The sequence below is a fragment of the Fomitopsis serialis genome (genome assembly GCF_022376445.1).
Source record: "Fomitopsis serialis strain Sig1Antser10 chromosome Unknown B0H18scaffold_143, whole genome shotgun sequence".
NCBI classification, from domain to species: domain Eukaryota; kingdom Fungi; phylum Basidiomycota; class Agaricomycetes; order Polyporales; family Fomitopsidaceae; genus Fomitopsis; species Fomitopsis serialis.
This window is the reverse complement of record NW_025955103.1, coordinates 1-107,496: the sequence shown is the minus strand read 5'-3', so window position 1 is coordinate 107,496 and position 107,496 is coordinate 1. Positions and strand designations below refer to the sequence as shown.

Below are 107,496 nucleotides of genomic sequence, written 5' to 3'. Positions count from 1 at the left end.
GGACCAACGTATTGCGTTGGGTATGGAGGATCGTATTCTAAGATCATGACACCGCGCTCCTGCGGTAGAGACGGCTCGACGACTTCCTGAATCTTGAGCTCGGGGACGAGCTGCGAATAGCGACGGATATACCAGACGGGAATCCCAGCGCGGTAGAGCCGAGACACAACTGCAGGGTCAGCGGAGATGGCTCCCATGAGACTTGAATCGGTCTGGTGGACCTTCGTGTCGACCATACGAGCGTTGAACGTGTTGACGAAATCCATGTACGCCGAGGCCTCGGCGTAGTAGCGTTGATACTCACGCATCTCCCACAGGAAGCGTTGTAAGGTGACGGGAATGCTGCGCATCCGTTCAACCGCCTCGGAAGCGGAGAGCGCGAAGTTCTTGAGGGCGGCATGGATGTTCTCTGGACCGCGGCGGTCGGATTTCGCCGCATCCTCTGCGATGAATTGGGACACCTGGATGTGCAGAAACTCGAGGTCGGCTGCGAGGACAACACGTCGGTCGGGATGGAGGAGGACGAGGGGGTTGCCGTGCTCGTCGACGGTGTTGCTGGGTCGCCAACTCTCTGGACCGACGTTGTCGAGCACTGAGATCGGAAGCTCGGAGACGCCCATGCGTGGGTTCGGGAGCACGCACAGGTGCGTGTACTTGGGGTGGAAGAGCTGTGGCCAGCGTGTAGGGTCCGCCGGGCCGTACCAACCATCCTGACGTGCACGTACTTCGATCGTATCGAGGGAAACGGTAGGTATCCACGTCATGTTAGGCGTTGAGATCCAATGCTCAGCGTCCAGTCGGGCGGCAAACTTCGCGTCCGTGAAGTACCATTGCTCTACGACAACTTAGCTGGTAAGTAACTACCGGCAACGAAAGCTGCTTACGGTCAAGACGGCCGGTTTGTGTACGTAAAGTATTGTGAAGGAGCTCCATGTTGCGCGAGGGAAGGGGGACGCAGGACAACGAAAAGACGGTTATGGTGAAAGAACAAGCCACAGCGCTTGCGCGACGCTCGTGGCAGACTCGGGAAACGACCGAAAAGGAAATGTGACAAACTAGACGGAAATGTGAAGAAGTACACACGGAAGCGCCAGGGAATGTCGACGGCGATGAGGATCCTGCGCAGCGTTGAGCGGGGTGGGTAGAAGCAAGAGTTGAACGACTTACTTAAGTTGCGACACGCTTGCAAGCCCAATCGAAGATGATGAGATATGTCATCATGTCAAAAGTTGGGTGCATCTCCAGGCAGGCTGCGATGTATTCCTCGACAGTCCGCGGACGGTTGTTCAGGATTCGCTCCGCGAAAAGGGCGCTGCGAAGGCCAGGGTCTGCCCATACAACGTAGACGGCGGGCTTGATGATGTCGCCGAAGACGCAGTCCGAAGGGGCTTCGAAGACATGCCAACCGAAGAATTCCTTGTTGCTCTGTGAAGATGAACGCATGAGGTCCAAGCCGGTGTGGGGTATTTCAGACGTACCTGAGGTCGGAGGCATGTGAAGCAGTACCCATTCGGAAGCCTCATCTCGCGCTTGAACGTTTGCCAGTCCGCGTCCCGGGCGCTCGTGAACTGCGCAGTGCATGACCGGTGCGTGTAGGAGCGACCAAGGACGTAGCACTTGGAACAAGAGCTCTGCAGAAGGTTGAGGGCGGCATCGATGGCTCGAGAGATTGTCCGCTGCTCCACACTCTTGGCCTCTGCCCGCGCAGCATCGAGACGAACACGCGTGCCGACAGCGGTAGGGGAACCGTCGACATCAGGCCCCTCAGTACCCGGTAACGAGCGCCGGTGGGAGTCAAGGGGCGTACGAGAGCTGCTGGCGATAGCGCGTGAAGATGAGGCTGGCTGTGTCGCAAACCTAGCGGGGACGATTGGATGTAACACGTCTGTGATGGGTGAAGTCCGTCGACGACGATCAGACAGAGGAGACGCAGGGCTAGGAGGACGGAATGTCACGCGACGTCTCTTGCTCACGGGTGTGGGGAGGGCTTGGACATCCGGGGATCCATCTGAATAATCCAAGGCCTGTTCCTCGCGAGAACGGCGACCCATAGTTGGTGTCGAGGTCGCCGGGACAGCGAGACCCTTCGGCACGAAGACAGGTTTGAAGTAGAGCTCCATGTCTGGCGGCCTGAAGTCGAGTTGAGTGACGTGAAGAAACGAGGAGTCGGAAATATACTTACGTTGAAGAAATTGGGAGCCTCAGATCACTGGAACGGCGACGGGGAATGAACGGGCATGGCATGCACTCAGAAAGTGAAACACGTACTGTGAGCGTACCGCTGTGGGAGCCGGCTGCGAGTGTGCGGCGTAGGACGGTTGGGGCGCGTCGTGAACTGCTGATTGGCTACTGGGTGTAGCGTCAGCGTCGCACTAACACGACGGGAAAAAAAGACTTACGAAGGAACAGATGGCGGGTCGAATTGGGGCAATGAAAACTGAGCGTTATCAGAGCGGGAGGACGGAGAGGGTGAGAGACTGGCAGGTAAGGGAGACAGGCTGTGAGGTGGAATGAATTAGCGAGCGTGGTTGCGAGAAGTAACCAACCGTACCGATTAGGGATGGAGGCTTCAGCGTGGTCGTAAGGCAGCGTCTCAGAGTCAAGAGATGTTGGAAATTCCATCGTGTCAAGGTTGGCGAGGACGGGCGCGGGATAGCCAATGAGAGGCTGAACGGGGCCGTCGTTGACGTGCCTCTCGCAAACGTCGCAAAGGTTCGGGTTGGACAGGACAGTGCACTGTGTAGGAGCACCGTCCAGGAACTCTGAGAGGCGTATTCGACGGCATATATCTTCTCGGGCCCAACTGTTGATGACAGCGACACCGAGGATGTCGGGTTCAGGAACGGTGAGCTGCTCATTCTCCAGCAGGTAAACTACGCTGCTGCCAAATGACTTGTCTCGGCACATGCGACCAGCCTGCTGGGAATAGCTGGCTGGCTCGAACGGGAGGCCGTAGTGCCATACGAAGCCAAGGCCTTGAATATCGATGCCCTCGCCGAGAGTACTGGTTGAGACGAGGGCGCGATATGCGCCAGATGTGAACTCCTTCAGAAGGTGAGTCTTGCGGTCGTCCTCGAGGGATGAGTAGAACGCAGGAACGTCCAAGAGGTCGGCGATGCGTTTGACCTCTGAAACCCGTTTGCAGAAGATGAGACCACGGCGGGCCCGAGCGATGTCGAGGAAGTTCTTCAGGAGGGTCGCGTCCCGCTCGTCTTGCCTTGCGAAGGTCAACAGACGGATGGCGATCTCCGGTCTTACAGATGGCAATCGGAAGGCGACAACCTGGTTGACCGCGAGTTTGGCAAAGAGCGCGGATTCCCAATGGGGAGCAAGGGTAGCAGTAAGGAATATGATGGGTATGGAGAGCCGGCGGACATGGGCAAGCTGGCTGAAGCACTCCCGGAAAGAAGCGTGAGTTAGCAACATATGAGCTTCATCCAGGACGATGCGAAGCAGGCGTCCGTGAGAGTTCAGCTGCGAAAGCAGATCATAGAAAGCAGAAGTGCGTGCGTGTTCGGGCGATACGAGGACTAGAGGAACGTAGGAAAGCTCGAGAGCCTGGCCCGGTTGCCAGTGGTGATAGGGAATGGAATGCCCGCGTGCGCGACGAGCAAAGTCAGCGTGAAGGGAATGCAGCGGTACAATCACGACAGTCGTACGATCGGCTTCGTACATCTTCGCAGGCAGAAAGAAGAGGAGGGACTTGCCGTGACCTGTAGGGAGGCAAACCAGCATGTTAACTTTGCGGCTCAGGTAGACCTCGAGGGCCTGGGCCTGCAACGGTGTCGTGAACGAGGCCGTCCGTTTGACCAAGAAGTCGCGCAGGGCCCGTAGGCGATGGGAGTGCACCTGATATTGAACGACGGAAGCAGGGGTGATTGTGAAGACCGACGGGGGACGATCGGAAGTTATGACGGCCGCAAACCGCGTGAGAAGCTGCTCAAGTTTCGGCAGAAGAACAGTGACGAGGGCGGCAGGAAGACAGTCGGCGAGGTGGGTCTGGATTTCCCCTGCGATTGCGGCTGCTGAGACCGTCGCAGATGCCGAGGATGGGGCGACAGCTGCGTCCGAAGCGAGTACAAGCTGATACTCGTCCTGGACGAACTTCGGACCAAGCCCTGTGTCATTGTGCCAATGTGTACTGGCAACGATGTCCGTGACGATCGCTTTTTGGTTGCCAACACCAAGCATGTCGGTGCTGAAGCCGTAATGGGCGTCGAACGTCGCCGTTTCGTGGCCACGCTGGTGCTCGTAGGGGTGTGCGGACTGGGCTGCCAAGCTTGGGTCGCGGTTCCACCTCGTAAGGGCAGACACGAGCTGCCGGTAGTCACGGACGCCAATAGGGGCCCCGAGGTGCATCTCCATGTCGGAGCGCATATACGCCGAGACATCCTCGCCGGTGGTGGTCTTGTGCAGACCGGGGAACAAGTAGTGCTTGAACCTGTCGGCATCGGCCTTCGGCAGGAAAAGCTGGGCGAGAATGTGCTGGGCAGGACGTATGACGCCGAGGTGGAACAGCAGGCGTTGAGCGACTTCAGGAGCGGGCGCACGAACGATGACCTTGTCGCGACCGGTCTGTGAAGCGAATTGAATGAAACTGCGTGTTAGACGAGGACTGACAACGTACCTTTTCTGCGCACTTCCAGTACCCGCCACAAGGACGAGCATGCCATGTAAGACGTATACAGCGCGGGCGGAGCCTCCAGGAATGTTACGGTAGGTCATGCTGGCGAGCTCTTCGCCTCGCGCCGGCTGACCGTAGGAGAGATGAATCATCGTGCAAAGGCGTTGCTCAGCCTCGTAAGCATCACGGAGGAATCGTAAACAGCTATCCGCTACCCATACCAAACGCTCGTTGTGCACGTAGTGGAAGGGACCCGAAGAGCCGTGCGGCTCGACCAAACGACGGAGGAGAGCGTACTGAAGGTGAGATAGGTCATTGCGCGTATCCTCGAAGAAGCTGAAGCCGGGCGTATGGTTCTGCGGTTGGTCGAATATTTTGGAGATATCTTGCGGGAGCCTGAACGCAGGGTCGTCCTTGGAAAGACCGCAGAGGAGCTTCGACGATAGCAGAGAATCGTACTCGGCCATCGCACCTCTAACGACGGTGGCTACAGACGCGTGCGAGAACTCGATATCGTGGAACAAGATGACCTTGCGCTGCAGATCCTTGAATTGAAATTGCGGCATCATATCCTCTTGACTCTCGATGCTGCCGAGGATGCCAGAGAGCGCGGCACAGTATGCGAAAGGGGTGTGCGCCTCCGCAACAAGGAAGGGTCGGAGCTGCTGGTATACACTGCACAGGACGTGAGATGCAGAATTAGACGGGACGAAATAAGACGTACGGGTAGAATTGCAGATTGTCGGCCTGCATACGCGAGACGAGTTCGGTGAACATCACGGACCGGATGATGTATATTAGCTGAGCGTTGAGCCGTCGTATGTCGTTGGTTCGTAAGAAGCCTTGGGCGGTGACGGCGGTAAGGACTTGAAAGTTTGAGATGGCGAAGACGAACGAGTCAAGGGTCGCATCGGAAGGCGTGTTCGTGACGAGAGCATAAAGAAGGGTATGGAGGAGACCGTGGAGGTCAGCATCCGACTGCGAAGCGAGAGCCTCCACGAGACGTTGAGCCGCAATGCACTGGTCTTCGGAGAGAGGCACAACGTGAATGGAGTCCGTGGGCTCCTGCGCACGTAGGACGAAGACGACGAGCCGCGCCAAGTATCTGGAATACTGGAGCGCTGTGCCCGGTCGAACAGTACTGAACGCACCGCCGTATGGGCCGCTGAAAGACGTCAGCGATGGAATGGAACATAGGGGAGGGCGACTTACTCGCCGTACTGAGCCATCTGCCGTTTGAAGTGCGGAGACGTGTACGCGAGGAGTTGGACGACCTTCTCGAAATATGCGTGGGCGACCTCGCGTATGGGCTTCATGAAGGGATGGGCGGGCTCCTCGTCGATGAGGTAGTGAAGGTAAGCGGGCGGAAATTTGCGAACGACGTCGAGCCATCGCTCGCGAGCCAGAAAGCGGCTAAGTGAGCGGTCATTAGCAGGCTCCGAAAGCGGGTCCAGAGCGGGATCCGGGCATATAATCGTGGCTAGGAAGGATTCGAAGATACTCGTTGAGGGATCTACAGGCTCAGGATCAGGGAGAGAGACTGGGAAGACGCGGCGACAGTTGTTCGTGAAGAAAGTTTGGCCAGGGCCTTCGTGGTACTGGCGAGCGGGGTTGCAGTTCGAGACGGCGAAGTGGTTCTTCTTCAGAGAGTCGACCGAGCCATACCCGCGATGGCAAACCGAACAAAACGCACAGTCCTCGATGATGTTCAGGCCGAAGATAGCATTGATGGTAGAGGCGCCAAAAGGAATGCGAGGGACGATGGCGGCCCGTGTATCTATGAGACTGAACGGAAGGAGGGCTTCCGAGACATCGCGCGAATGGAGGTCAAAAATTCCGTGCGATTTCAGGTGCGTGAAGACGGAACTAGCGAGGACGACTTTATGGCAGCTAACGCATATAACGACATTGTGAGCGAGATTGACGACGATCCCCCACCGCTGAAAGTCGGAGGTGACCTCCGTGTCGTCGTCAGGTAAGACGACCGGGGCCGGATCGTCGTCGTTCGCAGCCTCGTCTTCTGCATTGTCAGGGGGAGAGAGGTCGGACAGATGGGTGACCAGGGGGTCCGGAGAAGGCGGGCGAGGAGCGAGAGGCGAGGAAGAAGGAGGCGAGGAGGCAGGCAAATCCGACTTGGGCGGAGAACGAGAGACGGGAGACGGGCTAGGAATTGGGGCAAAAAGATCATCAGGGTCGCATAGAGTTCCGACTGCCACTGGAGGTGGCGAAGAGCGACTGCGACGTTGGGAATGGACCGGAGGGGGCTGCGTCGGAGGGGGCTGCGACGGAGGGCATTGCGACGGAGGGCATTGCGACGGAGGGCATTGCGACGGACGTGCTAGCTGCGACGGCGGTGGACCTAGTCCGTCCTCGACTTCTTCAATCGACGCAGCATCTTCATCGTCGGGATTCGAGAGCGCATGGCACGCCGATATGTGGGTCTGGTAGACTGTTAGGGAATGCTGAGACGAGGATGAAGAGGTCACTTACGCGCATGTAACGGATGACTGCATTGGAGTAATTGCAGCGCCGACAATGGTACTTGCCCGTTGCGAAATCCTTCTCCAGCGTAACGCGTTCCCCGTCTGGGTACACGCAGTCCGAACATATTTGGTGCTTCTGCCGTCGATGCGCGTCACGGCTGGGCGCATAAACGACGCATCCACATAGTTTGCACAAGAACGTTCTAAGGGCTTGTCAGACACAGACACCGGGCGGAGGAAGACACTGACTCACTGGTTAGGCATGGCGAAGCGTTCGAGGGCGAATGAGGATGGGAAGGCGAAGGGACACAGACGGATGTGCGAGAATTATATGGAGAATGGGCGTCGAGCAGAGGGGAAGGTGAAGAGAGGTCCAGAACGCGCGTCCGGGGATGACGATGACAGCGCAAAAGCGAACCGGATCTGGGTTCGAGCTAGGACGGTACGCGTAGAACGAATTGACGTGAAAACAGTCTCGATGCGCCAGCACGCGTCCACCGGTCGGCGCAGTCGGGAATGACGCATTGGGGAAATGGGGCGGCCGAGATTGAGTGGGAGCTTGGAGGCGACAAGGGTGACAGTGTGTCGTCAGCCGCACAACGCGCCGCGTCCCGAAAAGGACACATTGTTGACGGAGGGAGGGGGAGAAGGCGGGGGCCTGACAGCCGTCCATGAGATGGGAGTCGGCGTTTGCTCAGGCACCGCACGCAGATCCATACTGACGTGGGATGCGCGTGCCAATGACGGGGGACGACGTGGTCGACTCGCGTCGTGTTTCTTTGAAGCGCGAAGAAGGCAACCGAGCGTCGAATAGCGACGCACGACAGCTTCAACGCCATCCTCCGAAGCGGGGCACGGAAAGGGGAGTTGCGTGTGCGCACACAGCGGCAACAAACGCAGACTCGTCTAGCATTCGGCCCGTGAAAAGGAGGGACGGCACGTCGAACCGACGGATGTATTTTCGGTGACGACGCGCAAGTTTCACGAAAGGACCGTAGGATCGTTACATAGTGTCTACGGATACTGGTAGTAGTACTGTAACTAAACGGCAAGTTTCACTAATAGGGGACGCGTTACATGGTCTCTACGTATAGTGGTACTGGAGCTAAAGGTAATGATGCTACACGTGTGACGGAGGAACCAGCCGGCGAAGTAGGTGCGCGCGCGAATAACAGGGGGGAAGGGAAGAGGGTGCGTGTCCGGGTCCGGGGTGAGGTCCAGGTCCGGAGGGAGGTCCAGGTCCGGAGGGAGGTCCAGGTCCGGAGGGAGGTCCAGGTCCGGAGGGAGGTCCAAGTCCAAGGGTGCGAGGTAATCCGGGTGCGGGGCGACAGGCTGGGCGGAGGGAAGAAAAACGATAAGCGTAGCCCCAGCGGCCGTGCAACTGCGCGCCCGAAGGCGAACGCAGAGGAGAGGCCATCGTTGCCGTTCGAGAACGGGCGATGGACCTCTACCGGTCAGGGCGGACGAGTCCAGCCCTAACCGGCCACGGCATGGGGTGTGTAGGAGAGAGAGAGGGACGTACCGCGACTTTCAACCCATCGCTAAGCCCCTAACCAACTCCATCCAGCGGCGGCGACCGCAGCGTGTGCGGAGAAGCGCGGGGGCGACGAGGAGACGGGCGGCGAGCGATGGAGAGGGAATGAGGGAGACGGGGCGACCGAGGACCTACAGATAGGAGTGAGCCGTTGCTCGATTGCGTAGCGTAGCAACTTACCTGCGAATGCAGCTATCACGGCATCGGCACCCAACGGAGAGGGTGATGGCGGCGACGACGAGGGAGGCGGCGAGCACGAGGGAGGCGGCGAGCACGAGGGAGGCGGCGAGCACGAGGGAGGCGGCGAGCACGGCGGAGGAGACGGGTGGCACGGCGGAGGAGACGGCGAGCACGGCGGAGGAGACGGCGAGCACGGCGAGACGGGCGACGAGGAGGAAGGAAGAGCGAGTGGAGGGAGCACGACGCGAGTCGAACACTGTGGCGCTGTTTGGCTCTCCTTCCCGATTTAGTAGGCACGCACGTGGTCTCAGCCACACGCCCCGATCGGGGCGCGGCGGAGGAGACGGCGAGCACGAGGGAGGCGGCGAGGACGAGGGAGGCGGCGAGCACGGCGGAGGAGACGGCGAGCACGGCGGAGGAGTCGAAGAGCACGACGAGACGGGCGACGAGGAGGAAGGAAGAGCGAGTGGAGGGAGCACGACGCGAGTCGAACACTGTGGCGCTGTTTGGCTCTCCTTCCCGATTTAGTAGGCATGCACGTGGTCTCAGCCACACGCCCCGATCGGGCAGCGATCACACAAGCCAGGTAGTCTAGTAAGTGTTGCAACGCGCACCAAGCCTCTAAGTGAGCAACTGGGCGTAGCGCGAGGGGTGAAACGGTACGATAGTGAGATATAAAAGTGTACAGGAAAGAATAAGTCACAGAAAGAGTCGACAACGTAGTTCAAAAGGAAGAATGCACAACCATTGAGTGTATGAGCGAGTACAAATACGAAAACAGATCATACACAGCACCGGAAAATATTGTCATCTTGCAGAGATGAGTAGGGGAAAAGAAGTTGGATTGTTCGGATATTCATGAAGCGCCAAATTTGCGATTTCATGAGCGTGAGCATACAAATTGGAGGATATTGGGCTGTACTTGGCTGGGCTGGAGCAATGTTATGCACACAGCTCCTGACTTTGGGCAGGTATTCCTCCCATATTTTGCACATATGATCTACCATATAGGTTCCATTTTCTGAGACACACAGCACTAGCGGGCTGATTGATTTGTGCAGCTGCAGATGAATTTCTGAATATATTGGGCTGTACTTGGCTGGGCTGGAGCACTGTTATGCACACAGCTCCTGACTTTGGGCAGATATTCCTCCCATATTTTGCACATATGATCTACCATATAGGTTCCATTTTCTGAGACACACAGCACTAGCGGGCTGATTGATTTGTGCAGCTGCAGATGAATATCTGAATATATTGGGCTGTACTTGGCTGGGCTGGAGCAATGTTATGCACACAGCTCCTGACTTTGGGCAGGTATTCCTCCCATATTTTGCACATATGATCTACCATATAGGTTCCATTTTCTGAGACACACAGCACTAGCGGGCTGATTGATTTGTGCAGCTGCAGATGAATTTCTGAATATATTGGGCTGTACTTGGCTGGGCTGGAGCAATGTTATGCACACAGCTCCTGACTTTGGGCAGATATTCCTCCCATATTTTGCACATATGATCTACCATATAGGTTCCATTTTCTGAGACACACAGCACTAGCGGGCTGATTGATTTGTGCAGCTGCAGATGAATTTCTGAATATATTGGGCTGTACTTGGCTGGGCTGGAGCAATGTTATGCACACAGCTCCTGACTTTGGGCAGTATTCCTCCCATATTTTGCACATATGATCTACCATATAGGTTCATTTTCTGAGACACACAGCACTAGCGGGCTGATTGATTTGTGCAGCTGCAGATGAATATCTGAATATATTGGGCTGTACTTGGCTGGGCTGGAGCACTGTTATGCACACAGCTCCTGACTTTGGGCAGGTATTCCTCCCATATTTTGCACATATGATCTACCATATAGGTTCCATTTTCTGAGACACACAGCACTAGCGGGCTGATTGATTTGTGCAGCTGCAGATGAATTCTGAATATATTGGGCTGTACTTGGCTGGGCTGGAGCAATGTTATGCACACAGCTCCTGACTTTGGGCAGTATTCCTCCCATATTTTGCACATATGATCTACCATATAGGTTACATTTTCTGAGACACACAGCACTAGCGGGCTGATTGATTTGTGCAGCTGCAGATGAATTCTGAATATATTGGGCTGTACTTGGCTGGGCTGGAGCACTGTTATGCACACAGCTCCTGACTTTGGGCAGATATTCCTCCCATATTTTGCACATATGATCTACCATATAGGTTCTATTTTCTGAGACACACAGCACTAGCGGGCTGATTGATTTGTGCAGCTGCAGATGAATTTCTGAATATATTGGGCTGTACTTGGCTGGGCTGGAGCACTGTTATGCACACAGCTCCTGACTTTGGGCAGGTATTCCTCCCATATTTTGCACATATGATCTACCATATAGGTTCCATTTTCTGAGACACACAGCACTAGCGGGCTGATTGATTTGTGCAGCTGCAGATGAATTTCTGAATATATTGGGCTGTACTTGGCTGGGCTGGAGCACTGTTATGCACACAGCTCCTGACTTTGGGCAGGTATTCCTCCCATATTTTGCACATATGATCTACCATATAGGTTCTATTTTCTGAGACACACAGCACTAGCGGGCTGATTGATTTGTGCAGCTGCAGATGAATTTCTGAATATATTGGGCTGTACTTGGCTGGGCTGGAGCACTGTTATGCACACAGCTCCTGACTTTGGGCAGGTATTCCTCCCATATTTTGCACATATGATCTACCATATAGGTTCCATTTTCTGAGACACACAGCACTAGCGGGCTGATTGATTTGTGCAGCTGCAGATGAATTCTGAATATATTGGGCTGTACTTGGCTGGGCTGGAGCAATGTTATGCACACAGCTCCTGACTTTGGGCAGATATTCCTCCCATATTTTGCACATATGATCTACCATATAGGTTACATTTTCTGAGACACACAGCACTAGCGGGCTGATTGATTTGTGCAGCTGCAGATGAATTTCTGAATATATTGGGCTGTACTTGGCTGGGCTGGAGCACTGTTATGCACACAGCTCCTGACTTTGGGCAGATATTCCTCCCATATTTTGCACATATGATCTACCATATAGGTTCTATTTTCTGAGACACACAGCACTAGCGGGCTGATTGATTTGTGCAGCTGCAGATGAATTCTGAATATATTGGGCTGTACTTGGCTGGGCTGGAGCAATGTTATGCACACAGCTCCTGACTTTGGGCAGGTATTCCTCCCATATTTTGCACATATGATCTACCATATAGGTTCCATTTTCTGAGACACACAGCACTAGCGGGCTGATTGATTTGTGCAGCTGCAGATGAATTCTGAATATATTGGGCTGTACTTGGCTGGGCTGGAGCAATGTTATGCACACAGCTCCTGACTTTGGGCAGGTATTCCTCCCATATTTTGCACATATGATCTACCATATAGGTTCCATTTTCTGAGACACACAGCACTAGCGGGCTGATTGATTTGTGCAGCTGCAGATGAATTTCTGAATATATTGGGCTGTACTTGGCTGGGCTGGAGCAATGTTATGCACACAGCTCCTGACTTTGGGCAGGTATTCCTCCCATATTTTGCACATATGATCTACCATATAGGTTCCATTTTCTGAGACACACAGCACTAGCGGGCTGATTGATTTGTGCAGCTGCAGATGAATATCTGAATATATTGGGCTGTACTTGGCTGGGCTGGAGCACTGTTATGCACACAGCTCCTGACTTTGGGCAGATATTCCTACCATATTTTGCACATATGATCTACCATATAGGTTCCATTTTCTGAGACACACAGCACTAGCGGGCTGATTGATCTGTGCAGCTGCAGATGAATTTCTGAATATATTGGGCTGTACTTGGCTGGGCTGGAGCAATGTTATGCACACAGCTCCTGACTTTGGGCAGATATTCCTCCCATATTTTGCACATATGATCTACCATATAGGTTCTATTTTCTGAGACACACAGCACTAGCGGGCTGATTGATTTGTGCAGCTGCAGATGAATTTCTGAATATATTGGGCTGTACTTGGCTGGGCTGGAGCAATGTTATGCACACAGCTCCTGACTTTGGGCAGGTATTCCTCCCATATTTTGCACATATGATCTACCATATAGGTTCCATTTTCTGAGACACACAGCACTAGCGGGCTGATAGATTTGTGCAGCTGCAGATGAATATCTGAATATATTGGGCTGTACTTGGCTGGGCTGGAGCACTGTTATGCACACAGCTCCTGACTTTGGGCAGATATTCCTACCATATTTTGCACATATGATCTACCATATAGGTTCCATTTTCTGAGACACACAGCACTAGCGGGCTGATTGATTTGTGCAGCTGCAGATGAATTTCTGAATATATTGGGCTGTACTTGGCTGGGCTGGAGCAATGTTATGCACACAGCTCCTGACTTTGGGCAGATATTCCTCCCATATTTTGCACATATGATCTAGCATTGTGAACACACTTTTTGACATGCGCAGAACCATGGGGCTTATGGGTCTTTGGAGCTCTGAGCAATATACTGTGAATTTATGGGTGCCTTTCTGTGTGTGTATGTAATTGTGGCTGAGTTAAGAGTGCATAAACTATGAAAATATTATGTAATGTGCTTGATGTGATGGCCAATGTACTGAGATTGTCCAGAACATGGGGCTCATTGCTCAAAGATTCTGCATGGCCTGATAGTATGGTGACCCTCCAGCATCGGAATACTAGTTATAGGTGGCAAGACGTCCGCCACAAGGGGCGGCGGTGCCGGAGCAGGCGGCGACGGGGCACGAGCAGCGACAGGTTCGACCAGAGGAACAACGCGCGCAGGAGGGTCGGGCGACGCCGGACGAGGCGGGAGGAGGTGATCATCGTCGATGGGAGGTGGAGACGCAGGGACCGCTGGGAGAGAGTCGGACACAGGGCTCGAAGGACGAATGATAGGACCGGAGCCAGCCTCGTGAGATTCGATGAACTGGACGTGGTACGAATCAACGACTTTGTGCAACTGCCGGTGATACAGTCTGTAGGTCTTGGAATGAGTACCATAGCCAATCAATACACATTCAACCGACCGCTCGTAGATCTTAGGGTTGTGGCGGTTCTGGATGAGCACAAAAGCGCGGCAACCTATCTCACGAAGATGTGAGAGGTCCGGCTTCCTGCCGTACCAGGCCTCGTATGGAGTCATGCCCTGTAAAGATCGGGAAGCTGAGCGTATCGAGAGGTAGTTGGCGGTGACCAAGAATTCGTCCCACCGGTTCGCCGGCACGTTCGCAGCGAGGCGCATCGCACGAGCGCGATCCATAATGGTGCGATGGAGACGTTCCACACGACCATTTTGCGCAGACGTGTGCGGCGCCGTGGTACGCCATCGGGTGCCACGACCCTCGAGGAAAGACATGCATTCGCGAGATAGCAGTTCACCGTTGTCGATCTGAATGATGCCGACTTTACGCCCCTTCTCGCGTTCGCGAGCGAGGACCCAGGCCTTGAACTGAGGGAACACCGCCTTCGTCGGGGTAGGGACGACCCAGGAATTCGACGATTTATCATCCAGAAGTTTCAAGGAATACAGGTTACCCGACGCCGACACGACATCCGCCGGCCCTGCCACATCTACGAACACGACATCCAGTACCTCCTCAGCCTTTTCCCCCACCCGCACCTTAGGAACCACGCTTCTCGTCTGTTTGCCGAGAATGCAGTGTTCACACTTGGACGGTGCGAGGGAGAGGGAGATGGGCATACCTTGGACGGCATTGGAGCGAGCCATGTCGTAGATGGTGCGGTGGTTAACGTGACCCAGGCGACGGTGCCAGGTGTCAATGGTAGGAACGCGACCCGCGAAGAGGGCGTGCTCGGTCGAAGGCGACGAGCCGTTGAGAGAGTAGAGGCGACGCGCCGTGAGCGCGCCGGACGCGACGAGAGCCCCACCCGGCTTGGTGATCCGCACGAGGTTGCCATCGAAAAGGACCTTGTAACGCGAAGAGGAGCGGCACAGAGCGGAGATACTGATGAGGCGCACAGTGGCTTGAGGGACATAGAGAACGTCGTCGAGGACCAGCGAGGCACCGCGGCCAAGGTGAAGACGAACCTTCCCGACACCATAGGCGTGGATGACGGAGCCATTGACGCCACGGATGCCACGCGGGGCAATCGGGCGAAGGTCGTGGAAGTCGTCCTTCCGAGGCGAGAGATGGGTGGAGGCGCCCGAGTCAAAGACGAAGGGCTCAGGGCCAGCAGCAGGCAGACGGCGAGCAGAGACAGGCACCGGAGCGACAGAGTACGCGAGAGGATCAAGACGGTCACGAGAGTGCTCACCCCAGTTAAGAGAGACAGTGTCTTCACTGGTCATAGAAACCAGGGCGGCATACTCGGCAGCATCCGCCGGAGACGTCACGGACGCCAGCCACTCTGGAGTCGTATCGGTAGCAAGACCAGCAAAGTCGGAGGTGGACGTGGCAGGGGAGGCAGCGTCCGAGGAAGCCGGCGCAACAGTGAGAAAGTAGGCGTGGCCAGTCTCGGGGTCAACGACGCGGATCTGGCGACCTTGGGAAGGAGGATCGGATGCGACCGCCGCCGTTTCCTTACCCTTGCGTGCCTTCTTCTTGTTGGCCATGATCTCCTCGCGACGTCCTTCCATCCCTCCACCAGGAGCCCAGCATTCGGCCGCGGTGTGACCGCTCGGGCGAGGGCACTGCGAGTTGGTGCACGTCTTCGAGGGACGCCCAGCTTTGGAAGCGACGAGTACGTCCATGGTGGACGCGCCCTTCACGCCACGATTGTCGACCAGCTGCTGTTCCATGTCGAGGCGATGGATGATGTTGACGGTGGTGTACGGAATGCCCGAGGTCGCTGCAGAAGACAGTGACGTACCGATTTGAGACTGCAAGTTGATCAGCTCGCCGTTCATGGCATTCATCATGATGATGGTTTGCAAGACGTCAAGGGTCGGTATGCCGATGTTGAAAACGCGCTCGCACCCTTTTCGAATGCGCATGGAGGTCGCAGAGTAGCGTTCATTGGCGCTCGCGTATCGCATGGCGAAGAGCTCCTGGAAGAGACGCGCCTGAGCGTATGCTCCGGGCTCCTTCTCGTGACGACCGCACAGGGCGACCCACAACTCGCGAGCGCCGGTGTAGTTGGCCATGAAGCTCTGTTCCTCCTCCGCGGCCTTCGTCCCCAAAAACGCGATGACGATTTGTTCGTTCATTTTGAAGTTCTCGAACGACGTCGGGTCGAGGTCGCCATCGGGCTCTACGACGGTCCCGGCCAAGTATGGCCACATTCGGCACATGGTGAGGTGCTGACGGACGTACGTCTTCCACTCGTGCCAGTTGCTCTTCCCACGGTCGAGTACGATGCCTCCGCTGTACAGCGAGGACGGGAGATTGATCGGTTCGATCTTCTTCGAGGTCGCCGAGGACATGGTTGCCGCCGGAGATAGTCCCTTAGATTCAGGAACGGAGTCGAAGCGGAGAGATCTCGGCGTCGTCTTTGGCGCCTTCGGACTAGAGGCCGGGGATCCCGTCATTGTCTCGGAAAAGGGTGACTATATGCGGGTGTATGCGCTCTTATATGGGCGCTGCGATGTTGTTCTAGAGTCTGAAAAGCCGGTGAGTGCTTCAGGTGTACGAGCGGGTTCAAAAACACCGCCCGGGGCTCATAACCTGTAGAAGCTAAACACGCGGTCAGACGCTCAGTCTTAGTAGAACATCGACTAGGAATTAAGCTACCTAAACACGCGGTCAGACGCTATTTAGGTAGTCAGTACTAGGGTATCGTATAGTCATGAAAGGGTCTCACCTCAGTCTTAGTAGAACATCGACTGAGGGAAAGGAAGGAGAGAGGACGAGAGGACGAACCACCCCCGGTGGTACGTCACGTGCCCGGTGGCTGAGATCGAGATCGCGACGCGACCTCAACAGGGCCGGGTTGGAACAGTCTCGGCACTGGGCTTGGGCGGCTCAGTGCGTGATGTCGGTTCAACTTCGCGGTTGGATGGCAATTGCTCCGCGAGTGCTCTGACTGAGTTCTCTGGGTCGGAGAACTCAGTCCGGGCGGACTGCGCGGTGCGAGAGGCAGCTTCTTGATGATGAGACGAGGTCTTTGTCTTCTTAGACAAAGCCCTTTCTGCCCTTCGGGCAGCTCTCTCGGCGTGTTCGCAGTCTGCGACTCGCGCCTCGAGGTCTTCGTACCATTCGTTGCTGTGCAGCCCCTTGCCTGATGCCTCAGCCCATTCTTGTATGGGCTGCTCTTGGCTCGCGGCGAGCTTAGCTAAGATTTCCGCGCACAATGCCCTCAGCCTCTTGCTGCGGGTTCCACTTCTGGACCCGCGGCTACTTCGCATTGGCTCGGTTGGAACAGTCTCGGTGCTGGGCTTGGGCGGCTCAGCACGCGATGCCTGTTCAACCTCGCGGTCGGATAGTGCCTGCTCCGCGAGTACTCCGGATGAGTTCTCGGGGTTGGAGAGCTCAGTCCGGCGGTCCCAAGTTTCAGGTAGTGCTTGAGCAGTGTATTTGGCCCGTATCTCGGCCAACGTTAACCGAGGCCTGGCATTCGCGCGAAGTGCCTGGCGCTTTTCGCGGCGAGATTCACGAGTGCTGCGCGAAGTCTCGGTAGTGTTGGTTGTTGTCGACTCAGACATAGTGTAGGGCTGCCAGGTCGACGAGAGTGATGCAATGCATAGATTTCGAGTTTGAGTTCGAAGTTTCGAGTTGTTGCCAGTAGATTTCTCCAGAGTAGAAGTCTGTTTGAGAAAGCAGAGGAGCGTAAAAATATGTAACGACCCAGTTCACACCCGCAGATACGCTGTATCCAATCTCTATTCAAGAGAAGTCTACAGACTATGTGTATCGTTTAGGCAGTGATTAAAGGGTAGTTGGAGACTACAGGAAGTGCGCTGGCGCGCCATATGAGGGGAGTACAAACATAAGCAAACAGCATATAGATAAGATAGTCCATATCGGGTAGGTCTTGATGACATCCGAATAGGCCCGTTACATCGGTGAACAGTCGGCTGCCCGTCACGATCTCATGACGGGGACGGGGAGATAGATTTCCTGGGGGTGCCAGTAAGGACATGATGCCCAGAACAAAGTCGACAGTGCAAGGTCCAACCATGGCAGCAGCTCGGAGAGAGTGGGGGGTGAAGTGATATGGACCTGGTTGGAATCACGCTGTCGTTAAAAGTCAACGACGGGGGAAACCGGACGTTGGCCCGACAGAGCCTGCTGCACCTCGAGGCTCGCATCCAGTGATCTCCAATTGATTCCGGTGATTGTGTCGGCATACCGATGGGTGGATGATGACGCAAGGTCGCTGACACACCGGCCATCTTCTGAGAGAATCACAAGGTGCGTCCGATGGCCTATAAATAAGTGACAAAAAAGACATAGAGTTTGATACAACCGATGTGCCTTTCCTGAAGCCTTCGAAAGGACTACTGGAGTTTGTTTCTATGCATGATCTTACAAGTTGACGCCATTGAATGCGGAACCTGGCAGTGGGTTCACCAGAACAGTACATCTCAACTGAACGGATGCTGCAACGAGGGTATGTCTTTACGAATGACAAGCGTTCAGCAAGCCTCAACCGACTCCATCATGGGTTTCTGTAATGACTACTGTCAGACGTCACGACACAAGCTACGGTAATAGAGATGGGACTGGATATCTCAACTGTTTCTGTCCATTGGTAGCTGAGGTGAATCATGGTAGCTATTGACACTCTAATGTTAATGGGCGCATCGATTGCGAACGATGTGGTCCACCTCAGACACACTGCGACAAGTCCCATTGTGGGAGGGAATTCAAGACAACCATTTTCCCTGTGTGGACCCTAACCCTATCACATGGTTACCACGACGCAGTACTTGCGGATGAATCGTTCATGAAAGATACAGCACTATCGGCTTTATCGTCCATGAACGATGTAGCACTGTAGGATAAATCGTTCACGAACGACGTAACACTGTCGTATACAACTGCAGTGCTGTCGGAGGCATCGATCATGAACGATGCAGCCGACCTGTCGCATACATCTGCAGCAATTGTAGCCGGCGGTGCTGTATCGTTCATGAACGATGCATCCGACCTGTCGCATACATCTGCAGCGATTGTAGCCGGCGGTGTTGTATCGTTCATGAACGATGCATCCGACCTGTCGCATACATCTGCAGCGATTGTAGCCGGCGGTGCTGTATCGTTAATGAACGATGCATCCGACAGTTGTAGGATGCATCGTTCACAAACGATGCATCCTACAACTGCCGGCTTCATCGTTTATGAGCGATACAGCACTGTCGGCTACATTGTTCATGAACGATACAGCACTGTCGGCTACATCAATCATGAACGATGTGGCACTGTCGGACACAGGGCTCTCGTCGCAGTGATGTCGGAGATGTCTGCTCGCTGTACATGAATATTATGTATGTTGGGTCGTGTCGGACCATAGATCGCTGTAAAGTCGGGATATCTTGGGGCAAAAAATCCGTACCCAAACCCATGTTACTCCAATACGTCGAATCTGCGCTGTTTTTCCCCTGTTTCATCGGGTTTGGTACCTGTTTGGAGGGTAAAACCCAACATTCTGTAGGCAAAAGTGGTGCTACCCGGACCCTATCCCAACCTGTACCCCCTTTAGAAAACACTATATAATTTTACTGGCTGCCCCCGGCCGGTAATTATTATATAGTTAGGAAGAGCGTGGGAAACAACCCAAAAAAGGAAATTTTACTGGCTGCCCCCGGCCGGTAATTATTATATAGTTAGGTAAGCACAGCAGGTAGAATACACCATTAGCAATAAACTCAATGAGAGACAGCAGTCAAAGTCCAGGTCCTACACTACTTAGATACCGAGACCGAGGAACGACTAGCAAACAAGTCCACTTATCCAAGCGATGCAAAGCATATAGTATATACACACTCGAGATCAGTGCTATGATTCTGTTACACACGACGGCGGCAATGTCCGATCCAACTCACTACATGAATGGTCGCTTTCAACCCGCTGCTGCGAGAACACAGGATGCGCATCCCGATGTTCACCTGCATCTTGATCCTCCCCGACAACGCCGCTGCGCTGCGCGCTATCCAAATCTGCGGAGGTGAAACTCGTCATCCGCTCGTACCCCGGCCGTCGCGTCGGGGCCTGTGGCCTGAGGTGCAACCCGTAGTCAGCGAGGTCTTCCGAACGCGCAACCCCGCCGCCGGACGAAGGTGTCCGTGTATGCGCCAACAACGGCACTGCCAGTGACTCGTCGCTCTCCAGCCGTCGATGCGATGCTGCAGGAGAAGACGCGTCACCCGAGACCACGCTACCCCGACCACCCTCCGGCAACGGTAGGCCAGGCGAGCCGGGCGGGCTGTCGAGCCCAGCCCGCTGATACGCGTAAGGGGATCCTGAGGGCTTGGTTTGACTCATGCAGAACGAGTCCCACGACGCGACGCTAGCCCGCGCTGGGCCCTCGTCGTGCCTCCGCTCCCCAGTGCGTTCGGTCGCCCCGTTCGGCATCGAGGACAGGAAACCAAGTGCGTCCGCCTCGCCATAGTACGACGAGGCGTTACGGAGCGGTGTCGGCCTCCTCGGCGGCGACTTGCTACTGTCGGCCATACTGTACCTGTCCGTCATAGAACTGTGCCGTGCGAGGGTATATCGAACGTCCGGGAGGTCCTTGTTGTCGCTCTCGAAGTCGCCGGGCACGCGGCGCCACTTGCGCTTGTAGTACAACCAGCGGGCGACGAAGATGACCGCGCAGAGGACGAGGAAGCCGACGCAGCCGAGGAGGACGTCGATGCCGACGGAAAGCTTCTTCCCGTGAGTCCCCGAGCCTGAGCCCGTGGACGAGCCAGACGCGCCACCGCCAAGCCTGGTCTGGTTGAACTCCTTGATCGCCTGCGTGGCGTTCGTGAGCGCCATGAGGCCGAGCTGGGGGTTGGCCTGCTCGCCGGCGTGCTGGTAGGTGTCATCGCTCGAGAAGGTACCACCTTCGTCGGGGTTTTCGTAGGCCATGACCATGTACACGCTGCGCAGGAAAGGTACCCCGAGCACGACGTCGGGGACGTGGACGGAAGAGGTCATTTGCGCGGTGGACTGGATCATACCCATGCAGTACGATCCGGCGGTGGACGAGGAGGTCGAGAGATCGAGAGGATGGAGGGGGATCTGGGTGCGGTCGTCGAGAGTGATCGTCATGTTGATCGGGGTCGTGCAAGGGATGTAATCTACCCTGCGATTAGAACGACAGAAGGCAGAAGATCGACGATCTCCACTCACAAGTTCCGTCAGACGCAGCTGTCATCCCAAGGGCAGCATATATCCCGCTGGCTATAACCGGTGACGCCAGAATGACCGGCGTCCCCGAGTCGAGCACCGCAGTGGGATACGTCGCGCCCGACGTCGAGTCACCCAGGGCGATCACCTTCGCCTTGCCGTCAACCCAAACTGTAATATCCCGCACGCTCGTCGCCCAAAACTGGTCGTAGTTGTAGTTCGTGACGAGGTCGCGGTACTCGACCTTGCTCGGATCGGGCACGAGCTCTGATGGGTGGAGGCCGACGCCGAGAACGGAGGGGACGTCATTGAAGCCGGGACGTCCGAGAGACAGGGAGAGGAACGGCGCGGACGGCGCGCTGGCGGAAGATGTCATGCCGAAGAGATTGGCGGCGAGGGCGTTGCCTTCGTCATTGCCGATGCTGAGGTAGATGGACGAGTCGGCGGGGAGGGCGAGTCCGAGGATACCGCTGTAGAGGGGATCGAGCGGTTCGCCGTCTACGGACGAGACGGCGGCTGCATGGCGAGATGGTGTGGTCAAGGGCAAGACGGAAGACGAAGGGCAAGACGATAGGGCACAGGGATGAGGTGGGCAAACAATCAACTTATTGGACGCGATGCGCGGTCTAATACTACGCACCTAGCGCCTGGTTTGTGATGTTGTATCCGCCGAGCGAGACGGCATCCCATACTATATCGCCGGATACTGAGCCTCGGAGGTAGGATAGCGCGAAGGAGTCGTCGGCGGCTGTAGCCGTAGAGGGGTCGTAGAGGTGGCCGCCAGTGCCGCTACATGGCGAGCTTGAGCAGGACGTAGACGCGATCCACTACAGTCAATCAGTATCGAACGAATAGGGAGATACAGAGATCACGCACCAAGTCAGCAGAACCGGTATCTACTTGGAGGGAGAGGTTTTGGCGGCCACCGCCGACGAGGACAGGGAGAGTATAGACACTACGAGTTTGTTCAGCTCATGGACCCGCGTACGAAACGCGCGCTCCGCTCGGCTTGCAGTTCCTACTCGCTCGCTTTTTGATGTCGATCGAGTGTTCGCAAACTTCAAAGCCAGGTGGCGCGACGTCGAGACGGAACACTCACGATTGATACATCGACTCGGTCAAGAGCTGTAACGGCAGCACGACGCCGTTGCTGCCTCCTGAGCCTTCTCTTTCAACGACCGTCTCCCGCTCCTTCCCCTTCCATGACGGAGTCTTCGTGCGCGACGTGGTAGCAACAGGGACGCGCATCGGGCAGTCGAAGTAGGCCTGTGAGTGTTGAAAAATGATATTGATGTTTGCGAGGTCGTCCGAGTCGTTGTCCGTTAGCGATGCAGCAAGTTATCAGAGGGGGATAGACTGAAAGAATGGCGTGAATTCGAAGAAGGAATGACGCGGGGCGAGGAGAGGAAGCAATAGATATAGGTTGTAGTGCGGTCAGAAGTAACCGCACCTGGGCGGCCCCAGCACGAACTGTCCATGGCCAGATCTCATCCGCGTTCTCGCTAACCGACAACCCGCACACTCACGCCCGGCTGGGCGTTACCTAATCCGTATGTCGTACTTTTCAACCTCCATCTCCGCGGCGCGCGCCTTCTCACGACAAGCGCACTCAGGTCGTTGCACTGGGCCACCGCAAAGTCTCGAATTCGACCCGTCGAAAGAACGACGCGAATGACACAACGCGCTCGAAAATACATAAGTCGACATACGCAGAAAGAGCACTCTGGTGCGGCTCGCCACAAAGACCTTCGCGCCGACGGCACTCTTCCTTTCATTCAGAATTTCTGGGCGCGCTCTCGACGGCGTATGTTCCCCGTATTACAATACTCCGGATGTGCCCGCCTTTGCCGCATCGAGGCTAGCACCGGCATCCATACCTACGCCTTCAGTCTTCGTTTGACAGAAGCAGTGTAATAGCATCTCCTTCTCTCGTTGCTCTCGCGAACTGATGTGCTCTGCTGCAATCATCCCAGTCCGTCGCCGTAACGACATGGGAGTTCAAAACATGAATAGCATCCTGAGTAGGTCATTAGCGCGACGATAACGACTCCCTCAGGAGTTATACATACATGAAAACATACCTGGACCGTTGCGCGCAGCCACCGTCGCTCCGACAGCTTTCGGACCAGCTGAACAGGTCGGGATTCGAACGCCGCAATCTACCTCCTGATGAGTCGAGGGCTGAGGGCAAGCTGAGCGCACAGAGATGGGTTATCAGCAACGGATGGGCTCGCACGGGGTCTGTCTTGGCGGCTGGCGAGCGTCTGCCCTGTCATGTTGAACGGCACCGGCAACGCGCTCTCGGGGCGAGTCAGGTCTGGGGCCCAGGAACGACGAACCCCGAGGTCATTATGCACGGGACGAGCAAGGCACGGTGCGGGTGAGCGTCGGCGACGATCGGGCTTGCGGAATATGCAAACGAACGGTCGGATCTGAGCGCATTGGGGACGTACGAAGGTAGACCGTTTGTCTTGAGCGCATGACGATGCGTGTTAGATACGAATGTCATGGGCGACACGCACGTCGTAAATGAATTTGTCGCCCTGTCGGACGGATCACGAGCGCCGCAACGCCCCGTATAGCGTAAAAGTCGGACTGCCACCTGAACGGGCGTGCGAGTCATCCTGCCGAGCAACACGACCTCGGTGCTCAACTTCAAGCGCGAGATGGGAACATACCTGGCACACGCAGACAATTCTTTCCCTCGGCAGCAATGCTGCGTTACCATTCCCCGTGCTGCACGCCTTCCGGATGTTTGTGAACGGACCGACAAGGGAAACGCACCATGATAGAGACGCGGGTGGTGATGTCTCGCGCGTTTCGCTCTATGAGAGGGACCCGACGCGTCGTCGGATCGAATCTAAAGAATGAGTGACCACTGGCGTCCCCATGGGAGACGTAACACGCACGAGAGAGAGGTGAGTGCGGCTTCATCTTCCGTCTCGCTGTCTAACTTCCCGAGCTGTATGCGTAGCGTGGCCTGCGGCTGACAGTCCAGTATTGACGCGACGGTGAGAAACATACGACCTATCCGTGGCCGATGCAAACATTTGGAGGCAGGCGACTCGGAAGGACCCGATGTTAATATGTGCTGACGCGGGCAGCCAGCGGCCCAGCGTGGCGGCCCCCGGGACGAGGATTTGCAGCGATGAACGCAATGGCCAGGCCGCCTTCCGATGTGTCGTCGCTGTACGGGCCAGCTGTAATGGTGCGCAGAGGACCCGTCTGAGTCTGCTCGCCACGGACTTTGGGGAGGGGCAACGCCAGGACTTGTGTATCGAGACGAAGCGGCGGGGCAGCGGGCCGCTCCGAGCGGGTCGGAGGGGATCAAAATGGAGGACAAATTGGGACACACGGTCACGTTCCTCGCCCCGCACTCGGCCGCGGTGCGCCACAACTGGCAGCGCAAGCTCAAGGTTCGTGCGACTCGATGGGCCTCGCCTCTGGCCACGCGCATGCTCCCCGTCTTCGCGCGGCCCCTCTTCCTCCCCTTCCACATCCATCCCCTCTTTTCACCTCGCATCGCCCTCTCGGCTCTCGCTCGCATGGACACGGAAGCAGCATTCGAATCAGCACAGATTGGTGGTCGCGGCAGAGGTCGTGGAAGAGGAGGCTTCAGAGGTAGGGGCAGAGGAAGGCCGCGTGGGCGGGGCCGCGGTCGCGGTGCTGCGGCTGGGGCAGGTGAAGGTGGAACGAGTGAAGAGCCGTACGGAGAGGTCGAAACGACCGCGTCGATCGTCGAGATCATCGAGACGGAGGAGATTCCGATTACTGAAGAGGTTGAGGGCGGCGCAGCAGAGGAAGAGCCCGCTCAGGGTCAGCGCGGACGCGGAAGGCGCGGAGGACGACGCGGGTATCGGGGTTGGCGACGTGGAAGGGGCAGGGGCAGGGGCGCTGCACCTGCCGAAGACGGCCATACTCAGCCAGGCGAAGGTGAACAGGCCGAAGGGACGAGGGAGGCTCGCCCTCCTCGTACGAAGAGGGAACGACCTCCAAGGCCACACTTGACACACTGTGCGTACTTCTCTGCTCATCCTTCCCACCCTATGCTGAACGCAGCGCATACATGCAGTCATCTCTCTCCCAATCGTACGTTTGCCCGCATCTGTGCATCGTTAGTGACTGGCCTCACATTCATATGCGACATAGGGCCACCACGCAGATCTCCAAAAGACCATTTCGTCCTTCACGGACGCTCTCCTGGCCGCAGATCCCGCCATTACCGGGCTCGACCCGAGCGTCGTCGTCCCTGCCCGTCGGCTGCACTTCACACTTGGCGTCATGTCTCTCCAGAAGAACGCGAATGGAGAACAATCGGGCGCAACTGCAGCCTCCGACGGTGCTGAGCAGAGTTCCCCACGCAGAAGCCGACGCTGGCGAGCGCGATCGCCCATCTGGAGAGTCTGAAGCCGGACATCATAGAATTGCTTGCGGGACAGAAGCTGCATGTTGAGCTGGGTTTGATGGATATCATTAGGGGAGGAAAGGGAAGTTCCAATCGCGCTAACGTGATGTGGGTCGGACCACCTGAAGATGGCGAGTTCGCGGAGAAGTTGTGGACCGTCGCGCGTGCGTTGCTTGTCCCTGTATACGGACTGACTACTCGAGTTGCTGACCCACATCTTCCTCAGAATTCGTGAACAAGTCGTTTACATCGGCTGGTTTCGTAGTGGACGAGAACCGCCCGCTCAAGGTACGTCCGTCATAGACCATCTGATCGCCCTTCACCGACTCGTCCGACTTGCTCTCGTCCGATCCCAGCTCCACTGCACCATCGTCAACACGGCACATCGCAAACCGCGCCCCAAATACCGTACCTTCTTCTCCTTCACGTCCGTCCGCGCCTCCGACGCTCTCCGCGCGATCGCGCTCGACCCGGACTCGCTCACTGTCCCCGTCGCATCCACGGCCGACGGCGGCAGTGGCGACGCTGAGGTCGCGGCGGAAGTAGACGCGGCGGAGCCTGCCGTCGCCGAGGACACTACCAATGGGCACGGGGAGGCCAAGGGGAAGGGGAGGCCACCGGGCCAGGGCGCGAAGAAGCAGGAGCCTGTCCGCGTCGACCTAGGCGTTTGGGGCGTGGACGAGATACAGATCTGCGAGATGGGGAGCCACGGGCCTGAGGGGGAATATGTGTGCGTCGGGAAGATCGCGTTCGACTGAAGGGTGCCTCTACACAAGAGTGGATCTGGGTCTGCAAAACAGCGAAAGCGTGCGAAGGGGATCTGCGCGTGATGATGTCTTTGGTATGGAACGGCGAGCGAGCGATTAAAGTGTACAGTACGTGTTGTATCATGGCTTGAATGTATCGGGCGATCGCTTGGGATCATAGCTGACTGACCAGAATAACGCGGAGTGAGCGTGACCACTAACGTCCGCTTCCTTGTCGTTGCTTTCGAGTACGGAACACATGCCTCGCAGATGCGTCTCTGGCGTGCGTGCGGGCTAGGCTTCTCCATCTGGTCAACCTTGCCACGTCCGCAGCTCATCCGTGGATGATGTGGGACCGCGTGGTTGATTCGAGGCATCAAGCGCGGACTTCGGTCGCTCGCATGTACGTCCGTCACCTTGCTTGGTGTGGACACGCTCGCTGATAGGTTGCACCTCAGCATGCATCGGCCGTCTTCTCGTCGAGTATTGAACGGGCATAGTCCTTACAGGACATGTTGGATATTGCCTCGTGGCGTCGAGGTACTTATTGCACCGGAGCTAGTCGTCACAGGAACGTACATCTTCTCTGAGGTTCGCATGACAAACCGCCATTCAAAGGTGCAACGAGGCTTAGGACACTCACGCGTCAAATTCGACCAATGGATGGATGCACGGTGGGCGTCGAAGCGTCGGAAGGTCCTGTCAAGTCCACACTTACCGCGGGTTCCGTAGTCGACGTTATGCAGGGCATCCGCCGCCCCACTGTCCTCTTTATGACGGCGTATCGAGGGCCCGAGTCTCGGGGCGATAACTCGCCCCAACATTAGTCGCATACTCAAATCCTAGCACTTCCGGTGTATGGCTGCGTTGAGTTCCTTTCGACTCGTTGATGTCCCGGAGATAACTAACGAGTGAACGCACCTCACAGGCAACCTCTAGTGCTACGAATCCTAAACGTTTGTGTGCGTAAGTCTCACAACACTGATCGGTGCGCGGTTTACGCAAGTATCCGAGGTGTTGGAAGAGCACAATAACGATATTCTGGCGTCCAAAACCGCGGCTTGAGCTCGTAGGCTGTTCGTTATAAGCACCCGGTCTCCGTCATTGATACACGGTACGAACTCCAAAATCGGATGCCCTCCACATCGTTGAAATTGGTGCTGATGTATGCAATACAGGTGCGGATGCAGATAGCTCATTACCACATGACCGTGACAAGACTTATCTGTACGGAACACTGTCGATAAGATGTACAAGAAGGCCGACATCAGCTGGCTTGAGCTCCACCCGCGAGACAGAGGCGGCAAGATAGTGAGAACAGAAGTGCGGAGACACGAACGTTTGAATAATTGAACTGTCGAACACGTCAACGGGACTGCGCTTATCTCGTCAGATTTGTACACCAGGGGAGGCCCATATAATAAGGCTACGTACGAGCTTGCTCAAAACGATAAGCAAGATCACTACATAGCATCGCTCGTACTCGCGGACGCAAGCCGGACGCAAGTAGATGCTCACTCATTTTGGGCAAATCAGAGTGTGCGTCTTCGTGGAGAACACAGACATGGTTCCAATTGAGTGAGTGCACTCGTCGTGTTCCGAGCTCAATGAACGAACAACTTGTTGTACAGAAGAACAGAGTGTACCTCGGCCGTTCAAAGCGGCTTTGGCGCTCACGCAGACCCGGAGACAGGGTGCTACGCCCACTGTCATCCAACAGTGCGAATAGCGTGTGATCAGACGCCAACCACGGATTGGGTCTGCAACGTCTGTGGACTGTCTTTTGGAAGAGAAGATGCGTACATGCGTCACATGAACGCGGCACACTGAGTACGTCGACCCATCTGTGTGACGGCCCTGGTGCAAGCTGATACAGTAAGCTGACAGGCTGGGACGTGGCGTCGCTGAGCCTGAAGGCAGTGGCAGTCGACACGCCCATGCAGAGGAACATAATCGACCGTCGCCCGCTGTGTTCGCTTCACGTGTTATCGCGTAGTCGAATCATGATCAGCCGAGGTCAATTTTACCAGTCACACTGCAATGACATGGCCCACTGGCTTGCCGAAGAATCTCGTCGTTATCCGAATGGTAGCGAGACAGCTTTGCATAACCAAATCTCACCGTAAATGTGACATGCTACAGTACCCCCGGGCCACAGACGCGTCGAACGCGAGCCTGAGCAGGCCGCTTTGCTTGCACCGTACCGGCACGCACACAACGAGGCCGAGGACGCGACGCTTACTTCCGCTTCCAAGGCCGTCGTGCTCTGGCTACTAGGGCTAGCTTTGGCAAGGCACTGTCATCAACGTCGATCATAACCGTTGCCGACCCGCGACAAGTCGACTAACCATGCCAGAATATGACACGAGCTCCCGCGGATCTCGGATACCCAAGAAGCTACCTCACATTCGCAATGTGAGCATCTGGATCCTGGACGAAGTCGGTGAGTCTATCATCGACGTCGAGGTCCTTGATACTCTCTTACACCCCTTCGCCTTCTGTGTTCTGTGAGCTGGCTTATCACAAGCTCATAGATATCCCCTCCATACAACAGGTCGCGACGATTGTGACGATCCCGTTGCACGCGCCGTCACGATAAGCTACAATACCTCCAGCTTAACTCGAGCTCGCGGTAGGCTTATGCGTCTGCGCCGCCCGAATCGCAGCAGGAGTCCCATCCGTGGCGACATCCCCCACGTCCCATTCCATCGTGCAAACTGAGAGCCGGTTGTTCATACAGCATTCCAGTCGACCGCGCGGAAGGTTAGTGTTCGTGATCAGATTACGCGACAAAAAGCACGGCCCACGGCCATCGATGGACACTCAGGGAGTCGAACCCTGGACCTTACGCAACTTTACCACTGACGTATCGGACATGCGAAGCGTACGCGCTACCAACTGTGCCAAATGCCCGACGATTGTGGCTGCGCCGTGCATTTTGTGGGTCCGCGAGTGGTGCTGGCTCGTCCGAAAAGGGCAGTTATTACTATGTATAGACTGCGAATCGCAAGTGACGCGAATTTGGCAAGCAGCGTTCCCTTTCGAGAGTGGGTGAGGCATCCCCTGAAGACGTCGCACGTACTCAAGAGCTGGTTCAGGTGAGCAGGCTCGCCTCACCAGCATTGATATATGATAGGTAACTCGTCTCTCCGGGCAATTCATCCTCTCACCAACACATCTGAAACGCGGACGCGCAGGCCCTACTTAACAGCTCGTGCCTCGCAATCTGGGTATTCGCAGCGTGAGCATGACCGTCGGCCGTGTCAGGTATGCAGGCAATTTTTGACAGCCCCGAGCAGACGCGCCGGCATAAATTCTCTCGTGCATTGCTCACACTCCGTTCCGGATGACGTTCTCTGAGAGCGCTCTCCGACATACCAGTAGTACTGGATAGTGTTGAGGCTGGCTACTCTTGGAAGGTACGCAGATCATACGGGCGCGAACTTGTCAGGACATGTCGACGTCCCCCGGCTCATATCTGTATCAGTGGTTCTGCAGGTCCTTCTCATGTGTGCGCAGTTCTCGTGCAGCCCATGCCCGGCGTCATTACCAAATTAGCGCGGGAACATGAATTCAGACCTTCGAAGGCATCTGTGAGTCCACATTTATCTCCCGAATGTGAACATTTGAACTTACAAATGAGCTGGTGGGGCGTGTATGTGAAATCATGACTGACGTCCGTTCAATCCCCTTCAACTTCCGGCTTCAAACGGCAGGCGTGCGCATGGCCTCGGGGAGAGGCTGAAGCCTTGCAGGCGGTATCATTTGCGTTCGCTACCTGCCCACTCCGGGAGAAATCATCTTTCGAACTGTATCACAGGAAACAAACATTTCGGTCGGCGTTATGTTTCTTTTCCTGACCTAAGTTGACGACATAGCGTCCCAGCCGGTCCGCTTATATATAAGCATGGGCAGCGTCGCATGAATCTGGCACGTACTCGATCGCAGTGTACCGCCTTCATATGACGCTGAACTGAACCTCGCTCCACAAGCGGGACCAATTCATTACTTGCTGGCGACCGTCGCTCTGTCACTGGTCAACCACATCGTTGAACATTTGCGGGCGTGGTGCCCCCTTTCCGGGTCGGTTCCTCGGGGCGCGGGAGCACCACATCGCTCGTGTTGGGGGTCTCGAAAGATGCCGTCGATCTCGCTTCCGCCCAACGCTCGTCTCCACGTGGGCAACACTCTTCTATCGTGTGTACGTACTTATGAACCGCCGCGTCGCCCGTCTCTGCTATTGAGTCTTTCCCCTTCGCGGGTCTCAAGATCTCAAGTCAAGTTAGCAGCGTAGTCCGAAGAACACATTCAGTCGTATTCGGAATGTAGTGAGCATTTTTTTCTACATTGGTATACCCAGCGACTCTACGGTGCACCGCCCTTCGACGCGACAGTCCTCCGTCTAATATTGGCTCAACGACCGCCTGCTATGCGGCGTAAGGTCAATGTGGAGTTTGGGTTCTTCGACATGCGTCCCAATCTTTGGGCCGCCTCGGTGATTGACCGTTGCGGACAACTTAAAGTCCACACGTCAAGACGCCTGGCCTCTGGCTCTGGCGAGAAATGTAGCTACACCGCAGCTTGGCATGCCCATGTGGCTGACACATTCGTTTCCTGCGAGTCAGCGTCGCAATTCTGAGCAACTCGCCGGCACAGCTGACGTCGTCGCTCAGCGCTCAGGACATACGAGCGGCATGGAGACGTACCGAGTTGGGGGTGCGATGCTAGAGTATATAGCCTTCGCTCGCGAATCTGGAAGAAATGTGCCTCGACGGCCCGTTGGGTTGACTTCATCTCGTGGCGAGAGGTAGGTTTTCCATCGGTATGTGCCACGATGGCCTCACCCTGGGGAGCGTTGAGGCGGTTGAGGGGGCACACTTGCGCGCGATTGCTGCTCCAAGCTTGTTGACTGAGAGCTGGGGTCTAACATGAGAGAAGGGAGACCAAGGCATCTCCGTCAATTTTTCGAGGTTAGTACGAGGACCAGACACGCATGGAACTTGCAGCACTTCGCATTGAAAGGTGGGCGCAATGTCCCCATGGGGCTCAACAGGAACATCTGGAAGAGATCCGACCTGACGGAGCGGACAGAATGTTATGGCTTACATACTAGAGGAGTCGACGGGCATGGGGCCGTGCGGGATTCGGAGCACAATTGGGTATGCAGCGCGAGGATGACGACGCAGGTCTGTATCGAGAGCACGACATCCTGCCCCACAGACGCGTAAGGTGGATTTTGCGGGGACGGGTTGCCGCCTCTGACAGTGGATGCGTATACACTCGTGGACGCTCGACGGCATGGGTCCGGCGTCGGGCTAATGGTAAAGGCACACGGAACGCAAGAATAGCGACCCAGTCAGTGGGACTAGGCTGAACGGTGGGCTGGAGTGTAGTACCGAGACCCAAGGCCTCTGGAGGCACCGGGACCGACGGTGCGGCAAACGACCAAGGTACTTACACCCGCCAATTCCCGGTGTTCATTAAGCGTTCGGTGCCTGTGCACACGATAGCCTTCGTCAACAAGTTACAAGATGCCGGCGTTCTGGTATGCTGGCAGAGCACGACGCAATGCTTGCCGCAATGCTAGGCACACGTCTTCTCCTGAGCCAAGGACGTGAATGGATGGTAAGTGCCTGGATCCTGTGCAGACTTTACTCCCGCCTTGCTATGCATTCGAGGCGGTAAGATAGCAAGGTTTGAAAGGTGTCCAGACATCGGGTGACAGTGACCGCCAGTCCGTACGTCCCCGGGGCACAGAAAATCGTTGTTTGGGAGCCAGCCGCGAGTAGGGTCGTGCGGCGCGGGCGGGTCGTTTGCAAAGTTGAGGAAGAGATCGAGGAGCGGGTGGCGGAGGCGGGCCAGGGAGCGGGCCGCCACCAGCGACGATCGGATCTGGCTTGGGACGAGGGAAGCATATGGGCGCATGGGCGTCTGGCTGATAGCAGAGGTGCGCTCCTCGTCCTCCTCCCCTGCTCCATGTGGCCCGCTGGTTCCTGGAGTTATCATGTCGACTTGCCTCATTTTCGCCGTGCCTTGGCCACATCTGCCCAGTCTTACCCCGCTCGCTTCTCATCCTTATAAGCTCGCAGGTCATGTTATCGTGCGCCGAGGAACCCGGCTCTTCTCTCGACGCCCTCGTCGCCATCATCCCCCGCCACCCTGGTTGGGTCGTGATCCAACATGGCCACAGTCGAGCGCAAGCTGTCCGACTCCTCTATGTCCGACGAGAAGTCCATCGCCAACGAGAAGGGTCCTCTCGACCTTCCCGTCCTCGATGCCGGCGTGGATGTCGACCCCAACGCCGTTGGTGATGTGCGTATCATGATTTTCTGCTACCGTATGCACCGTTGACTGTGCACCAGGTATCGGAGGACGTCCGTGCAATCGACCTCGACGAGTCCGGCAAGGAGCGTCCCATCGAGACAGGGGAGGACTATGCCCTCCGTCTTGTCTCTCTCGACGATGATCCCACCTTGCCCATCCTGACCTTCCGCACCTGGTTCCTCGGTCTCGGCCTTGCCTGCTTCGCCGCTGTCCTCGGCGAACTCTTCGTACGTTACCTTTTCTCAAGCAGTCTCATGTAATGAGCCTTGACGACCGCGCAACAGTACTTCCGTCCCCAGACCGTCCAGGTATCCGGTCTCTTCCTCCAGGTTCTCGCCTTCATCCTCGGTCGCGGGCTCGAGGCCGTACTCCCCGGGCCCAACCACGCCATCGACAAGATGCGCACCCCCGACAATCGCTTCTGGCGCTTCATCAACCCCGGAGGCTTCAGTGCGTCTTTTGCCCTATCCCATCCACTGCTACTCACGTGTCCCGTATCGCTGTCGTAGATATCAAGGAGCACGTCGCCATCAGCATCATGTCGGTGAGTGCTCACGCGTGGTTTCATGCCATGCGCCATCGCAGACGCGCCTGCTGACCCCCACGCCAGACCACCGCCTCGGACCAGGCCATCGCTATCTCCGTCTTTGCCGCCCAAGACCTCTACTATAACGTCTCGGTCGGCCCCGCCATCGGCATCTTCACGTATGTCTTCGTCTCCTCTGCTTCCTCTCATGGCGATGCTGACGGGTCACCCGACACAGGTTGATCACGTCCCAGCTGATCGGATACGGTCTGACGGGACTCGCGCGAGACTACCTAGTCTACCCGACATGGGCCGTCTATCCGTTCCTCATGCCCCAGGTCCAGCTCTTTGATGCCATGCACCGCGGCCAGGGCGCCTTCCTCCAGAAGAAGCGCCGCGTCTTCTTCTGGAGCGTCCTCATTGCCATCTTCGTCTGGGAGTGGTTCCCGGAGTACATCGCACCGTGCGTCCACAACTCGCTCGTTCCTCCCGGATGGTGTGCTGACGCGTGCGACTCGGTAGGACGCTCACGGGTATCTCGATCTTCTGCCTGGCGGATCGGAAGAGCCCCTGGGTCACTCGCATCTTTGGCGGCGCTGCCGGGAATGAGGGCCTGGGTCTCTTCGCCCTTTCGCTCGACTGGAATTACATCGGGTCTGGCGGCTCCGCGATCGGCTCACTGTTCACCCCTCTCGCGACGCAGCTCTCGATCTACTCTGGCGTCGTCGTCTGCATGTGAGTCTTTTCGTGTCTCTGATTCTCCACGCCCCCGCGTACTGACTGCCGCACGCAGCATTGCGTTCTGCGCCTGCTACGCGCGCAATGTGTGGCACGCCCAGAATTTCCCGTTCCTGTCGCAGCTGCTGTTCTACCAGAACGGCACAGAGTACGATCAGCTGTCGATCCTGAACGCCGATTTTACGCTCAACAACACCTTGCTCGAGGAGCAGGGCCTGCCCTACTACGCCGCCTCGCAGACGCTTTACCAGCTCTCGCGCACGGCGTACATCGGCAGTGAGTGTCGTCTCTCCCTCCGCGCCGTGCGATGTCTGACAACCCCGTTCGCGCACAGCCGCGGTGACGCACTTCTTCATCTGGCACTTCAAGGACGTCTGGGAGGTCGTGCGGAACGTGCGCACGCATGAGTGCCAGGACGTGCACTATCAGAAGATGAAGGTCTACAAGGAGGCCCCCCTCTGGTGGTTCGGGGCCCTCTTCTGCGTCACGTTCGGAGTGGGCCTCGGCCTCTGCTACGCCGCGGACTCGGGCCTCCCCTGGTGGGGCTTCATCGTCGCGCTCATCTTCTCGGCTGCGTTCGTGCCGATCTTGGGCACGCTCTATGCGACGGTAGGGTACCAGCCGAGCTTGCAGTTCTTGATCCAGATGGTGGGCGGTGCGATGATCCCGGGCAAGCCCGTCGCGAACATGTTCTTCACGCTCTGTGAGTGCCCCTCTGCAGTGGCGTGCTCTCACGGCTGACACGCAGACCAGACGGCTACCAGACGTACCAGCTGACGCTGAACATGCTGCGCGACCTCAAGCTCGGGCAGTACACGAAGCTCCCGCCGCGGGTGACGTTCCTGATGCAGACCATCGGCGGGATCGTCGGGGGCATCCTCAACTACGTGATCATGAAGTCCGTCATCGCCGGGAACCGCGAGATCCTGCTGGACGTGCAGGGCACGAACGTGTGGTCCGGGCAGCAGGTGCAGTCGTACAACTCGGCGGCGATCACGTGGGGCGCGCTCGCGAAGCCGCTGTACGCGCCGGGCGCGCGGTACGGGTTCATCCCGTGGATGCTGATCGCGGGGCTCGCGCTGCCGATCCCGTTCTACATCGCGCACCGGCTGTGGCCCAAGGCGGGGTTCAACTTCGTGTTCACGCCCGTCGTGATCGCGGAGCTCGGGTACCTGTCGGTGGGCATCAACTCGTCGTGGATGACGTCGCTCGCGGTCGCGGTGTTCTCGCAGTGGTACCTGCGCAAGTACCGCCCGCGCTGGTTCCGCAAGTACAACTTCCTGCTCTCGGCCGCGCTCGACGGCGGCACGCAGATCATGGTGTTCGTGTACTCGTTCGCCGTCGGCGGCGCGTCGGGCAAGGCCGTCCCGTTCCCGAACTGGGGGCTGAACCCGACGGGCAACCCCGACTACTGTATGCGGCTCGGGGATTAGTCCTTGCGAGGACGCGTTCGGTTTAGAGCCCCGTGTGGGTGCTGTTGTCCTTTTGGGTGCGGGCGCAGATGCTTGTAAGTAGTATACATATGTACGTCTACTGTACACAGTTACGATATAGAGTGGCAGCCAATCGCGCTGCTGCTACGGTCGGGATACGTCGTTAATGTCGCTCGCATGTATGTAGCATACGCCTCGTCGATTCTATCCCCTCTGCTTTTCTCTGGTTAAGCAGACACGTGCGCTGGTCGTCGGAGGCCTCTTGGCCGGCTTCATTGTCCGGTGTGCGCATACTGCGATTCGCAAGCGGATACCCTTCACCTGACAGTCAGAACACGACATGGCGGACGCCTAGCGCGTAGACACGCGTTCGGCTCGGATCTTGTAAGCATGCATTTCGTGAAGTAGACTCGGACGTGCCTTCAAATCGCACCGAAGACGTAACGCAGCCTTCGAGAAGGGCTTGAGCACCCGGGGCGGGGCGTCTCTGTGGGGGTGCGGGGGGACACTGCGGACCGGACGCTTCGTGCCACACAGGCTCGGATGCGCGTCTGGACTCGAGTGTCTTGCGGGACCCGGTATTCCCAATAGGCTATTTGGCGTGGGCGCCACGGATGCCTGCACGCAATGCGTGGCGCCAAGTACGCATGCATTTCTTACATGGAAGACAGAGGCGTGAGCACTCGCGCGTTTAGCACTGCTGCTCGCAGCCATTTGAGACGAGTGGGTGACGCATTCTCACGGCTGCGAACTGTGCTGCCAGTCAGTCGAGGCAACCCGGACAGAACCAACGTACACACCGGAACCAGATCCTGAGTAAGCAGACGAGACGGCCACGCCAAACTGCAGCTCACAGGCGAGCAACCTGCTCGAGCCCGAGTAGATATGGGCCAGTGCGCCGACAGCTCGGAAATCAAAATGAGACCAGAGGCCCGCACGGGTCTGAACCGCATCTCGAAGCAAGATTAGCAGCCCGCAGAATGCAGATTGGCAGATGACTCGCAGGCAGGTTTATTGAGATGCCATCTCTTCAGAGTTTCCGCGCGCTCGGGTCGATCCGACGGGAAGAGAGCGGGAAAGACGAGTTCGAACCGTCGGACGCCGGGGCCACGAGCGAGATAGGTAGGCGTGGAGCAGCGGTATGGAGGCAGATGATTAGGCACGCAGCTGCGGGGATACATATGCATATAGACCACTGGACCCTGACGAGCCGTGTTCAGTACACGCTACTGAAGTGGCAAGTGAGAAGGCGCACCACGGCGGCGTATGGCGGGTTCTTCCTTGAGTCGTCACATTAGCATGGGAGACGGGTGCACCAGGTCCGGCTCGTTGGGCATACCGTTGCTGGTGGGATGAGGATAGGGCAGAATGTCGGTCGAGCGGAAAATAGGCGTTGTATTGATTCCGTACTAGAGCATCACCACGACCCTATACGCCGACTTCGCGCGTGTCATTAGTGATGAAAGCCTATCGTCACAGGGAGCAGACCCAATGGAAAACAGGGATCGAGCTTTGCTTACGGGATGCTGGCAGGATCCGTTAGGCATTGACGAGATAAAGGCTGCTTCGACCCGGCGCCCTTCTCAGGCTGGATCACGTTCGACGACACGCGCTACTCACAGAAGCGTCGAGGCCGTTGCGAATGACATCCTCAAGGCGCATAGAGTATCTCCTCTGCCTGCTGACCCATCTTGACCAGCGAAAACAACGACAGTAAGTATGCGCTTGGTATACGCACCAATACTTCATCGCCCGTGGATCATCGATCAGGTCCGGGAGGAAGCACCTCGAGTCCGACTGGCACGGAGCGCCGTCCTGCTGCCCAACAAGCTCGCGGGCACGCACGCTCGAGTTCAGAAGTCGTTAACGCCGTCACGGTTCCTCGAACAAGCCTATCAGCGGTCCGCCACGAGGCGTCGAGGGTACGCCCATCCATCCATACGAACTCACGTCCTCCAGCGGTGGAACCCCGGTGCACCTTTCCTAGTCTCTGAGACCGTCCGCGCGACGGCTGTGGACGCGTGTGCGATCGTCCGTGGCTCGGACGGGAGGATCGTCTGCCGCGCCGGTGTGCGCTCTCACCTATTGAGCACTTTCCGTGGCGGGCGAGAGCGTCTGGTCCGCCCTGGGCCGCGTATCGAGCGGGAGACGCAATGGCGTAGCTGTCAGACGTGCTGCCGTAACGGGGTGCGAGGATGCGGGTCGCCTCTCACCTCGGCCAGCCTATCCGGATCTCAGCACGCCGCGCGCGTGTCCGTCTAGGCTCTATCAGTGCGAGTGCTAGCTGGAAGAAGGACGAGGACGAGAGGCGCTCGCCGGACCCGCGCGTACGCGTATGGGCACGGTTCGCACCGTGGCCCCTCTTAGTTCACCTGCAACATGGAGCCGCTGGGAGGATCGATCGTGCACCGGCATGGCATACGACGACGGAGAGGCGGGAGGGCCGGGCCGGGACAGTAGTGCTGCGCTGGAAGGCGGACGGCGCAGTGATAGGCTCGTACGTACAGCCGCGATATTCTGCACACGAGGCGAGTTGTGTGCCTCGAGCCTGGACGCGTGAATACGAGGGTGATGGCGAAAAGTCGGCTAGGATGATCCCAGCGCTCAGGGAGACGTTCGTGCGCTAGAACGGGGCCGGATATGGAGGATCGCCGTTGGATGGGTGCTGCGAGTGCTGTGCCAACTTTGTTTTGTCGCGAGTTGGAATGGGGACGTCCGTTTGCGGACGCTCATTCTAGAAGAGCGGGGGCTGCTCGTCCGCGAATGGCTGCGATGGCTGGGGGGCATCCTCCAGCACTGGGCCCAGACAACAGCTGCGAAGGCGTTCACCCGGATCTAGCATTCTTGGCGAGGCGGTCAGCGCTGTCCTGCATGTCGAGATACGGAAAACGTGTTTCCTTTCCCGGGAGCCTTCAAACCTTCCCGTCCACCTCCGCCCTCCCTCCGAGTCGCACGGGTCACCCGCCACGCGTGCCTCGCCCTTCTGACAGGCTGAGCTTCCATTCCGCAGTTGTCCAGTTCCGGACGTGGATGTCGTGAGTACCAAAAGGGAAGCTCGACGGAGCGTCTTGAGAAGCACGACACGACACGACACGACGCGGCGTCCTCAGAAGCACGGGCGACAGCTGACCACGCGCGCCATGACAGGACTGGAAGTAAGCCTTCCGGGCCGAGCGAGCAGGGGCTTCGCGAGTGATAGACTCGCGCGCGCGACTGCATGGCCGATCGCGACACGAGGCTCCCCCAAGTCTGGTGTGCCGTATACTGAGGCGGGCGAACCGTTGGGTGCGACAGATGAGACGGTGGTTGTCGACGAGCAGAGGCATCTGTGTATAGCTGGGAGCCTGGTGGCCGTGGGCTGCAGCAGACAAACGTGTCAGCCAGGAGCGAGACCTGGGGGTTTGCGTCGCATATGGTATCAAGCAAAGTACTGTAATATAGAGCGCGCGGAAAAGCACAGACAGACCAGAGCAGCGCGGAGTGGCAAACGCGTAGGGATGGCTTCTAGACGACAACCCTGCTGGTAGCCGATATGCACCGCAAACCGACTGAAGCGAGACGAGGTTGCCGTGCACGCCCGCGCACAGAAAGGGACCGCTCGTTACTTGTGACCGCCGACCTCCTGGGCAGGCTTCGATCGCACGTAGCCCCTTCAGGACGGAGCGATCGCCCGTGTGTCCAGGCCACCGAGTGGACATCACCGCACAGTGGCGGTCGCCGGCACGGACGAGATGCGGCTTCCGAGATGCAATGAATGCCCCCGCCAACCGCATAGTCATTCAGATTCGAACGGCGCGATCCCCGGGCCCAGCTGTCACGTTTCGGCCTCGGAAATGGAACCCTCGCCTCTGTAACTTGGCAGCAGCCCGAATCACGGACATAGAAGGCGGAAAGGGCGAGGTCCGGCGGTGTGAGCCCCTGGCACGGTGTTGCCGGGAGGAGGTAGGACGGGCGACGCAGTGACAGTGACCCGACTCGGAATCGAAGGCGCGATCGACAGGCGACCACGACATGTACAGAGACCGGCCGGCGTGTTCCTTGTGGGTCCGAGATTCGCGGGATGGAGTGGCCGGGTTGGAGACCGGATGGGTGGCTGGGTGCGGATCCGGGGCGTACTGCCTCCGCCGCACGGACATACGGTCCCGCACGTATGGACGTCGACGCGCGGCGTGATGGCGATCGACTGGCGTACCTACAGCGGCCTCGCGCGACGTCATTGTGGGGGGCGGGCGCTGCATCGATGACGGCCCGCGGGCGAGACGACCCGCGGGTTCGGATATGGGCTGCTGTGCAACCGTGCGCGCTGCGGGGCCCTGCGGCTATACGTGTCCGACTCGGAGTGGTGTGCAGACTGTGTGGCCAGGGGGGAGGGAGGGCCCAGCGTTCCTCATACAGAACGACCTCTACAAGTGGCGTACATCTGTCGATGTGGGTGCCGTGCCGCAGAGGGTGGACAGATACGAGTGGCATCACATCACACCGGGGGTGGTAGGTGGGAGCGTCCGCCTGGCGTTCCGGATGAGCGGAGGAGGAGTTCGAGGAAAGAGGAGCAGGGGAGCGGAAACGGCTCGCTGGAAGGGTTGGTGCCAGCTCCATGGGGCCCACGACTCACCGCCGAATACAGAGACGTGGGATGCTCCCGTGGGGTCCGGCAGCGGCGTGTTGGCCCAGCGTGGCGCGATGTCCGTCGTCGCCGAGGTCGTCCAAGACGGCGGCGAGAGGCGACGAGGACGGTGAGTGCGCGTCGAGGGCACGTCACGTCACCGGAAATGGCCTTCGGAAATCGATAAGATCTGGGATCGGGCGGACGTCGAAGAGCGCGGGGAAGCGCCCGGGACGGAGAGACAGGATCTAGATCGCGGTCGACGGCTCTGCGAGTGTCCATCCGCTCCCCCGTTTATAAGCCCAGCCCTCCTCCTCCATTCGCCACCAGCTCTCGCCCCTCCTCGCCGCACAAGCCCCGTCGTCCTCGCCTCGCCTCGCCGTCCACGCCCAGCCGACCATGATCCGCTTCGACAACCTCCCGCCAGAGGTCATGCAGGCCATGTGCACGCCCATGCACCTCATCATCCCGCCCTCCGCCGCCCACCACACCGGCGCGCTCTACCTCGGCTCCTTCTCCGCCGTCCTCGACCAGCCCCTCCTCGACCAGCACCGCGTCTCCGCCCTCGTCCAGGTCCTCGACGCCCCCTGGGTCCCCGACCCCACCGCAGGCGGCACCCGCGCCATCGACTGCTACCGCCTCGACATCCTCGACAGCTCCTCCGCCGACATCCGCCCCCACCTCGAGCAGGCCGTCCGCTGGATCGACGACCGCCTCAGGAAGGGCGTCAACGTCCTTGTCCACTGCCAGCAGGTGCGTGTCTCGGCTCGGTGCGCGTGTCGCCGCGTGTACTTACGGCAGCGTGTTTCGGAGCGCAGGGCGTGAGCAGGAGCGCGGCCATCGTGATCGCGTACCTCATCTACACGCAGAACATGACCTACGACACCGCGTTCGACCTCGTCCGCCGCAAGCGCGCGTGCATCAAGCCCAACGGCGGCTTCGTCAGGTGCGTGTGCGCGCGTCTTCCTGGTCGTGTCTGGTCGCTCACGACGCCCCGTAGAGCACTGCAGGAATGGGAGAAGCGGTGGCGGAACGTCGGCGCAGATACTCGCCCGCCGATGCGCAGGGCCGCCACGACGCCGCGTTAGCACGGTCCCCCACACGCACCCCATACTCCCGCTGCTCCTCGGTCTCTCGCGCTGGCGCGTCTCCTCCTTGGTCTCGTCTCCTCCCTCTCGTCTGCTCCGCTCTACTCCCTGCTCCACAGTCTCGGCCTATACTCCACACAAAAGCACCACGGAACTTCACGCAAATGTACGAACGAACACTATACCGGACGGTCTCCATACACTACAGTCTGGCCAGGGTAATTGCCGTCTCAGTCTCCGCTCGATCGGTCCCGCCTCGTCTCGCTCTCGCCTGCATCCATGCATACGCGCACGCGCACATATACTCACCTACCCTACGTTCTGGCGTCCACGTCCACGTCCACGTCCGTTCCCCCGTTCATGTCTGTCTGGTGCTCCTCTGCCTCTCACAGGGAAGTTGCACGAACCACGATGACCTCGCTTGCTCGCGTTGCGGACGCACATTCCACGTATCCCTCTACCTGTACCCTTATTCAGTTACCCTATGCTGTTTTGTTGTACGATACGACGTACCGGTATACTGCACTGTACAGCGATCTTACTGATCTGTTTATCTGGGCTCGCATCCGGCGTGCTGCTTTGGTCCGCCCCGTGAACGGCTTGCATGCACCTCACAGCGTCCGTCCGCGTCAGATCTTCAGCTGCGCTGCAGGTGGAGGCCCAGGGGCGAACGTGTTGTCAGAGTACATCAATGACGGCCGTCACCGGCACTGCTGCCAACCCGACGTCGCCTGTCCAGCGCACAAACCCTCCGACGCGTCGATGCCGATGTGACACCCGCTTCCCGGTCCTCCCCACAAACCCTGCGCACTCCCAGACCGGCGCATGTGCATGCTTCCTCAATCGCGTTCATTGCTAGCTGCGGTGCCTGCCCCCATACTGCACGCCGATGGGCGAATCCGCGCCTATCGCAAACTCTACGCGTGAGTTTAATCCAGGTGCACTCTATCAGCGCGCGTCGCCGTGCGGCTTGATAAGGCGACTTCGTCGTACCGCGTCGAACCTCGTCGAACGCGAAGCTGAAGCGCGGCGTCAGAACCCGTCATACGTGCTGAACATGGCTCGTTTGAACGTTCGCGTCCACGCACGGTCCCGGGCACTTCATCTCCGTCTGGCAGGGAAGGAGAAGCTGGGCAGTCAGGCAAAGGTGAGTCCATATCCCTGGGGTCGTGGGCGCTGGACGCGTCGATTCTGCACCTGAGCGTCCCATCGACAGAGCTCTGTGTGGTCGCTGGGAATGTGTCCACGCACCGGACACGACGGATCGCGAAGTTCATTGAGCCAGGCACGCTGCGCCGGAGCGCGTCCGCGCGGACCGGAGGGCCTGTGATCGATAGCGGCGAAGGGACCTGTTCTGCGCCGGCTTGTATGGTCTGCAACGGAGACTACTTACTGCTGTTCGTCCTTGTCGAGTTGCGCTCCTTCGCTCTGCGTAACCCAACCTATTCGTATCGAACAGAAGCGGCGCGGAATCTTGCCATGGACACTGTAGGAGGATCACTCGTCATCCAAAACCAAGACCGGCGGACGCACGTTACTCGCTGCGGTCGACGCCCCCGAAACGGGTCGCCGTGCTACCAGCGTGGGATGGGGTGGTGGTCAGGTAGGGATCCGGACAGACGATGATCCGCGTCGTACCTCACTTCATTAGCAGCCCGGCGTGACCAGACAGGATCAGCACGGCACGGAACGGTCCCACGACTCGCAGGATTGTCCGGTATGATGTGGCTTCGGCCATAGACTGCGCGTGTTCGTGTCCACTTGAACCCCGATGGTGTTCCGTCCACGGCGAAGCCACGATGGCAACGCTTAGTACACACTGTTAACGGAGACGGTCAGGTGCGTGTATGGACGGTGGCGGTGAACCACGCTCGAAGACTGGGGGTCCACGCGACCGCCGACAACCGTACGCGGCGGCAGCATGACATGACGGCGCACCCGCAAGCCGCAATACCAGAGACAAGGGTGGTCGGCGTACAATCGGTGCGGTTTGCCGGCGGTACGGCGGGCTGAACGCACAGGAGTGGTACCATCCGCATCCGTGCCCGAGTTCGCCGAAGTCAGCACTTGGCTATAGGGGGCTGTCAAACCTGTCTGTGTACCTGGCATGGCGAATGGCCATATCGCGACGTGCGAGTCGGTATGTAGGGCCTGCGAGCCGCGCATTCAGGTGTGCCAGAAGGTTAGAATGACGATGTTCCCGGAGAGCTGAGTTACCTATCACCGTTGGCAAGGCGAGCCTGCTCACCTGTACGTATACGGTCTCTCGAGTACGTGCGACATCTTCATGATCAGGGAATGCTTCACCGACTCTCGAAAGGCTCTGCTGCTTGCCACATTTGCGTCACCTGCCATCCGTGATCTGAGAATAGTATCATAACAGCTCTTCAAGAGCAAGGACCACTCACGGATCCATACAGAGCACGATGAGTCTGAATTTGTCGGGCATTTGGCACAGTTGGTAGCGCGTACGCTTCGCATGTCCCATCCGTCGAGTGTAAATGCGTAAGGTCCAGGGTTCAACTCCCTGAGTGTCCATCACTGGCAGTCTGCCATCGATTTTGTCGCGCAATCTGATCAGGAGCACTTACATATGTACCTTTCGCGCGGACTCGCTCGGAAGCTATATGTATATATGAACAGCTCAGGTTCTACACAAACCCGCGCGCAGCGCCGTTTAGACCTGGATCGAGACTGATGACCAACTGGCAGTCAACTTTTCATGACGAGGCGGGAAGTGTGGGAGTGACGATGAATGGGATGACGCGCTTCGGGCGGCGCAGACGCGTGAGCCCGCCGCGAGCTTGACTTAAGCTGGAGGTAAGCTTACGGCGCGTGCGGCGCGATCGGTGCAGTTCGTCGCTTCCCCATTGCGGGCGACAGAGAGCCTGTGAGCTTGGGGTGAGCTAGCTCGTAGACAGAGAGAGGGAGCATTCAGGACGTCAGCGTCGACACAACGAGAATCGTTCTGGTGTGCGGACGCCTCCCGCTGCCTTCGAATTCGTTCAGGATGCAGATCACAACCAACCTTCCACATTTATTGCGAAGCCCTGAGCGTCCTAGGGGAGACTTCTCAGTCTCGAGGTAGCTTGACGGATTCGGTCGACATCCGAGATTCGCTTGAGCTTATGTCGTATCCTGTCATCGAGTCGACTTCAGATTGACGCGGTACGCCAGTGGGTACCTGATGAGTCGATGACGCCGAAAGGTTGTGCTCTATTCGATGGCGCTAAAAGTCGTTTGACAGGGATAGCTACAATGACGAAGCCCTGTAAAACAGAGGTCAACGTAGCGTCGTCGTTGTGAGAGTGTGTGCGGCGGTTCGGTGCAAGTGCAAAACTCAGAGACGTGCTCGCGTTCGAATTCAGAGTCACGGGTCAACGCGTTTGTGGCGTGGGAAGTGCTGGCGCGCACGTCCCCATGGCACACATTCTCCATCCGACCTCGTAGATGCGTCTACGATCTAGTCGCGAGGTTATGCACTGCTGAAGAATACTTATCCCAACTTGATCACCACAGCTATGCAAATCGAAGTTGTAAACTTCAAAGTTGGTGACTCGTCTACCTCACTCCCTCGACGACTTACACACATTTAGTTATACGTACAGCTTCGACGCGTTGCGTAAGCAGGCCACAGTGCTCAGAGAGGCTCAGAGTTCATCCGCCGAGGACCCACGTCCAGGACCGTCCGTTTTTCCATACCACAAGCCCTCTCTGTCCTTCCAAGCCTCCTGCCAGCGATTTGCATTCCCAATTGCTTCCATAGTCAGAACGTTCGCGCAAAGGACGGCCGGATTTATACTTGTCCTTAGGGCTTCCGTGGTATCACATGGTTCAATATTGTGAGTGCTGGACCGGGGGCGGAAGTATCACGGAAAACGTAATGGTGTGATAACCGTAGCTTGAACGGCCGTACCTTCCGTTGTTGTCTCCGCTTCATCGTTCATACCTTCGCCTGCGCTGCCTTGGCGTTCTGCTTCTGACCCACTCACTCAGTAGCCCGTCGACAATTGAAGGAGGAAAGCAGTGTGTCCCTACTCCGCAATTGGCCGACTCGCGTCATCGACGACCTTCGACGACCCACGATCGACAGGCATCAAGCTTGCATAAAACCGCTGTCCTTCGCAGAAAACTATGGCTAGTCAATGACGTATGTTATCTTAGAATCCGCACCAGGCGAAACTATATATGGTGACGGACGTCGGAGTCCTGGTATTATATAGAGACCATGTCCAGCTTCGCAAGGCTTTACTCAGATACCCCTCCCTCCCACGATGGTCGAATTCAAGGGATACGCACTCACCAGTAAGCTTGGCCCTCCTGTCCCCTCCCGTCCGCCTCACTAACTGCTCGTCCGCACTGCGCAGAGGCTGATCGCGCCGCGTGGAACTCGCTCGAGGTGGTCGAATTCGAGCCAAAGAAATTCGAGGACACCGACGTCGAGTTCGCCATAACGCACTGCGGCCTGTGCGGCTCCGACGTGCACATCCTGCGACAGGGCTGGGGGGATGTCGCATATACGCCGCTCGTCGTCGGGCATGAGATCGTCGGCAAGGTCGTCCGCGTCGGCCCGAAGGTCACGGAGTTCAAGGCCGGCGATCGCGTCGGCGTGGGCGCGAAGGTGGGCAGCTGTGGGACGTGCAACAGGTGCACGCACGACAACGAGCAGTACTGCACTGCCTCTGTCAGCGCTGTGGTACGTCCCATGTCGTTCTGACTCCGCCCGCGTGCCAGTCCGTTGACTAGTAGTTCGTGTCCCGCAGAACAGCCGTTTCCCTGACGGGACCCCCGTGCAGGGCGGGTTTGCTACCGCCATCCGCGTCGACGAGCGCTTCGTGTTCGCCATTCCCGAGGGGATCGAATCCAAGGATGCTGCCTCGATGCTTTGCGGCGGCGTCACAGTTTTCTCGCCACTGCGGCGGAACCACATCGGGCCGGGAACGAAGGTCGGCGTGATCGGCATCGGGGGTCTTGGTCACTATGCCATCCTGTTCGCGAAGGCATTGGGCGCGAAGGTGTACGCCTTCACGCACAGCCCGAATAAGCAGGAGGATGCGAAGAAGCTCGGCGCGGATGTTGTGGTCGACACTGGAGTCGAGGTATGTTCTAGCGCTCATTGCACCGCCTGCCGACCAACTGACGTCTTGCGATTCTCTGCTACAGGACTATCAGAAGCCCTACTTCGACACGCTCGATCTGATCATCTCGACGACGAACGTCTTCCCAAAGGGCGTCACCTACTTCACCTACACAAGCATGCTCACGCCGTGCGGCAAGTTCGTCAACGTCGGCCTGCCCGACGCCGACAAGGACATGCCCTCCCTGCAGGCGTCCGACATCCTCTGGAACGGCACGTTCGTTGGCGGCTCCCTCGTCGGCAGCAAGCGCGACGTCAACGAGATGCTCAAGGTTGCGGCGGAGAAGGGTGTGAAGCCGTGGGTGCAGGAGCTGCCGATGCGCGAGTACAAGACCGCGCTCGAGGGGGTGCATAATGGAGACGTGCGCTACCGTTATGTGTTGAAGCAGGATCTCGTGCCGGTCGAGTAGGCAATCGCGGCATTCGAAATTACATACATATCATTATCATCATGCAGAACATGATGAGTAGACGGTGTGCGCACGTGGTCGTTGTCTTCTCACTGGCACAGCTGCCACTGCCAGAGCCCAAATAGAAATAGGGCGCTTACGCGTGTACAACTTGAAGTGGGACGGACGTGGTCCTTGCTGGCTCTTGCTAAGTTGCTGGTCCTCGTCTTCTCTGAATAAGTACACCGTGCGTACTTGCAGTGCGAGACTTCAGCTCAATCTCTTGTACATGATTCTTCACAGTGAATAATTTCACCGACGATGACTCGGCTATTGGTGCTGTCAATCAATGGTGACCGGTCGTCGCACTGTTGTGCTTGACTCGCGATACCTCCGCGGCCTGGGATTGTGATAATGGTGCGTGTACTTGACCTGCGAGCCCCATGGTTAGCTCATTGACCGCAGTATCTTATTTTACTGTAGTCGCCCGACGTAGTCCCGCGTCATCGACCGTCAATGGTAGTAAGCTAAATTTACAAGCACAAGCACAAATTCCAGCCGACCGCTCACTGGTTGGCTACATCATATGCGTTGCGAAGTACCTACGGTACTGGCACAATGTCCTGCGTCAACACGTATCGGTATCGCACGTCCCCGTTGTGTACCGCCTCGAGAGCAATCTTATAATCCCGCATAGGTAGTTCCTGGATCCACGGCTTCACGCCCTTCTCGACGGCAACCTTCAACATCTCGTAGCAGTCGGTCTTGCTGCCGACGTACGAGCCACCGATGAAGGCTCCGCTCGTGAGCATGTCGAATGCCTGGAGCGGCGGCATGGCCTGGTCGCTGTTGGGAAGGCCGACGTTGACGAACTTGCCGTTGACGGTGAGCATACTCGTGTACGTGGAGAAGGAAATGCCTGGCCGGAAGACGTTGGTGGTCGAGATGATCATGTCGAGCGTGTCGAAATACGACTTCTGAAAGTCCTATTTGCAAAAATCCGGAAAGAGCGTAAGTTCCACTTTGTCATAAGTATACGGGCAGAACACGTATGTACCTCGACGCCGGTGTCGACGACAAAGTCTGCACCGAGCTTTTTCGCGTCCTCGCGTTTTCTGGGGCTATGCGTGAACGCATACACCTCCGCGCCAAGCGCTTTACCGAACAGGATGGCATAGTGCCCGAGGCCTCCTATACCGATCACGCCAACCTTCGACCCTGGCCCGATGTTGCTCCTGCGCATGGGCGAGAACACAGTCACGCCGCCACAAAACATTGACGCCGCGTCCTTGGACTCAATCCCGTCTGGGATCGCAAACACGGCTCGCTCATTAGCGCGAATGGCGGTGGCGAACCCACCCTGCACAGGCGTTCCGTCGCGGTGACGGGCGTTCTACGCGCATGGCAGTTCGGTCAGCATGAGCGACAGAATACGTCCGATCTGCATTGAGGGCGTCACTTACCACAGTCTGCGTCACCTCTGGGCAATACTGCTCGTTGCCCGACTGGCACCTGCGGCAGTGCCCACAGCTGTCCACCACCGCGCCCAGGCCCACACGGTCGCCGGCCTTGAATTCCGTGACCTTCGATCCGACGCGGGTGACCTTCCCTACGACCTCGTGGCCGCAGACGATGGGCGTGTACGGCACGCTGCCCCAGCCCTGGCGGAGGATGTGCACGTCGGAGCCGCACACGCCGCAGTGCGTGATGGCGAGCTCGACGTCGTCCTCCTCAAACTTCTTGGGCTCGAAGGAGACAACTTCGAGGGATTTCCAGGCGTCAGGCCCGTCGGTGTCTGTGGGATGGGGGTGGTCAGTGGGAACGTTGCGTGCGGGTCGGCTGCGGTCATGGCTCACTGGTAAGTGCGTAGCCCTTGAATTCGACCATTGTGTGCAGAGCAAAGAGAGCGTTTCGATGGGATGTTGGGGATGGTGCCGTCGTTGCCCTGCGGTCCTTATCTACGTCCGGACTATTCCCTCGCGGCGCGTACGGTACGTTCCACCGTGAATTAGTCAAACTAATCTCAGCAATCCTTGCCGATTGCAGGAGCTAGGTGTCAGTGACCGCCGTTTTGCTGACAAGTTGCTTAACAGCGCCAGTAAACTAGTACAGCAAAGTCAGCGGTGGACATGACAGCGTGAAGGGTATAGCGGCGCACCAGTGGGTCTTGTCGCGCTCACTCAGCTCGTTCTCTCAACGACAGACATATGTAATACGATCCTTGGGCTTACAGATTCTGCAGATAGCCTTAGTCAGTGGCCATACTGGACGATCACCGGCTCGGGGTGTGCTACTCACCGAGAAATGACCTGCGTCATTGCCGATAGGAAGGCGTGCCGGTTCTACGTCGCTTGCACTCATCTGAGCCCCATTCGGAAATGCCACGTCGTGAAAGGCGGATGTTTCGCGCGGAATGCAACGGTGTACCGGAGGCTGGTCGTGTCCACCCATGACTGGAGCAGAGAGGCGGTGAGTCCGAGGAATTTCAAGTGCCCGTAAACGCAGCCGCACGTATGGTGTTGTTGCACCATTGAACCAAGGCCATCGAATGTCCGGCACGCGCACTAGTCCTTATGCGCGGGGAACTGGCACCTCGTTCCGCTCAACGAGCCCGGAATGGGATTTGTGCATTGCGCGCCACGCCGGCGCGTACGACCACTGGCATTTCTATAGCCCTAGACAAGTGTGGCGATGAACTGGTTAGGCGACAAGAAGCCTTACATACAACATGCGCTCGACAAATTTTCCATGTCCTGCTCTGATTGTCAAGTCTGAATGTGCGCCCGAGGTCAGGGTCCATGCGTACGTGGGTCAGTCCCTGTTTAAACCATCAGTCAGCCCTATGCAGAGGAGCATGCGCACGCCCGGGACTCACACAGGCCTGTCCCTCCATTCCATTCTGACGGTCTCCAGAACCCCTCGTGCATCCCACGGCGCAAGCAGGACCCGTATCCCGGTGACGATGTTGTCCGCGGCCGCATCAGCGGCCAGACGGTCCCACCGCTCGTCGTCGTAGTGCACCGTCACGACGACCCTGACGCTCTGCAAGGCGTCGAAGGCTTTACGCGCCAGCTCCGCGTGTAACACGCGGAAGCTGCCTGCGCTGTGCATGCTGTCTGGGTGCTCGCCCTCTGGCGTCCAGGGTTTGGAGGACTGGATCCAGATGCGGAGGCGCTGGAGCTGCGTGCTCTGGACGGTCTGCAGGAAGGTGAGGAGCTCGAGGGCTGCGCCGGCCCACGAGGTCGAGCCGAGGTTGACCTCGATCGACTGGAGGTTGGTGTTGGGAGTGAGGGCGCAGTGCAGCTTCAGGTCTGGATGACGGCGGGATGATCAGGTCAGTGACACATGATAGACGACTCACGGAACAGCCAAGACATCCTGCGCACCAGTGTCGACGTCCCAGTATACCTCGCGCAGCCATAGAAGCGAAGAGCCGGCAGCCTCGAGCAGGCGGTTCATGGGCGGCATACGCTCTGGCTCGCGCAGGTAGAGCTCCATCATCGAGAGGGCATCCAAGGCAGACGAGCCTACGAGCCAGTCTACGAGCTCACTCGCAAGCGAGGCGGGCATGTCCCACCCGAGACTCAGATACTCCAGCTTCACCGACGAGCGAGGGAGAGCGCGATCGAGGCTGTGAGCATTCGCGAGTGCGGTTCTTCTCGTCGTGCTTTGGAGCACGTTCGCGTAGTGGATGCTGAGCGTGCGCAGCTGCGGGAAGGCGCAGATGATGCGCCGCAGCTCAGAGAAACTGTGCAAGAGGAAGAAACACAGTTTGAGCGACGTCACGGACTTGAACACAGGGAGCGAGATGAAGAAGGTAGGATGGACCGCGGTCTTCGGGCAGTGTTCCATCTTGACGCACCGCAGGCCGGGCAGCAGGGTCCCGAGGACGAGCGGCACCGCGTGCACGAAGGCGGTCGCCTTCTCCTGGGCGGTCCTCTGGCGCAGCCGGAGCATCCTGGTCTTTGCGAGGTGCGCGCGGACGCGAGGGTCCTGGACCGCCAGACGGGCGAGCGAGTCCAGCATTATGCTGCTCCGGATGGTGACGTCGGAGAACAGCACGGCGGTGGCTCGCTCGTTCCACGCGCGCGAGACGAGGGCGAGCCTGCATAGGGCGTCCTGGTCGCCGACGAGCGAGGAGATGATGTGGTCGCAGACATCCCATGGGACGCGGTCTGCAAGTTCGGGCGGTAGGGCGTCGAAGACGCGTGTGGTAGGGTCAGTGGGTCGGGAATGCCCTGTGAAGGCCGCAACCTCGTCCGCCTCCAGTTTGGGCATCGCTACGCAGAACAGTGATAATTGTATGCGGTGTGAGCCTATGTAAGGCCAAGGAGGAGGAGGAGGAGGACCCGCCAACCAACCGCCGTCAGCGGGCGACGAGTCAGTGGATCAGTGACGCCGGAGCGCCAATCGACTCCTTGACTGGCAGGCCCCAGCGCCCTCTGGTCATTTCACCGCGACAAACGGGACGACTGCCCTGCACCAGCATGAACGTAGGAAACGGTGCCGAGGGCGTACACCTCGAGTTGGCTGGCACATGGAGTCCACGTGAGTGCGGCCCGCGAAATACATGGACCTGCCACCTGAGACGCGCTGACGACACATGGTGGCCACGAAAAGGAGGAAATGGCCCCACCGTGTCGACAGTCGTACGTGGCAGACAGGTGGTGTGCCAGCTGCCTACGAGGTGGGGTACGCGTGGTTTTGACATGCGTTAACGTAGTACCGCCGTGCAAATTACATTGATATGAGCTGCATGCATGCGTTGTGCGTGAGGTCCTTGCGTCGCAGACAGCATTCTTGCAGTATTCAAGCACCCATTCACGATCACGATGACAGTATTCAATTGCTGTTGCATAATAATTCACGTCTATGCAGCCCGCACTACATGATACAGTCCGAATAATGCTCTATGAATCCGGCGAAATGAGATTTACAATCGAGCCCTGGATACACGCGTGACACAGAGCACTAGTAGAACGAGGACTACTCCGCAGGATCCGCTGGGGCTTGGCTGCGCATGATCTCCCTCGGTTGACGCAACAAAGGCCTCGTTGACCTGTTGCTGCCGTTCATCTACTACTTCATCTTCGGGAACAGCGTTGATCGCGGCGGAGTTATTGCCATGTAATGCCCTATCATTGTCGAGGATAGATCTAAAGACTCTATGGCACGATATCAGTACATGATGAATAGAAGCCCAGAAGGGAGACATACCGTGCAAGCTTTTTTGCGTCATTTCCAGCCGACTTGCGAAGACTAGTGAGATGGTCGTCGAGTGTGACCCAGTACTTAATTGATTGGTCTTCTTCATAAATGAGGCGCTATAGGGCTCAGTCGGTGGAGTCCCTGACAGGATGAGCTCGTCGACGGAGCCGCGCTCGGCGTGGACACAGGTCTCGAGCGAGAGCGACGTCATGCTTGAGCTGAGGCTCAACGACGCCGACGCAGTCAAACCGCCCGTGAACCGGCTGAAGAAGCCGGAGCGTCGGGACTCCCGACGCTCCGGCTTTTGGAGACGGTGCTTGCGGGCGTTGACGGCGTGGTCGTGTTGTTAGTCGCGACGCTGAGCGTGGACGGCAACAGATGGCGCATTGCTCCGCGGGGGAGAGTAGCGGGAGCCTCGCGCAGAAAGGGGGGAAATGAGAGACTCCGAGTCGGATATCATGTTTATAAGATACACGCCAGTGACCGATGACAGATGGCAAAGCAAGCAGACAGCGGCTGCACGGGAGAGGAGCCTAGTGTCTCGGAATGGCTGCCCTGTAGCCTCGTGCGGAGGCCCAATGTCGGGGGCGCGCGGGGGCGGCGCGCTGGACGTGGTCACTTGATACGTGGATCTCACTTCGAAGGAGGGAGGGGGTCCATCGAGCCACCGGCCGATACCGCATGCGCGCTCGACTCATCTTGACAGTGGGTGGAGGCAAGGTGGAGGACCGCGGCGACAGAACCTGTCTCCTGCTGACAAAGCCGTGACAGCACGTTCCGCACAGGTTTTCCCGTCAGCTGTCCTCCTCCTGGCTTGCATGTGCTCCCCACGTATCGAACGTCGTGTCCCGTAGCTGCTATCGCCACGTTAGACGCACGATTCGCCCGTTTCGAGGTGTAGTGACTAGGTGGCTGCGAGCAAACTTGGAAGAACGCAATGGCGCCCGTCACCTGACCGCGATTCTACTTTCTCGTCGTGGGTCCGGTCATCTCATACGTCGTAGTTTCTTATAGCTGCCAAAGCACCGCAGCCTCGGACAGGATCATCAGATCGTCAACGCGTCACGGTCTAGCGCAAGTCTAGCGTATGGCTGCCAGTGATCGCGCCTGCTGGTGGCAGCCTATGGATTATATGGCCATCCCATGTGTGAGCGACTCCTCGGTACGTACATACACGCCGTATCAACCAGGTCTGGAGACACGCACGTCCAGCAACGAACCGGTTTCCTTCGACTGACTCGAACTGCGACCCGCTGAGCGGTTCCACTGGTGGCATTCTGCCTAGGTTGAAGGGGCGCCGACGACACGAGCCGCCCAGCCGGAAGCATCCCTGGCGTGCCAGTAGGTTGCCGAGCCAGAGCTGTACGAGCCGTAGCACCCCGGTCACAGGAACACCTTCACCGCTGATATTGGAGTGTACCCCGGGAGAGCCGCCCGCCCCCGGTGCGCACACGAGTTCGCGTGCATTGTGTCATGAAGGACTGAATGCCATTGACCGTTGGCGGGTTGACTAGAAGCAGACGGCCACGGAGCCCGGAGGTTCCCATGCATGCGTGCATATAGTCCTGAACTTTTCCTCGGTGCGTGCGCGTGGTACCATCGCCGAGTCCGGTGCAAGCCACGCGTAGGCCTGCGTCCGCGTTGGAAAGCTACGGGTCCAGGTACAGCGGTGCCGTGTCTCAGGGAGACGAGTGGAGCAGCGACACAGGCCCTGCACGTTCCGTGCGCTCCAGCAGACCTCGCAGAAACCAGTCCGCAGATGGCGTTGCGAGATGGGGGGTGCTAGGCTGCATGTAGTCGGCTGCAGGCCGCCGTCCGACGGCGCTGAGAACGTACTGAGACTGTGTATGGTTACTGCTGATCAATGTGGCAGAGACGTCACCGTCAACAGTGCCTACCAGGCGTACTCGGAGGGGGGACATAGTAGTACGGGTGCTGCTCCTCCGCAGAGGCGGCTCTGTCCGAACGACGTGCCTGGGTTGGATGCCCAGGTGGGCAAGGCTTGACAGAAGTGGTGCGTACTGAACGAAACCGTTGATTTACGTGGCAGGCCTGTGACCGTGCCTCCCTCGGTGCCGGCGAGAATGCGAGAATGCCAGCGAGCAGGGGAGAGCGATGACATAGGGTTGTGGGTGCTTTCTGTCAGGCCCCAGAACTAGTGCGGGGCGCGAAGCGCAGAGGCTGAGACCAACCCGACGTGGACAGACGGCGGGGAGCCTGCGGACGGCTAGTTGATTGTGTTTGTTTTAGAGTAGTAGTTTTGTTGGGTAATAGAATATGATTGGGTCGGCCGTGGGTTGTTGCGCGCAGGAGAGAAGCCCGCCACACGAAGCTGTCCCCGCGCGCGGACCCTGCCATGCGACGGCGCGGACTCGGAGGCTTCTGGGCCGACGAACGTGCGTGGGGGGAGCCAATCTGGGTGCGAGCTGGTGTCGCTGGCTAGAAGCGGGTGGCGGTGGCGCGTGGGTGGGGCGCGCGACGTGGAGGACCTGTCAGATCGCGTTGATTTTGCTTCCGCGTCGACAGCTCGTGCGGGGCGTGATGCGCTACTGTGCCTAACCAGAATCGTCAATCGCATACGAGGGATCCACGCATCGTAGTGAAATATGAGTGGTGTCTATTTCGCGCAGGGGCCACCTCGGGTGACGAACTTGAAGTACACGCGCAGGAGACCCGGATCTTGAAGCAACTCAATGTGCGACGAAAAAAAATCAAAGGGACTAGACTGCCGGGCGTAACGCAAGCATCAAACATACCATACGGGTCTTGCTCTCCGAGGAGCCCAGCAAGGCGAGAAGCTGTGTCCGCGTCGATGCGAGCGAGGCCGGCAACCGTATGGTACGGTCGAACGTTCGTCGCGCCGTGCGCCTCGCGAGAGTGATGTCTCTGCGTCGTGATGGCGGGTGGACTGTTGTACTGGTAGGCATCAATGATGTCGGGCAACGGTAGGGATTTGCTTGGGGGCGATCTGACCGTGAGTGAGGTCGCGCCTGAGGGTGCTGCTTGGCAGGCAGATGGGCCCGAGCAGGTTTTGGGGGATGGTGACGCTGAGTGCACGCTTTCATTTCTCATGTTCTCGGCTCGAGAACTTTCTTGGCCATCTCTGGGATGCACTGGTAGCGCGTGTGCATACAAATGCCACAGCTGTAGTTTGTCGGTGCAATGGTACACCGCCACTGGTGTTTCTGAAACAGCTTACCTGCGCACACACTTCACACAGAGACGCCGCGGGGGTTCTCTGTGCGCAGAGGAGGCATCCGTGAGATACAGACAGGGGCGGCGGGTGAGAAGGGCGGGTCGGCGCGCCTGGTGATCGGGCCCGACGCATGCACGTGACATGGGGCGGAGTGATGGGATGCGATAGATCGCATAGGCGCCGGATCTCCACTCGCCGCCGCCGGCTGCTGGGTCGCTCGAGCTCCTCCACCGCCCACCGCAAACGTGCGTCGCTCGACTGTCGGTATGTCCCCTTCCTCTCCACCGCCACACCCCACCCGTACTTAACGTCCTCTCCCACCGCCCACCGCCGCCTCCCCGCCGATACCCCCTCTCTGCGCAACCGCTAACGTTTTTATTCACCTTTGCCTCCGCGGTGCTAGCCATGCCCGTCTCCGAAAAAGAAAACAACATCAAGGCGGGCTCGAGGACTACGAGCGCGAGGACGAGGGCCGCTACCCCTTCCTCCTCAATTCCAGGAGTGCAAGCTCCTCGGCATCGCCGGCGTGCGTCCTACCTCCCTGATACTCCCGTGGCCCCCGCTCACCAGTCTCCCGTCTTAGGTCGGCTTCTTCCTCGACGCCTATGACCTCTTCATCATCAACGTGCGTTTCCCTGCCCGCGCTGACCCCTCCGTGTTGCTCACACGACCACCCGCAGCCCGTGGCGACCATGCTCCAGTACCGCCTCTACGGGGGCGCCGCCATCCCCTCCGGGCTCCAGGGCTTCCTCAAGGCCTCCGCGAACATCGGCTCCGTCGTCGGCCAGTTCGGCTTCGGCTACGCCGCCGACACCTTCGGGCGGAAAGCGGTCTGTGAGTGCTCGTGTGCCCGTTCGGGGAGCTGTACCTCACTCTTGGTCTGTCGCAGACGGAAAGGAGTTGATCATCATCATATTCGCAACCATCTTCTCGATATCCGACCCCACTGGTGAGTGCATTTCGTATATGCACGTATCGCCTCGCCTGCGGTCAAGAGTGCGCTGCGGATCGTGAGGTTTGCTCGAGCGCTAAAGGCGCACCCTGAGGATGTGCTTGGCGGTCGTGTCTCATGCCAGCGTCCGTCGTTAATTCGGGCAAGTCAACGGTGGCTCCCCGATGTAACTCGCGATGCCTGATCTGCAAGCTGCAGGATCTGGCCTTCGTGGCTCGGAGTTCATGGCGCGTGTTCCATGGGATGCGTGGTTGTACAGGCTTTTCTCAGGGGTCTACGGACCGCACTGGAAGAGGGCACCTGAGTTGCCTGTGTCTGGATGCTACTCATCTCTCGGGCGATCGTCAAGTTCCATGTTCGGTTACGACGGCTCGTATGAGATCCCGTTGTTGGTAACCCGCCTGGCACACCGAAACGTCCGCCGCGCACCCTTGCTTGTGCAGCGCCAGCCGATGCGTACACGCCCGTCGTCCAATCCGTGCTGACATCTTCCTCCAGGCGACCTCTCCGCAACCGGGAGCATTCTCTGGCTCTCCATCTGGCGCATCATCCTCGGGATAGGAATCGGGGGTGACTATCCCATGTCTGCGTCCGTCGCGACGGACCGCTCGAACCTCCGCCGGCGCGGCACGCTCCTCTCGTACATCTTCGCGAACCAGGGCTGGGGCTCGCTCGTCGGGAGCCTGATGGTGATCATCGTGCTCGCGTGCTTCCACCACATCATGGAGGTCAAGGGCGAGACGTCCAAGGTCGACGGCGGTGCGTATTCGCGGTCCGGTCTGGTCTACGTGACGCTGATCCTGCTCGCGCGCAGTGTGGCGGATCCTCGTCGGGCTGTCGCTCGTGCCCGCGTTCGGCACGCTGTACCAGCGGCTCACGCTCCCCGAGTCGCGGCGGTTCAAGGCGTCGCAGAAGGGCGTCGAGGCCGAGACGGAGTCGATCGACGAGCTCAAGAAGAAGGCTGACGCGGACCCGGGCGTGCAAGAGTCCGTGCGGCCCGCGCCCGCCTCCTCCGAGACACCCTCGCCCGCCTCGCTCTCGCCCGCACCGAGCGCAAACGCAGCCGCAGCCGCAGCCGCAGCCGTGCACGCGTCGCCCGCGACGAAGCGGGACCACTGGGCGGAGTTCTTCCACTACTTCTCCGAGTGGCGGCACCTGCGCGTGCTGCTCGGACGTGCGCGTGCTGGTTCCTGCTCGACGTCGCGTTCTACGGGATCAACCTGAACCAGAACGTCGTGCTGGAGGAGATCGGGTTCGACGGGAAGAGCGGGTCCGCGTGGACGCGGCTGTTCAAGATCGGCATCGGGAACCTGATCGTGACCGCGCTGGGCTTCGTGCCGGGGTACTACGTGACGATCCTGACGATCGAGTGGCTGGGCAGGAAGTGGATCCAGATCCAGGGGTTCTTGATGGCGGCGCTGTTCTGTGAGTGCACATATTGCTGGGGCGCACGCGAGGAGGGGGTGCTGATGTGTGCTGTGCGCAGTGGGCATCCTCGCGGGCAAGTTCTACACGCTCGGCACGGCCGCGTTCATCGTCAACTTCGCCTTCCTCCAGTTCTTCTTCAACTTCGGTGCAAACGCGTACGTCCCCCGTTTCTCCCGCTACCTCAGTCACTGACGCTCCCATTGGCACAGCACGACGTACTGCTACCCCGCGGAGGTGTTCCCGACGAAGTTCCGCGCGTCCGCGCACGGGATGTCCGCGGCGTGCGGGAAGGCGGGCGCGATCATCTCCGCGCTCGTGTTCAACTCGCTCACGGACTCGATCGGCACGCCGAACGTGCTCTGGATCTTCTTCGCGTGCTGCATCGCCGGCGCGGGCTTCACGCTCCTCCTGCCGGAGGTGAAGGGCCGCGACCCGGACCTGGTGTATGCGGAGGAGGTCCGGGAGGAGGAGCGGATGCGGAGGGGGATGTAATCGGCAGTTGGCCGCCTGTGCAGGCTGGACGGACGAAGCCGCGCCGGACAGTCGAAGGATTCCCGGGGTCGCTGTCACGGTGCTGCTCGTGCCGGCAGCTCTGGGGGACTGTGCACGGCGTCCCCGTCTGAGCCTTGTCCTGCTCGATCTAATGTAGACATACATATTTACTTGTCTGTATCACCCGTACGTACGCACATCTACGTCGATAGAACTAGAGTGTTATAATCTCGTCGACTCGGGGGGACACAGTGGGCTTGTCCGGGGCTGGTCAGACGGTCCGCTGAACAACGATCTCGTGTAGTCCCTAATGTCGTGCGTACATCCGCCTCGGACTGAATGACAAGGACCCACCGGCCATTGCGAACCTCTGATATCGTTGCTGTAATGTTCGTCTGTCCTCACGACGGTCACCGTCAGTGTGTGAAAGACTGTCTGCAGGGAGCTCGGGACGCCAACGAAACACAAGGTCATAAGTTAGGCATATCCTAGGATTGGCAGTCTGCTCGCCGGCCATCTATTCGAATCGTCGACTCCAGTGAGTGCGTGGCGCACAGTGAATATTTCACTCAGTTCAATAGAGACGGTAGCTACTTACCGGGAACGCGTACGGTGTCGCGCACAAGAGCATCCGGCGCCGAACCACTCGGGCGGCAGTCTCAGTCCATTGCAGCTACGTTTCACAGGGTTGAAGAACCTTTGTGTTCACTGCAAATAGTGCACCAATAAGTGTAATAACGCAACCGTGTCATATTCGCGTTACAGCTTTGCTGTCTCCTCCGCCAGCACCCTCGCGCGACCAAACTCGCAGCCCACAGGGACTGCCGCGCGATAGCATGCCATGCTCGACTTGTAATCCGTCAGACCGCTGTCTGTCAAGACGGTGCCGGTTTCACGGAGAGGTATCGCCTCCTTCAGTTGCTGTGAGACCAGCTGCACGGACAGCTTCTTGCGCATCGTTCTTCCAGTCGAAGGGCGAACGAAGGTGTCGTAGGTCTTGATGACCTCGTCCAGTGACAAAGCTTTGATCGCAGACGCGTCCCTTTGTCCTTCGGGGAGGATGAGTACACCGACCGGCACACAGAATGTAATACAACGCACGTCGCATGAAATCGTAGTACCCCTGGCGAATCTGCGCCCAGAACGACAGGGTCTCTTCATGCAGGTTCTTCGGCCGCTCGAGTAGCTTGACGATCAGCCCCTCCTTCTCGGCCGCGAAGTCCTCCTGGGACATTTCCGCGAGAGTGCTTCGGAACTGCTCGAGGAAGGCGTCTACTCGCTCTTCCAGATACCACGGCGCACGGGTGCTCTGGATATTGATGCCGAAGCCCATGGACGTCGCAGCGACCCACATAGTGCTGGAGACGACGTAGCCCAGCTGTTCTTGAGTCCTGAGTTGGTCAAATACGGGCGAACGCATGATGTGGGTAAGGAGCATCACAATGGGTCGTAAAGTCTCGTCAGCAACTTCGCCGAACTGACAGCAATACGATAGGCTACTGTTCAATTCTTGCGTATTGGCATGCTTTTGTCGGAGGACGACGTTCGCACCTGAACGGAGGTTTGAGTCTACTCCCCACGTCTTGCCATCGTATCACTTACCCGGGGGGACAACTAGAGCGCGATCTTCGAACCTCTCATTAGATGGGCATGGTCGAGTTCGCAAACTATCCTCAACCGACTTCACGATTGCCACAGCTTGCTGACGTACATATAATGCAAAGCATGAGCGCGCATTTCGTGAGTGATCCCGCACACTGGAACATGGGAAGACTTACCTCCGGACGGAGGTTCCCAGTTACCAGCGCCACCACGCTCACTTTCCCGAGAAACTCCCTGTGATGTACCTGAACATCTTCGACGCTTATAACTAGGACAGGGATATTATTTCAGAATCACAGACGTTCAGCCTCGCAAAGGAAGAGGACGTACGAGGTATCTCGGGTAGTTTGTCGGCAGGTGTCCATACTGTGTGCGTCATTGCCCACTCCGCGAACTCCTCAGACAGATCACTGGGCTGTCCGAGATAGTGATTCTCATACGCACGAGTGACCTGGGACCCATACGAACATCAGCATCACTTCTTGACCGGACCATTCACATCACTCGCCTGCTCTTTGACGACGTCCAGCCTCCGTGGGTCCACCTGCAAATTCTTGAGGTATCGTATGACAGTGCCCAGGACTACGTCCAGTTTGTCACTGTATCCACTGACGGACACTCGGATACCCCGTTTGTGATTCGTGACGTCGTAGTTGAAGCCTGCGAGGTATGCATCGTAGGCTACCTCGGAAAGAGCATCCTCTACGAGATCGGCGATCATCCTGACGATTTAAGACTTCATGAGGTTGACCGAACCAGGTACAAACGGTGAACGAGACGAACCTCGTGAGAACTGCTTGCCGAGGGGTGCCATACGCAAGGGGACTAGGAGACGTGGGACATGGTGACATGGTGGGTTCACGCAGGCAAATGCAGGGATCAGACTGACCTTCGGATGTCGATCTTCGCTGACGCCCTAGGAACCCAGAATCGGTCGTCTTTCTTGTGCCACAACGCGGAAAGAGAACTGCGGTATATACAAACAGGGGCTGGAGCCGGCTGCGGGTGACGTTGAGTAACTTCGGCAATGAGTACAAATGGCTATAATATACCATCGAGATATTCGACTTCTCTACTGAGAGGTCTCTTGGAATGAATTGATTGGGGCCAGGCAGAAATAGCTCCTTGTTGCCGCCAGGCCCTCGAGGCTGCGAAGACATGCTATGAGCGTTGGCAATAAGGTATTAATGACAGAAATAAACCGACCTTCAGCGATAGATCCGCGTCGATCCTTCGCGCACAATACTCCACCCCATACCATCTCTCCTTCTCCCATCCGTCCACGCCCGGGTGCTCTCTGGCTTCCAAGATGGCTCTACCTTTATCTGGAAGGAGATAGTTATCTATTAGGTCCCGAACCGCTCCCTCGTCCCAGTCTAGAAAGAGTGACGATGCACTGAGAACACGGGAGGAAGGGTACGGATGCGCAAGTTCGCGCGCAAGCCAGCCGACGTAGGTGTGGGGTTGTGTCTTCTCCTCGTAGCGGAAATTGATCTCTGACATCCTCTTGAGCTCATCGAAGTGGTATGGTTCGATGTTCGACGACCGCAGGAGAGCGAGGTAGTCGTAGAACACTGCAAGAACCTCCTTGTAGTGGGCTGGGGAAATGGACCAATGGCATAATACGCTTGTGAGTTGGACTGCAGGCAGTAAACACGGGGAATGGCTTACCATATCCCTCCCTGGTCAAGTGGCACTTCACCTGGAGGAACTGCACGCTCGGATTCCCCGTGCTCACTCCGAGCTCACTGCGCGGTGATCGACCCACCCTTTTCGCCGCAAGTAAGCGCAGACGCTCCCGGGACCCTCATGGCCCAGGAGGTGCGCTAGCACACGAGCGGGCTTGGAGCGATAGTGTGGCCATTGGTCCGGAAGTGGGAACTTCAGTGTGAGGGCCGTGGTATCCTTCACCGTTTTGATGTAGATAACTGACTTTTAGATGCGTGGTGAGATTCAATGATAATCAACGATGTAACAGTGACCTACGCCCATCTCGGACGCTCCCCAGAGCGGTGTAGCAATTACAGGTCGGAGATCTAACCCGAGGTTCTTGACGGGAGAGAACAAAGACACAACCGACTTTGTGAGTTCGTCGAGGGACTCTGTGTCCGTGCCCGTGAGCAGTGAGGTCCATCGTTGCTCGATAATAACCCGCTCACCTGTTCCGAGGACCGCGAGTGTCATCCTCCCCGCGCAATAGTGTTCCCGCCACCACTCGACGAGCCGATCGCGCGTCTTCTTCCACACAGGTTGCTCATCATCCACGTCGCCTTCCTCCCGCGTCTCCCGTACGACCTCTATACCAAGCTCCTTCCTCGCTGCCTCCGTTATACTCTCCACGTTCCCCGTCTGAAACCTAGTATAAGGATGACCAGGCGTACCAAGCATCTTGTCAACCATGAACACTCTGCGACTGTCAGTCTGTATGTTCCGCCTGTGCTCGTTATCGACGGCATAGATCTCCCGCTTCGTAAGAGACTCGGTGAAGAGAGGAGAGTGGAAGAATGCGGCGAGGCGCGGGAGGGCCCCAAAGAGATAAGAGGAACCGATAGAGAACCAGTAGTTGGTCTGGTTGGCGGACGTAGATGCGTTCTTGCTACCTCCATGCGAAGTAATGTACTACAGACTTCGTCAGAACACGCTCGCTGCGAGGAAGGGGCAACATACTGCGAAGAAGTCGTTCTCCTCGGGATATGCTTCCGTTCCCTAATATCGTGCTCAGCTCATGAGCTACAGGCTCTGAGTGACCGACATACCTTCAATAGCATATGCTCGCAGAAATGAGCCAGGCCCGGCATGTCATCCTATACAGCGTCCCTGAGGCGGTCAACATCCGATCAGAGAGCGAGTAGAACTGGACTCACCGGGTCGTGCATAGCTCCCACCTGCACTGTCAAGCATGCTGCCGCTTTCTCCGCTCCTGCGTCGTGAACGAGTATTGCGCGGAGGCCATTGTCCAACTCAATCACTCTGTAGTCTCTATCGTCCAGGTCAGGTTTCTCAATCTGCTCTTCTAGCACAGCGTAGCCGTGCTTGCCGTCCTCAGAGCGCAGGCGAGTCCAGTTGCCCATGCTGGGGATATGGGGTAGGCGAGAGAAGTGTTTGACGATAAATACTGGCCGGAGATGACGCCTAAAAGCCTCCCAATGCCGCCTTCGTTGGGCGGCAGCCACGAAACGGACTGTGGACGTGGTAGCTGCGAATTAGAGGACCTGTCAGGACTTCCAGCGAGACACAGGGAGTAGTTCAATGGTATGAATTCGAACAAGGCGTAAGTATATGAAGCCAAGTGCAGCTCAGACGTAGTTTTAAGTTTACAACCAACCCAATGCTGTCCAAGCGCGGCGGAATTCACGCAAGCGTTCACGCGCTTGTTAAATGAATCTGATTTCGATATTCAAATTGAAGCACTCATGCCTCACAAGCTAGGCCCCTTAGAAAGACAGAATCATAGTCTGGCGTTATTGAGACCCTACGACCTATATAACATATGTCTGGTCGGACCCGATGATGTGAGTGTACTTGACCACGCTGTCCTTCGCGCCTCTCGCAACCACTACTTGCTCGTCTCCAGGCATCAGATCCAGCGCGTTGTCACTCCAGAGGACAAGGTTCGCAACATCGTCCTCAGCAGTCAGGAATAAGCCCTTGACAGGCCTATCTGCTCGCACGGAGATGTGCTCGCCTACGCGGTCGAACTGAAGTTCAGGTCGAGGCGGGTCGATGTACTTGAACGGCTGAGGCCAATCCACATATCGGGCCAGGACATCGCCAGTTTGAAGATCAACCAGTCGGGCAGCTGCGACGACTGTGTACGACGTCGTGAGGCCGGGTCCGAGGCGACCGGACGTCGTCGAAGGCGGGCCAGGGCAAGGGATCTGAAACAGTTCAGTTGATTGATTCGGGAGCAATGTTACGACAGATTCCTGTTGGTAGGTCCACGAGGATTCCAGGTCCGCAAAGTGTAGGATCAACTTGACTTGTCGAGGCCAAAGGGTGCTGTTGCAAGCCCACACCTCGATAGTGGCTTCGATAGAGCGGAACGCCCCGAACTCGTAAAACTATATGGCGGACTCGATCTAAGATGCCATTTTGTCACAACCCGACCATTGCCAAGCGTACCTGTTTTGGTCGGTCGTTTCCTCGATTGTTGTGAACCTGGTAATGCGATAGTCAGGGCCAATCTGAACGTCGTTATGATTGAGCATACTGTCCGAAGAATCCCGACGCTCAGAGGCGCGAGCTCCCTCTTGATCGCATAATACACGGGCTTTGCACGCAGCTGACGCAAGAAAAGACATCAGCCACTCTTGATGTTACCATAGTCGACATAACCGACTTACGAAGAAGTCCGCGATGGCCCATGATGTAACCGGCCAACAATCGTTCAGCTGCCAGACCAGTGCGCCAGATGTCTGTAGAAACGGTGTCAACGAAACGGCACACGAACCAACCATGAACGCATGAACGCATGACGTACATATTCTTTACCTCTTCCCTTCCAAGCCCTCCTCCACACCCTGTACGCGAAGCTCACAGCCTCGCTTTGCATCAGCTGTGTGTTGTACACATGCCTGTCATCATGTGAGTCTATCAGTGCGCATTCAAAGCATGTTGTAATCGCCCTCTCTCTTACTCACCCCTCGAGATTGCTAGTAAACCTGAAGTTCTCATTCATCAAAATCGCGAACCGTCGTTCGTGGTTTCCAGCCCGGTTATGCTGAGCCATCAACTTGCTCTGTGCGCGCCTCTCCTCCGTGTTTCCGCCGAGCCAGTAATCGACTGTCCTGATATCCGGGAACGACGGGATTCCAAACTCGCTACCCCGCACGACCCACACTTAGCCTTGCGCGCCCTTCGCAGTAGGAGGCGGACATACCTGACGAAACGACCCCCGCGCTCGCCGTACTCCTGCCATGGCCGCTCCTTCCCTGCCCAGATATCCCATTGATGGACGTCGCCTACAGTGGGATCAGTGGTATCCCACTCTTCGCCGCCGTACGGTGATCCACGATGGTACGGAATAGGCGGATTGGTGAGTCTTTCCACCACCTCGGGTAAGACATGTTCGTAGATACGACGTGCAGGGAGGTCCGATATACCTGCGGCACGTCTTGAATCAATACCGGCGGTACTTAGTGTTATGACTCGATGGAGATGCACGCTCACCGCCCCACTGCAGCACTTGTTGATAATCTTCACATTCGTCAGTATCAGCCGTGAAGAGGTCATTAGCCTAAAACTGCAAGCGTACCTTCGTTATTGCCACAGAGCAGTGCGAGAGAAGGGTGATGCCTCAGCCGCTTGACGTTGTCCTCCGCCTCCTTCTTTGCATTCTCCACGAACTCGTCGTGCGCAGGGTAGACACCACAAGCAAACTGGAAGTCTTGCCACACCAGTATCCCGAGCTCTGTCACCACGCCGCAGCAGAACTCGTAAGTCCGAGTGTGCAATCTCGAAGAGAGCAGCTCGAAGCCTCACCGTCGCAAGTGTCGTAGAACACATCTGGTTCGTAGACACCGCCACCCCACAGCCTGACCATGTTCTGATTCCCGTCTCTGAGAAGGGTGAGCCACGCTCTGTACCGCTCGGGCGTGAGCTCAGTGAGGAAGCTGTGTGCGGGGATCCAGTTCGAGCCTATCCGGTATTCAATCAGACGCATTCAGACGAGCAGATCGTGTGCCATACCGCCCATGAACATTCGAACGCCGTTCACCTCAAACAGGAAGGTTGTCCCTTTGCCATACTGGTCCGGCTCCTGCAGGGGCTCTTGAATAAGCTCTACACGACGGAAGCCTATCCGCTTCGTGGCGATGTCTAGCACAGTAGAGTCCTGCCATCGTCTCGTCAACGAAGAGGAACTAGCGTGTTCCGGAGCACATACCTCAGCGAGCAAAGCCACTTCCACGGAATACAGATTCTGTACGCCATATCCGATAGGCCACCAGAGGTCCACCGCACCCTGCAAGTCCCACGCTACAACGCCGTCGGCCCCCACAGAGCGCCACGACCCGAGCCCTCCGGTATCGGGACATCTTGTTGCTTGAGGACATCGTCCGAGCCGTCCTTTCTGAGAATGACGCGCACGCTCTTCGCCTTCGCAATCTCCCCAGAGATATCGACATCCACGGCTAGGGAAGGTACAAGAGATGGAGCGGCTGAGACAGCGGCGCGAGCGTAGAGAGTCGATATATGCGTTGTGTAAACAAGTAGGTTGATGGGTCGGTAAGGGCCGCAGGTCATGAGCTCCGGGCCCTAAGCGTACGCGTCAACAGATCAGTCCAGACAATCAATCGCCCGGTTCGACAGATCGTTGCTTACCCAGTCCCAGCTGGCACTCATTATAAGTGGCCAACAGTCAAGTAAAGACGCAAGACACTCACCGCCAGCCATACTGTGCCTTCCTCACGTACACACGACTCGGATCCCCAAGGTTGGTCGACCCAGCACGCACGCGACCGTATTTTGCTTCCAGCTCCTTCGCGATGAGCTTTGCAGGCTTGAAATGGAGAAGAATGCTGTTCCCGCCTGACCGGAGGGAGGCTACGTCCAGAGGAACCTTCGTAATTCAGCGCTTGTAGCAGGTTTTGAAGGCATAGGTGATCAGAAAGACATACGGTGTAGAGGCGGAACATGTTGTCCGTTGACAAAACGAGTTCGCCATTCTGTGCACCTCGTTAGCAAACATCCCTGTGCGCTGTATGCGGGAGGTCCGTCTCGAACAAGCGGCGCACGACAGGAACGCTGCGCCCCCACATTCTTTCTGTTGTACTTCACGAGACTGGAGTGCCGCTCACCAGGTAGACATCGCATATGGTGTCCAAGCCCTCGAATTGCAGTTCAGCATGTAGAGCCTTCTGCGTGCCGTCAGGAAGGGCGAACGAGCAGTAGTACAGCCACTCTCTTTCGCCCACCCCTGTGGGAAGCCGTCAGCGGAGTCTTGCATGAATCACATCGGAGACCCACATTGCACGTCGTGTTCGTTAAAGCCAATGAAGGGGTCGGGGATACGTCCCGCCTTCATGAGCTCGGCGTGAATCTCGGACGGGAAGTTCTGTGCTGCCGTCCAAGGAGAACTGGTCCCGGGTGCATCTTGAGGGAGCTCGTTTACCACGGAAACATAGGATGCTGCGTCGCGATCCTTCCAATACCAACCCTTGCCAAGCGATATTACCTGCGAGGCCATGACGAGGGCAACTGTATGAGATGACGCCTCGCCGTCTGATACAGGTCGTCAGTGTTATATCATCAAGGACTAGCACCTGACTGTCCGAGCGTCCCGTCGTTCGACATTGCAGTCATACTCAGGAGCTCAGCGGCATGTAGTCGGATAGGTCATCTGTTCTCCAAAGAATGAGATCTCGCAGGAACCTCGGAGTCGAGAAGACACGTACTCAGCCACATCCCTCAATGATACTCCTTCTTTGAGAATGGGGCAAAATCGCATGGTGCGTATGCAATGACCATAGAATATGCAATGATCTCCTGCGTTCCCGAATATTTGACCAAGCGCAGACATTACGGAGGTAGGAAATCCAGCAGCATGCAACTCTCACTCTTGACGGTGTCCCGGACCCGATGGAACCGACGAGTGCGCAGAGATAGTCTCCTGGCAGGTGAATAACGTACCACGACGAGTTAAGTGCGGGCCATGCAGCCACAGTAAGCATTGGCATTCGCGCGGAGGACGTTACTTTCCCCGAAGGTGATATAAGCCCCGGAGAGTAACATTCGGGCTCTTCATACTTTGCTTGAGGTAGCCGGCCGTTAATGGCTAGGCAACGGCGTGAGCTACGCGCACAAGTTGCTACACCAGAGAGCACCGGACAGCATCGAGCCCATTCCGTACACCAGTTTCGCGAAGTTCGGCCAGTGCTGCGGGAAGGTGGGAGCGTTGCAGTACGGGATAGAGAAGGCGGCACGGTGGATCGAAAGGCAGACACCGTGTACGGACAGGCCAAAGGTATGTTTTCGCGAAACCCGCCGGAGCTGTAGTGCAGGACCAGCTGTGCGACGGAAGCAGACGAGCTCTATGTACAGCTACAACTTGACTTGCTTGCCAGTGGCGGTTATTACCGTGACAGGAGCGGTGGCGTCGCGGCCCGTGAGCGCGTGAACATTGGCATCGGAGTTTGAAAGTGAATCGGCCAGAATCGACCTGTCCATCCATCTGCATCAACGCCTCGCCCACTGCAACCTCCTCTGTCGCGTCCTCTCTCTGGAGCAGCCTTTCCCTGTTTCCTACGTTCCTTCTTCGCCTGAGTTGATTCGGTACTCCGCCCTCACTACTCCCACAACGTCCGTATCGGCCTATTGTTCGGGAGCGCCCGCACGCAGACTCAACACTGCAGCCCACCAAGATGTTTAAGCAGTTCAAGATTATTTATGGGCTTCTGGTCCTTCGTGAACATGCCCCTCTTCGCCGCTGCGCACCGTTGCCTCCATCGTCTTCTCTACTGTCGAGCGCAGGCCGACTTGATGGCGAAATCGTCATCATCGCTGTGACTGAGCAGTTGAGTTGACTGCCTACTCCTAGGTCTCAAACGTCGAACCGACAGGGGGTCCCTGCAGCTGGGTTGATCATGGGCGTCGACCTCCTCGCGTCATGAATCGTCTCGTTTATCGCGATGTTGTTCCCCATGGCGCCTGTCACGGGCGTCGTCGTGCCGAACTGGATGCTCATCCTGGATCTCGCCGCCATTCTCGTCGTTGGCACGTCTCTCTGGTTCTACACCCTCCACATCGAGAATAATTACCTCGCCGTCTGACAGTCGCTGCCGAACGCGATCAAGATCGAGATGCAGAACAAGGTCAGTCTGCCCATCCACTACCTTTTGTGTCGCTCGCGGCGCTCACACCTTCACAATTCTTGTGCTGCGATTATTTCATGCCCAGCGACGGCACCGTTGCCATAAGCGGATTCTGCACGGACCAAACGTTCATCGCCTCGCTATTAAACGTGACGAGCACGACGGTGAATGCGCGCATCACGGACCTTACCGGCTACGGCGAGCGCATGCTCAACCAGAGTAATACGTACGTCCTCCCCTTGCTGATACCTATCGCCACCCGCAGGCTTGTGAGAATTTGGTCGCGCAGGTAGTTGCTGGGTGACGGAGTGGAATTACCTCCTCCCATGACAACCCTAACCTTAATGCGTGGGTGGTCGCGCTCCGTCTGGGTCGCGCAACGCCCTCGTGCGTACGCACCGCGCGCCCGCAACTGCCTCGGACATTTCTCCTTTCGATCTGCATCTCTGCTCGCTTCGTGGCTATCGTTCTGTTTCTGTGATGTGTTGGCGTTGGACTCTCCCTTTCCACTCATAGTCACCGTCTTCTCTTACTCTGTTGGCCCCTTCCGTTCACCTTTCACGGCTTGTTGTCATTGTCCCCGCATCATAGGCACAATGGCATAAGCTCGGATCAGTCTGCAGTCAGACGGGAACTTGGATTGCTTAGTTCCAGGTGCGATTGTGTATCCACTGACGAGACTTCCTGAGCGATTCAAAGTCTAAAGGTACACTCTTCATCAGATTTTGCGAGTCAGGTAAGTAGATTGTACATAACTATTTGGACAACATCGACAGAACGACTAAGGACAACAGGCACAGCACGAACACAAGGAAAACAACGGAGGAAGCAAACGGGAAACAGGTATACACGACAGGGACCGGTCTATTCTCGTCAAACAACCATATCCCCAGGCTTGGACAGTCCCTCGAAGGCCGGGATCACATAGGCAGCTTGGACCAAACCAGCGACGAGCTCTATCGTGACGAGCATGGACAGTGCGACGTTAACGTGGATCGAAGATGGCGTCGCCGAAGAGACGTCTCTGATGTTTGCCCATGCCTCCGACAGGAGGAACGCTATGAACGCAATGGTGGCCCTGTGTCGCCGCGTTAGCGCGTATCGCGTGTAGATGGGGAGCGGCCCCCCATACCATGCCAGCCATACAGCAGGGATCGCCAGAAGCCTAGGGGCAGACCTCACTGACCTGAGGACTTGGGACATTGACAATCTACAGAAGAGTCATAGAATTGTCGTCATTCACAGAAATCGGTCTACGTCGCCGCGGCCGTGATGAGTCTTCAGACAATCTTCACTTTGTGGACCTATTGAGTCTCATAATATCTCATTCAGGACGCGATCGTGATCAATGGCTGTGCGTCTCAATTCGAATTCACCCGAAGTCATGAAGCGGCAATGCAGCTTACGTGAAGATACGTGGGGCGTTACTTCAGTAATCCCCATTCAATCCAACTTGAACTCTAGATTGTCCGAGCCTGCGTAAGCAGCGTCCACTTGTAAGTACTCTCAGAGCTCCACACAGTCTGTAGTGAAGACTATATTCTCCGAGGATCGCATGAGGTACGCCGTACAGTATGTATCCTTGTGCATATTCGATGACTCTACGCCGTTAGGCTATCTAGGTGTCTATGTCGCAGCAAGTGCACAATTGGTCTTACGTTGATCAATGTGTGCGAAAGATGGCGGATGATAGCCTTTTCTCCTGGACGCCCCGAGTCAGATAAGTAACGGTCCATCACATGGCTCGCCTCTTACAATTCACCATCACTCCAGTTTTACGCCTCCATGACCCCAGAGGGCCTCGTATCCAAGTCCTCGAGGGACCCTGAAGCAGCCGCTAAACGTTCAAGGAGTCGGTGAGTTATCATGCGTCCTCTAGACATGCTACGGCGTCCGATGAGTCTTATCAATTCTAATAGGGACGCTGTACGCTCGTGTCGGCGGATAGTCCAGCTATGGCCATCCTTCAACTGCGGTCGCTGTAGCATGTCTGTGGACGGCCTCCAACCTCTCTCGCCTATCCTAGCAGCGCGGATTCCTGTGGAACTACACCTCGAGATCATCGGCTGGCTCGCTTGTGATCGACACAGTCTACACATCTGCGCCATGGTTTCGCGAACGTGGTATCCGCACAGCGTTCACCTGTTATATGAGAAGGTCGATATCGGTGCTCTGAACACGGTCAGCTCAATGGCTCAATCGGCTTTCAAGCACGAGCGCGTGAGACACAACCTCGTAGGAACTCTGGCACTCGACTTGGACGGAGCGTCCGAGATCAATTCAGGACGCACTCTCGAATCTGCACTCGTCGTCCTAGCATCATTGATGCCTTCCCTGCAGAAACTCACGCTCAGACAATGTCTTCCCTGCCCTCTTCACACCTCATTCTATGCCGCACTCCGGGCTTGCAAGAACGTCACTGATCTCACGCTCTGCGGGGTAGTGCTCGAGAACTATCGCGTCCTGTTTCGTGTCCTGTGCGGTTTCCCACAGCTCCGCCGGGTTGCATTCGAAGGCAACCTGCGCTTTTCTCATGCCACTTCTCCGTCGCCAGTCGATTCAGTGCTCTTGCGCCGCAGCAAACACCCAACTAGCTGCGAATTACGGCACCTCCGCATCAGTGTCTCGAACAAAGCCCTCGTCATCCCGCTCGTTCAATGGCTTGTCGATTCGTCACTACACACGTCCATTGAATCTCTGGAAACGCGCGTCGCAGACAAGCATGTGACCGTACTGAACGAGTTGCTTCAAGCTATAGGACCGTCCTTGGTACACTTCCGAGAGCTCGTCGCGTTGAACAAAAAATGTAAGCAAAAACCCACACCCTATTCGCCCTTCTCTGACACGAGGTAACCGACTGTCCCTAGTTGCTCATCTCGACTTGCGTCATAACACGTCCTTACAGACGATCGAGCTATACAGCGGGCATCGCTCCCTCACGGACATTGAGACGGTGCTGCAATTGACCCGGGCCCTTGCAAGTGTCGGTAGTCCGCGACTGACACGGATCGTACTCAAATGCGGCGATCATCCAGGATCCTGGAAGCCTAGCGCCAACGTACGAGCTTTCGACACCGCCGACCTGATCCCCTTGCATGCTGTGATAGGAAGACCCGTCTTCGACGCGCTGCGCGTGGTCCAGGTGGTCGTTTGCCGGAAGAGGTCGCAAGACGTGGTAGCGGTTATGACTATTAATAGACTACTCGCCCCGTGGTGTGCTCGCGGGATAGTGTCTTTCATTTGAGGAAGAGGCAGAGAGGGACGTACTTAGTTTCATCGAGGACTTTGGCCTTTCGGATACCATGTAGGTTAGATGCTGTCTACCGGTCCATGCCCTCGGCGCATCGCGGGCGTGAGATCTATGCGGACGAACTATGGATATGATTGCATAGTAAATGCAGGAAGTCGCGAATCATGAGGCCTGAGGTGCATCGGCAGACAGTATTGTATGAATAGTAGAGAGGTATCTCTTTTTGTTCAGCAATGGAAACTAGTAACGTTGTAGAGAACGGTAGCAGTGTCATAAACGAAAGGATGTCCTGGAATGATTGTCGACGTCGAGTGTTAACTAGTAATGAGTGAAATCATCGGCCGCGGCCGCATCTAGTGCATATATACTATCTTCTACTGAGGCTGGACCCAAGTGTCTAACTGAAACACGACCACGAAGCCTCACGATCTCTGCAAAAGCAGTAACGGCAGCCGTGCGGTCAACTTGCCCGTCAACGTCAACCACAGCGCAGAAAGGCCGGCCAGGGCAATGATAGCACTGTAGCACAGCTTCTTCGCCAGCGGCATGCTTCCATCGCGTGGAGGCAGCGAGCGCGAGAAGAGCCAGTTGAGACGGCGCAACGCGCCCTTCTGCAATGTCAACGATCCTTCAGAGCGCAATACAGCTGCAGAGATCCATGTGGGCCTACATTATACGGGGTGTAGCGCGCCGCCATCAGCGCCGAATCCAGCCAGTTCGGGGCATCCATTGTGCAGCGCTTGTGCGTGAACGTGTCGAAGACATACTTGCCCGTTGTGTAACCGGCTATGGGCGAACGACGTCAAAAGTGAACACCGAAACGTGACTGAGACTTACTGCCACTAGCTCCGACACCACCGAACGGCATTCCTTCCGCTGCCAAGAAGATGAGTATGCGAACAAGAGTATGCATGACAGAGATGTACCCATGACATGCAAGATAGTATCATTGGCGGCTGCCGTTCCGCTCTGGGTATTGCTGAAGACTAGCACGAAGCTCTGGTGACGATATGCCCTACTCGGGTGATGATGAGCACAAACCTTTCTCCTTGAAGACCGCGTCGTTTGTGAAGACATAAACGTTCAATGGATGGTCACTGCATTGAATGTGAACCGCAAGTGAGCGAACGGGCAATGAGCCAATAGAGGTGTGCGCACCGTTCATTGATGAACTCAATGGCCTCATCCACATCCTTCACAGGTACGACCGGAAGGAATGGTCCAAAGAGCTCCTCGCTCATCAAAGAGTCGTCTCCGCGGACATCCTTGATCAGCGCCGGCGCTGCGTATTTGCTCTGCAAATCGACTTTGCCACCAAAGACGATGGTGCCCTTCGTATTGTCGATGAGCGACTTGACCCGCGCCGCATGGCGTTCGTTCACCATCCTCGTGACTTGCCCGGACACCTCGGGGTCGACCGGGTGAAGCTCGTAGTATGCGTTCTTGAGCGCCTCGACGAAGGTGTCCTGGAACCATTCCGGAACGAGGACGTAGTCCGGCGACAGGCAGAGCTGCGCGTTCCGACCCATGAGATTCAGCTGCCACATAGGGATATCTAGAGATACGCACCTGGCCACCGTTGATGAGCTTCCCCCACATGATGCGCTTCGCCGCCGTCTTGACATCGCACCGCGGGTCGATAACACATGGCGATTTCCCTCCGAGCTGACCAAGGTGGGTTAACCATGTTGAGTCTTATCGGTAGCAGAATGGACTCACCTCCAATGTCACCGGAGTGAGGTGTTTCGCTGCCGCTGCGAGAACGACTCGTGCAACGCCACCTCCTCCCGTGTACAGAACTATGAATAGGGACGAGCTTAGGAAAGCGTCTTACATGGAGGCAAGTCGTCTTACTGTGGTCGAACGGGAGTTCGAGGATCTGAACCTTCAGCATTAGCACCAACGCCAGGTATGTGCATACGATACATAGCATACCTTCGTCGTCTCCGGAATACCACCATTCACGATTCGGTACACTTCCGGGTCAAGATACTTCGGAATGAGCTCGGTGAGCAACGCAGCCATCGCCGGAGAGAGCTCCGAGGGCTTCATCAGCACTGCATTCCCAGAGGCTATAGCGCCCGACTGGACACGAGGCCAGAAGGTGAGCTACTTCAAAAGAAGCCAACCAAAAAGTCGCACCAGTGGGCAGAGAAGGAGGTACAGCGGGTAATTGAAGGGCTGATCAGTAGCACGACGCCTTTCGGCTCGTTTCTCATCACGGGAGACATGGCGAACCACAGCCATGAGAACGGGGCTTTCTCGGGGGACGCCCACTTCTCAACGTTGTCGTATGCCTCCTTCAGTTCCATGAGCGTGCCATTCAGCTCGAGCCTATGGTGTTGACGTCAGCAGACATGGGCGGAGGTCACTTAACAATACGTACAACTCGGACTCCTCGCGTGGACGTCCCAGGTCGGACATGAAAGCATCCTTGATGCGCTCCCAGTTGTCTTGAACGAGATAACACAGATTCAACAGCTGTTGCTTGCGGAAGGCAACGGATTTGGTCTTCCCGGTACGGAATGCCCTCCGCAGGTCCTGGTAAATCTGCTACAATGTAAGGCCAATTCAACAACAATCGTGCCAATGACACGTACCAGTGGGATATCTTCCACTGAGGTGTACTTGACGGACATGGTGGGAGGTTCTCGGGTGGGGTAATGAGCATGGGGGTTTGTAGACTCCGTACTTTATGTATGTATCAAAGCCGCTCGCTTAACCATAAGCCGCTGGCAATGGGATGTGATCCGCGTCAATCTCGATATTTGCGGAATTCCATCAAGGCCCTGGGCGGAGAAGACGGGGCGGGAGACTCGGATAAGTGAAGACCATTTAGCATGAGACGCAATGTCCGATTTTGGTGTTCTCTGTGAATTGTGGGTCCAGGAAACTGCCACATGCCGTCTCATGGACAGTCTCCCTAATCGCAATGTCGTGCGAGTGTTTTAGGTCTATGGCACAACGGCCGCATGTGTGGTATTGAAGTCGCAGGCTCCGCCTTCCAACTGCATGCGGGTCTAGAAGACACTTCAAGCAAAAAAGGGCGTAGAAGTTAACAGGTTGTCGGTGATGACCTATTTCGTCGACGTTTCAGTGTTCTCCGCGTTCCAATAGTGGCTTTGGCAAGATTCTTCAATTCCAGTCTTCTTGTGAATGGGATGAATTAATACATACTTACACGAAGTTGATTCGAAACAAGTCTCGCGTCACGACGCCAACGGTGAGTACTTGCGACAGTGCTGTCTGCTGCTCGCAAGCGGTGGTGGAATGATTAATATTGTTTGACGACTGCTCTTACTATAGAAGTACGACACGACAGACGACGTGTTCGGTAGTTTGCTGGCAGCTGCAGTCGGTCTTCTGCACAGTTGTGGTCAAGTTGTGGCCAAGACGGTCTTCAAGACGCCGGACGGTTGATGGTTCCTCACGGCATTTGCCGGAGACTAGGGCCAGCAACGGATTCCCGAAACGACCCTCCTCCTCCCGGACCAGGTTCGGGGCCTCCTTGATTCACAGCGAGGAGTCTGGCTCGTTTCTCGTTTCTCGTCGCCCGAGGCCTGCCGTCGCTGTAGCAAATGTCACCGCACACTTTAACTACCTTCTGTTAAAGCGCTCAAGTCCGAGTGAAGCATAGTTCCGGCCAACTCTGGGGAAGGAGTCTGTGCCCGTTGTGCTAGTGATCGCCAACTTAGCGTGCGGTCTCGGCAGCCACTGTACCCTCGCGACGCCGCATAGCCCGGAAGCCAGCGCGTCCTGACGAGCTGAAGTGAGAAGACTCAGGGACGGTGAAGTACAAAACCAAACTTGCGAGGCGACTGACCGATTGCGAAGCATTAAGACCTTCAACAACAGGTCCTAGGTGCGCAGTTCTAGATGGTATTCCCGCAGGAATGGGCCTTGATGTTGACCCAGGCTGGAGCTGCAAATATACGTCTGTCTCTGGGTGATATAAACAAATGGTCGGCGATATTCCCCTCAGTGGACATAGCCCGGAACCAGGAGCTCTGAAACATTTATTATATCTCGGAGAGAAGACTCGAAGGAGTTTGAGCAGCACCGGATGGCATCGTCTCCGAGTTCCACATAGTTCACACGGCTTATCCACGGGCCACAGGACGCGTTCCGCAACCTATTTTGAGCTAGATATGGCACGAGAAGCAGATGCTTCCTTCCAGTATCGCTCGGAGAAGCACGGCGAAGCCTAGTACAGATCCTCATAGTGAGTCATAAAATATCGTCATGTTCGTCTATAGGTGTCCTAATGTGCTCCATCTCTATGAATTTGGACGTTCAACAGGTTTTATGGGGCTTTTGTACCTCACTATACATTGCCAGTGAGCGCGTCGCCTTCAGAAGCCGGGCTGCGGCATAGCTGCTGTTGGCAACTCGCGTGTGCGGCGCAGGCGTTCCATCCGCTGAAACCTCGAATTAACCATACGATGCTACGGGACGGCTAGCAAATCATCACCTTGGAGCTGAGGTCCGCAGTTCAGCGTGTTGCCGGATGTCACTTCATGGACGCTCGGTAGGAGGATTGGTGCCGAGTCACCAGTTGTCTTGGATAGCCTACGGCGACTGAATATCAGACCACAAACGCGATTGCGGTTTCACGCATGCATCGATCTCGGTTTGTCGCCGGTTGTCCCTCGTCCCATAAAGCACGAGCTATTGGGCAGTATTGCCTTCGTTGCCTCACACGCAATCGTTTGACCTAGTCTCGACATGCGCACACTCTCAACATCCGAGGCTCAGTTGTTTTCCCTCTTCACTGCCAGTATCGCTTACGGCATTCATCTGGTAGCGTTCGCTGCATGTGTGTGCACCTGGTCCCGTCGTTCTCGACGCTCCCTTCCGGGATCCGCTTATTGGCCCTGGGTATTTGTGGCCGTATCCATTTTTCGTTCTAGGCACTTCGCACATCTGTTTGGTCTGCTGTCACAATATTCTGGCATTCATACTCAGCCATGGACCCGACGGCTCTAAAACAGAGTTCAAAACGGCTGGATCAATGGGTTGCGGGTAAGGAGGCACCTGGACACATCTAAATCTCTGTGTCCGAACTGACATTCATTAACGCCTGCTAGTATGTCTGCTATCAGCTCATCGTTGCACTGTCCGATGCGGAATCACCATCGATCTTTTGACGCACCAGCAATTGACTACCGTACCGCGAATGGTGGACAGCAGGCTTTATATGAATGGCTACTTTATTTGTTTGCGCAGGGCTTGCTGTTTGGCGTTTGTGGGACGTACATAGGCAGACTCCAGCACTTCTCACCTCAGGTCAGGGGTCAAGTCGAATTTCCTTCACTGTCGTGAACGCTATTCTCGTGGAATCCGCCCTCATGTACACGCTCACGGTCATCGCGGTCACTGTCACGGACTTTCTGGAATTTAACGTCTACTACTTCGCGATCGATGCGGTGAGGAGATCATTTGAGCTCTACAAGGCTAATGACTGATCCTGATGCCAGAGCGTGCAGGTCGCGGGAATATGTTTCGATCTCGTCCTCGCGCGCATCTGGAATGGCGTTGCAGGCGAACAGATCCAGTCCTCTGCGCATACGCGCCAGTCCGAACTTCAGTACTGGCACAGCACATCACTCTCCACACGCATGGAGAACCTGGGTCTCGAGCCCGTGGCAGGTACAAGCCGGGAGCGCATGCTGCCATGGTCTTGCAATGGCGGCGACTCGTTTGGAAGGGTGGGCGTCGCGAAGGCCAGGTATGTTCGCCGATGCGATGTGCCACTATGTAGTCCCGACTGAGATGTCTGATCAGAGCCCGTCGAGTCTCGATGCCAGAGTTGATGACATCTCCCCGCGGTTCATAGCCACGGCGTGAAATGCGCCGTCTTGGACTTCTGTTGTCTGCATTGGCGATGTAAAGGCTGTTGCGATTCGATCCCGCGAGCCCTCGGCCCAAAAGAAAAGTCCGAGCATGAAGCGGTTCATAAATGGGGCCGCAACAGGTATTCGCAGTCCTCGTCGAACTATGTCGATGTCTGACTCCGATCGAGCGACATAGAAGCCCTACAGACTAGCGCTCTTATCAATGCTGCACTGAACTGTTTTAGCTTCGTGCCTACCTTCATTCCCGCTATGTCATGACTGTTCCTGGAACCACCTGTCTATCTGCGTTGACGTGGGGGCTGTGCTCGGAGATGAGCATCCGTCTGTGGATCTACTATACGCATGTCATGATCGCAAGGCTCACGAAAAGGAACCCACCCATTGGCCTGGCGACCGCATGAGACACCGTCAAGGACTCATCCGCGCTGAAATCGACGTCTTGCTTGCTAACGTGACTTGGTGCTGTTGGGCCGCACCAGAACGATCCAGTGCTACAACTCGAGGTCGCTCACGCCAAAGATTTCATCCGCGCCGTATACGTACCATCGTTTGCTGATGGAGGACGTATGCCGCATCTGTCTATCGGACCTCGCTAGCGGATGACTGTAGATGATCGTCACGGTGCATGAATTCGTTGTGGCGGTGCTGGAGCCACCGTATTTTGAGCCTTGATTAATTGCAAGCTCGGAAGAAGTTTGGAACGGCCGTTCCGAATCCCTTCACTACTTATGTACTCTCGTATACCGCTGAGGCCTCCTGAGGCTTTCGGAGCCAGGCTGCAGGAAATCACCAAGTGTTTCATATGATCACGAATGCAGTACTTGCTATTCAATTGATTCGGTGTCGGCGCGGCACGTTCTCGTGTCTCTCATTGGTGGCATAGGTGACCAACATTGTCTTCATTGCGACAGGTCCATTCCCTTGGCCTGGACCGCAGTCAGTGAGTGGGTATTACGGGTCCAGAGCAGTCGGAGGGGGACATGGCACAAGGACTTAGTCCCGTTATAACTGAATATCTCGGGCTGTCATGATCAGTGATGATGATTTCGTCCGGACGCCCTGAGACAGAGACGCGCGTGATGCGGGCCACAGCCGATACAAATACCTACGGGCGTGGCTGAGATCTATGGCTCTCTTTTCCACTGCCCCTCGCTGTGCGCGACGATGGCGCCCGCATTCCCCATCACGGAGGCCCAGCTTGTCGCCCTCTTCGCGGAAAGCATCGCGTACGGAATGCATGTGGTGACGTTCGCAATCTGCATGTACTCCTGGATCCATCGCTCAAAAGCCTCAAAGTCAGCGAGATCATGGCCATGGATGTCTATCGCCATTGCCCTCCTTATTGTCGGGACGCTCGATGTGTCCTTCAACTTGTACCACAACATCATTGCCTTCATCTTGTACACCGGCCCTGGCGGCCCAAAGGGTGAATTCGAAAAGCTCTCTAATTGGGTCAATGTCATGCGAGTGAGTGACATTCTGTTCTCGTCATGACTGTTTAGCAAAGCTGACCTCTACAAGAGTGTTTGGGCGCGTCTTTGTGCATTGATTTCCGACGCTGCTTTGGTATGCCGCTCATCTTCATGAGCCTGAGTCATTCTGAGTATGTTCAGATATACCGCTGTTGGGTCGTCTACAGTGTCTCCACGCAGCGGTGGTCTGTCGTGGCGCTCCCGATTTTGATTTGGCTCGGCGTGGCAGCCTGCGCTGTCATGGACGTCTTTTATCTGTGCACCCTCCATCTGTATACGTCAATCCCTTTGGCGACACAGATGCGCCCATGGCTGTATGCCTATTTCTCGTTAACGCTAGCCTTGAACGTCGTCACCACAGGTACGGATCACTCTTTACCCTAGTGCGCGTTGACTCAAGGCTGTGAATTGCAGGCATGATTGTGTACCCGCTCTGGAAGACACGCAAGCTGACCTCCGAGTACTTCAAATTACGCTCGCGGAAACGAGACAGACTCAAAGGAATGATCCGCATTTTCATTGAATCTGCCCTCCTTTACACGCTGTCTGTCGCGGTCAGCGTCATCATGGAGATGGTCCAGTCAAATGGATACTATCCCTCAACCGATATCGTACGTAGCATGCCTCCTCTGACTTCGTTCGTACTGAGAAAGCGTCGGTTGTAGAGCGTGCAACTTGCGGGCTTTACGTTTGATCTCATTATTATTCGCATTTGGAAAGGTGTCTCTACGGAACAAACTCGTGCCTTCGCCGATTCGATGACTCGGTCGCCGATGGCTCCTCACAAGGCACCGTGGCAAGAGAGTTCAGATATCAGCACCTTCGAGGTCCATCTGGAAACCGGGAACTCTGCGACGATGGTTTGAGAGGAGTATACATCTTTCTCTGGTGAGTCGAATTTTGAACGTTCAACAGCTAACAACGTGGACTAATCTGTACAAAGCCCGTATAACTTATTGTTCCTTTATGTATGAACGACCTATTGAACGACTACGACACGACTCCTTGCCGGCTTGTGGCCTTACGATCTTTCAGTATGTTGTATACCCCGGACGCTGGTACTAGTACTTCGTCTTCGTCGTCACCGGATCCTGAATCGGTGTTGTACTGCATCCTCTATTTATACCTGTATCGTGCGTCATATCCTTATGCATCATTTATTCACATTTTGTTGTAGTGGCGCACTAAGAGTTGGTCGGGTCCGGTTGGTTAGATTCATAGTCAACGATACGGATGGTTCTATTCAGCAGGCGGAATGACACTACGACAGCGACACTATCGCACGAACACTCCCCTGTGATATTGACACACCACCCCAGACATTATGCTTCTGCGCGCGAGACCGCTCTTACGTGTTAACAGTGACGCTGAAGTCGGAGACCGTGAGCGTCGCGGTACCGGTGAATGCCTCGGTTCCGGCCTGAATGGCCTGCAGGACCTGTACAACAAAATCAACGTCTTCAACTCCCTTTTCAACGTTTTGCACGAGTGACATACCTGGGAAGTGTCCACTCCCTGGTTCTCCTCGAGGTACTCTGCGGGAGGCGGGAGAATCAGGTCAGAGCCAGTGCGGTGGACGTATCGGAAATCAAGACGTACGGAAGAAGTCGTTGATGTCCGCGGTGAAACTGTTGATGTTGCCGTTCGCGGAGACGAACGAGATGGTCTGCCAGTTGGAGTTGGGGCCGGACCAGAGGTTCCAGGTGTTGCCAGCGACTGTGATGCCGGAGTCGATTTGGGAACCGACAGGTTCAATGCTGAAGACCAGATCGATCAGGAAGAGTTTCCCTAAAATTGCAAATGCACGCACCCCCCCTCGCCAGAGAGCCAGATCATGCTGAGATAACGCGTCGTAACGAGAGTGTCAGCTATAGTTGAGCTGGTGCAGTTTCAAAACGTACATCTCGTAGCTAGAAGTGCTGGAGGCCGGGTCCCCAGCGGAGGTTCCAGTCCAGATGTCGTACCTAAAAGGAGCAGGTTGAGACTGAATTATCTATTTTTATTGTCGATTCACTCACGAGACGTCGGCCCTTAGGCCGGAAGACTGAGACGTGTACTCCCAGTTGTAGGTGGTGGGAGCGGAAGTAATATCCGCCAGCTGCAATGCGGACAGAGTCAGTGATAATTTAGAGGCAGTCGCATGATCTCGACTTACAGTTACGCCACTGACACCGGACGTCGGCTGGACATTGGCGTCTACCACAACGTGTGAGTAACAACACATGGCAGGTCGTGCGGAAGAGAGCCCACTGACAAGTCTTGACGTCGTTCTCGTTGTCCGCCCAGGTGTAGGTCGTGGACCAGGTGATGCTGTTCCCACTGGTGCTCTCCAAAGTGGAGTTCTGCGAGCCGGTACCGTCGCCTGAGTCAACACAACATTGAGTTTCGCGACGGATTCACGCCATGGTATACATGCTTACCGGAGCCCCACTGGTCGTTGCAGAGCTCGTAGTTGCCCGAGGTGGCGCAGGAGTACTGACCCGTCAAGACAGTCGCGGCACGGGCACCGAGCGCAACGGCTGCGAGGACGAATGGAGTACGGAGCTGCATTTTCGGTGAAGTCTTGCTGTTGTCCGAGGAGACTGGCTGTAAGTCGCAGACTCTGAGCTCCTTTTATACCGTCAGGAACGTTCCGCCGCGAGTCTGTATAGTACTCCCGGGAGCACGTTCTTGGACATGCGACCGCTCCGCGAGTCATTGCAGGGCCAAGTGGTGGGAGTGTCTATGAATGCTGTACGCGATATAGCACTCGAAGAGTTCCAGAAGAGGCTGGATTGTTGCAGGCGCATACAAGGAGTCAGTACTGAGGGTCACGTCGGTCCTACCCAGTATGCGGAGAAGGAGGCTGACATGTGAAGCTTGATCGTCGGACTAGGTTATTAATTAACGGCAGGACAGCCGTATAAGCTTGCATCCAATGCGTCGGCACACTGAGTAGTAGGAAGCAGCCCGAGATATCTCCGGGGGCCTCTGGAAGTGTGCGTCTGGGCGATGTGGTGAGCGAATGGAAGGTCGGAGTGCTGAAGAGACTTACTTGTTCTCTATTGCTGTCCCGCCGGCTCCATTTGATTACGTGAGGCGACGTACTTAGCTGTAAAATGCTGTGTGCGAGAAACAGACAGCTTACAGTTCCGGCGATGAGAGCGCGTACACATGAATTAATGAAGCAGTACCTCCTCAGGTAGGCTGTGAGTCGTAGGTCTAGTTGCAAACTTCAGCTGAAGGTTGGATGTGCGGATGCAGAACTATGAAAAGAGACAGGTTTCCAGATGTTCTTCCCGTGTGGTATTCATCCGGAGGGCCCATCGCGAACGAGGCCGCTTCCAAATTGCCTGTCGTCACCGCCTCGTAGAATGCGCAGTGTGACTGCACCCTGTCCACGTTTGTCGAGCCAAAAATTTCAATGAATGAGAACGTGTTTTGGCATGCATAAGTGTCCTGGGCTCGTGCAAGGACGCACAGTGCTGACCTTCGCGAAGCTGGTCAGGATGACTCTGATCATTGAACGTGAAGGCTTTCAGCACAAAACGAGTTTCCCAATGTGAAAGACGGCTCACCGTATTACCTCCCGATTACTGGCCACGAGGTACGGCACCCAGGAATATGTTGCCGGCGAATGGCGTTACATGCCGAGTCAATAGCTGGTGCAATAGGACCATTGGCCTTGCCCGCGGTAAGTAAGCATCCAGCCGCTCGGGTCCGGTACAGCCTCTCGGGGAGAAGGCCTTACAGGAACACCCTCAAATCGGAGTCTGTTCATAAATCAGGATGAGCATTCAATACGACTACACGAACTACACGAACTCTCGCACCTTGAAGTACAGAGAAACGAGGTCCATCGCTTGCAGCAACATCATGCATATTTCATGATGAAGATGTTCAGCACCATACTTCTTCCGTTCCATCGCAGTATGCACAGCCAAAGTATGCAGCATTGTGGGAGAGTTGGACCTCACGCAATTGCCGATATTCTGTCGGTCATCAACACACTCATGGCATATTTATTCTAGCGCATGCAACCTAGCCACAGGAGGAGATCGTGGACACAAAAGGAGAAAGTTCTGGCGAGACTACGACCGTTCGAGTCAGAGTCGTCAATTCAAGTCGACGCGTCAACCAGTCACCGGACATTGTCACGACGACGCAAGTGAGGCTAGTCGACAAGGCAGTCACATCCTACTGATCAGCGTAACTCGGTGATACTGAATGCTCAAGAAAGCGCACGTCACCTGAAAACACAGCGCACGGACGGTAGCCTAAAGTGTCCTCACAGTTAGATATAAGTCGCATAACAGGTCGCCATGGTAGGTCGGGTCCCGGAATCGAAATGTTCGCAGTACTTGATAATTGACTGGCAATGACTGTAACGGTCACCCGTAAGTAGATAACAACGTACAGTGGGGTGAATACTCGCGACAACTCATCGGGCCTCCTACATCAGACTCCTTGAGCTTGAGGTTGCTTGAACGTCGGTGTACTTGTATGAGGGCGAGGAACCCATGTTCATAAGTTAGCTCCACGATCGATCATTGAGTTAGGTGAGCGGTGAGCGGTGAACGTTTGAACTTCCACACCAAGATCGGTACACAGGACGGACGACATGGACCTGGACGCGCACTCGAGCATGGTCGACAGTCGACAGTCGACCGACTCGACCAAGACTCGACGTCAACGTTCCAACTTGAACATGAACGGGCGCTTACTGCGCTTGCCTTGAACGTGGCGCTTATTCTCGACCGCTTTTGGTCTGCCCATCCATGCTGCATCATGCCCAAATCAACCTTCTCAGCTTTTCAGTCGCTTCTGTCATGTCTGGATAGCGTACACTATGTTATGAGCACTTGACTCTGTGCTGCCCAAGTCTTTCAAGACTCCGTGAAGCCTGACTGCTACCTCCGGAACTTCTCCACGTATGCGGAATGCCTGATGCTGACGTCCGACGAGGGGGCGAAGACATGGGAGTCACAGCCCCTTGTTGGTCTATATAAGTCTTCATCGCACTGGCCAGTTCAGGGAATTTCTGGCATACAAAATGCCAAGTTGTTCGCGCGGTTGGGCAACGAGCGTCGAGGATGCTGCTAGCAAGTCGTACAAACTTCGGCCGTGCGCTTGGAGGACTCTGCGCCTGGAGGACTATCATGGTGCTTGCAACCGCCCACGAGGCAATCGGTAGGGGCGTCTTGCCGTATGACATTCTGTCCCATCTGCTGAACGTAATTGCATCAACACTAGAAGCAAACGGGGGGCTTATGACCGCTCCCATCAGACAGTAGAAGCCAATCGTCCGGACACGCAGGTCAGAGACTCAAAAGCAATGCTATCGATACGTGCCATGGTCGCCCACCACACAATCCTCCAGATAGCTCGACGTCTCTTCCGATCTGCCTGGCGATGTACAACACCGCAACTGTATTCTGGAAGACCCTGGCCGACGCAGGTGTCACACATGCATTTGTCAACTGGGGAAGCGACCACTCGGCGTTACTCGAGGACCTCGAAAGGCAGCGCGTGGAGGAAGGAAAGAGCTTGTTGGAGATAGTAACATGCCCGAACGAGATGGTTGCGCTTTGCGCAGCGCATGGGTATTCGCAAGTCGCAGGGCTGCCAGCTGCAGTGATTGTACACGTGGACGTAGGGACACAGGTGAGGTATCTCCTCCTGTCTCTGACGACTTGGGAATATGGCTAGCCTATTCGACACAGTGGACCACGAGTGCAATGTGGGTCCATATGACTCTTCGTTGACGCGTTGACCGTGTCGAGCTGCATCCGTCCGATCGAGCCTTCTCGATCGAGGGGTCGAACTACCCCTGAATCTGCAATTGTGACTAATAGAATTCCTATCTCGACAGGCGTTGGCCAGTGCTGTACACAATGTCGATCGTGGTCAGACACCAGTGCTGATATTCGCAGGAGCATCACCATTCACCATAGAGGGCGAACTAAAAGGCTCACGTACTGAGTGGCCGTTGTGGATCCAAGGTTGGAACTTCCATCTATGAGCTGCGTCTTGAGTCTCTGAGTCACGTTCAACGTTCTAGATATCCCGGATCAGGCTGCTATCGTACGACAATACATGCGATATACCGCCCAAATATCCAGCGGTGTTAGCGCTGCGAAGACAATTATGCGGGCTTTGCAGTTGTACGTGCCGACCTCTGATTAAGCATCAATGTAGTACGTTAACGATACGTGAATACTGATAGTGCGCAGAGTGATCCAAAGGGCCCTGTATATCTTTGGGCGAGACGTGAAACACTGGAGGAAGAACTCGATGCCTCCATTGTACAGCAAGGCGTCGATGTCGCTAGCTGGCCGCCCATCACACCACCTGGTCTCGCGCCGTCAGCTGTCGACACCATTGTGTCTGCTCTCATACATGCCGAATTCCCTCTCATCATCACAGGGAACGTCGGACGCAATCCCAACGCAGTACCCCTCCTCTCCTCCCTCTCAAACACGCTATCCGTCGCGATCGTCACGTCATGCCCTTCCGCCCTCTGCATCCCGCACTCGCACCCCTTCTTGGTCGGCTCTTCGTGGGACGGCCGCACCGCCTTTCTCAAGGACGCCGATGTCGTCGTAATCCTGGAAGCGGATATCCCATGGATGCCCGTCACGGGTACGCGACCTAAACGTGGCGCACGCGTGTTTGTCATCGACGCGGATCCGCTGAAGCAGAGCGTGGGATACACCCACGTCGACGCGGAGATGGTCTGTAAGACGGATGCGGAGGTAGCGCTCGGGCAGCTCCTGGAGGCTGCTGGGCGGAAGCTTGACGAGCCTTCGCGTGCGATAGTCGCTGGGCGCGCACAACGCTTGGAATCGTTGCATACCGCCTGGACCACCGACCTCGATACTGCTGAACGGGCTCTTACCCCTGGTACGACGCTGCCGACAATTCCCTACCTCCTGGGCGCGCTTCGGTCTGCGGTACACGAACATACGCCTAGCAAAGGCCAAACCGTCCTATGGTTGAATGAAGGGATCAGCAACGCTGGCTTCATCTGGAACCATATTCAGCCCAACGCCCCCGGCAGCATGCTCATGTCAGGAGGGTCCAGCCTTGGATACGCTCTCGGCGGGGCGATTGGTGCGCACATGGGGAGTGTCGTTGCTCAGAAGCAATATGACATCATCGTCGCAATTGTAGGCGACGGGGACTTCTTGTTTGGGGCACCGAGTACTGCGTACTGGATCGCAAGCCGGTACGAGACGGTACGTGCCTCTTGATGTGCGAGCACGTCGCTGCTTACCTGACTATGCACCAGCCGTTCTTGACGATCGTGCTGAACAATGGCGGATGGCTGGTGCGTCGAACCCATGTTGCGTGAGTTGCACTGGCTAACGCTCCATGCTAGTCTCCTGGACGGTCAATGACAGTCGTTCACCCACGAGGACACGGCGCGAAGGCTTCAGGCCAGCGTCTTACCACAAGCTTTGGGCCGAAGCCGCCGAATTATTCCCAGATCGCTGTTGCTGCTGGGGACGCCTGGGGCCGTCGGGTTGAGGGTGCGTCGGATCTACCCGTCGCCTTCTCGGAGGCGATCAGAGTGGTCCTGGAGGAGAAGAAATGTGCAGTCGTAGACTGCGTTCTCGAATCGATCTGACTGGTATGCCTCCTTGTCTTCGACTCACCTAGCCATAGCTATTCGCCAAGTACGACTCGCCGTCGCTGCTAAACTTAAGTCCCTGATCCAGGTCTCAATGGCATGCACTCGTGGTCAGTCACTCCGGAATCCGGACATCACTCGTGCTTTGGACACTTGATTCGTACACTCACGTCTGTGGGAGCCGGAGCCCAGAGCCGCAGGCCCGGGGTCGCTTTGTGAGTGGCCGCTTCGCGTGTTTCTCGTTGATTCGGAAAGTGCCAGTGAACTTGAAGGACGCTCATCGCGCATACATAGTACGACTGGGCTGCTAGGCATCATGCATCAGACTCGGCATGTCTAGACATGTTGTGTGGTTGATGGGCTACACTGAATGGTGGAGCCGACTGAGGGAAGTTTACTGGATAATGGTAGCCCGTGCAAGCTCTTTGGCAAGATTTTCCCAACGAGTGAGCCTCAAAGTTAATCTCGTTCGCATGTACAGAGACTAGCGGAAACACCGTGACTGTTGCCGCCTGTCATCTGACCAGGACGTGGTATTATTCTCATTGAATTTGCTAGTTCACCGTCGACTGCATCTGTCTCGGGTTCTCGTTCGGTACGTCAGCCTGTTTATTTGGGGGCACTGAGCTACTTCACAGATATTGGCAGATATAGGAAGGTAGTCGAACCATTCAGCGCGCCTCCGAGTAGTGCCATCTTTTACTTAGGAAGTCCTTGCGCCTTTGAGCGGCATTGTCGTGTCACTTGACGTGTCGTTTGACTGCCATGAATCCCTGCAGCATTCGTCCTAAACGGTTTACGACGCGGTCCGCTGTTGGCGTGATATGTCAGGATGTCAGAATGCAGATTATTTAAGTATGAACAGTACTCAGTGAGGAGGATCAGGCAGTGGTCACCGGTCACCGGTCAGGTCGGTCAGGCGCGGCATCACATGCGGGGACGTGTTGCCGGCGGCTTCTGTTGTTGGAAGCCATCTCGCCCGAAATGCATCATGGACCGCCCAAGCACCGTCCGCTCCGTCGGACGCGCGATCCTCATCTCAGAAAGCCCACGCTCCCAGCTTGGCTGCGATGAGGCTATCTGTTTCTATTGACATCTGAATTCGCGACTGAGTACTGACAGGCTAGGCCATAGTTCATTGGGAAACTGACCAGGTTCAAGGTGCGGCGACTTACCACGAACTTGTATGTCGAGCCACTGAACGACGTTGAAATCATTCGCCGCGGTACTAGGCTGGGCACATTCCGGACCGCTGCCAACGATGACCCCACGGTTCTCCCGGAAGCATGCGTTGCCGTCATATGTAGATGACCAGATCAAGTGGGAACACCATAAAAACAAGCTACCTACGGGAGGCGAGGACCGGACACCCGCCAGAATGCTGTGGCAACGGCTCTCATCGTGGGCTTTGCCCGCATTGCTATCGCTCGTGCTAGTTGTTTTGACCGGGCCTTTGACTAAGAGCTCGAGTGCAGTGGAGCTGCGCGATGCTGAGGTCTTCCAGGATATCGTCGCTCGCGCAGACCCTCCGCGCCAGTCTGACAACTACACCGACGCCGTACAATGGGACAACTACACAGTCTTCCTCAACGATCAGCGCATGTTCCTTTAGTGAGTCGCGACATGATCAGTGGGTACTCATGCTGACATTTGGTCACAGCTTTGGGGAATTCCATACCTGGCGTCTTCCGGTGCCCGACTTGTGGCTCGACATCTTCCAGAAAATGGCGGCAGCAGGGCTGAATGGTGCCAGTGTGTATATACATTGTACGTCTTGATTGTATGTGGCTGCCAAGATGGGTGTTAGCTCACATCGTTTCGCTGTCCAGGGGCATTGACGAATCCTGCTCCTGGGGTGCTCGACTTTGATGATTGGCGAGCTTTGCAACCCATCTACGATGCTGCCAAGCAAGCGGGTCTCTTCATCACTCTTCGACCTGGTACGTATTGTGATCAACTTATGTGTATAATTTCTCTGACGTCTCGTTGTATAGGCCCATACGTGAGCAATGACGCACACACTGGTATGCTCAAGCTAACTTGCTGTAGATCAACGCGGAAACCACTGCTGGAGGTATCGCTCTCTGGGCGACCAGCGAGGTGGCCGGAACGCTGCGAACAAACGCTACGGACTACTACGATGCGTGGACGCCTTACATCGGAGAAGTCGCTGCTAGCGTCATTGGCAACGAAGTTACCGATGGTGGCCCGATCCTGGGTGAGTCTGTAAGCATGCTTCCATGACAAAACAGTGTGCTGAATGTCGCTCAGTGATCCAAGTCGGTGAGGCTTATTTCTGCGGGGATGTGAGGCGTAGAACACTGAATTCTCGCTAGACAATGAATATTATCAATCGCCGGAAACGGGTGTCTACTTCGAAGAGCTGGAGTCCGCTTACCGCGATGCTGGTATCGTCATCCCTTTGTGAGCCAACTCGCATGCGATTTTCTGTGGTTATAATATCTCACTGTGGTATCAGGACCTACAACGACCCTGGAGAAGGGAAGAACTTCGTGAACGGAACTGGCGCGGTCAACATTTACGGACTGGTATGCTCGGCTGAGTGGGCGATTGCTTGCTTGCGCTCACACACTGCACATTCGTAGGATTCATATCCTCAAGGCTTCGATTGTTCAAACCCTTACGTTTGGAGCCCCGTTGTAACTAACTACCATTCATACCACGAGACGACTAACCCCGGCGAGCCTTGGTATATGCCTGAGTTCCAAGGTGCGTCAGGTCTCTCCTTAACGTATGTTAGTCCTGACATTTTGCATGCAATAGGTGGCTCCTTTGACCCGTGGGGTGGACCTGGATATAATGCGTGCGAGACGTTGACGGGCCCCGACTTCATGGACGTGTTCTACAAGCAAAACTGGGCGTCTAACGTGAAACTCATCTCGTTCTATATGATCTACGGGTCGGTATTCATCCGAGCTATCGACCCACGACTCCCTTACTGACACTAATAACCACAGTGGAACAAGCTGGGCGGGGTTGCCTTACCCAGGAGTTTACACAAGGTACGGTGCAGACGATGGACTAGATAGAACCATGACTGACAGGCTCGTCCGTCTAGCTACGACTACGGTTCTCCTATTCGCGAGAACCGGGCCCTGTCGGACAAGTACGATGAACTCAAGCGACAAGGGCTCTTCCTGCGAAGCTCGCCCGAGTTCTACAAGACCGACTGGGTGGGCGATACGAGTACGACGATTCCCGATGTGACCGTCAACGGGACAGGGGTCTATGTGACCTACCTGCGCAACCCCGATACGGGGTCAGGGTTCTTCATCGCGCGCCAGGATAACTCCAGCTCTCTGTAAGCATTCGGTGTCTGCCAAACGCTGCAGGTTGCTGAATCTGGTTTAGCGCGAACGTCACATTCCGTATCTCCGCCCCTACATCTGCCGGGACGCTGTCTATTCCGCAAACGATCTCGTCCATTGCGCTCGACGGCAGGCAGAGCAAGATCATCGTGACAGACTACTCATACGGTGCCGACTCGCAGGTGCTCTACTCGACGGCCAGCATCTTGTATGCCAGCACCATCGGCAGTCGCGATGTCCTGTTCTTGTACGGCGACCCCAATCAGGAAAGCGAGGTGGCCCTGACACTGTCTGGCAACGGCACACGCGCGAATGCGTCCGAAGCGTCGTTCTCCGGGGACGCCAGCACTGGCCCCGTTACGGTCACGCTGCTGTCGGGCATTCAGGGCGTAGTGACTGTCTTCGAGTCCGCCTCACAGCTCGTGCTATACGCTGACTCCGTTACCGCCGCTACATTCTGGGCACCCGTCATTCCGTCTGCAACCGCCGCTACATTCAACAACTACTGGCAATTCGGGTCGAACGAGTCCGTGCTCGTCGGTGGGCCATACCTCGTCCGCAACGCCAGCATTTCCGCGGGACAACTTGCTCTCCGGGGCGACCTGAACCAGAGCGTGATGCTCACGGTCGTGGCACCGGAGGACGTGACGTCTGTGACCTGGAACGGTGCTGAGGTCCAGACGGCTTCGCTGACGTCGACGGGTGGTATACTGAGCGGTTATCTCCAAACAAGCACTTCGTTGAGCTCGATCAGCGTGCCCGCCTTGACAGGGTGGAAGTACGCAGACAGCCTGCCGGAGGTGTCTGCCAACTACTCGGACGCGGAGTGGACGGTTGCGAACCACACGACGACGAACATCCCGGGTTACCTGTACGGTGACGGTCGGATACTGTTTGGTGAGCGCTAGAAGTTCATACCAGACCAAACCGTGCTGATCGCGCATTATTAGGCTGTGACTACGGCTTGTGAGTCAATCATGAAGGCTGCATGGTGGACGCTGACGCACCTCTGTTTGCAGCTGTGAGAACATTGTTCTCTGGCGGGGCCATTTCAACGGCACCGAGTCGTCGAAGTCCGTCAACCTCACCATCAATGGTGGACAAGGTGATGGTTCAGATTATCCGGAACGCATCGCACGCTGAAATAATACCTACAGGTTTCGCCGGATCTGTCTGGTTGAACGGCCAGTTCCTCGACTCAACATGGAGCATACCAAATGAACAGACGACTCAAGTCTATGCCTTCCCGGCGGGTTCCGTGCTCATCGGGCAGGACAATGTGATCACTGTCATACAGGTGAGTGAGGGAGAGTGTTCTGGAATATCAACGAACTGAGAATGCACGCAGGATGGATCAGGCAACGATGAGTCCCCTAATGGTGTTTCATCTATTCGCCTGGTCGCTGGTGTCGATGTGAACCTAAAATCTCTTTTGTTACGCAGAAAAGTCGCCCCGCGGTATCCCTGGCTACCAGCTCAACGCCGGAAACTTCACCGAATGGCGCGTTCAGGGCAAGCTCGGTGGTTACACAGAGTGAGTGCCTTGATGTTCCTGATGACTCGTCAACTGACCACTCTCGCAGCTATCCGGACAAACTCCGTGGAGTGCTCAACGAGGGCGGCTTGTACGGCGAACGCCAGGGCTGGCACCTCCCAGGATATGACACGTCCGACTGGACCGCGCGGAACTTGTCCGAGGGCCTCCCGTCTAGCGGGCCAGGTGTCGGCTTCTTCGTCACGACGTTCGACCTCTCCATTCCCGAGGAGACGGACACGTTGATCTCGTTCCAGTTCGACACCACTAATCAAACGTACCGGGCGCTCCTGTTTGTCAATGGGTGGAACTACGGCAAGGTAAGTCCGGATGAATAGCCGAGTCATGCGTTGTCTCAATATCATTGGCAGCGCGTTGCCAACATCGGGCCCCAGACGAAGTACCCGGTCCCTCAGGGCATTCTGAACTACCAAGGGACGAAGTAAGTGCGCCGCAGCTTTCATAGGACGTTGTTGACCGTTGCGATTAGCACTATTGCTGTCGCGTTGTGGGCATTGGAGGACGAGGCTGTGGCTCCCACTCTCGACCTCGTCGTCGACGATGTGATCGAAGGAGGCGTAGGACCGATCGCTGTGAACAATCCTTCATGGTCTCCACGCGATGCGGCATGAAGCCGCTGCGCATATGAGTTCGCGCGAGAATGTCATACGAACATATCTTGGGTATCAGCAGCATACGAATGAAAATGACCTGATTATTCCCCACCAAATACATGTCTTGCAGTGTCACCACATGTACAATGCCAGGTGTCAAATGGAAGAGTTTGTACACCAGCTTACAGCGACTCGAACTATTCATCGAACGCAGATATATGATCAATCGGCATGAAGATCCATCATATCTATATACTGCTATAGATCAATTACTTACAACTGGGCAATCAGGCAGGCGACACAGCAATCGTTCCGGTCAGAGTCAACTTGCAGACTTGCTTGACTGGAGATTCCAATTCGACGACTCGACCGGACCATGTCGACGCGTTGCCCGGGCCGGTCGCGCGTCGGGAATCGCACGTGCCGGGAAAATAGGGTGGCGGAACTCGGGGTTGCCCGGGTACGATCAGTAAGCGCTCGCGGTCGCTGGCCCGTCATACGGCGGCGGCTGGGCCAATCGCCAGACACCCTTTGCTCATCGACCACGACGATGCTCAGAGCATCGTCCTCCTCGCGTGCGTCGCTGTCTCCTCCATTTCTGACCGCATGCAATCAGTGTTAACATTATTTTCAATGTCTTTCACAGAAATAGCGAGGCCCTTCCGGGCGAAGCTCAACTTGCGGCGGTCGTTCGCTACGGTGCAGGACCCCCCGCCGAGGCGATACGGGGGCCTGAAGGACCAAGACCGCATTTTCACTAATGCGAACTGCAGACATGATCACGGATTGAAGGGCGCACAGGTGAGGTCGTTCAAATCTGCCCGGCTACCCCTCTGTTAACCCCATTCTATCCAGGCTCGGGGTGACTGGCACAAAACGAAGGATATCGTTCTGAAGGGTGACTCGTGGATTATCCAGACCATCAAGGACTCCGGTCTCAGGGGTCGTGGAGGGGCTGGGTTCCCCAGTGGATTGAAATGGAGTTTCATGAACAAGCCTGGATGGGAGAAAGATCCACGGTCCGTTCCCTATGTCCCTGCTTATAGATCAAGCTGACCTCTGCTAGACCCCGCTACCTCGTCGTCAACGCTGATGAAGGAGAGCCGGGGACATGCAAGGACAGAGAGATCTTGCGCGGTGACCCACACAAGCTCATCGAGGGCTGTCTCGTAGCTGGCCGTGCGATGAACGCGACCGCGGCGTACATCTACATCCGTGGCGAGTTCTTCCAAGAGGCGTCTCACGTACAGCAGGCCATCAGCGAGGCGTATGCCGCGGGCCTTCTCGGCAAGAACGCCTGCGGAAGTGGATATGCTTTCGACGTGTACCTGCACCGTGGCGCGGGTGCTTACATTTGCGGTGAGGAGACGGCGCTCATTGAGTCGATCGAGGGCAAGCAAGGCAAGCCGCGCCTCAAGCCGCCTTTCCCTGCGGACGTCGGCTTGTTTGGCTGTCCGACCACTGTGGCGAACGTCGAGACCGTCGCGGTGGCGCCAACTATCTGCAGGCGCGGATCAGCGTGGTTTGCGGGCTTTGGCCGCCCACGGAACCAGGGCACGAAGCTGTTCTGCATCAGCGGGCATGTGAACAACCCTTGTGTGGTTGAAGAGGAGATGAGTATCCCGCTCAAGGACCTCGTCGAGAAGCACTGTGGTGGCGTGATTGGCGGGTGGGACAACCTTCTCGGAATTATTCCTGGCGGCAGCTCCGTCCCTGTTCTGCCTATCAAGCAGTGCGAGGAGGCACTGTGAGTTGACATGTGAACTTGAGTCCAGCCGGAGACTCATGTTGTACGTCAGGATGGACTACGACTCGCTCAAGGACCTACAATCGGGCCTCGGAACGGGTGCGGTCATTGTGATGAACAAGAGCACTGACATTGTCAAGGCGATTGCACGCTTCGCTCACGTAAGTACCTTCTTCTGCGTTATCTTCTTCGGTTGATCCAGCATTGTCCCTAGTTTTACAAACACGAGTCCTGCGGGCAGTGTACGCCCTGCCGAGAGGGCACGACCTGGATGATGAACATGATGGACCGCTTCGTCGAGGGCCGGGGTCACCAGCGCGAGATTGACATGCTGCTCGAGCTCACCAAGCAGGTCGAGGGCCGCACGATCTGTGCGTTGGGCGACGCCGCGGCATGGCCGATTCAAGGCCTCATGCGTCACTTCCGCCCAGAAGTCGAGAAGCGCATCGAGCAGTTCCGCGCGGAGAACGGGACTGTGCTCTTTGGTGGTCGTCTCAATAGCCAGACGGACCCGACGCTGGCGCTCCCGGACAACATGGGCGCGAACCTGCCGGAGGTCGCGCCGCCCGTGCGGCAGTGAACGGTGGCGGCGGTAGAATGGGATACAGTAAGGACGCATGCAAGCGCTGCATGTATATAGTTCCGGTGGCCATATGTCAGTCTTGTTTGGATTTGGCTACCCCACGGACGACGTTGCGTTGGCTGCGCTCGACGCTGGACGTCAGGAATTAGGAACTAGAGGCGCACGCACAGCCCACCTATAGTATCCGGGGCTTGCGCGAAGCCCATTCGACACATTCCATTACATGCCTTGACTCGGCCCTGCTTGTTGGCCAGGATACTGATCATATCTTTCTCGTGGTGCACGTCAATGGTGAAGGTGGTGGGAGTCGTGTGGGTTATGCTCTGAGGTCAGGCAATTGAACGATTGTAATGCCGAAGCGTCTGGCTAATTTTGGCTAATTGTCTGTATAGCTAGGACGTAATCAGCGACTTGTTGTTGTCGAAGAGCGAACGTACTTGGCAGCGATACAATATGCCTACCCCTGAAATCCAGGACAGGTGAGCACTTCTAGCGACTGATTAGTGTTCGAGGAGCCACCCTTTCATCATACGTCGGTAGCGGTCTAATATCGCATTCATGATCATCTCAACATCCTGCAGGGCTGCTCCGGGGCTGCTTGGTGATACCAAGCACTCGCCGTGACTCGAACACCTCCTCCCTCCTGAGATAAGCCCGTTGTCGTGGGTAGCTGAAACTGGATCAGGGTAAGAGGAGCTACCAAGTGCCTTTGGGAGCTGTCTAACAAATTGATTTTGTTCAGTCGGTTCGGAACCGCTCAGTCACATCCGACACAAGACTTGTACTATGTAGTAGGCGCACACGACCTGCTCTCGACGCGAACATCTCCGTTCCTGACAGAACTCTGCAAGGTCCACGTGTATCCTCTCTGTCGGGAGACGCCGACATGCGCTGCGGATGCAATCAGTCAAAGTTTAGTGAGGTGCAGGAGGCCCATATCTAGCTTGACGTGTTCGCAGGGAACCACAGTTATCTATCGCATGCTGGCAGCGCGCGCCCCGGGACTGGGGCCATCTCCGCAGAGCCTATCCCCGCACAAAAACGACGCAGCGAGCGATAGCGACGCTCTCCACGATTGAAAACTGGTCCCCTTCAAGCACCCAGCCTACGATGTCGTCCATGCCCAACTCTGGCCGTGCGTTTCCAATCACAGAGGCCCAGCTGGTCGCCCTGTTCATGGAATCCGTCTCGTATGGCATCCACGTGGTTACCTTCGCGCAGTGCATGTACACCTGGTTCACGGTTCGGCGCTCGCGTGGAACATCCAAGACGTGGCCATGGATGTTTGTTGCGGTCATTCTATTCGCTATCGGGACACTCGATGTCTCGTTCAACCTGGCCCACAACATCATGGCCTTCGTGCTTTACTCGGGGAAAGGCGGCGCAGAATATCAGTTCAATGATATGTCGAACTGGGTCGACGTCATGCGGGTCAGTAGTATGACCACTTTGCAAGCCACCCTATGCTCACCAGCGTTCAGAGCGTCTGGGCTCGATCGAGTGCCGTGGTCTCTGATATCGCCCTTGTGAGTACCCTGCTCGCCGTTGTCTCTTTGTTTGTGCTAACGCAGCACCAGACTGCTCGCTGCTGGATCGTCTACAAACAGTATGACTTCAAGAAGCACCACTGGTTCATCCTCTTCATACCCATACTGCTCTGCCTCGGGGCCATCGTCTGCGCAGTCATGGACATCGTAGTCCTCTCCACCCTTCACGAGTCGACCTCGATACCCGACGCGACCCGCCTCCGGCCATACCTAGTCGCTTACTTCATTTTGACCCTCGCGTTGAACATCTTAGCGACAGGTGCGTTCATCCTGACGTATATCCGACAGCTCATGTACTCACGCGACTACAACCAGGCTTGATCGTATATCGCATCTGGGACATACACCATCAGACCACTGCATTCTTCAAGAGCAGCTTGTGTAGCACAGACCGCATCAGAAGTGCAATGCGAATATTCGTCGAGTCTGCACTGCTCTATACCCTCTCGGTCGGGGTTAGCATCATCGTCGAGCTCGCGGGATCGAACGCATACTACGGGACCAGCGACCTTGTAAGTCTGTCGACATTCTTGGACGTCTCACAGCGGCTAACACTGTTGCGTTGTTGTTATCAGAGCGTGGAGCTTGCGGGCATCACATTCGACCTCATCATCATACGCATCTGGCGTGGCGTCACGGCGGAGCAAACCCCTCACTTTGCACAATCGCAGGGGCGAGGGCGCGACGAGCGAAGAGATACCCAGGAAGTGCATACGATGGAGCGCAGTAGGGCTGTGTCCCCCATTGTCGTCAGCCTTCATACCGTTCGCATCGAAGATGGCAAGGACTGGCCTTGAGTGTCTGTTAGACGGCGACGGCGTTAGTGGCGGTCAGTACGTTCGACTGCGACGCACGCCGCGAGGTTTGAATGACGTCCTCGTTGAGTAATTTGTTGCTTTCCTGCTCATTGGTGTAATGCTATGAAGCGTATCATTGTATAGTACCATAACGAAATGTTGTAGAGTATTTGTAGCCTCATCTATACTGTTTTGTACCTGGCTTCCGCCCCTATCACTGTATTGTGAGTGACACCCCTGATGCAGAGAAGCGAAGTACGGAGACGTTGTGAGGAGTTGATGGTGCCAACACGAGCATCGATGCAAAAGACAACGACAGTCACCCATAACCAGCTTGCAGATCCCCAGGAAAGTCCAAGCCGCGAACGTCGTTGCGTGGATCAATGTGGTCAGGTTCGACTTTTCAACGGAAAACATCCCGACCGCGGGACAGAGAGGACTACGGTTCCCGAACACCACTACCACTTTGACTGGCAACATGGGCACTTTTAGAAGCGCAGGTACGAGTATGGCGACTGTCCTCGATATGACCACTGGGTATGACGGGCCCTGTGGAACTGCGGTGAGCCGCCATAACGATGGGCTCTTGATGAATCTTCAATGACTTTGGCCTCGATGCAGAGGACGCCACAAGCTCACCGGCGGAGAGCTGGGGCTATTCGAAGGCAGAATTGACTGGTGTGTGGTTCTGCTGCGTTCGACATGATCGTGGTTTCATGTTCGGTAGCCGCAGCATCTCGTGTAAGCGTCGTATAATACATGTTTTATGTCCCTCACCTCTCGGGATATAAGTTACAAAAGTAGTTCATAGCCTGCCACGCAGAAGGGGATCTTGACCAGCACCGTAGTCGATGGTCGCCAAGCATCAGACAGGGTTCTCGTCAGATCCTTGCCACTTGACCACTTCGACACGAGAAACCGCAAGATCGATCACGCGCAGATCCGTCGAGCCTGAGTGAACAGAGGCTGCCTGTTCCATCCGTTCCATTGTCAATTTTGACGGGGTGGGGAGGGTTGCCGCGAATGCCTGCGTCTGCTCCGTCGACACCCCGGTCCAGATACGGATGATGATCATGTCGAAGGAGATACCGGCGACTTCGAGGCTCTGCGAATGGCAAACCAGAATGTCAAAAGCTGTACGACAGTCGTCCGATGTGGGGGACTCACGATATCGGTGATCCCGTAGTACACATTTGTCCTGGCAAGATCCAAGACGACGCAGAACACGACGGTCGTGGTGTACAGGAGCGCGGATTCGACCATAATCAAGATGATATCCGCGAAGCTGAGTCGACTCGGACTTCGAACGCGCCAGGTCTGTGCGAAGTCTGCTGAAGTCCGCCTATGAATCTTCCACAGTCTGACGATGATTAGACCTGCGACCGACGATGCAACAGCGTCAGAGACACATTTGACATACGTCGGAACCTGGAATACAACGCACCGGTCGTGAGGAGATTCAACACAAGTGTCGTCACATAGAACGAGTATAGGAAGGGTTGCAGTTGCGGGATCATGGGTATAGTGGTATCCGCACCCACAGTGCTCAGGTAGTACAAAATCGTGACGGCAAAGGCTATGCATGCGAGCCAGAGTACTAGAGGTACTATTCCGACTATCGCCCGATGGCGTGAATTGGCATACACCATCCAGCACCGGTAAATCTAGATACGCAAGAGTGAATACACGTTGATGTACGTATTTCCCAACTTTATCCTTACCAAGGCTGCGTCGGAGAGGGCAGCATTCATATAGAACCAAACACTCTGTGAAGTGAACTTTGCATTAGTCACACAAAACACGCTGGCCAAATGCACTACGTACGCGCATCACGTTTACCCAATTGCCCGCATCGTCAAAAACAGTCTTCGCGCCAGAGGACGCTGTAGCAGGGAGGACGAACGCCATGAGATTGTGGTACAAGTTGAAGGAGACGTCGCAAGTGCCGATGACGAAGAAGGCGATGGCGACACACAACCAAATCGTGGACGCCGATGTCCGGGAGTTGCTCGAACGACGGAACCAGGTGTATATGCAGATAGCGAACGTCACCAAGTGGACGCCGTAGGCTACACTTTGCATGAAGAGCGCGACCAGCTGCGCCTCTGCTATAGGGAGCGCCCCCATCGTGTGGCGGTACCAATGGGACTTCGGCGGGACGTGGTATGTGGCAGAACGTTGATACCTTGAACATAGAGTAGAGTTGTGCCCTATATACATGTCGGTATGGCGGTGCACTGCCGCGGGTGCATGGCGTGACAGCTTCGCTATCCTCGATATGTTACATGCTTATGTTAGGTTGACTCGAGAATAACAGATGTGACCCAGCGGTGGACTTACGATAACACCTGTCCGACCTCATGAGTGCTGTGTGACAGTCTGACGTCGGACGAGATGTGCCTGGAGTCAAGAAATCCAATTCAGACATTGCCTGACCATATATTGATTTGAGACGAACCTTGCGGTAGAGCTAAGGTAGAGCGGATCCTTCAAATCGCACCTAAGTTGACCACACTGAGTCTGCGGTGGAAGACCTCGCGTTTCCATTCCTAGGCCAGCACTGAAGAGGATCCGAATAATGTCAGCACGGCGGGTTGTCCAATATAGTGGCGCTCCGAATACGCCCGGTCCCTTGATACATGCCCAGTGCAGGAGTTCAGGCTACAGAACTCGAGCGTAAGAACCACAGAGAGGCAATCCAGATCATCCGATCTCGATTGCCAGGCTACATATGGCTGCTACTGACAGTCGCCTTAGCAATATGCGTTTGCGGTCGATGGTGAGAGTGCATACCTCTGCCTTTACGAAGAACGAACATGAGCAGACTGGGGCTGCGTACCCGATCAGCCATATAATACTAGTGGGTTGGTACGTACGATGCCTTTTCCGAGTCAGGGGGATGACACCGAGATCCACGACACTCGAACGGCGGCAGTCCGGCCACAGCCTCAGTGACGAGATAGCCTGCCGCCATCCATTCCGTATGAAGTGACTTGAGACCTGGAGCTATGGTGTCCTCCGTCCGAGTCGAGCAGATATGTACAGCTTGTAAGAATGTCCCCGGGCCTCCCTCGAGCCTGAGCTCTGCCAACCTGTCTTCCTCAGCAGCGATATCAGCTACGTACCATGTAAAGTGTTTGGTAGGACACCGCCTGTACGCCGTTCACGATGGGTGATACAAAAGCAAAGCATGTCGACGCGAACGTATATAGATGCTGCGAGTGCATGTTTCGAGTCGATTGACCCAGTCTCAGGGATCCTCGGGCCTCGGCCCGGTATCCACCGCCGGTACGGACTGTCGCGGCCTGGACCAGGACCTCCACGTCTCTGTTTTGTCTCCGTCACAGACCAGAAGAGCCGCCAAAGGTAGTAGTACTACTACTTTCCCCGCGGACGTCGGCTTGGCAAGCTGTCCGACCACAGGAGGCTGGCGAACGTCGAGACCGTTGTAGTGCCAGCGCCAACCATCTAGTATGTACAGGCACGGCTCAGAGTGGTTTGCGGGCTTTGGCCGCCCACGGAACCGGGGTACGAAGCTGTACTGCATCAGCTGGCATGTGAATAACCTCTGTGTCGTCTAGGAGCTGAGGAGATGGGTGTTCCGCTCAAGGACCTCTTGAAGAAGCACTGTGGCGATTTGATCAGTGGGTGGTACACAGGTGGTACAAGCTTCTCGGAATTATTCCTGCCAGCAGAAGTTCCGTCCCTGTTCTGCCTATCAAGCGGTGTGAGGAGGTACTGTGAGTTGATTTGAGAACTCTAGTCTATCCGGAGACTCATATCGTACGTCAGGATGGACTCGACCATAATAGACGCTTGTCGGCTTTTATGGTCTGCAACGGACACTAGGACTCGACTAAGTACGACTCGCTCAAGGACCTGCAATCGGAACGGGCGAAGTCATCGCGATGAACAAGAGCACTAACATTGTCTCAATGATATGTGACCGTCCTCCCCCACTTGAAAAGGTCGCTTTATAGTCTACCTACGGGAGAGGCGGTTGCAGGCTTCGCTCACGTAAGTACCTTTCTCTGCGTTATCTTCTCTGGCACCTCAGCACTGGCACTATCTCCAGTTTCACAAACACGAGTCCTGTGGGCAGTGCACACCCTGCCGATAGGGCACGACCTCGATGTATTGAACATGATGGACCGCAATTCGTCGATGCCAGTCGGGGCCCCAGCGCGACTCGGGAGACTGATCATCTTTCTCGTGGTTCAAACGTTCACGTCAATGGTGAAGGTCGTGGGATTCGTGTGGATTACTATGCTCTAAGGTCAGATATGATTTGATGATGCTGCAATGCCGAGGCGTCTGGCTTATTGTGCTAGGACATAATCGGCGACTCGTTGTTGTCGTATACCGAACGTACTTGGCAGCGATGCGCCTATGTACATCCCCGACAGCTGGTCGCTTTGTGCATGGAACCCATCTCGTATGGCGTCAAGGTGACCGGTCACCCAGTGCGTGTATACCTGGTTTACACTCCGAGGCCCACTCAGAACTGCCGGGTCGTGGCCATGGATGTCTTCGACCGGACTTGACCATGTACCTCGTCACAACCCCTGCATCGAACATGGCGACAGGTGCGCTCAGCGCGAGACACATTCCTCAGTTTGTATGCTCAAACGACCACGTCCAGGCAAGTTGATCGTGTATGGCATTTAGGACGTACATCCGGCCATCATACCACTGCCCTCTTCAGGAGCAGCTGGCTTGGCACAGACCGCGTCAAGAGTGTCATTTGGATATTCGTTCAGCCTGCACTACCCTCTCGATCGGAGCCAGTGTCGCCGTTGAGCTCGCAATGTCGGATGCTTACTGCGGCACCGGTGAACTTGTAAGCAACATTGTACGAGACGACCTCGCAGCGACTGACGTTTCCTCAGTATCTGGGCACGGAGCTCGCCGGCATCACATTCGAAGTCGTCATACGGATCTAGCGTGCCGTCACGGCGGAGCAGAGCCCACGATTTGCATATGGGCTGGATAAACAGCGTGAAGTACGACGAGACACCCGAGAGGCGACTTCGGTGGAGCACAGCAGGGCAGTATCGCCCTTTGTTGACAACCTTCGCACCATTTGCTTCGTCGATGGCAAGAACGACTCTTGACAGGAATGGCTGCTCTCGTTTGTACGGTGCAAGCTGCCAGTCTGTCTGCGAACTTTGCGTCAAGCACAGCGCTGTGTTTGCTGCTCACTGATGTACACACTAAGCTATGTATGACGTGTGTTCGAATGTTGTACGTAGCATAGCTGTAGGTTCACATATAGTTGACCTGGCTCCGCCTGTCGCAGGATTCGAAGTGAACGCGCCGATAGAAAAGTGACTGGTCTTGTGAATACCAGTGGTTTGACGAGGGCAATAGCCAATCCTTAGCTAATCAGTGGTAAATACTGTTGCACGGTCGACGGGTCTGTGCTTTCAAGTTTGGTAGCACCGCAGTACCTCGTACAAGCGTCGCAGAATACATATACTACGTTGCTACAGAGCCTTACCATACTTTGTATGACCCGTTATACATAAGAAGGAATCACGAGCAGCAGCGGAGTCGAGGGTCACTGAACGATGTCAAACATCAGACAGGGTTCTCATCAGCTCCCTGCCACTCGATCACTTCGACACGGGAAACCACAAGCTCGGCCGCGTTCAGATCTTCTGAGCCGTAGTGAACAGAGACGACCTGGTCCCCTGGTTCCGTTTTCGACTTCGATAAGTTTGGCAGAGTTGCTGCGAACGCCTGCGTCTGCTCCGTCGATACCCCGGTCCAGATACGGATGATGATCATATCGAAAGAAATGCCGGCGACTTCGAGGCCCTACAGATTACGAATCAGCGTCAAAAGCTCAGGTACAACAGTCATCAATTGTAGAGTACTCACAATGTCAGCGACACCGTAGTACATATTCGATCTTGCAAGGTCCAAGACGACGCTGATCACGACGGTTGTGGTGTACAGAAGCGCGGATTCGACCATAATCAAGATGACATTCGCTAAGCTGAGTCGACTCCGAACGCGCCAGCTCCGCGTGAAGAACGATGAAGTGCGCTTATGAGCCCTCCACAGTCTAAAGATGATTAGACCTGCGACCGACAATGCTACAGCGTCAGAAATGTTTATGTCATACACCAGGGACCTGGAAGACAACGCACCGGTTGTGAGGAGATTCAGGACAACTGTCGTCAAATAGAACGAGTATAGGTATGGCTGCAATTGTGGTATCTCGGGTATAGTGGTATCCGCATCCAAAGTGCCCAAGATGTATAAAATCATTACCGCGAAGGCTATGCATGCGAGCCAGAGTACCAGAGGTACTATTCCGACTATCGCCCGATGGCGTGAACTGGCATACACCATCCAGCACCGGTAAATCTACATACGCAAAAGTGAATACACGCAGATACATATATTCAAACATTGCCCTTACCAAGGCTGCGTCGGAGAGGGAAGCACCGATATAGAACCAAACGCTCTAGAGCGAACCTTGCATCAGTCATACAAGTCGACCCAATGCACTATGTACGTACGCGAATCACGTTGACCCAATTGCTCGCTTGATCAAAAACAGTGTTTGCGCCGGAGGACGCCGTAGGGAGGACGAACGCCATGAGATTATGATACAAATTGAAGGAGACATCGCAAGTGCCGATGACGAAGAAGGCGATGGCGACAGACAACCAAATCCTCGACGCCGATGTCCAGGAGCTGCTCGAGCGACTGAACCAAGTATATATGCAGATAGCGAACGTCACCATGTGGACGCCGTAGGTCACACTCTGCATGAAGAGCGCAACCAGCTGCGCTTCTGCTATAGGGAGCGCCCCCATTGTGTGGCGGTACCAGTGGAAGGCGGGACGTGGTATGCATAGGCGTGGAGTATAGCTAGGCTCTATATGCATATCGGTATGGCAGTGCACCGCCGCGAGTGGATGGACTGACAGGCTTCTCTGTTCTGGTATGTTGTGCGTCTATGTTGCGTTGAGCAGAACAGCATAAGATGTGTCGAGACCCAATGACAGGCTTATGATAAGGCCTGTCCAACATCATGGGAGCCGGCTTAGTGAGTCTAACGCCATCCGAGATATGCCTGGAAGAAAGAACCATGAGACATTGCCTGACCGTACAAAGTTTGCCTTGAGACGAACCTTAAAGTAGTGGATATTTCAGATTGAACCTTGTCCACACTGGCCACACTGAATCTAGGATAGGATAATTCGTGTTTCATCCCAGGCCAGTACTGAACAGGAACCGAGTGAACGTCAGCGCAGCCGAGTGTCCGGTATACTGGTGCTCCGAGCAAGCCCTGATGCTGATATGCGGCCCAATGCGAAAGTCCAGGCTACGAAGAGTCGAACGTGAGGACCAAAGAGAAGTCCGCCATGATTGCCGTCACTGAGCCTGAGCTTCGGTAAATGGACTCAGAGTCATTCCGACTCATAGTAGTCATCTGAGACCACGATCATGTTGAGTCTTGAACGGTAGATTTGGGAGTTGTTTGCCGCCCGTTTGAGCGAGCGCATTTGTGATCTTCGGGCTTTTGAGTTCTTTATATGAATGTCATCATCAAGCAACGAACATAGACGCAGTCCTCGAGAGGTAGGAAACAATCAGAGTGAACCAACACTCACTCGCACCTGTACGAATGCCAAGCGACTGCCCCTGTATTATAACAAGCGACACGACGCGGCGCAGAGATTGGCAGCGGTCTGCACATATCGTCCGTATCACGCTCCGTGCAAATTGCATGATCCCATTCGACGGCTCTGCACACCCAAGCCGAAATAGCGCACCTGCCCCGCGCAACCTCGGGAAGGTCCGAGTTGTAACCACATTGCGCTTTCTGGACTTGGTCGTTATCGATGTATCCGCGCTGTGAGCACGCTTCAAGTTGATGATTAGACGAGGAACATGTGCGGTTAAAGGAACTAACTGTTGAACACGAGCTAACGCAGTCACGGTATTCGGACTACAGTGAACATTCTGCAGCGATATTCACCATGTGTTGATGAAAAGTCCAATACTCGCATTACGTCGACGCTCGTGTGTTATTGCGACTCGAGGCTTTGCGCGAGGAGATGAGAGGAAGTCGACGACCCAGGTTCATGACGGTTCGATCAAATCGACTTGCTCGCCACACGCCACACTTTGCGCGCTAATCTAGCGTCGAGTTGAAATCTACAGCGAATTCTCAGCCGTATGTACCGTGTGTGGTTGAGCTGCCACAACAACAACAGAGACTTCATCAAGCAATGCCGAGAGCTGGTTCTCCGGACCTGAGCTAAGCCATCGAGCATCATGTCGGGTTGCTCTTGCATGGATACTACTAGGCCGAACGTCGTATAGTCAATGTCGACTCAATCTATTCGCTCCTAGTATAGTCACCATCTACGGTACGTTGGATTACCAACAAGACCAGGAGATCGCCAGGACACATCAGACGGGGTTCGCGTCATCGTCACCCCACTGGGCCATATCATCACGGGAAGCCACAAGATCCAAAGTGTTCAAGTCCGTGAAGCCCGAGTGAGCGGTGATGACCTGTTCGCTCGCTCCTGCCTTGATTTTCGACAAATTCTCCACCGTATCCGTGAAGGCTTGCGTCTGTTCCGTGGACACGCCTGTCCAGATCCGTATAATGATCAGATCGAATGATATCCCTGCTACTTCAAGGCTCTGCAAAGCACAGATCATATCAGAACGCTACACAGCAGAGGACCACGTAGATGACTTACGACATCCGTAGCGCCATAGTACGCGTTGCTATTCGCCAAGTCCAGCACGACGCAGATGATGACGGTTGTCGTGTACAGGAGCGCAGACTCGATGATAATCAAAGTGACGTCTGCGAAACTCAAACGACTCGGTCCTCGCCAACTCCGCGTGAAGAACGATGATGTGCGCTTATGGACCCTCCAGAGCCGGAGGATGATAAGACCTGTAAGTAGTGTCGTGCTTAAAAGATGGAGTGTGCGCACATACCCGTTGTAAAGAGATTTATCGCGAGTGTCAAGAAATAGAAGACATATAGGAAGGGTTGGATCTCGTCGGTTGAAGGTATAGACGTCACTGCATTCAAGGTGCAGATGTAGTAGAGGATTACGATTGGGCAAGAAATCCATCCCAGCCAAAGTACGACGGGTGCAATGGCCACAACTGCCCGACGAGGCGAATGCGCGTACACGAGCCAGCAGCGGTAAATCTACCAACGTGTGTTAATCGACCTATTCGGTTGTGGTAAGGCTATCTTCACTTCAATACTCACCAGGGTTGCGTCAGATAAGGCGATATTGAGATCGGATTATACACTCTGGAAGAATTCAATGAGACATGCAACGCGCAGGACCCAGCTCGAAGACAGCCACATAACTTACCTGCATAACGTTGACCCAAGTCGACAGACGGTCAAATTCAGCATCTGCCCCACCGGGTCCCGTATAGAATATGAATGCAATGAGGTTGTGGTATAAGTTGAATGAGACGTCGCAAGTGCCGAAGACGAAGAAGGCTATGGCGACGAGCATCCACGGCCAGCATCCCGGACGTTAGCGCTAGGTGTGCAGTAGCCTCAGGCTCAGAGTCACTGGCCGAATGCTTACATTGACGAGTCCCGACTAGCCACTCACACCAGACCCCGAACTGCAAACTTGGTGGGTCTCAACACTGTCAGTGACTAGCAGTAGTTTAGCGCCAACAGGACTTGCAGTGCATGTGTTCACGCCGCGGCAAGCCCAGTCATGATTTCAGGGGTGACCGGCGAGATGCGGATGCGGTTCAGTTATCAAGCCTGTTTATACAGCAGTTCCGAAGAGTATATGTGTACGATGTCGATGATCGGTCGTGCGGTCGGCGGGAGGAGGAAGAAGCAGTACTTCATTGTCTTTGTACTTGTTTGTTCGCCCAGTCGTCCTCAGGGTTACGGTTCATTAACTTCACGTAAGTCGTAACATATGTACATCTCGACGGCCATATTTGCTTGATTATCCTGGAGGGATTTGAACGACACGAGTTCTAATTGTACAGTTTTCTCCTACCGAAATCGAAAGTCGAAGTACACCATCATGAATACAGTCAGTGGTCTAGCAATATGCGGCCTGTGTCTGAACGATCATACATGGTTTCCGGAGCCATTCCTCTGCCACTCCAGTTGATCGTCATGATCACCGGGGAGGGCCTGGGTCAGGTCCAAGGTGTTTACATCCCGGGCCGTGAAAGCTGACGGAGCAGATTTGATTTGTTCATCGTGCGCAGTCGCCACCACTTTGGATGCATGCTGCACCGTATCCATGAAAGCTTGAGTCTGCTCTGTTGATACTCCCGTCCAGATCCGTATAATGATGAGGTCGAAGGTGATACCGGCAGCTTCTAGACTCTGCAAAATCGGATGTGTCAGAGGAAAGTTGTATAAGTGCCGATTCCACTCTGAGTCTTCACTTACAATGTCTGTCATGCCATAGTACGCATTCGTACCCACAAGATCCAGCGCAATGCAAGTGACGACAGTCGCCGTGTACAGAAGGGCCGACTCCACTATGATCAAGGTGTACCGAGCCCAGTCCATTCGGCCTGGGACTCGCCAGCTTCGCGAGAATAGCTCTGCATTACGCCTATGAAATTTCCAGAGTCTGACAATGACAAGGCCTTTTATTGACGATCAGCCAGATCAGTTACATGAAGTAGAGGAAATGCCAACGTACCCGTTGTGAACACATTGATTGTTAACGTCGTCGAGTAGAACGCATAGACGAAAGGCTGGATTTCGAGAGTTCCTGGGATCGACGTTGCCGTGTTCAGGGTCACGGCGTAATAAAGAAGTACGATTGCGATGGATAACCATGCCAGCCATAGTATAGCTGGTACGATCCCGACGATTGTCCTATGTGGTGATTCTGTGTACACGAGCCAGCAGCGATAGATCTGCAGTCAACCATCAACATGCATGCCTTTGTCGAGCACAGGACCAAGCAATAGACCGCTGCGGGAA

The 107,496-nt window shown here is 56.1% G+C and overlaps 28 protein-coding genes and 2 non-coding genes across 30 annotated transcripts; 15 read left to right on the top strand and 15 right to left on the bottom strand.

The window, feature by feature from the left end:
- Nucleotides 1-8: 8 nt before the first annotated feature.
- On the bottom strand, nucleotides 9-933 carry B0H18DRAFT_1125115 (uncharacterized protein; the record flags this gene model as incomplete). The annotated part of the gene is made up of 3 exons (XM_048034966.1): nucleotides 9-668; nucleotides 726-835; nucleotides 885-933. Coding segments are annotated over 3 exons (819 nt in total), but the record flags the coding sequence as incomplete, so codon positions are not given.
- A 2,728-nt stretch (nucleotides 934-3,661) lies between these two features.
- Nucleotides 3,662-7,456, bottom strand: B0H18DRAFT_110228 (uncharacterized protein). The gene is made up of 6 exons (XM_048032546.1): nucleotides 7,361-7,456; nucleotides 7,115-7,310; nucleotides 5,837-7,065; nucleotides 5,349-5,789; nucleotides 4,628-5,299; nucleotides 3,662-4,575 (listed from the first exon to the last, which is right to left on the bottom strand). The coding sequence occupies exons 1-6, from the start codon at nucleotides 7,369-7,371 to the stop codon at nucleotides 3,909-3,911; spliced, it is 3,216 nt and encodes a 1,071-aa protein (XP_047886951.1). The 5' UTR covers nucleotides 7,372-7,456; the 3' UTR covers nucleotides 3,662-3,908.
- A 12,090-nt stretch (nucleotides 7,457-19,546) lies between these two features.
- Nucleotides 19,547-22,574, bottom strand: B0H18DRAFT_1042946 (aspartic peptidase domain-containing protein). Its single transcript, XM_048030646.1, has 5 exons — nucleotides 22,195-22,574; nucleotides 21,972-22,050; nucleotides 21,736-21,922; nucleotides 21,099-21,611; nucleotides 19,547-21,046 (listed from the first exon to the last, which is right to left on the bottom strand). The coding sequence occupies exons 1-5, from the start codon at nucleotides 22,341-22,343 to the stop codon at nucleotides 19,761-19,763; spliced, it is 2,214 nt and encodes a 737-aa protein (XP_047886950.1). The 5' UTR covers nucleotides 22,344-22,574; the 3' UTR covers nucleotides 19,547-19,760.
- A 1,313-nt stretch (nucleotides 22,575-23,887) lies between these two features.
- On the top strand, nucleotides 23,888-25,267 carry B0H18DRAFT_1042941 (uncharacterized protein). Its single transcript, XM_048030645.1, has 4 exons — nucleotides 23,888-24,013; nucleotides 24,070-24,106; nucleotides 24,156-25,109; nucleotides 25,168-25,267. The coding sequence occupies exon 3, from the start codon at nucleotides 24,174-24,176 to the stop codon at nucleotides 25,101-25,103; it is 930 nt and encodes a 309-aa protein (XP_047886949.1). The 5' UTR covers nucleotides 23,888-24,013; nucleotides 24,070-24,106; nucleotides 24,156-24,173; the 3' UTR covers nucleotides 25,104-25,109; nucleotides 25,168-25,267.
- On the top strand, nucleotides 25,245-26,258 carry B0H18DRAFT_886285 (kinase A anchor protein; the record flags this gene model as incomplete). The annotated part of the gene is given in 5 exon segments (XM_048041118.1): nucleotides 25,245-25,434; nucleotides 25,446-25,664; nucleotides 25,727-25,792; nucleotides 25,804-25,991; nucleotides 26,145-26,258. Coding segments are annotated over 5 exon segments (777 nt in total), but the record flags the coding sequence as incomplete, so codon positions are not given.
- Nucleotides 26,259-29,062: 2,804 nt separating this feature from the next.
- B0H18DRAFT_t144 lies at nucleotides 29,063-29,159 on the bottom strand. Its single transcript has one exon. It is a non-coding gene; the product is annotated as a tRNA-Ala (tRNA).
- Nucleotides 29,160-32,426: 3,267 nt separating this feature from the next.
- On the top strand, nucleotides 32,427-35,267 carry B0H18DRAFT_1125109 (OPT oligopeptide transporter; the record flags this gene model as incomplete). Its single annotated transcript, XM_048034965.1, has 10 exons — nucleotides 32,427-32,558; nucleotides 32,609-32,797; nucleotides 32,855-33,020; nucleotides 33,080-33,114; nucleotides 33,181-33,275; nucleotides 33,335-33,559; nucleotides 33,619-33,831; nucleotides 33,890-34,110; nucleotides 34,169-34,537; nucleotides 34,588-35,267. 10 exons carry the CDS (start codon nucleotides 32,427-32,429, stop codon nucleotides 35,265-35,267), a joined length of 2,325 nt encoding a protein of 774 aa, XP_047886947.1.
- A 3,216-nt stretch (nucleotides 35,268-38,483) lies between these two features.
- B0H18DRAFT_1042875 (uncharacterized protein) lies at nucleotides 38,484-40,026 on the bottom strand. Its single transcript, XM_048030644.1, has one exon. The coding sequence runs from the start codon at nucleotides 39,861-39,863 to the stop codon at nucleotides 38,772-38,774; it is 1,092 nt and encodes a 363-aa protein (XP_047886946.1). The 5' UTR covers nucleotides 39,864-40,026; the 3' UTR covers nucleotides 38,484-38,771.
- A 243-nt stretch (nucleotides 40,027-40,269) lies between these two features.
- On the top strand, nucleotides 40,270-40,958 carry B0H18DRAFT_959486 (phosphatases II; the record flags this gene model as incomplete). Its single annotated transcript, XM_048042821.1, has 3 exons — nucleotides 40,270-40,623; nucleotides 40,689-40,816; nucleotides 40,871-40,958. The coding sequence occupies 3 exons, from the start codon at nucleotides 40,270-40,272 to the stop codon at nucleotides 40,956-40,958; spliced, it is 570 nt and encodes a 189-aa protein (XP_047886945.1).
- A 2,443-nt stretch (nucleotides 40,959-43,401) lies between these two features.
- B0H18DRAFT_t145 lies at nucleotides 43,402-43,496 on the top strand. The gene has a single exon. It is a non-coding gene; the product is annotated as a tRNA-Ala (tRNA).
- Nucleotides 43,497-45,232: 1,736 nt separating this feature from the next.
- Nucleotides 45,233-46,505, top strand: B0H18DRAFT_886265 (GroES-like protein; the record flags this gene model as incomplete). The annotated part of the gene is made up of 4 exons (XM_048041115.1): nucleotides 45,233-45,263; nucleotides 45,326-45,658; nucleotides 45,708-46,057; nucleotides 46,122-46,505. 4 exons carry the CDS (start codon nucleotides 45,233-45,235, stop codon nucleotides 46,503-46,505), a joined length of 1,098 nt encoding a protein of 365 aa, XP_047886944.1.
- A 581-nt stretch (nucleotides 46,506-47,086) lies between these two features.
- Nucleotides 47,087-48,371, bottom strand: B0H18DRAFT_959484 (GroES-like protein; the record flags this gene model as incomplete). Its single annotated transcript, XM_048042820.1, has 4 exons — nucleotides 47,087-47,470; nucleotides 47,542-47,877; nucleotides 47,948-48,279; nucleotides 48,341-48,371. The coding sequence occupies 4 exons, from the start codon at nucleotides 48,369-48,371 to the stop codon at nucleotides 47,087-47,089; spliced, it is 1,083 nt and encodes a 360-aa protein (XP_047886943.1).
- A 765-nt stretch (nucleotides 48,372-49,136) lies between these two features.
- On the bottom strand, nucleotides 49,137-50,980 carry B0H18DRAFT_1042851 (uncharacterized protein). Its single transcript, XM_048030643.1, has 4 exons — nucleotides 49,871-50,980; nucleotides 49,360-49,795; nucleotides 49,291-49,302; nucleotides 49,137-49,237 (listed from the first exon to the last, which is right to left on the bottom strand). Exons 1-3 carry the CDS (start codon nucleotides 50,760-50,762, stop codon nucleotides 49,296-49,298), a joined length of 1,335 nt encoding a protein of 444 aa, XP_047886942.1. The 5' UTR covers nucleotides 50,763-50,980; the 3' UTR covers nucleotides 49,137-49,237; nucleotides 49,291-49,295.
- A 4,313-nt stretch (nucleotides 50,981-55,293) lies between these two features.
- B0H18DRAFT_1125104 (major facilitator superfamily domain-containing protein) lies at nucleotides 55,294-57,760 on the top strand (the record flags this gene model as incomplete). Its single annotated transcript, XM_048034964.1, has 9 exons — nucleotides 55,294-55,389; nucleotides 55,472-55,513; nucleotides 55,569-55,722; nucleotides 55,778-55,837; nucleotides 56,339-56,599; nucleotides 56,655-57,001; nucleotides 57,070-57,265; nucleotides 57,327-57,423; nucleotides 57,478-57,760. The coding sequence occupies 9 exons, from the start codon at nucleotides 55,294-55,296 to the stop codon at nucleotides 57,758-57,760; spliced, it is 1,536 nt and encodes a 511-aa protein (XP_047886941.1).
- Nucleotides 57,761-58,431: 671 nt separating this feature from the next.
- Nucleotides 58,432-62,669, bottom strand: B0H18DRAFT_1042830 (LuxS/MPP-like metallohydrolase). The gene is made up of 17 exons (XM_048030642.1): nucleotides 62,227-62,669; nucleotides 62,119-62,166; nucleotides 62,030-62,068; nucleotides 61,522-61,981; nucleotides 61,349-61,464; nucleotides 61,131-61,294; nucleotides 61,034-61,110; nucleotides 60,569-60,960; nucleotides 60,415-60,510; nucleotides 60,252-60,361; nucleotides 60,146-60,187; nucleotides 59,871-60,084; nucleotides 59,693-59,813; nucleotides 59,539-59,630; nucleotides 59,363-59,462; nucleotides 58,862-59,311; nucleotides 58,432-58,809 (listed from the first exon to the last, which is right to left on the bottom strand). The coding sequence occupies exons 1-17, from the start codon at nucleotides 62,431-62,433 to the stop codon at nucleotides 58,520-58,522; spliced, it is 3,018 nt and encodes a 1,005-aa protein (XP_047886940.1). The 5' UTR covers nucleotides 62,434-62,669; the 3' UTR covers nucleotides 58,432-58,519.
- A 172-nt stretch (nucleotides 62,670-62,841) lies between these two features.
- B0H18DRAFT_1125102 (glycoside hydrolase) lies at nucleotides 62,842-66,548 on the bottom strand (the record flags this gene model as incomplete). The annotated part of the gene is made up of 18 exons (XM_048034963.1): nucleotides 62,842-63,423; nucleotides 63,485-63,520; nucleotides 63,573-63,644; nucleotides 63,706-63,777; nucleotides 63,843-63,936; nucleotides 64,003-64,182; nucleotides 64,242-64,464; nucleotides 64,532-64,558; nucleotides 64,617-64,772; nucleotides 64,844-64,999; nucleotides 65,051-65,195; nucleotides 65,247-65,338; nucleotides 65,374-65,617; nucleotides 65,684-65,693; nucleotides 65,746-65,921; nucleotides 65,980-66,027; nucleotides 66,160-66,278; nucleotides 66,329-66,548. 18 exons carry the CDS (start codon nucleotides 66,546-66,548, stop codon nucleotides 62,842-62,844), a joined length of 2,652 nt encoding a protein of 883 aa, XP_047886939.1.
- A 1,248-nt stretch (nucleotides 66,549-67,796) lies between these two features.
- Nucleotides 67,797-69,559, top strand: B0H18DRAFT_109647 (uncharacterized protein). Its single transcript, XM_048032454.1, has 5 exons — nucleotides 67,797-68,074; nucleotides 68,134-68,172; nucleotides 68,258-68,398; nucleotides 68,879-68,908; nucleotides 68,967-69,559. The coding sequence occupies exons 1-5, from the start codon at nucleotides 67,968-67,970 to the stop codon at nucleotides 69,265-69,267; spliced, it is 618 nt and encodes a 205-aa protein (XP_047886938.1). The 5' UTR covers nucleotides 67,797-67,967; the 3' UTR covers nucleotides 69,268-69,559.
- Nucleotides 69,560-70,086: 527 nt separating this feature from the next.
- B0H18DRAFT_109630 (uncharacterized protein) lies at nucleotides 70,087-71,578 on the top strand. The gene is made up of 2 exons (XM_048032450.1): nucleotides 70,087-70,978; nucleotides 71,040-71,578. Exons 1-2 carry the CDS (start codon nucleotides 70,159-70,161, stop codon nucleotides 71,414-71,416), a joined length of 1,197 nt encoding a protein of 398 aa, XP_047886937.1. The 5' UTR covers nucleotides 70,087-70,158; the 3' UTR covers nucleotides 71,417-71,578.
- Nucleotides 71,579-71,844: 266 nt separating this feature from the next.
- Nucleotides 71,845-74,061, bottom strand: B0H18DRAFT_1125100 (NAD-dependent aldehyde dehydrogenase; the record flags this gene model as incomplete). The annotated part of the gene is made up of 13 exons (XM_048034962.1): nucleotides 71,845-72,033; nucleotides 72,093-72,208; nucleotides 72,260-72,298; nucleotides 72,349-72,408; nucleotides 72,464-72,519; nucleotides 72,581-72,933; nucleotides 72,992-73,087; nucleotides 73,142-73,221; nucleotides 73,277-73,301; nucleotides 73,358-73,507; nucleotides 73,552-73,756; nucleotides 73,809-73,972; nucleotides 74,023-74,061. The coding sequence occupies 13 exons, from the start codon at nucleotides 74,059-74,061 to the stop codon at nucleotides 71,845-71,847; spliced, it is 1,572 nt and encodes a 523-aa protein (XP_047886936.1).
- Nucleotides 74,062-76,517: 2,456 nt separating this feature from the next.
- On the top strand, nucleotides 76,518-77,430 carry B0H18DRAFT_109611 (uncharacterized protein). Its single transcript, XM_048032443.1, has 3 exons — nucleotides 76,518-76,848; nucleotides 76,900-77,150; nucleotides 77,207-77,430. Exons 1-3 carry the CDS (start codon nucleotides 76,624-76,626, stop codon nucleotides 77,256-77,258), a joined length of 528 nt encoding a protein of 175 aa, XP_047886935.1. The 5' UTR covers nucleotides 76,518-76,623; the 3' UTR covers nucleotides 77,259-77,430.
- Nucleotides 77,431-78,414: 984 nt separating this feature from the next.
- Nucleotides 78,415-79,915, top strand: B0H18DRAFT_1042789 (uncharacterized protein). The gene is made up of 6 exons (XM_048030641.1): nucleotides 78,415-78,744; nucleotides 78,799-78,843; nucleotides 78,891-79,110; nucleotides 79,164-79,360; nucleotides 79,415-79,637; nucleotides 79,692-79,915. The coding sequence occupies exons 1-5, from the start codon at nucleotides 78,442-78,444 to the stop codon at nucleotides 79,613-79,615; spliced, it is 966 nt and encodes a 321-aa protein (XP_047886934.1). The 5' UTR covers nucleotides 78,415-78,441; the 3' UTR covers nucleotides 79,616-79,637; nucleotides 79,692-79,915.
- Nucleotides 79,916-80,029: 114 nt separating this feature from the next.
- Nucleotides 80,030-81,299, bottom strand: B0H18DRAFT_1142697 (endo-1,4-beta-D-glucanase; the record flags this gene model as incomplete). Its single annotated transcript, XM_048035656.1, has 9 exons — nucleotides 80,030-80,187; nucleotides 80,247-80,284; nucleotides 80,349-80,506; nucleotides 80,560-80,586; nucleotides 80,651-80,713; nucleotides 80,768-80,847; nucleotides 80,905-80,945; nucleotides 81,004-81,111; nucleotides 81,170-81,299. The coding sequence occupies 9 exons, from the start codon at nucleotides 81,297-81,299 to the stop codon at nucleotides 80,098-80,100; spliced, it is 735 nt and encodes a 244-aa protein (XP_047886933.1). The 3' UTR covers nucleotides 80,030-80,097.
- A 2,841-nt stretch (nucleotides 81,300-84,140) lies between these two features.
- B0H18DRAFT_886266 (thiamine diphosphate-binding protein) lies at nucleotides 84,141-86,358 on the top strand (the record flags this gene model as incomplete). Its single annotated transcript, XM_048041116.1, has 6 exons — nucleotides 84,141-84,392; nucleotides 84,601-84,730; nucleotides 84,790-84,892; nucleotides 84,955-85,966; nucleotides 86,020-86,058; nucleotides 86,110-86,358. The coding sequence occupies 6 exons, from the start codon at nucleotides 84,141-84,143 to the stop codon at nucleotides 86,356-86,358; spliced, it is 1,785 nt and encodes a 594-aa protein (XP_047886932.1).
- A 36-nt stretch (nucleotides 86,359-86,394) lies between these two features.
- B0H18DRAFT_1042775 (uncharacterized protein) lies at nucleotides 86,395-87,148 on the bottom strand (the record flags this gene model as incomplete). The annotated part of the gene is made up of 3 exons (XM_048030640.1): nucleotides 87,029-87,148; nucleotides 86,889-86,967; nucleotides 86,395-86,819 (listed from the first exon to the last, which is right to left on the bottom strand). A coding segment is annotated over exon 3 (196 nt), but the record flags the coding sequence as incomplete, so codon positions are not given.
- Nucleotides 87,149-87,520: 372 nt separating this feature from the next.
- Nucleotides 87,521-92,159, top strand: B0H18DRAFT_1042764 (glycoside hydrolase superfamily). The gene is made up of 21 exons (XM_048030639.1): nucleotides 87,521-87,972; nucleotides 88,022-88,128; nucleotides 88,191-88,301; nucleotides 88,356-88,363; nucleotides 88,411-88,579; nucleotides 88,633-88,644; nucleotides 88,698-88,785; nucleotides 88,841-88,910; nucleotides 88,968-89,091; nucleotides 89,146-89,281; nucleotides 89,340-89,384; nucleotides 89,441-89,683; nucleotides 89,734-90,587; nucleotides 90,641-90,656; nucleotides 90,710-90,795; nucleotides 90,848-90,987; nucleotides 91,039-91,069; nucleotides 91,134-91,224; nucleotides 91,274-91,544; nucleotides 91,596-91,666; nucleotides 91,715-92,159. The coding sequence occupies exons 1-21, from the start codon at nucleotides 87,623-87,625 to the stop codon at nucleotides 91,854-91,856; spliced, it is 3,165 nt and encodes a 1,054-aa protein (XP_047886930.1). The 5' UTR covers nucleotides 87,521-87,622; the 3' UTR covers nucleotides 91,857-92,159.
- Nucleotides 92,160-92,214: 55 nt separating this feature from the next.
- On the top strand, nucleotides 92,215-94,165 carry B0H18DRAFT_959473 (uncharacterized protein; the record flags this gene model as incomplete). The annotated part of the gene is made up of 6 exons (XM_048042819.1): nucleotides 92,215-92,413; nucleotides 92,485-92,639; nucleotides 92,694-92,857; nucleotides 92,905-93,585; nucleotides 93,638-93,746; nucleotides 93,827-94,165. The coding sequence occupies 6 exons, from the start codon at nucleotides 92,215-92,217 to the stop codon at nucleotides 94,163-94,165; spliced, it is 1,647 nt and encodes a 548-aa protein (XP_047886929.1).
- A 1,122-nt stretch (nucleotides 94,166-95,287) lies between these two features.
- On the top strand, nucleotides 95,288-96,512 carry B0H18DRAFT_886269 (uncharacterized protein; the record flags this gene model as incomplete). Its single annotated transcript, XM_048041117.1, has 4 exons — nucleotides 95,288-95,599; nucleotides 95,740-95,974; nucleotides 96,031-96,227; nucleotides 96,291-96,512. The coding sequence occupies 4 exons, from the start codon at nucleotides 95,288-95,290 to the stop codon at nucleotides 96,510-96,512; spliced, it is 966 nt and encodes a 321-aa protein (XP_047886928.1).
- Nucleotides 96,513-97,377: 865 nt separating this feature from the next.
- Nucleotides 97,378-98,639, bottom strand: B0H18DRAFT_1125092 (uncharacterized protein; the record flags this gene model as incomplete). The annotated part of the gene is made up of 5 exons (XM_048034961.1): nucleotides 97,378-97,617; nucleotides 97,680-97,888; nucleotides 97,957-98,176; nucleotides 98,234-98,278; nucleotides 98,337-98,639. The coding sequence occupies 5 exons, from the start codon at nucleotides 98,637-98,639 to the stop codon at nucleotides 97,378-97,380; spliced, it is 1,017 nt and encodes a 338-aa protein (XP_047886927.1).
- A 3,453-nt stretch (nucleotides 98,640-102,092) lies between these two features.
- On the bottom strand, nucleotides 102,093-103,596 carry B0H18DRAFT_1142666 (uncharacterized protein; the record flags this gene model as incomplete). Its single annotated transcript, XM_048035655.1, has 5 exons — nucleotides 103,043-103,596; nucleotides 102,943-102,987; nucleotides 102,668-102,887; nucleotides 102,396-102,598; nucleotides 102,093-102,332 (listed from the first exon to the last, which is right to left on the bottom strand). Exons 1-5 carry the CDS (start codon nucleotides 103,412-103,414, stop codon nucleotides 102,093-102,095), a joined length of 1,080 nt encoding a protein of 359 aa, XP_047886926.1. The 5' UTR covers nucleotides 103,415-103,596.
- Nucleotides 103,597-104,948: 1,352 nt separating this feature from the next.
- Nucleotides 104,949-106,036, bottom strand: B0H18DRAFT_959469 (uncharacterized protein; the record flags this gene model as incomplete). The annotated part of the gene is made up of 4 exons (XM_048042818.1): nucleotides 104,949-105,188; nucleotides 105,248-105,450; nucleotides 105,495-105,714; nucleotides 105,887-106,036. 4 exons carry the CDS (start codon nucleotides 106,034-106,036, stop codon nucleotides 104,949-104,951), a joined length of 813 nt encoding a protein of 270 aa, XP_047886925.1.
- Nucleotides 106,037-107,496: the final 1,460 nt, after the last annotated feature.

Coding starts and splice junctions, on each gene's coding strand:
- B0H18DRAFT_110228 (XM_048032546.1), bottom strand. Junction 7,066..7,114: donor CAGTCATCCGTTACATGCGC/GTAAGTGACCTC, acceptor ACAGTCTACCAG/ACCCACATATCGGCGTGCCA. Junction 5,300..5,348: donor GACAATCTGCAATTCTACCC/GTACGTCTTATT, acceptor CGTCCTGTGCAG/TGTATACCAGCAGCTCCGAC.
- B0H18DRAFT_1042946 (XM_048030646.1), bottom strand. CDS start 22,343: ATGCGCGTCCCTGTTGCTACCACGTCGCGCACGAAGACTCCGTCATGG. Junction 21,923..21,971: donor ATACCGGTTCTGCTGACTTG/GTGCGTGATCTC, acceptor GATTGACTGTAG/TGGATCGCGTCTACGTCCTG. Junction 21,047..21,098: donor AGCTGCGTCTGACGGAACTT/GTGAGTGGAGAT, acceptor ATCGCAGGGTAG/ATTACATCCCTTGCACGACC.
- B0H18DRAFT_1042941 (XM_048030645.1), top strand. CDS start 24,174: ATGTTAATATGTGCTGACGCGGGCAGCCAGCGGCCCAGCGTGGCGGCC.
- B0H18DRAFT_1042875 (XM_048030644.1), bottom strand. CDS start 39,863: ATGGAGCTGGCACCAACCCTTCCAGCGAGCCGTTTCCGCTCCCCTGCT.
- B0H18DRAFT_1042851 (XM_048030643.1), bottom strand. CDS start 50,762: ATGCCCAAACTGGAGGCGGACGAGGTTGCGGCCTTCACAGGGCATTCC. Junction 49,796..49,870: donor ATACTGGGACGTCGACACTG/GTGCGCAGGATG, acceptor GCCGTCATCCAG/ACCTGAAGCTGCACTGCGCC.
- B0H18DRAFT_1042830 (XM_048030642.1), bottom strand. CDS start 62,433: ATGGGCAACTGGACTCGCCTGCGCTCTGAGGACGGCAAGCACGGCTAC. Junction 61,465..61,521: donor ACTCGCGGTCCTCGGAACAG/GTGAGCGGGTTA, acceptor GCACGGACACAG/AGTCCCTCGACGAACTCACA. Junction 58,810..58,861: donor GTACTACGATTTCATGCGAC/GTGCGTTGTATT, acceptor TCCTCCCCGAAG/GACAAAGGGACGCGTCTGCG.
- B0H18DRAFT_109647 (XM_048032454.1), top strand. CDS start 67,968: ATGAATCGTCTCGTTTATCGCGATGTTGTTCCCCATGGCGCCTGTCAC. Junction 68,075..68,133: donor CGCCGCCATTCTCGTCGTTG/GCACGTCTCTCT, acceptor GCCGTCTGACAG/TCGCTGCCGAACGCGATCAA. Junction 68,909..68,966: donor CATCAGATTTTGCGAGTCAG/GTAAGTAGATTG, acceptor TAAGGACAACAG/GCACAGCACGAACACAAGGA.
- B0H18DRAFT_109630 (XM_048032450.1), top strand. CDS start 70,159: ATGTCTGTGGACGGCCTCCAACCTCTCTCGCCTATCCTAGCAGCGCGG. Junction 70,979..71,039: donor CGTCGCGTTGAACAAAAAAT/GTAAGCAAAAAC, acceptor GACTGTCCCTAG/TTGCTCATCTCGACTTGCGT.
- B0H18DRAFT_109611 (XM_048032443.1), top strand. CDS start 76,624: ATGGCTACTTTATTTGTTTGCGCAGGGCTTGCTGTTTGGCGTTTGTGG. Junction 76,849..76,899: donor ACTACTTCGCGATCGATGCG/GTGAGGAGATCA, acceptor TCCTGATGCCAG/AGCGTGCAGGTCGCGGGAAT. Junction 77,151..77,206: donor GTGGGCGTCGCGAAGGCCAG/GTATGTTCGCCG, acceptor ATGTCTGATCAG/AGCCCGTCGAGTCTCGATGC.
- B0H18DRAFT_1042789 (XM_048030641.1), top strand. CDS start 78,442: ATGGCGCCCGCATTCCCCATCACGGAGGCCCAGCTTGTCGCCCTCTTC. Junction 79,111..79,163: donor CTTGAACGTCGTCACCACAG/GTACGGATCACT, acceptor TGTGAATTGCAG/GCATGATTGTGTACCCGCTC. Junction 79,361..79,414: donor ACTATCCCTCAACCGATATC/GTACGTAGCATG, acceptor CGTCGGTTGTAG/AGCGTGCAACTTGCGGGCTT.
- B0H18DRAFT_1042764 (XM_048030639.1), top strand. CDS start 87,623: ATGACCCCACGGTTCTCCCGGAAGCATGCGTTGCCGTCATATGTAGAT. Junction 91,225..91,273: donor AAGCTCGGTGGTTACACAGA/GTGAGTGCCTTG, acceptor CCACTCTCGCAG/CTATCCGGACAAACTCCGTG. Junction 91,667..91,714: donor CTGAACTACCAAGGGACGAA/GTAAGTGCGCCG, acceptor CGTTGCGATTAG/CACTATTGCTGTCGCGTTGT.